Consider the following 144,179-nt stretch of genomic DNA (forward strand, 5'->3'; position numbering starts at 1 on the left):
CCGTAATAGATACCGAAATCTTTTCAAATAATTTACGTGTAATCTTCTTTAAAAGAAAATCACTTCTAGCTGCCTAATAAAGTATATGTAAATGTATGCATAATGTATGTATTCAACCTAAAAGTTCCACAAATGATTTGCTTCCTAAACATTTATTCTTAAAGAAATGTCCATTAAAAAAAGCCTGAAGTAACTAGTCTACTCTTTCTTGTAAAGAAGTGTTTCATGGTTTGAAGGAAAAGAAATTTACTAATTATAGAAGGTTCTGGAATGAATGAAGCAGACTAATTAATTAGACTTAATACTGGAATGCTAATAAAATGTAATTAGGTTATTTTCTATAAAAAAGTAGACCACTTTAACACAAGTTAAACCTCTTAAAATTCAACTTTTAAAAGATTCGACAATTCGTATGTTAATACTTAATGTCCGAGATTTTTACTGAGGAATAATTTTGATTAAAAAATTTCTTACTAATTAACTCAAAAGTGATCAAAACTCCAAGTCAGTGTAGGAATTGTACTAATAAAAATCAAGTAATTATTTTAATATAGAAGGCCAAGAAGGTTAATTAAGAATGGTGATTACAGTAGTGCCGTTGAAGCTTTGGTTAGCTAGGAAGTATATGCATTGTTTCAGATACTCCACAGAAACGCTAATTAACCTTTTCTTTTTTTTCGGATTTTTTTTTTATTAAACTTGTTTACTTTAGTTGCAATGAGTTCTAAAAGTCGAAATTAAAATTTTCCTAAATGATTTCATTTATTTTCTATATCGGTTAAATGCAAGACAAGTTGCCAAGAAATATTTTATATATATGTTGTTACAAATATGTAATGTTGCTTTCCAGCACGATTAGTTTAATTACTAGAAAGGCCGTTTTACGATCAGCTCTGTTGGATGCTGATCGGATGCCGAATCCCAGAGCTTGGCGACTTGAAGACAAAATAAATAATACTGGAATCTTCCAGAATTTTGATGATAGAGTCAATAGGAACCGAGATATTCCTGATTGTACTGCTCGTCTCCGGGAACTATAAAAGACCAGCAATCTCAAGCTGAAGTCAGTTGTGTACAAAATCGTGGAAAGAGTCAACGGCCAATAGATGGATCAGCCAAGTGAATAGCAAGCTTTTGTGTGGTGCTCAAGAGATTGCTGAATTGAGCTGTGTGTCGAGTCCTGGTGTTTATTGTGGAAGCAGCATCGAGTCATGTGAGGAGTAGACCGTCATGTAGTAATGAGTAGGCAGTTGGATACAGCTAAAGTGAAGAATTGCAGGCGTTTAGACAGACCGTAGTAGGTACGAAGATTCCCTCCTCTTGCGGAATCCTGTCTGGCCGCTGTGTGTGCTGTGGTTGTTATTATTACTGATTACTAATTGCGGGTTATTGTTTATTGTAGTGGGCTGCTGTGTGTTGACTGTGTTCGTCTCGGCTGTATATTTGTTGTCTGCGTATTCATGTCTTCGTGTTTAATAACAGTCGTTGTTTGCTATTGAAGCCTGTTGATTGTGTTTCTTCATTGACCAGCAAGTCGGAAAGAATCCCGAGTTCAGTAACAATATATTTCTGAGACATGGAAGTAAAATTCAGTATTCATAGTTGGATTTTCTCCTCAGAAATAGGTCAATGTTTTTTATTACCCCTGATAATTTTAATCACGGTGCAATTGGGAGTAGGTTTTGTATATAACAAGAAGTGACATTAAACCTAAGTACATGAGGGTATTTCTACCCACCTATAGTGTTTATTATTTTATACCAAATTAAAAATTGATATTTTTAAAGACTACTGAAAGATCTAAATATAAATTACTTTTAATTTATATTTAGATTTAAAAAATTTATTGTTAGTAATGATTTGAATCTTTTAATGTCAGGTATAAAAGAAAGCAGGAAAACTGATAGAAAGGAAAAAGAAAATGTGACGCTGACGAGAAAATATGAAAATAATGATTTTGACTTAAAAAAACGGAGATGGTGAGAATGGTGTAACTGGCTTATTTTGAATAATCCATATTGGAATTTTTAACATATATACATATTTATATTGATTAAGTTGAAGATATTAAAATTAATATCTATCGTTTACTCGTACATCTTTCATAGTGACGGCTTTGGCGGTGGTCAATATTGTACGACCGAGCACTATTTCAGCTAATAATAGTTTGCGATAACAATGTTACAGATAAAATCTGTTGTACTCTATCCTATCATTACGTTGATTTATTTTATAACTAGCCGCCTTTGGCGACCAGCCGGTTCGCCAATCTTAATGTTCGTTTAAATTTTAATAATTAAATAGGTTGAACGGGAGTTTAACCCCCTACTTCGCCAAGTTGCGATAACGCGCCAAAGCTGGCAATCTTTATTATGCACTATAATTGAACATCTGCTCCTTTGCTTTTGAACATTTCGCAAGACCGTTGTTGGCGATTTTTAAAAATTTCGCCAAGCAGGGGGTTAAACTCCGGTCGTACAATTAAATATTTTACGCAATTCCAACTTTAATGGATTCTTCAGCAAAATATTTTAAAGCTTCAAATTTTGATAGTCATATAATTCACTCATAATATTATAAAGGCCTTCAGTCATAACGTGATATGTATCTCTCTAATTTTCTGTTACTCCTCGTAGAATTTATGCTTTAAATTAAAGTGTAAATGATTAATCTGCAATTAATATAATCATATTTTCTACTGAAACAAAGCATTTTTTTTAATAATATGATTACTGATAATAGAGTCACTGAGCGTTTAAACTTTATGGGCACTAAGAATATCTTTCTTAATTTATGTAATATCTCAAGAATTTGTCAGCAAAGTTTTCTCAGATTCATCATGAACAGATCGATTCATTAACAATGTTTAATTTTAAATGCATCAAACACTAAGAAAATAAAATGAATCGTTTAAAATAATCGATCGAAAACAGGTTTAAAAAAATTACTTAAAAAACGATGTACCTAAAACTATAAGCATATACAAAACATATATATAACTAACATAAATACAATTTAATTACAAAAGCATGCAACTAACCTAAAAATAATTTAAATCATCCGTTGATAATGGTTGTCATGGCAACAATCAGAACACAATGCGCATGCGTGAATTTTTCTACGCCAGTTGAGGTAACGCTATGCAGATTAGACATTTTTAATTTCCTTTATTCTGTGTTATTTTAATTCAAAAGTATTTCAGAATGTATCTGAAACATGGATTAATTAACAATGTTTAATTTTAAATGCCTAAAACATTAAGAAAATAAACAGAATCTTTTGAAATAATCCGCCGAAAAATGTTAACCCTAGCCTCATTACTGTTGGGAGAAAAAAAACTGAAGCCTTACTCATTTGGCGGTGGGGAAAATGGAAGATTTTTTTGGCGGGAAAGTTAGTTTTTAATTAATAATTAAAATTCCAATTAAAATTTCAAAAAAAGGGACCCCAGGTGCACATTCCCGACCTCTAAGGTATACATGTACCAAATTTGATAGCTGTATGTCAAACGGTCTGGCCTGTAGAGCGCCAACACACACACACACACACATTGAGCTTTATTATAAGTATAGATTAACATATTTTTTTCAAGTCGTGTAACATGAGTTGAATAGGAGATATAATGTTTTGCTTGAAGTGGGAGCTCTGCTCTCTACAGCAGAATTAAACTAATAATTTTTACTCATATTGAATTGAGTTTTTAAATATTATATATTTTATTCATGTGTTTCAAAATATCCTACTATTTCTTTTTAGAAAGTAATATTTTCAGATATTTCCTGACATTGTTGAGAGTGGAATAATTATAAATTATTTTAGGGTGAAGTTATTGAAAAGATATGAAATTTTTATGCAAGATAGATATTTATTTTTAATAATAAGAATGATAATTTATTTTTTATTGAAAAAGGTAGGAAAGCAGTATTTGGTAATTGGGAGAGGAAGTAAAAGGAATTCTGAGGGAATATGAAGTAGATTCTTTTTAACATTTTAAATAATTCCTTTTCTAGTCAGATAATTATTACGACCATATTTCTCAATTACATCGGAGACAAAGAGGTAATTGGGAACATACCGAGGTAATTATAAATGTCTCTGTAATTACATTGGTTCAGTAATAAATCAATTTGGTAAAGAAGACAATATTTATCAAATTTAACAAAACATAATTTGGCTCTCACATAAATTATAGACCCATTTTTCATCTCAAGAGGCCAATTCAAATTTGCGAAAATTACGAAGACTTCAAAAATCTTTCCTAATTATTCTAAATTAACCTACTATGAGATCATGTTTTAAACCTTCCATCATTAATATTTAGAGGTTTGATTGATTTGTAAATAGAAATATTCATTACATGAATGAAACATTGTTGTTCTGCACTAACTATGAGGGTGCAAGTAATGCTTTAAGAAATGCAACACAGAAAAGTATATATCAAAATGAAAAATTCATAGCAAAATACCATTGTTTAATAAACATATGTTGAGCTTTAATTTCCAGCTTAGTATTTTACAACCAAAGCAATTTCTCATACATAAATGTTTTTCCTATTTTCTATTTTCCTTTAGTTCCTAAATGTTCATTTAGTACTGGAACTTATCACGACGCCCTTTTGAAATACAGCAAACTAATACTATCACGTGATAGTTGAAACATATATTGGAGTCAAATCTCACGACATTATACAGATACATTAAAAATGTAAATTTACTCCACACCGAGCTTGTAATGGTATTTTATTTTGTTTTTTATCGTAAAGAGGTGAGAAAATTCAAAAGTGATAAAGAATTTTTATTTTATCTTCATCTGAAAGACGAGCAAAATTTTCCAAAATTAAATAGTCAGTACATAAATTTCATGAGAAATACATAAATAAAATAATATAAAATATTTTATTTACTTCATCGGAACTATCTCGGACCTTGCTAAGCACCCTGGGTCATCTGATTGATCTCCATCATGATAGCAGGAAATGAAAAGATAAGACTGCAATTCTAAGTACAAAGACTAAAATAGTTGCACTGTTGAAATAGGCTATTACATTAAATCAAATATTTTAATATTAATTTAGTTAGAGAAAAATTAAGGAAATTTTAATTTTACGCTAATTAATTTGATTCAGGTTATTGATTTCAAATTAGCAATCAATTAGGAACTCCTAATTTTTAACAGGGATACCTTTTTGTAAAAACACTAAATTCATTGAATGATTGGAAAAATATATGTTTCTATTTTCTTCGTTTTCTATGAAGGATTTATATAAACATAAGGGTAAAATAAAATTTCGAGATATAATTTCATTCAATATGGAAGGTGTCTTGAAAAATTTGCGTTGAAATGTCTCTTATTCCAAAATTCAGAAGAACATGAATGTAGGCTTCAATTACATCAAAAAAGAAATTCTTAGGTAATTTGAATTGTATTCTTTCAATTCAAATTACGTAACAATGTCAAAACAAGCTTTTATTGGAAGATCTCTGTTGGGATACAATCAGTGAGTTGCAAAAATTATAATATATAATAATATAATGCATTAATTTTTACAAGAAATATTTCATAATAATGGAATTTCAGTTTTAACTCTTGTGGGCAATGGCATTATTATAAAAAAGTAGTGAATTCTATTGTGTTTCACTTTGACAGTATATAGAAAACTCTTTGGTAATGGATTATCTTTTTCTGTTTCCAAGAAAAGATTGCTTATACTACTAGGAGAAATTTCAGGAGTACAAAAACTATCAGGAGAATTATAGCATTTTTTTCCTCTTGCTATTGTACAATTTGATTGAGTAATTTTTACAAATCGGAATATTTACGTCAAAGAAGATTGTTTGGAGTATAAAAGGAATATTAACTAAAATAATAAAATAATTTGAGGCTTTTAAAGAAATAAGCACGCGCACTAACTAGATCAAAAACGGAATAAGGGGAAAAACTTTTTTATTGTATTTCTCGTAAATGTAACAAAATGTGATTAACTTTTATATTAGATAGAAAAATAAGGCTTAAAAAATCCGTGTTTTGGGAAATGGAAAGATTTCAGTTTTCTTTCAAAACAGTTCCTGGAATGTTTTTCATGAAATAAAGAAGCCTGTTATGTGCATATATAAAAATTTATGCATGACTGAATTTTATTAGGAAAAGATTTCCTTTTTCTGAAAGCAGATTCGAGCAGAAATGTGTAAAAACCAGTCGAAGGAATATTTACATTTGACTTTGAACGAAATGTTTGCTGTATCACATTATATAAATATTGAAATTTCCGCTTGATCAAAGATATATTTTAAAAATAACTTCCAAATAACACGATAGAGGTGTGTCATGTTCTTAAAATAAGCAATGTTATACAGCTAAAAATTAAAATGCATCTTTTATAAAAATTATTTATATTACTATAAAATATTTAAACATGAGGCGCAATATTTGCTTTGAATTTCATTTTTATATTTGTTTAAATATAATATTATTTTCTTGCGCGCCGATTTACATTTGAAAAAAAAATTCTAGAACCTTTCGCTTTGCACTATCAATCACTGGAAATATCGTATACTCAGCTCGTCAATGCGCAAATGGTCAGTAAAAGCTTATAGCGAATCTAACTCGTTATGCTAGTGGAAGGGGTTAATCTGTGCTATTTCTACGTTATTTTAACATTATAATATTAAGGTTGGTAATCTATCTATAAATTGCAAAATGTAAATATCATCTAAAATGCAGTACAGGGCAGTTCTTAGGATTTGATCAGCGAAATACCTATATTCACTAAAAACCTATGCTTATATTTACTAAAATATCCAAATACTTATATTTATTAACCTACTCCATGTGCTTACCAAGAAAAAAATTTTCGATTATATTATAGATCTTTTTAATTATAGTACTGTACAAATTAATCGAGACGTGCTTCACAATTCATACACTTAATTCTTTCTTTGGGATTTTTTCAAATTTGGTTGAAATTAGTTTCAACCAGATATTTTTAAAGAAACTGGGGATCGTCCTGACAGTTCTAAAATAGATTGGTCACATAATCATGTAGAGCATTTTTGCGTCAGTTTCATTCCAGGCACTGTTAGAAGTTAGTTGTCTGATTCTCTAGTGGGGGAAAAGAAAGGGATATAACACTAGGAATAAGACTAGAATTATGACTCTACATCAGAATACTTCTAAAAGTGTGGGAGATGATGCTGCAATGGTAGGAGTAGGAAGATACAATATTCCCAGGATTATTAATCGTTAAAATGAGTTTCGGACACTTTTTCCCGAAACGGAAGAGTAAGTGTGTACACAAACACTCGGACAGATAAATTTATCGTACGAAATAATAAAATGCTTTTTCAAAGGACAAAAGACAATCATTATCTCTAAAACAGGTATTTAGAGATAATGATTGGTAACTAAAGTGGATTTAGATTCAACGGCAAAATGATAAAAGCTTATTGAAGCAGAGATATGTGTTACGTAAGCATGTTGCCCCGCCTCTCACTTGTAACGCCCTCTAGCGGTATATGTAAAAAACCGTCAGTCTTTGTAACATCATCGATGAAGCAGCACGCCGAAAGGCAAAGCTCAAACCAACTCCCGAAAGCGGAGAACCAATAAATTCTTTAAAAAACTAAAAAAGGTCCGTCATCATTATCGAACCTCTCCAATATGGCCGGTATCAATCTAAAAACAGTTATTATTATCTATAATGAAGAGAAAACATTATGTTTGACCATGAAACATCAATTCTGGATTGTAAAAGACTTGAATTGGCTGTATTTAGGGGCGAAGCATTTTTTTATGCACAGGGGCTGCTATCAACTTTTGTCAGGTGAAGTCCAGGTGAGTGATAATGTCCAAATCGAACAACGAAATACCTTCAAGAGCAGATGTTTAAAGTTATTTTACATCTCAAAGGGTACTTATTTATTTTAACGGCAACCAAAAAGAGCCAAGAAGAATTTCGCCAATTTGGTGATTCCAAACATGCTACTTACAGTATGTGATATCAAAATTTTTCATAATAAATAATAAAGCACTTGAACATATTTTTACAATTTGGCAACTTTTTCTTGATGCCTTTTGATCACTATTGAAACCGAATTCTAACACTAAAAGACGTGGAAGTTCAGTACTGGTGATGAACTCCAAAAAATGTTTCAATAACAGAGAATAAAATTCTTTCGTAATAAGCTGGTAAAACATTTTTGTAGAAGAACCAAAAAAGTTTTTTTTAAATCAATCTACATAAATGTTATTTCAAAAACTTCTTAGATCACTTTTTGATCTTTTTAGCCTGGTGAGAATAACCCATATTTTCCTTCCACACAAAAGAGAGTGCAACTTTAAAAAAATATTGGTAGATACTACTTCTCTATTGAGAATCAAGCTGAAGAATTGTTTCAATTCTTACTCGGAAGAATGTATTTCAACAAGATCAATGGTAAGATTTCATTCTCGGGCGAGAATAGATGATATAAAATAAACAAATCTTCTCCTTCCATCCATAAACGACGACTGCATGTTTTAATAACGTAAACGTTTATTCCAGAATAAATTTTAAAAAAGCTCAACCAATCGCCAGACTATACAGTTTTCTTAAAATCCAGAGAAAGTGGTCAACCAACTTTTATCTTGCAGAATCTCTAATAAATGTGTTACCGCAGATAACGCCTTGCATAGCTTTAGCCTACAATAGTTGCGAAATGTTAACCTTTGACGAGAGTTTAGCACTTTTACAGAATATATCATGTCATGCTTGGCGAGCTTTTTGGCGATTAGTCTCTGGCATGTGGTTAATAGAATCCGAAAATCGAATTTGTGTTTTGGACAAGTTTTTCAAAACATTGGTATAATATACGGCTCAGAACTACACTTGTAGTCACAAAAACCAAAACCAAATTTGATATATTTAAGCCATTGCGTTTTTAAATTATTGTGTTTACAAGTTTATAAAAGTACAAATTGACAGATGGTCAACTATTTACCGAATTTGGCACAAATTTTGATACGTGTCTTCGTTATGTAAATCTGTGTACCGAATATTATCTATCTAGCTCCCTTCGTTTTATATTTATAGTGTTGACTTATATTCGAACAGAACAGCTGGACTGACAGAATTCGTCTGAACGGAGTTTTCTCAAAATTTGATAAAATCAACAAATTTAGTACAAAAACTATATACTAAATTTCATTTATCTAGCACGAAATGTTTTTGAGTTCTTTATCACAGACAGACGAACATTTTCAAACTCAAGAAGGTTTAAAACGTGGAGATCCGTCAAAAATTCGAGTTCGAATTTTTTGCAATACTTTCATATTTTAGAGTTTTTTTTTGTAATATTTTCCTTATATTACGTATACGAGAAATAAAGTAAATAATAATTAAAAAAACTCCCGCTTACGGCCGAAACTTGTAAAAGAAATCTAAATTGTTTCAAAGACTTGCACGAAGTGGCGTGAAGATATTTCTTACTTATAATCCATTTGTGGGATTGAAACAAAGCTGTTATTTTCGAATTAGAGCTGCAGTATGAGCTTTTTCCGCCTTCTACTTCTGGAAGTAGGATTTCATCACATTATTTTTATAATGGTACATGATGGAAAAAATTAGAGATGAATGTTTTTCTTTTCTATTTCTACTACTAATAAAAAAGAATATGTCTATATCTCTGAATTAGTATGTTGACCAACTTCAGAACGACTTTTAAGAGCTAACTACTTTGGGCATATCATAATATACTTTGGAAGTAGGCATTGCTCATTTTGGAGTTGGGTTTTTTTGAAATTATTATTAATTGTAAATTCAAGAGAAGGTTGGGCACTGTTCCATCATAACCGTTAAAAATATTCTAGCAGGAAAAACAAACGAAGATGGGAAATTAAGTACATCAAACGTTCATTTGTAAATATTATATTATTATACATACAATTTTTGAATTTTAAGGGAATTGAGGAGTTGAGGACAAGTGAAGAGAAGGAAAGTAACAAAAAACGAGGGAAACAGATGTGGAAATGAAAAACAGAAGGCAACAAATCTCAGGAAACGGGAGTAATAAAAGAGGAGAAAAGAGTTTCATCCGTGAATCGATGCCAGTATTTTTTGAAATATATTTTCTGTTTTTTTTTTGTTTTTTTTTTTGCTATCGTTTTAATTTTGCTGGAAGAAAGTAGTAGCTAAAGAAAAGAGATTTTAGTATTTACAGTATGTAATACAGTATTAAAGCAATAAATTCACAAAATCTCAAGAATTTTCTAAAACTTTTATAAATAAAGATTAAAGCAAAACACTTGTCATTTGTTTTAAGACATAATTTTTTTTATTTGAAGACATTTGTGATAAATGGAAATAGTTTCAACGAATAAAATAGTACATTTTATAAGTTTCAGTTGCAGGTCACGTAAAGTCCTTTAGAAATTGTACCATTCCGGTAAAATAAAAGAATCTTTTACATAGCTAATTTAACAATTTAGTACCTGCCATTTGTGAAACGCCATCTTTTTCCTAATATTATTTCATTCGCCTTTTAAGACAAATATGAATAAATGTATGCATGAATTAAAAGTTAAATTTTATTGACTTGACTTCATTTGAATCTTTTGACTTCATTTTGAAATAATAATTTATCCATGGAACTTAAATTAGAAATTGTTAAACAAGTTCAAATAAAGTTCTTAATTGTTCATATTCTAGGTCTTCATACTGTAATAATAATAAACATTCAGTGCATTTTTTTAAGCATTTAGTCTCTATTCTTTTAATGTTAAATAAACATTAAAAGAATAGAGACTAAATGCTTTTTATTTTGCACATTTAATAGAAATTGGCTAATTTGGAAGGGTAAGTATGTTACTAGTGAAAATTGAAACGAAGGGAAACAATTATTGTCTATTGTTTTTTACCGAGTTTTAAGTATTCAAAATTTTTTAAGAATTTAATTAATAGAAGAATAAAATGAAATAAATTTCAGATAGGTGCAAACTTCTGTAATTAATTGATTACGTTAACTTTTTATATTTAATTATTTTTTCTATTTCGAAAGCTTCAAGAAATTTTCATAATGGAATTTATTGAATTAGAAAACGAGAAAATAATTTTTTGATAATTATCATTTTCGTAATTAAATGATAATTTGTTTTCTATTCTTTATGCTCTATAAAAAAAGATTTGAATTTGTATTCAACCCCTTTTTTATTTTCCTAACATTTTATGAAACAGAAAGGGAAAATTCTGCATTTAATTAATTTGTCAAAATATATTTATCTGAGCACTCAGATAATAATTTTAAAAATAAATAAATAAATAAATTAAAGAAATTTATAAGGGAAAAAGTACTGAATTACGTTTTTAATGTTATTATTGGATGTGATTTTGTTTTATCTATTTACATTTCTAGAAAAAAAGAAGCAGCGAATTTCGTTTTCAGTATAATTGGACATGATTGTGTTTTACCTAATTACATTCAAATGCAGTCAATGAATAAAATAATTATTTATTTGAAGATATAATTAACTTTTTATTGTGTAGAGCATTACTTGGAGTTTTCTAATCTCTTGTTTAATGCATTTCATTTCCCCATTTGTTTTCGGAAACAAATGAAAGCAATGCTAATTGCTCCAATGGTAAATTTAATTAAATAATTTAAGAAGTAATGAAAATATTCTTTCATTTTGTCATTTGATGAGCATAAAGAAGCCATGTAATTAAATGCTAAATAAGAGAAGAAAGAAATATCAATTTAAGTCCCACTAATCATATTTCTTTTAAAGATCTGATATCACTATTATTATCTAGTTAAATCACTATTATTATATAAACAACTTATTTAAAGACAAAACAATAAGAATAGATTAAAACTTTTAAAATCTTGTTTTAAACATATTTTAAACTTGCTTTGAATTTGCTCAATGTATCTGACTAGGTTTAGAGAAGATTAAGATTTATTGCAATGTTTATATGATATTGTTTTTGTTAATATAAGGATAAAACGATGGACAGAAGTGATTAAAATATATAGCTATAGTATTTGAAAAAAAGAGCTTATTTGATGTAAATTTTAGCCTTTATGTACAAATTTGGATTAATTAAGATTGTTCTAGAGAAAAAAAAATGTCACAGTTTTTCATTTTACTTTCTAATATTACATGTGTAGCATATTTTAGAATTTAACTAACTATTATCGAAGAATTATATTCAAAGATAAAATTTTTGTGTGCAATATATGAAATAACTTATGAAAGTTTGGAATTTTTATCAATAATATTTACATTAAACAGTTATAAATACACTTCTACAGATTTCAATATCAAATCCATAGTTCATTATATTCTGCATAACATAAAGAGCCCTAATTAAAAATTTCATTATTATATCTTGATTTTTTTTTTGAGATGTAACGATACTCGTACAGTAGAATCATGAAAAAAAACATTTAAAGTTTTTTTCATAAGTCAAAAAATGCTTTTAAAGTTTTTAAATGATTATAAATAAGCATCACTTATATGTCAATAGTTTGCTATAACTTGGATTCTAATTGACACGGAGGCAAAATAAAGTAAAAACAAAGTAAAAAAAAAACAAATCTATGTTTTGAAACTGTAAATAAATAAATTTAAAAAAATCACCCAAGTTCATGTTTTCAATTTAGTTGGATACCTTAAATAATATATAAACATTACTTTTTTCATTAATTTTTCAATTAACTTTTCTGAAATTCTTGCTCTCTGAATTTCTTCAAAATATTTTACCCTGAAGAGTATCTGTCAAATTTCTGACTGTAACAAATTCTTTATGACACAAGATTATGATGTATTTCTATGTCTCTTATGTTTTCCAATGCCTGCATACCTAGACCAGTAGTTCTTAACCTTTTTAAGCCGCGACCCAAATTTGAGAAATATATATAAAAAAATCTTCAATCTTACGACGATTATTTTTTTTAACTTTCAAATTTTTTATTTATTTTTTTAATAATAAAGATAAACAAAAGTACTTTTCGATCCAAGGAAAATTTAATTAATAATCAAGTGTTTTTAATAATTTTTATTGACCAAATTAAAATATATTTATAACTTTTTGAAAATAATTGACATTTTAACTTATTCCTAAAAAAAAAGAAATATCAATACATATGTTAAGTCTTTTAAATTTAAAATGCAAGTCATACAGTTTTAATGAGAACCTTGTGCTTGAATACATTCATTTTCGATTGTTGATATTTATTCAAGTCGTCATTTCTAAAATGTCTGAAATTTGGTGTATTACTAACTTTTTTGGTTCGACTCAGCGCGACCCAAGAAATATGCTTCGCGACCCAATTTTGGGTCGCGACCCATATGTTAAGAACCGCTGACCTAGACTGATATATTCTTCATGTCTGCGTTGGAAAATACCTGGCAAAAGTATCCCAACTCCAAAGTATAAAGGGGTCCTATCTATAGCAGATCCATATTCTATTCGAAGCTCCCTTAAGCAATTTTATGGTAACACTAAATATAGCTTTGAAGGTGCTTATGGGTAATTGTAAGTAATTGACGTCTACAACAGAGATCACAGTTCGAGAAGGGATGTCTAACTCTGTGTGATGTCAGTCCAGAACTATTGAAAGCCAAAATTTATCCCTTCGATGCAGTCTATGGACAATCAATTATGAACATCTTCTGAATTTGCTGATAATTCCTGTCATAAAATTATACAGCCAAAATATGTTCATTGTTTAGAGGTCTCAAACCTTCTTTCCAGATTTTGTCAGATGGAAAATTCCTCTCCTTCTAACCCTTAATCCACTCTTTAATAATAGTAATCTAATTAGTTATTGATCATTACAGATCAAATTAAAAGCTTCTAAAGATACAAACATGTTTAACATGTTTAATTTCCATTTAGAATAAAAGTTTTACAGAACGCCTGCAGCAGAGTGCGGCTCAAGCCAATAAAAAGCAACATACCAAGCGTTGCCAAGAACATATTACAAATTGAGCATTAAATTGGTTGCCTGATACAATGCCATGCATTTAAATGATAATAATTAAATAAACACAGAGACAACACAGAGAAAACAGAAAAAACATGAGAACAGAACTAATAAATTAATTATAATTAAAATTACAAATACATCCACACTTATGATCTTTTATTTCCTTTATATTTTTATGGAATACTCGCATTGTGTTGTAGATCATCAGCACTTCATATGATCAATAATATACAAAGCGAAATTATTTTACAAATTGGTTACGCCATATATACTAACGTTGAAATTCAACCTTATGCATTGGGTGTAGGAAAAGACATTGTTTGCTGTATATCTCCCAGGCAATGTCTTTATTTTAGCCTATGTGCTTATTATTTTACACTTATTTTCCATTCTCATTTTATTCCTATTCGTTTCTCTTAATATTTTATCTTTATTATAGAAGTCTACATATTTGCAGGGAAAAATTCTAAAATGACAAATAGGACTATAAAATGTGTAAAAAACAGTCTTTGTTTGTCATTTTATACAGAACATTGTTTTAATTTTTTTACTGCTCATGTGCTCCAAGTTTATTTATTCTTTTTTATTCCTATGTAGAGTAATTTTTCACTTTCTACTTGATATACCGCATAGCTCTTTTGATTAAATGTATGTACATATATGTATATCTTAGCAAATAAGAGTCATATCAATTCTGAAAGAGAAGATAGGTGTCCTGTTAAATTAGTATGCAAAATTTTCGTCTAACAAATTTCTGAAATGCTTCTTCTATTAAAACTTATTTATATGAATTGGGTGTATTCAAGAATTAAAAAATAGTTCATCTAATCAAAATCTATTCTTTACTTATCCTTTTACATGAATGTTCAAACGAGTCTTAATCAAAGGAAATAAGGTTTTACACTGTATATTAAATTAACTTTTTCATCTACAAAAGTAATTAAGTCATATAATCTGACCTTTATAATAATTCTTTTTAAATTGTTGTGTTTTTACCTACTCATATATGTAGTATAGAGAAAGTATAGCAATCGTCAAAAATTTCGAACTCGAGATTTACTTGACAAATCTATACGTTTAGACCCCTCTAAATTCTAAAAACGCATTTTTGGCATTATGTCTGTCTTTCTGTGATAAAGATAACTCAAAAATGCTTTGAACTAGATTATTGAAATTTGGTATAAGTCTTTACATCAAATTTGCAGATTTCTACCAAATTTTGAGTAAATTTTACTCAAAGTAAGTTCGTCTGTCCGGCTGTTCGAATACAAGTCAGCATGATATTTAGAAAACGAAGAAGGCTAGAGAGATAAAACTTTGTACACATTATTAACATCTATGGAGTAAACACCTGTCAAATTTTGTTCCAAATCCAACTTCGGGGTTGATCGTCTGCCGGTCTGTACGTTCAGAAATACATAAATGACCTAACTCAAAAAGGCAATTATTTAAACATATAAAATTTTTCTATGTAATTTTGTGATTGCAAGTACGATTTTGGGCCAAATGTTTGCTTCAATTGGTTGAGAAAAATATGCCTAAAATACAAATTTAATTTTGATTGATACTGTTAATGCATTCAAGATATTAATCTCCAAATATCTCGCCAAAAATCATACAATAGATTCAGTAAAAAATGCTAAATTCACGCCAAAAGTTAATATTTCGTAACTATTGTACGCCAATACAATGCAAGATTTTCTCTGGCATGATAGGTTTATCCGAGAATATGCGAGAAAATTTTTGGGAGATCACTTCAACTGGTTTTAACTTGATATGAAAAAATACAAAAATGATTTTATTAAAAAGTTAAGCACACGGAATATTCAGTACGAAAACAATGTATAAAATTAATAGGTATTAAAAAGTATATTTGTATGAAATCAATCATATTTTTCTTTCTTAAAAGAAAATGAGAAAAATACGATATAAGATACCATTTGTTTCAATTACAACAAAAAAATTTTATAAGTTTCAAGATCTTACTACAGAAGCTTAAAAATAAAGTAATTAACTAAATTAATAGCATTAAAAGCTTTTAACATTAAAATCCATTAATTAACTAAAATACTTTTAAGAACACAAAAATATTTTAAGAATAATTTCTTCAAAATATTAGATATTTATCGCAGAAAGAGTTCTCTATTGATTCGATTAAACTAACAATCTAATCCAAGCGAAAACACTTTCTCGAAACTCTGCTCCATAAATATGATAATAATATTATGCAAAATAATCCTTGCATCAATTCGTGAAAATGATAAGATTATTTAAAATTTTATCGTAGACATCATAATATCAAATATTAACGTTCCACTAATACTTTCCATAATATTCATTTCCAGTAGAATATATTATCTTTCAATTCGCATTGTTAGTTAGAATGTAACTATTTATTTTTAACTAAAATTCTTGGAAGCATTTTAAAAGACTTTAACTTTGAAGTAAAAGTAGTGTTATTAAATGCTGTTCTAAAAATTATTATCAAGAATATATTTGGCAAATTTTATTTCTTATCCTTAAAGACATAATTTTATAACTCAGTTTTTTACTCGGTGAAATTTTATGGTGATGAAATTTTATATTGTGTGTTCTCGATGACAATATACAATTTTTTTTTTATGTTTTTCCGAAACTCACTTGAGGTTGAGACAAAACATATTTGATCATTTCATATACGTAACAATGAACTAAAAATGAAAAATTAAGAAGCAGAAAATATTTAAAAATACTACATTTAATGCATTAAAAAAATCTGTAAAAATAAATAAACAATAAATGCTGCAAAAAGAAATAAATTCATCATAGTAATTAGAGCCTTCGTTTCATATCTTTACAAATCTAACTGCTTTTAAAATAGATTGACACAATTAAATTCTTATAATTTTTAAAGCACCTTATGACTATGTTGCAATGATGATGATGTCGTGTCCGCGTTTCCACGGAAAGGGTGTGCAGTAGCTTCTGAGGGTAAAGACCCCTGAGCACCCTAGGGCAGAAGTCTGACTTCTAGCTCAAATGAAGATGAAACTCACACATTCGCTTGCACAACCCCTTTTTACAGGGGGGGGGCACATTCACACACTTCACAGATAGAACACAGATGAAGAACAACCATGCCCGAACCGGGATTCGAATCCGGGGCGCCCAGATCACGGGGAAGATGCGCTACCCCTATGCAAGGACGCCAATGATTATGCTGCAATAAAATTCATAATTGCTTTAAGAGTTTTGGCAAGACAACATTTAAGCTAGCTGCAGATGACACAATAAAATGGATGTTAAAAAACAGCATTAATATTTAAAATTGAATCTAAAAAATTTAAAGACAAAAAGGAGAAAAAATACATTTTACTTGCAATTTTTTTTTATTATTTGGTAAACAATTTTAATTGAAAAATTAAGATTTTTATTTCAAAAGTTCTAACGCCTTACAGCATTAGCCATTAGCGTCATGTACAATAATATTAATAAACGTTGGTATTAAAAATATCAATTAATTCGTCGTTAATTAAAATAGGGACGCAATATTTTAATATGAATAAAATAAATAAGCAATTTACATTTCTTAATTCTTAATTTCATTGAAAATTGTTTTTAAACAAAAATTACTCTATTAGCCATGTTTGAACACAAAACGAATAAGCGATTTTTTTTTATTCGTAGTTTGAATAAAAGTTATTATTAAATGAAAGTCACTCTATTAGTCATATTTATAAAAAAAACATTATTATATAAGACTTTAATGTTTAATGTATATTAAGTATTTCAGAAATTAGTTGCAGAAAATCATATTTTACCCCTAGAAATATTCTGGTTTTATAATAGGCGCTGTCATGCTTACAAACTGGAACTTCAAACGATTTTGGTCTCTCGCCAGAAAAAAAAAATAAAAAATAGAAACTGTATTTGAAAGTGAAAAGCCATCTACTGTAAAATCATTGCGTCATGGTTGTTTAACCACTAGCTTTGGAATAGATAAATCAAAGTAAGACAAGTTTTCTTTTTTGGGACACTTCTTGATTTATGTTTTTCAATTTCGAATTACTAAATAATGCATGAAGATGTTTTGTCACAGGCAACCTCCGCTCCAGACACAGATGGACTCGAGTCGCAGCTTTAATGCTTTTATTTTATTCTTTTTCAAACAAATCAGAAAAGGAAAGAAATTAAGCTTTTCTTAATTCAATCATTTTCTTTATTTCTAAATACTTTAAATGTCGCTTAATAGAAAACAAACGTTTAAGAAAACCAAACGACTTTCTGAATTTACAAACTTCGAAATTATTTCTTCATTTTATTACTTTTTTTTTTTTTTTTGAGAATGCAAAAATATTTTTGTGCATATGTTGCTATTGTTGTTTTCAGGTTTCGGAGATTTTGTGGGTTCTATATATATTTTACATTCATTTAAACTTTATGAAAGAAACATAATTTTAAGTAGAGTTTGTTCTATATTTTAAAGTCAAATGATCATTCCAATTTTAATCCTACAGTTCAAAAACATTCGCTGACTTTGAAACTTTTAGATATTGCTTTTACAAAAAAAAGAAAGAAAAATATACATCAAAAAATAGTCAATTTTATCTCTGATTAAAAAAAGTTATTTTCATAATGTTCCTACCTAATTTAAACGGTTTCATTGTTTTGTCAAGTTATTTTCATTATGTGCCTATCTAATTTAAATGGTTTCATTGTTTTGTCAAGTTATTTTCATAATGTGCCTATCTAATTTAAACGGTTTCATTGCTTTATCAAGTTATTTTCATAATGTGTCTACTGATACCACAGAATTAGTTACTTAAATTGTTTTAAAACAAATTTGCGTTTCTTAGGTATAAAATGATTTCGTAAAATTTCTTTAAATGTAACTTTGTGAAAAATAGCTGATAAATAAGGAATTTTGTGTTATATACTATGTGATGTCTTTAACATTGACCCAACAGCTAAGTTCAATATTGATATAGATAGGTGGGGGGATGGCTGTTTGTTTGTTTAAAATGAAATTGTACCAAGAATATTTTATTAAATATCATTAGTAGATCGACAGGAGTGTATAAAAATAAAGTTTCACATCGCTTTCAGTAAGCAATTTAGTGCCTAAAAATTAGTAAAATTAAAAGTATAATTTTTTCACTTTTGAAGTGGTAAAAAAAAATTGACAAATAACATTTTCTGAAGTGATTGCGAAAATTTCATAATTAAATTTAATTTTTAATTAGTGAAAATTCTAATTTAAATTTCAGAAGAATTATTCCGAGGTACATATTCAAGTACTCCAAATATGCTCGCACTTTGCAAACCATGCTATCATTTTGAAATTTTTAAAAAAAAAAAAAAATCTGATGATACCAATAAATAACTGAGCAATTTTTTCTTAATTTTAACATTTTTTAAAAATATTTTTGATTAATCCCGAACTATATATTCCATTGTTCACCTGAAATTAAAAGGGTTTCAGTATTTCGTCAGATATTTAATCGTGATTTTCATCTATTGTTGAAACCTATTGAAGAAAGATTCTGTTCTATATACTTGTAATTTCCATGAAGAACGAATGACAGTAGTTTCCTGAAACTTTCTTAGCATATTGTTTATCTTGTCTCTTGTTAATTGTCTATGATTTAATAAAAGGTGGTATCCCGCCCCCCCCCCCACCTACCTGGACCGCAGTGACCTGGTGGTAAAGTCTAGGCTTCGGAATCGGTGGGCTTCAGGTTCGAGATCCGATTCCATCGAATAACCATTGTGAAAACGGGCCTGGTGCACGTTAAATCTGTAGGGGCCAAACATCCTCCCGCTGGTGTGGAAGTTTGGAGACGGGGTGCCAGCTCAAGTGCCTTTCTCGTCATCTGACCGTGGGTCAAAATTACGAATCAAATACCATCCCAAAATAGAGCTAATGTTGCTTGGAACGTTAATGTAACTAAACTAAAGCCCCTCACCTACCCGCATAAAATAGTGAAACATAAGTACAGCCTCTAATGCCTTGCATGGCAGGGGCGAACAATAATCACGAATTACTGATCTTCAACTTCAATCTAGCATTTTTACTGAATTTGCCATGCGAATTATTTTAGACACCGTTTTTTGACATCAAAATTTCACTCGAAACTACAGATGTAGTCACGATATTACATACCGAATTTCGTTGTTTCAAGTTATCAAGTTGATATTATTGTGCTTATTTCCAATAGCCATTTGCATCATGTAATATCATACTGTATGTAATAACATAAAGTTCTAACTTAATGCAATGCGTCTTTATATTCTATTAGCGCATTAAGAGTTAAATACAGCGTAATTATTATACGTAATTCAGATAAAGTGTAGTAATCATCAAAAAGTTTGAACCCCAGGTTTTAGACTTCTCCAAGTTTTAGACTTCCCTGAATTAGTAAAAAAAAAATTTGAAAAAATGCCTACCTGTCTGTCTATGGTAAAGATAACTCAAACACTCTTTGATCTAAACCGATAAAATTTGATATATGGTCTTTATACCAAATTTGTAAAATTCTATGCAATTTTCAGCAAACCCCGCTCCGAGGAAGTCTGTCTGTCCGGCTGTCTGGATATAATTTAATACAATAACTAAACAACAAAGATGGATAAAATTAGATAAAAATAATTAACATCTATAGTTTAAACAGCTATAAAATTTAGAATCAAATTTGTCAATTTATTGACCGATTACATGAAAACGCTGTAACTTAAAAACGCAATGTCTTAAATAAATGAAATTTGGTAAGTGTTCTTTGGATATAATGCCAAATTTTAGTTTGAAGCAGTCAGTAAAATGGTGTATAAGATATATATATTCTACTTTCTGGTATTTGTGTAGTAGCTGCATTTCCGCTATTCATCTGATCACACTCTAACTTCCGTAAAAAAGTTAGATTCATGGCCAAAGACGTAATTCGTAACAATTTCTTGTGAACGAAATGCAGTTACATACAGTTATTCCATGGCTTTTTCGTGGCTTTCAGGCTTTGCTCAAGTTTCACAAATTTTTTCGAGGTATAGGAGGCAACACTTTTATTAGATAGTACACATGAAAATTTCAAAGAGACAACTGCTGCTTTAATACCCAAAATATATTTTTTTTTATAAAAAATACCGATTTGTTATTTGATTAAAATATGAAAAACTCAAATGAGAACAATAATGTGCTCTATTTGAAATCTAATCATCCATCTGGAATAATTTCTTATTCAAAATTAATTTAAAGACATGATAAGAAATGGGCAAATTTTAACATTTATTTAATGTTCATATTTATAGATATTTGTCATAGAAGAAAACTCGAGTAATATTAGAAAGGTGATGACTTCTTACAAATGGCATTTATTTTATTTTCGTTTAGTTATGTTAACGTTTCGTTTTAAAGCAACACTACGGCTAATGTGGGACGGATCTCGCAATTTTGAACCACGGCCAGAGAAAAGGACGACACCTGAGCTGGCACCCCCTCTCTTAACTTCCACACCACACCAGCGGTAGGACGTTTGCCCCTGACGGATTTAACGTGCACCAGGCCCACTTTCACCATGGTTCTTCTGTGGTGTCGAGTCTCGAATCTGAAACCCTACTCTTCCGAAGCCGAGACCTTAATACCAGGCCACCGCTGCCTACAAATGGCATTTATTGAGTTGTTAAATTATACATCTTAGAAATATATATATAACCGTTTATTTTGTAACTTCTGAAAGACTTAATGATTTGTAACCGAAACTAAGATAAAATCCATATGTAAATCATAAAGATCATTACTATATACATACGAAAGACTTCAAAGAAAAAAAAATATTATTTATTATAACAAAAACTACAAGTATGCTGCTTTAATCTTTTTTTTAAAAGTTTAGACATGTGGTGATATTTTGTGCTTTGTTGCTTTGTTAATTCATTGTTACACATTATAAAAACTAAAATATCCTTTTCTGGACTATTATTTTCTTCCAGCAAAAACGTAAAGTACCGGGGAAAAATAACCACAGAAAATGAGTTCTCAAACATTTGGCTTCGATTCGCAGACGGAAAATATTTTGCAGCTCCTGTTTCCTGAGATTTGTTGGATTCCGCCCTCCCATCCGTAAATTCCCTCGCTTTCTGTTATTTCCCTTCTGTTTCCATGACCATAACTTCACGCTCTCACAATTGGACATTTGCCAAATTCATACCGAACAATTGCATGTACATAGTATGCACAATTGGCTTCACGAGCTTTCTGATGACTTATATGTAAACATATTTTTCATGCAAATGACTACGGCTTTACGTTTTCGTTCAACTTTGCTTTTTATAATAATATATAATCAGTTCCTAGACCTTGTGTTTTTTATTGTTCCCGCTGGATGTGGAGTGAATAATAACCACAATACTTAAATTGTGCTGTACGTGCTATATTTTGTCGAAAATAGAATAAATTAATATTATCCAAGGTTTATCCAGGGTTCTTTAATATAAATAAGGAGTTTTCTTTTCTTTTATATAATATAGGTAATGGTATATTTATATAATATAGGTATAATAACGATGGTCTGAGAATAACTGAGAAATAAACTTATATTAATTTAGGAATAAGTTATCCTTTCTTGCTGCAATGAATAATTAATATTGTTATTTTATTTTGGAATAAAGTTTCATTACATATTTTTCATATATTTTTCCCTGAAATGCTAAAACTTCTTTTCAGCTTCAGAACAGCGATAACTATAGTCAGAGTCCAGGTGTAATTTATTGGCTTTGTATTAAGTAATAAAACTAGATGCAAAAATTGTGATTAATTAATTGATCTCTAAAAAGAGACCAGACATGGGAAGAAATAAGTTTAATGCTTGTAAAGCATAATAGGTCTAGTAAGAAAAAGCACCCTGTACATTAACATATAATCTAGAGGGAATAAAACATAAATTTATTATTATTTTTCAATTTCCGAAACTGTGATTTACGAAATTCTGAAAAATAAAAGGACTTATTTTTCTAGATTCTTTTATCTCTTTTGTTGCTACAATGCACATTTGAAAAGATTAGATTACAATTTACGCACACACTTATGCAGGTGCAATACTTTTGTAGATGGTGTGTATTAGCACAAATGCTAGTAACATGTTGTCGAAAGTCATGCAATGTTCTGTGGTAAGGAATCCCATTACCAAATTATATGTATTCTACATGTTGTGCATGTCGTTATGCGAAAACATCGGAAAGGGTTAAAAAAGGGTTCGATGCATATTTATTCACTTTAGACAAGGACTTGTTCATTGCTCCGAATATATATATATATATATATATATATATATATATATAATTGTTTTAATTTATATTGTCCCGAATTATTTTCCACATCTTCTTATTATTTTATAAGTATTTTTAACAATTAAAATTTAAAAATAAACAAATAAAACTTCAAAATTATGCGCCGTCTTGAATGTTGAGTGAGAGTCACCATCCGAGTACAAAGGGTTAATTTACTTAAAAGTTAGACTAGTTTTTTTAAGAGATTTTTTTTTAGTTTTGTATGATTATAACGTTATGCCTTACATTAGATCAGTTTCGGTTGAAATTCGTTGGCATTTTATTTGAATTATCCTTATAATAATGTTCATTTAAATCAGTTCATATTGTAAAAATTAAGTTCCTGATGTTTTATTCCAAACAACAATTCAACAAATGGGAACGAACTCAGGAGAGTGATAGCTGATCTCTAATATAGGTCAATCAAGTGATATCTTAGTAACATCGGACTATTTTATAATAGATTCTTCCATTTATTTAAATATCTTTCTCCTTGTGAAACAATCAAGAATAGACCAAATCCTGATATTTAGTGTGCCAATATCAGAAATAAATTTTTAATGAATATTTTATGCCTCTCGTGTACCAAATACAACTTTGTTGTATCATTTATTGGTGGGCTTTAAACTAGTTTCTTTTGGTACTTCCCAGAATCAAGCAAATCCTGAAGTTTAGCATATTAAAATCTCCAATACATTATTTTTACATCTATACATCATACTTCTTGTTTCTTCTTTACTTCTTTTGTCAAGATTATATGTCCCTAATGTACTAAATACAACCTTGTAGCATCATTCATTTGGTAATGCTCTGCGGACAATATTTGTTGTACTTCCCAGAATCGAACAAATCCTAACATTTAATATATCAAAACCCCTATTTTTTTAAGATCACATGGTCCTAATACAGCAAGAACCACTATGAGGTGTCTTTTGTTTGTCTGTACAGACTAGTTTCTACATTTTTGGTATTTCGCATCGATTTGTATTATTTGTCCTTATATATTTCGATAAAAACTAGGTTAGTTTGGATTTTTATTTATATGTTTTGTTTACTAACTTTTCCTAAATCCATTTTTAAACAAATCCAAACGAAAGATATGCTGCACTTTAAGCCAAGTTCAAATCCTCAAACACCAATTACGCATCTGTAATTTCTATGAACCTTATATCATTCTCTGTCAGTTACCTATGCTTATTCCAACAGGAGTTGTCATATCTTTTGCTTCGAAATACATTAAGAAAGCGATGAAATTGATCTAATGATTTAAAAAATTTATCTGTGTTTTAACGAAGCTTAAATCTTTCTTTATTAAGCCTTATTTTCACAATGGCTGTAAGAAACAAACTAGCATTTCTAGCTAATCATGATAGAAACGGAAGATTAACCACAAACATTACACCCATTCTTTTTTAATTTAATATCTTGAATACACATAAAACCAGCAGGAGTGATCTACTCAAAACTATCTCCCATATACTAATAAAGGTGTTATCCCAGCGAAGGCCTTGCATAGCAAAGGTTGGCATGAATTTAGTATTTTCACTGGATCTACCATGCCATCCTTGGCGAGTTATTTGGCAAATAATCCCTATTATGCGGCCAATGGTATCCGAAAATCGAATTTGTATTTTTAGATGCGTTTTTCTCAACCGATTGAAATAAAAATTGATACAAAACTGCACTTGAGGTTACAAAATCATATACCAAATATGTATAAGTCATTATGCCCATGAGTTACAGCTTTTATGTATTTCTAAATAGTTAGTTAGTTATATTAACGTCCATTTTAAGCAACACTAGGGCTATTTTGGGACAGACCTCGTGATTTTGAACCGCGGTCAGATGACGACTACGACACCTGAGCTGGCACACCCCCTCTCCACATCACGCCACGCCACATCAGCGGGAGGACGCTTGGTCTTGATGGATTTAACGTGCAACAGACCCCCTTGTACGACGGTTCTTCGGTGGAATCAGGTCTCGAACCTGAAACCCTACGGCTCACGAGCCGAGACCTTACCACCAGGCCACCACGGCCCATTTATATATTTCTAAAAGTACAGACCAACAGACAGTCAATCTCTTGTTGGATTTGACTCAAAATTGTACAATTTTTTTAATTTAATTATTATTTGTCTAGACCATTAATTCTGTGTTTCGAATTTTTTTTATCTATCTAGCTCTCTTTGTTTTGTAATTATCGTGTTTATTCATATTCAAACAGCCGGACAGACGGACTACCTCTGATAAGATTTTACTCTATATTTTATTGAATTCTGCAAATTGGATGTAAAGACCGAATTTCAACTGTCTAGCTCAAAGTGTTTCTGAGTTATATTTGTCCCAACTGACGGAGGGACATTTTCTAAAAAGGCGTCTTTCGATCTCAAGAAGGCCTAAAACGTAAAGATTCGTCAAAATCTCGAGTTCAAACTTTTTGACGATTATTATACTTTTCGCTATACTACGAATACGAGAAAGTAAAAAGGTGCATTTTAATTATCATAAAAACTTTTCAATAATTTCTTTCCATTCCCTTTTCATGCATTGAGCGACAAAGCACATGAAACCAGTTCTGTACTATTTAAATGTTACCAAATATAAATTATTGAATCATCTTGTTTATATCATTCAAATATATCCGAAAGAGAACTGATATTCGGAAATATCGGTCTTCTCTTTCGAGAATTGATTTCCGATTCTTTCACTCAAGCAGACAACTCCTTCTTTCCTGAAGTTCGACTTTCCACTTTTGAATAATTGAATCTCTTCCAGATTAATTCCGAAATCCGAGGAGTTCTCCTTCAACAATTCACTTTCCTTCCAATTGGCATAGCCTTCTTCGGTAAGAAACTCAATTGTTTTAAAGTTTGCTGTCACTTACGCTTCAAAGACCGTTGCTTAAAATATTGAGAACGGCTTTCTGTTATTTTGGGGAGACGCTAATGATGACAATTTGTTTGTCACAATAGATTGTCACTCTGTCCTTTCGCCGCGTCCGGTTTGTCAGTCAGTAGAAAGCTCATTAGAAATGTTACAACTAAAATTCAAAACAAAATGAAGAATGGAACAGGGAAATTTCAATTAAGAGATTTCTCGATAGCTACAGTTTTATTGTTTTTAAATTACTGTTCCAATTAGATGGTATTGTAATTAATAACTACCTTAGGATAAATGCAACGTAATTAATATGGATAATGTTATGTAATTAATATTAATATAAATATTATGCAATTAATATTAGGATAAATGTTCTGTGATTAATAAATACTTCAGAACATATTTTTCAGTCATATTCGTAACTATACAGAATATATTTTAGAACATATTTTTCAGTCATATTTGTAACTATACAGAATATATTTTAGAACATATTTTTCAGTCATATTCGTAACTATACAGAATATATTTTAGAACATATTTTTCAGTCATATTTGTAACTATACAGAATATATTTTAGAACATATTTTTCAGTCATATTCGTAACTATACAGAATATATAAAAATAATTCTTCATTGCTTTGTACTGTCAAGATTAAAGAAATATAAAGTTTAAACGTTTTGATTAAATATTTTTCCATCTTTATTTGCTTTAAGGACTGTGATATCGTTTGGTTTATTCTGATCTCCGCAGGTGAACCACTATGAAATCACAATGGGCTTCCTGTAATTCAAGATTTCCACAGAAAGTATTGCTTCAGGGAAAAGAGAGAGTCTTAAGTAAACACATCTTAACAGAACATTTAGAAAAATTCTGCACAGAAAACAAATTATTACTAATGTAACGAACTCTTTTCGACGTACGACCTTTTATGACAACAATCACATGCCACAAACAATAATTTGAGAATAAAGGTCGCCTACCTATTAAAGCATTTTCAAATATATGTTTTGGCAAATTTGATATAAAAGTGCCGATATTCCAAGAGATATGAAACATCTACCAATTATTAACTAAATCTGCTAATATAAATTAAAATGCAGGCTTGAAATTATAGTTATAAACCAAGATATATGATAAATGTAAGTTAAGAATGCAGACTAAAATGTCTAAGTACGCTGAACCCATCATATCAAATTATTTATCTTAAAATTCAAATACGAAGAGCATTGATATTGTTACGCATTCGTGATACTGCATTCTTGTTTTGTAGGTCTCTTGGTAAGATAAATAATTTTACATATAACTAACAAATACTTAATGGATCTAAATTAATAACCCACGGCGTTGGTGACAAACTTGGCGACTAGTTTAGTCATAAAATCGAGTACTATACAGAATTTGGAATCGAAGGAGTTCTCCTTCAACAATTCACTTTCCTTCCAATTGGCATAGCCTTCTTCGGTAAGAAACTCAATTGTTTTAAAGTTTGCTGTCACTTACGCTTCAAAGACCGTTGCTTAAAATATTGAGAACGGCTTTCTGTTATTTTGGGGAGACGCTAATGATGACAATTTGTTTGTCACAATAGATTGTCACTCTGTCCTTTCGCCGCGTCCGGTTTGTCAGTCAGTAGAAAGCTCATTAGAAATGTTACAACTAAAATTCAAAACAAAATGAAGAATGGAACAGGGAAATTTCAATTAAGAGATTTCTCGATAGCTACAGTTTCATTGTTTTTAAATTACTGTTCCAATTAGATGGTATTGTAATTAATAACTACCTTAGGATAAATGCAACGTAATTAATATGGATAATGTTATGTAATTTATTAATATAAATATTATGCAATTAATATTAATATAAATATTATGCAATTAATATTAATATAAATATTATGCAATTAATATTAATATAAATATTATGCAATTAATATTAATATAAATATTATGCAATTAATATTAGGATAAATGTTCTGTGATTAATAAATACTTCAGAACATATTTTTCAGTCATATTCGTAACTATACAGAATATATTTTAGAACATATTTTTCAGTCATATTTGTAACTATACAGAATATATTTTAGAACATATTTTTCAGTCATATTCGTAACTATACAGAATATATAAAAATAATTCTTCATTGCTTTGTACTGTCAAGATTAAAGAAATATAAAGTTTAAACGTTTTGATTAAATATTTTTCCATCTTTATTTGCTTTAAGGACTGTGATATCGTTTGGTTTATTCTGATCTCCGCAGGTGAACCACTATGAAATCACAATGGGCTTCCTGTAATTCAAGATTTCCACAGAAAGTATTGCTTCAGGGAAAAGAGAGAGTCTTAAGTAAACACATCGTAACAGAACATTTAGAAAAATTCTGCACAGAAAACAAATTATTACTAATGTAACGAACTCTTTTCGACGTACGACCTTTTATGACAACAATCACATGCCACAAACAATAATTTGAGAATAAAGGTCGCCTACCTATTAAAGCATTTTCAAATATATGTTTTGGCAAATTTGATATAAAAGTGCCGATATTCCAAGAGATATGAAACATCTACCAATTATTAACTAAATCTGCTAATATAAATTAAAATGCAGGCTTGAAATTATAGTTATAAACCAAGATATATGATAAATGTAAGTTAAGAATGCAGACTAAAATGTCTAAGTACGCTGAACCCATCATATCAAATTATTTATCTTAAAATTCAAATACGAAGAGCATTGATATTGTTACGCATTCGTGATACTGCATTCTTGTTTTGTAGGTCTCTTGGTAAGATAAATAATTTTACATATAACTAACAAATACTTAATGGATCTAAATTAATAACCCACGGCGTTGGTGACAAACTTGGCGACTAGTTTAGTCATAAAATCGAGTACTATACAGAATTTGGAATCGAATAATATACAGAAATTACAAGAATCAAAGTGAAAACTCCATTAGGAATGTAGTTTTAAAGATTATTGTAGAAGCTTTTTGCCCTGTCTCGTAAACTATAAAAAGCCAAATATTGAGTCAGTATTCAGCTCAAATAAATAGTTGAGTGAGTTCTCTCTGAGTTCCTTGGGTTGTTACAGTTGTTTTGTTACCGATTGTGTGATGCTGTTTTGTGTACGCTTCGTCTGTGTTTTGCTACTGTGAATTTGAGCTTTCGTGTGGAATATAGAGTCCTTTTTTCTTTTATTGAGTTTGTAGTAATCTTTTCACCTATCTGTAGCATTTGGAAAATCTCAGTAGCAATTTCTTCATTCAAGCATTTAATATTAAAATCTCTCCTGGCACTGGTGCTGTCAGTAGGGGCTTTATGACAAATCAGTTGATTAGTTGTCTAGAAAAACTTTTTATAAAAACATACGTTATGGATATAATGTCCATAATACTTATTTCATAATATGCACACAAAAACTCAGATTTCTTAAGAGTCGATGTGGTTATGAGTGATAAAAATTATACCAGACCTTTCTTGGAACTGGGTGAAAAATGCCACACTTCTTTCTGCATTTCTGTTCTTTTCGCATTTATTTAATGTCCTGAAAAAATTATTTCAAATAATAACCCGATTCAAGCCCCAAGGACAAGTTTGAGATAGAGAAATCTCAATTAATCATTCTTCTGCCGATGTTAAATATGAATTACTATATATTCAAGAAAATTTATGAGTGATTAAAATATTACAGACACGATCCATTTACATTCATAATTATCCGAGAACTTCCCTTATTAAGAGCTATAGTAGTACATACTTTCAAAAGACGATCATTTCTCTCTTTTTCTTTCTATTCAAACTTTGGACTCAATTCTCCAAGAAGATCGATGGTTTAAACAATCCCCTCCATATCGATCAGAAGTTCCTTGTTTGCAATGTGGTTAGTCGAAGCTGCGTGTTTGTGCAAGAATTATGAATGAGTCCAAAAATTAAACAAATTTTTCTTCGATTGAATATAATTAATATCTTTTATTAATTACCGTTATCCTAAGAAAAATGTCGCGTCAAACGGGTCATTATCCATTCTGGTTAAATGGGTCATGCCATTAATAAAGTCTTTCATTGTCAAGCACTTTCATTAGATCGAGTTTAATTGACCGTCATTGAAATGGACGATCTGAGTTAGAAAAGATCTGTTATAACTAGATTTTTTTATACACCTAATTGAATTCGGATTTGATTTACGAGATTAAAAAAATATATTAATTTGTACAATGAATTTAATTTCTTTGATTTGGTCTTTTTTTGGTCATCTGGGAAAAGTCTTTAAATAAAGTTATTAGAATAATTTTTTAGATATTCACTCTTCTGATTTCTTTATAGTATCGTAATGAAATTATCCCAATTATTACAATTTTTATGAATACTAGATAATTTTCTTTTAAAAACTAATTCATATATAGAATTTTAAATCATTTAATATTATTGCATTTTGTTATATAAACATTCTCTCTTCGGTTTTTCATATACTTACATTATAAAACTAGCCTTGTCTGGCGACCCATTACTTCGCTAGAGTAAATCATTGCTAAATATTTTATGCAATTATGTTTTCCTGACTTTTTTAGCAAAATATTCTTTTAAATAAATTTTCATAGATACGTAAATCAGAACTATTACTCACTCGTTCCTGTTCATTGTGATATGTATTTCTTTAATTTTCTATCTATATGTTTATACGCCCAATTACGTCACAGCCGCAGAATTCAAACAATTCCTCTCCACAAGATGTAAGGCAAAGGTAGATTCCTTCACATCTAAATTACTATCTAGCAACATAAATTGTTGATGTTAAAAACAGTCAATATTAGGGCTTGAAAATCACTTTTTAGCTCTAACTTCTAAGATATAGCAGTTATCGAGAGATTTAAAGTACAAAAGTTGTTCGTCTTAATGAGGCGCTAATTTGGCTGGTTGGATTTATTTTTCTATCTTCAACATTAAGAAAGTTATAGCGAAATAAAAATTTCCTCCCCACCATTTCCACCCTTTTTGAGCTAGATGGGACATTTACGAACTCCTCCGTGATTTTTACAATTTTAACAACATATTCCAAATCAGTTAAAATCCAAAAAAAATCATAATGACATATTCGTGGACAAACAGAGATGGAGAAATTTATGTTTTGAAAAATTCATTCAAAAATTAATTAGAGATTTGCATTTTTGATTTAAATATCATATATTAAAATTCACTTTTTCGAGCTTGTGACTTCTAAAATGTGAAGATTCATCGAAATCAACAAATGAACATTTTAACTATTACTGTTCTTTCTCTTTATACATTTGAAATGGAAGAGAAAAGAAAAGAATGGAAATAAATAAATACTTTGCATTTAAGTATACGATTATAAACAATTAAACTTCTAGAATTTTTTTTTCAGCTATAGGAAAACATTTTTAAACATTTTAATTAGAGCATAAGTAAAATATACATGCAGAGACCGTGAATATTACATAATTTTTATTAAAAATGAAATGTATCACACTGATTTTAGCCAAATATGGTCTCTCTTTGCATATGATTCCTTTAGGTCTGGAAGGATATAGGTAATCATTTCGTAAAAGAAATACTTTTACAGAAACTTATTCCACTGATGTAATTTATTTTAAATACAATGTTTATCAATTGAAAAAATTTTAAATGACTTTGATTAAATTACAGAGTTTGAGTAAAAATTCATTAGTGTTTTATAAATTAAAATTTTTTTATCTATTTCAGATTTATTTTAAAACCTTTCCCTTGTCGTTTCATGATGAAGTTGATACAATCACTTTTAATTCCTTAAGTACGAAAATGAATGACATATTTTAGTTTGAGTCATTGCTTTTTAACCATACCCTGAACAAATCTCATAAAATCTTCGATTAAGTTCAAAAAGCAAATAATATCGAAAATACTAAGTTGTTCACTTTATATTCTATTTTAATTAACAGATAATCAGTTGAAATATTAACAAAATAAAAAAAATCAAGATGCTCTGTTTTATACAGTATTATCTTTTTTCAAATAATATCAAACATTTTGCCGATACATTTATTTTTTTAGTGCATTTTTACTTTCTCGTATATGTAGTATAGTGAAAGTATAGTAATCGTCAAAAATTCGAACAAAAGATTTTGACGAATCTCCACTTTTTATACCCCCTTGAGTTCGAAAAACACATTTTTAGAAAATAGCTGCCTATCTGTCTAAGACAAAGATAACTCAAACAAGTTTTGATCTAGATGGTTGAAATTTGGTATATGGTCTTTAGACCGAATTTGCATACTTTTATAAATTTTTGAGTCAAATTTGTTCAGAAGACTCAATCTGTTCGAATATAAGCTAATATGGTAATTACAAAACGAAGAGAGCTAGATAGATATAATTCGGTTTACAGATTTAACATCTATAGTGTAGGCAAGTAAAAAGTTTTGAGTCAGATCTAATGAAGGGTTGACCATCTGCCGGTATATACTTTCAGAAGCATGTAAACGCTATAACTAAAAAACGCAGTCGTATATATCGAATCTGATACGGAATTTTGTGACTGCAAGTGCAGTTTTTTGTCAAATTTTAGGTCGCGGTGGCCTGGTGGTAAGCTCTCGGCTTGTGAGCCGTAGTGTTTCAGGTTCAAGACCCGATTCCACCGAAGAACCATCGTGTAAGGGGGTCTGTTGCACGTTAAATCCGTCATGCCAAACGTCCTCCCGCTGGTGTGGTGTGGAGAGAGGGGTGCCAGCTCAGGTGTCATCCTCGTCATCTGACCGCGTTTCAAAATTACGAGGTGGGTCCCAAAATAGCCCTAGTGTTGCTTTACAACGGGACGTTAATATAACTAAACTAAACTTGTGTCAAATTTTTGTTTCAATCGATTGAGAAAACCATGTAAAAAGTACAAATTCCCATTTTTCGAATATTTTTAACCACTTTCTAGTAATTAATCGCCAGATAACTCAACAGGGATAACATTATATATTTAATAAAAAAAAGTTAAATATCGTAAAAAGTTAATATATCGTAACTATGGTGCACCAATGTCGTGCAAGGTACTCTCTGGCATGGCAAATTTATTAGAGAGCATGGGAGAAAGTTTTTAGGAGACCACTCAAGCTGATTAAATCTATTTATTGCTCAATCTATATTACTGATATACGTGAAAATTTACTTTCTTTGAGAAAACAAGAAATTTAATTCAAAACTCTTTAAGCATATTGACTTTAATACGTCCATATGCTTGAAGATTTAATGCAAGTGTTTTAAAAAATCAACATCATAAAAAAAAGTCTACGTTTGAAAACTAAAAAGAATGTAAATGTATCCTCCATCGAAATTCCTAAAGTGTATGGGAAGTGATTTTTATATGAGCAGTAATAAAAAACTTTTTAGTCTACAATTTTAAATCAAATATCCATATTCTGATACTCCTTCAAAGTATGCTTAAAATCACCCCATTCAGAAAGAGGCATGAAGTCATCGAGTCGTAAAGAAGTACCATTTTATGTTGCCCCCGCCATATTCAAAAAGCAAAAGAATTTGTTCTTCATTTTATAAAATGAACACTTTTAAAAAAGAAAATGAAAGAAAATGTCAGATATATCGAAATGGAGAGAAAGGCAAAATCTCAAGAAAGAGTTTTTTTTTTTTTTTTTTTTTTTTACTTTTCTGCAGCTTTATATTGAAATAGTGAAGTTGTACGAAAAAAATTCAAATTGCATTTATATTTTACCTTTGTAGATCCATAATACACATGTTTTCAAACTAGATTTTTTTCATTCCTGCGTATGTGATTTACTGAAGGAGTTATTTTTTTCTTCCTGATGTTATTTTTAGTGCTTTGGTACTGCTTCGTATTCAGACAAAAACCAAGTAAGTCTTTTTTTTTATTTTGATTCTATTCAATGTATTTTTTATTTGTAACAGCTCAAGAGGAATTTATTTAAATAAAATTCATATAGAAAAAAATTGAAAATTAGTATGTCAAACTACTGAGTCAGGAGTTTAGAATTAGCTTGATTTCAGGAATTAAATTCTTTTAACTGCTAATTAATAATTGAAATCTTGTTAGTTTTAATTAAGTAATATTATGACTTATAAAGAAGGACTTTTATTTTTACAGTACATTCTAAAAATAATAAAACAATTTTAAATTATGACTTATAAAGAAGGACTTTTATTTTCACAGTACATTCTAAAAATAATAAAACAATTTAAATTTTATAAGTGAAAATTTTCATCTCACGATATTCAAATCATGAAACATGAGTATGTTCTATTTTAACTCACTAGAACATTTTAAAACGACTTTGTTCCTAAAATGGAGGTTTTAGGGCTGAAACTATTTTTATAATGATATTGTGTAATTGACCAAGGTTCAGTCTGTCCACTAAATGAAAGGTCCAACATGTCCAATTTGTTTCTCTAAGAATAGTTTACTGCTAAAACGATAATTCAATTTCCCCTTACGCTTCGGTAGGGTAGAGTAATTTTAAGGTTGCCACTTTCAAAAGGTTACAATGTGTCTTGAGAACTTTTTACAATTTATATGTATGATATTTTTGAAAATATTTTTATATGTTTCAAGTTTCGTTTACTCTGATAATATTTTTTACTAGCTACTCATTCAATTATATTAAGTCTCACCTGTATAATAAAAATCAACCTGAATCAAATTAAAATGGTGCGAGACATGGCTCTTTCCCATTTCTTCAGATAAGCATACATTGATATACTTCTTTAGTAAAAAATCACTTCAAATATGTCAATTTTATCTAAAAACAAAATTAATACCATGAAAATCAGTAGCCAGTATCTTAAGTTTAAACTTTTCGGCAAATGTGACCTTCAAGTATCATTTTCGCATTCTCCAAGCAAAAGTGTTGAAATAATTGAATACAATTAGATGCATCGCAGGAACCACCTGAAATTTTTTCGCTTATTTAATTTAATAAGAATAGTCAATTTAAAAAGTGATGTAAATGAGAGTTCGATTGTCAAATATTTTTAGCTTCAAGCAATACTTAATTCAAAGAAATGAAAATTTTATATCTCTCTGTTCTCAGAATTACCACGGATTCATCGAGATGGACCCAAAACTCATGTGTTTAAAAAGAAACGTTATCTCCTTTCACAGTGCATTTCATTTTTCTGCTATTAAATTTCTACTTTCTCGTATACGTAGTATAAAGAAAGTATAGTAATCCTGACAAATTTATTAAAGACTAGCCGCCTTTGACGACCAGCCAGTTCACCAATCTTAATGTTCGTTAAAATTTTAATAATTAAATATTTTATACAATTTCTACTTTAATAGCTTCTTCATCAAAATATTTTAAAACTTCAAATTTTGATAGTCATATAATTAATTCACTCATAATATTATAAAGGCCTTCAGTCATAACGTAATATGTATCTCTCTAATTTTCTGTTAGCTCCCGTAGAATTTATATTTTAAATTAAAGTGGAAAGGATTAATCTGCAATTAATATAATAATATTTTTTACTGAAACAAAGTATTTTTTTTTTGTAATATGATTACTGAAACAGAGTCACTGAGCGTTTAAACTTTATGGGCACTAAAGAATATCTTTCTTAATTTAGGTAATATTTCAAAAATTTGTCAACAAAATTTTCCCAGATTCATCATGACCAGATAGAATAATTAACAATGTTTAATTTTAAATGCAACAAACACTAAGAAAATAAAACGAATCGTTTAAAATAATCGGTTGAAAACAGGTTAAAAAAAAGTACTTAAAACTATAAGCATATACATAAGCTAACATAAATGCAATTTAATTACAAAAGCAAGCAACTAACCTAAAAATAATTTAAATCCAGTTCGCATCCGTTGTTAATAATTGTCAACAATCAGAACACAATGCGCATGCGTGAATTTTCAACGCCAGTTACGGTAACACAGATGCGTGAATTTTTCTGCGACAGTTGGGGTAATGCAGATTATGCAGATTAGTAATTTTTAATTTCCTTTATTCTGTTTTATTTTAATTCAAAAGTACTTCAAAATGAATCTGAAAGATCGATTAATTAACAATGCTTAAATGCATCAAACATTGTTTGAAATAATGGGCCGAAAAATCTTAAGCCAAGCCTCATGAGAGTGGGGGAAAAAACTGAAGCCTTATTCATTTGGCGGCGGGGAAAATTAAAGGATTATTTTGGTGGGAAAGTTAGTTCTTAATTTATAATTAAAATTCTAATTAAAAAAAAAGGACCTTAGGTGCACATTCCCGACTTCCAAGGTATACATGTATCAAATTTGGTAGCTGTAGGTCAAATGACCTGGCCTGTAGAACGCCAACACACTCACACACACATTGAGCTTTATATAAGTATAGATTATACGAGAAAGTTTGGGGAAGACCACTCCAACTATATCCCCTTTATTAACTATGTCCCTTTACGAATCAATTACTTTCTTGTTCATATAATAATATTTGTTATAAGAGCAACTGAAGAGGACTTACACCTTAAACATATCATTTCTTTAAAGACGCTCTTAAAAACATTTCCAAGCATCATATTATACAAAATGAAAATATTATCCTTTTTTATACAACAATAAAAAAATGACATGAGAATACCACCTATCTTATCTGTATTTCCATTCAAAAATACCGCTTTGAGAGAACCACATCTTTGTTTAAAATTATTTGGAATTCCATTGGGAAAACAAAACACTGATTTCAAAAAATGCTACCAAAAACTATCATATAAATTCCGTAGTAATAGTTAATATTTCATTATTCGAAGAAATGCAAGAAAAATTTCATCAATTTTTGATTAATGTCACTTTTGCCTGCGAAGCCTAGGCAATACTCATAGCCTTATTTCATTACTGCAACACGAAGACTCAATACATAACGCTCTTTCAAATAACCTCTTACTATTAAGTGGATTAAGAATTTTAATCATAACTCTCCACCGATTATTCAACTCTTACAAAGGTATTTATTACAAATTACGACCGGATACTTTCTATAGAATTTTTATAGCCGTAATGGCATCGGAAAAATTTGATTGGCATGCAATCATTAAAGAAAAACTCAAGATATTCTAATTCTTCTCAATCTCATTATTGTTACTACCAAATAAGCCAATTTTAAAGAAATATTTGTATGGGAAAATAAGAATTAAAGGCAAAATTTCCAATATATAAATTTACTTCCAATCAAATTCCGTCTGTATCTGTTAAAGCGAAGTGAGTGCATTCTCCTGTCCCTTTTCGAATCCAAATAATCCCTACCAATGAAAAATTATTTAGATGCGGTTTATCACCATCTTTGCCAAACAACTTCTAGAGGAAATTCGAGCCGAAAAATGTATCTTGTTTACTAGTTCAAAATATAGAACCAACTTTGAGCCAAATTAGGAACTGATTCAGTACGAATTATTAATTGTAGTGTTGCTACTGAATTCCTATGATCGTCTTTGGCAGCATTGTTGAAAGAGGATTTTGTTTCCCCAATAGGATGCCAAGTTTACACTCGGCCAGTTACAAGACGGCCAGTAGGAGACGCATGTGTAGAAAGGCTGAAAAATGCTGTTCGGTCAATGGCAAATAATTGCCCCAACTAGACAACAACATGCTGCTGCATTGTATTTTTTTCTTACTGCGCATGCGTTTGTAGAATTTGGCGTTTTCTTGGCGTGAAAATATTGATCACTTATCATAGATTAATCCAGACATTTTTTGCTCTTTATTCTCTTTGATGCGATATTGTGTGTGAGTGTGTTTTTTTAATTTTATTTCTTATTTTTTTTCTAAAGTTTTCCAAATTTAAATATTTTCACATTTTATTTATTTTACCGTGTTTTTTGTGTTAATATCCATCATTTTAATGCGATACGCAGTGAAAAAGAAAATTTTAGGGATACCAAAATGGCAATTTATAGCTAAGCATGGAATGCTTAATATATCACGCATGGAATGCTTCTTATGAAATTATGGCAAACCTAAATACAGTCCCTTTCTACGCATGCACTGCCTACTGGCCGTCTTATAATTAACCGAGTGTAAACCCGGCAATATTCTAAATGAATTTTAAACAAAGATTTCCTGCTTGGAATGGATCTTCGATCTAACAAAGTTATTATGCAAGAAAATCAACTATATTCCTAGATTTTTAAAAAATAGTTCTTATCGACATACTGAGTAAAGCATTCCAAAGTCCTGATGAAACTACGCTTTTCTCACCTTTTCCGCAATTAGAGACAAAGCGACTGGAAACAATTATATGTTTCAAATACCCCAATCCAACTGCCACCCTATAACCATTTCCTGCTTTATTACGCTTCAACTATTCATTGTCGATTGAAATAAGAGGTCGAAAGCTTATATTGGTTGCAAATACAAATATGTGGAATACGTCTGATTCACAGTAAATGAAGATACCCGATAAGCTTTATTACTAGCTGTGGAGTTACTCCAATATTGTGAAATGACATCCGTTGAGGCGTTGGATTTCTATGGTAAGTACGATTTAGATTTATTAAAGCCATATTACTTTGCATTCATTGTAGAATTTGAAAATTCCTCGAATTCCGTATAGGAATTGTCTTTTGTTGAACTACACTGTTATTTAATTATTGAAATTTCTGATACATTCTGGCTTTTATTGCAATATGTTACAAATAATTCTAAAGTTTAATCATTTAGCTGTATTTTATACTGTGAAGTGTGTTTTACATGTTTTGCAAATCAGTGTAAATATAGCATTAATTAAATACAGACGATAATTTTGAAAATAATTCCAAAGACTATACAGTTGACAAATCGTTTGTACAACGATGCAGATTATACTTGATGTTCATTTTCATCTGTATTCTGAAGGAATGAGAAAATATAAAAGTTTTTCTTCATTGAACGCTATATTAATTATGTGATATTTATATCAAATATTTATTACATTTTTTTTATTTAAATAATTGTATTTTTACTCATTTCTAACTAATTTCACTGCCGTTATTTGTATACATTTTAATATGGCGACTATTGTGTTTTATTAAATGTTAAACTAAACGATTAATTACGATATATAAGTAATTAATTCTGTTAAACTTTTAATATTTTGCTGTATGATTTCAATCACTTTCATGTGAAGTAAATACGAGCTAAACAATGATTTCACTAACAAATTTTGCTTTTAATTGCATAATTATGGAGTTTTATAGCTAAGCATTGAAAAATAAATTTCGCTTTGTTATTTTAGGTTAAAATTTCTTTGCACAAATCGTAATTATTTTTAGTAATTTCGAAAATATAGAGTAATGTTGTATATTTTTAGCGTCGTTACAATTTCGTTTCCTAATTTTACATAGCTAGTTAATATAGTAAATTATTAATATAGTAATTGTAGATTAATATAGTAAATTATTAATATAGTAATTGTAGATTAATATAGTAAATTATTAATACAGTAGTGGTAGATTAATATAGTAAATTATTAATACAGTAGTGGTAGATTAATATAGTAAATTATTAATACAGTAGTGGTAGATTAATATAGTAAATTATTAATACAGTAGTGGTAGATTAATATAGTAAATTATTAATACAGTAGTGGTAGATTAATATAGTAAATTATTAATACAGTAGTGGTAGATTAATATAGTAAATTATTAATACAGTAGTGGTAGATTAATATAGTAAATTATTAATACAGTAGTGGTAGATTAATATAGTAAATTATTAATATAGTAGTGGTAGATTAATGTAGTAAACTATTAATATAGTTGTGGTAGATTAATGTAGTAAATTATTAATATAGTAATGGCTGATTAATGTAGTAAAAATTTTAAATTATGGGTAATACTCAAAGGTTGTATACATTTGAAAACATTTAAAATATTTTCACATAACTTGTATTTCAATTATATTTCTATTTATAATAAGGATACAAAAGCTATAAGATCATTTAAATGTATGAATGATATACTAGCAGATGTTTATATCTATGGTGGGCTTTTATAACTGATCGCATCATGAAGCCACTACATTTTCATTTCCCTATATAACCAATTTATAAAGTTTGTAATCATTTTGCAAATAGCATTATTTAATTATCCATTTGTGTTTGACTTAGGCTCGAAACCGGAACCTAATACTTAAAATTCAAGGTTCGAAATTCAAACTTATCAAAGAAATATCGTGCAAGCATGTCTATTTTATTTTAATGTCAGAGGTATATCCTCCCGTTAATATATCGGCAAGGTTTGAAATAAGAGGTTACCTCATCATCTGATCAAGGTTCAAATAAATTAAGATGTTCCTTCCAAAACAGCCTTCGTGTTGCTTATAAACTGAACGTAAAAATGACTAAGCAAATAAGCATATTTTTTGTAGTACACTTACTTCGAGAAGAGCATGAAATAGATTGAAGATATAATCTGGAAAATATGTAATGATTCATATTAATATATAAATTGAGCAGAAAAAGCTGTTACAATAACTGGCAATATCAAAAATCGAAAAAATGAATTGAATCTAAAATAATTTTAATTTAGAAAAATACGAAGGATTTAAGTTCCCTTTAAGTAAATATTTTATATGTAGTATTGGTGTCTGTTTAGAGAAATAGAGAATGTTTTAAAAATCTTATACAAAACTAGCAGACAATTTCACAGTGATTTGTATAGTAAAATTTTATTTCTTCGAAAAATCTCCTTACATGAAAAAAAAATAATAAGTATAGAATCAGATTTACCAGGGTAAGCTTACATTTGAGACTTTATCTGTCATTTTTCGATCCAAACATCCAATAAATAAGCTATATACGATAAATTTTTGACATCCGAATTTATTTAACTTCTTAATGAAATGACACATCCAGTCTGGAATATTTATTGTTATTTTAATATAGAGAACTTTGAGCTATTGAAGCATTTCTGAGAGATTTTTGCATTTCAAGTGAGTTAATGCTTTCACTTGCAGATTTAAAACTAAAGATTCAGTAATACGATGCGCATGTCGGACACTTCATTGATGGCGAAGGGGTTCATTTAATGTGTATAGTTTCGGTTATATATTATTTTTAATTAAATGGTAAAAATAAAAACTGTACTTGCATTATAGTGTTATTACTGTATCTGTTTGAAGATATACAAACTGAGGTGTAGTTTGAAGCACATGTAAAAGTTATGTGAGGTCAATGGATTCACAAGTAAAAAAAAGGATTGGGAAACGTTAACTTATAGTATATATGTTATCTTTTAAGCTCAAAAGCCGCTAACATTAATATAGTAAATTATATATATACGTAGGTAATCTGAAAATTAACTGATTTACTTCGTTAAAGTGTGTAATCAAGAGCATTTTTCCACATTTTAAGTAGGTAATGTGCGCATTAGCGGCTTCCGTATCATTAAAGTTCAAGTTTGTTTCCCTCATTCCCTTTCATTACTCCTTCCCTCCACTTTTAGTTTGATTTCTCCAACGTATGGCTGTCGTCGGTCGCTTTTATTTCTCATCATTGCATAGCTAATTCTATTTTCAAATTCATTTCTGACTCGAAACGAGTAGTGGGTTCAATAAATATGACTGCAAATCTAAATGTACCACAAATAGGTGTGATTGTCGCAAAAACCAGTTACTGTGTAATTCAAAGTGTCATCAATCTTTATATTGCACTAATAAGCAAGCATAATTTTATCATATGTTTCGCAAATTTTCCTTAATTGTAAAAAGGTATTAAGCCATTTAATTCTCTGTATTATAGTTTTTCAATTGACTGTTGACTGATTCTATCAACTAATTTGTTGTTTGCTTCATTGTTTTAACGTAATTCTTTAAATATAGAAAAATAAATAACATTATTGCAATTAAGAAAATTGGCATAATATTTTAAACCGTTTGATTATTTGTATTGAAGTTTTTCAATTTCATCAACTACTGCATTGATTATTCGATTATATTAACCTGACTTTTAACATATCAAAAAAATAAATGAACAACCTCTAATTTACGCGTACAGAAACGTTGCTGTTGTTCCAGCAAAGATCTTGTTTTCACTTTAACGAGTGTCTAGTAAGTAATGTAGATTATCTTGGTAATTCGTAGGTTACGTAGGTAATTTGAAAAATGAAAGTTTTCCGCACTTTAACGGATTACCCTAGTTAATGGGCAGATTGGCTAGCTAATCTGCAAATTAACTGATTTCTGCACTATAGAGGTAACATATATATATTGTTACGAAATTTCCGGGGTTCGTTTGGATAGTGGGAGTTATATGGCGTGGAGAACACTCAATCAGCAGGCGGCAGTAGAAAATAAAACAACAACGTTTATTTACACGTTGACACACAGGACAGCACAAAGACAACTATATACAGCACAGAAGACGATTATCTTCAGCCGAGACGTGCAGCATACAACAGCATACACAGCAGCATACAACAGTATACACAGCAGCTCTACTCCGTCGCTGCTCCGCTAGTCCCTGGAAGACGAGTTCTTCACCGTCGCTTCCGACTACACTTCGACTCCACTGGTCCACGACTCGACTCACCACTCCCCGGTAGCTGCGGGTGCTTCCTTTTATAGGTCTCGGGAGGCGGGGCTAGAAGCCTCTCAACCAATCAGGAACGTTCGAGGCGTATCTCCGTTCCTACTGGACGGATCGGGAAAATTCTCGATGTTTCGGGTATAATTTATTTTGGCACCAAAGTCGCCAAATGGTCGCCAAGTTTGTCGCGAAGCTCTGGGACCTCCCATGGAACCAACTATGCTGGAAAGCCGCATCGCAGATTCGTATCAATATATATATTGAATATTTTATGGAAAGTCAGACTCTGCATACCTCTGAACACTACAATATAGATTAACTCAGATGTATTTGCCAACCAAATATTCTAACTATATTACATGGAGTAGTTATGATAGGTAAAGAGGTTCACAAGTAAAAAAAGGATTGCGAAACTCTAGCTTAGAGTATATATACTGAAAGCCAGACTCTGCATACTTCTGCACACTACAATAAGGATTAACCCAGATGTGTTTGCCAAACAAATATTCCAAAAATATTACCAATAGTCCATTTCCTTTTTGATAATATCTTTCACGGAACAATGAAAAGAAAGTCCATTGCCTTTAATTGCTCGGAAAGTTTTCCGGCAGTTATTTCCACTGATTGGCGGCTGACTTGGCCACCGTCCATTTACAAACATTCCCTTTTGTTGGCTGAGCTTTCCATCTTGCTTGCTTTTGACAATGCTTAATCTTCTTTTTTCCTCCGAGGTAGGAAAGGAACAAATGTTTGCTCCTCAAGTTTGTTTACATCTATTCATTACTCTGAGAAAAGATATTTGTATTACTTTGGTTCTTCCTTGAGTTTCTAGATTGCTGATTTTTGCTTTTTTTTTCTCTTAAAACAAACTATAATATTCATATGTCACTTGAAAAATCATTTATTTTTTATACTTGATTTGCCTTTAACCCTTTCACCGTCCTCTCCTATCCAAGGAAACTCCCCATCGATCCTTTGTTTTCCGCAGTATTAGAACAAACAAAAATAAAAACACAAAGAAGTAAAAAATTTATAAAGCGCTTTAAAATGTAAAATAGCGCTTGTAGTACGTTACGGCCACCCTGAAGAAGTTTTGAATGAACGCGCTAAATGCGCTACGGACGACGAAGAGGTTAAATAACGTATTTACAATTTTCAATTCTTTCACCATTATTAAAATTTTACTAATTTTGACCAACTAATTTAATCAGTCTTAAATAAATAAGTTTAATTAACTAATTGGCCATTAGTTTTATTCGTAATAATGACTTCATTTTTGTACATTAAAATTTAAAGACCAGAAAGATTATATTTTTAGCAAATTTAATTTTAACTATTTGAATTTGTAAAGATATGAAAAAGTCAGCATTTCCTATAATTGAATACCATTCTGCGAGGGCTGCCTAAAAGTATCCGACCGTGAATTTTCCTGCTTCCGGTAATAAAACTAGAACGACACCACTCTGACTAATGGAAGAATGAGAATAAACGCAATGAATTTTTATGCACAGTTAATTTTTTTTCCCACCATATTCGAGTATTCCTAAGACCAGAGCTTTGGATGACGTAAAATTAGCAGTTGCATCATGACAATGTTCCGGTTCATTTGTCACACCAAATCCAGACTTTCTTGGCGAAACACGGCATTCCAGTCGTCTCCCAACCTCCGTACTCTCCAGATATGGTTCCTTACGACTTCTGGCTGCTTCCGAAATTGAAGATGCCGTTGAAAGAATTCCGTTTTGAGGGTAGAGAAAAGCTAATACAGAAAGCTACGAAGGAGATGAAAGCCATTCCAAAAGAAGCCTTTCAGGAAGTGGAAGGATTGGTGGGCTATTTGTGAGAAGGTGCAAAGAGCCTACTTTGAAGGGGATTGGGATCCCAAATTCGTCATGTTAGTAATATATTTTACCAAAGGTCTGATACTTTTTAGACAGCCTTTGTATATCAGTATAACTAAAATCAGAATGGCAATTCCTACAAGAACAAATTGCTCCATTTTGAAGAAACAAAATTTGTATCTAAAATTCTAAAATCTTATTAAAAGAATATAATTAGTTACTCAAACAACTAATTGAATTTAAATAGCTAATTAATTGTTTTATAAAGATCACAGAAATACATATACTATTTTAAACATACAAGTTGTAGCTCCAACATTCATATGGTACTTTGCATTGTCAAGAATTTTAACATTTAGTATTTTTAATGAAAATCTTCAAGGAATTTAAGGAAAAATTGAAATATGATATTTAGAATTTGTCATATTTAAAATTTCCGGTTTATAAAAAGAATATCTTTTAAGAAATAAATTAATATATTCCCAAAAATTGATTCTATTATTTATGTAAATTATTTTTCGATTTCCAAAATAAAAAAGATAAAAAGATAAATATTTTAAAGGTATATTTTATTTCCAGCTGTATTAAAATTTATTGAGTATAAAATTGGCATTATCGCATCTATTTTGCTGGAAATAAACTTTAGAAATAGTTGACAATAGAAAGCTTTTATTGTTGTTGTTTAAAATTGTTAAAATTTATTTTTCTAATAGATAGAAAAATAAATTTTGTGTAATTTGTTCACCAAAAATGCCATTTATAATTAATTTTCAATTATGTTATCTTAAGTGTAATATTTTATCCTAATTAGCTCAAAAAATATTTTTTTAAACGTCAGATTCTAACACCTCTCAAATTCCTGTTGTTTTGATAGTTTTACAACTGTTCTCTTACCTTTTTAATAAATTCATGTCCCATAAAATCATAACATTAAAAATTTAAGTGCCTGGATTATCTATTTTAGCTTGTACGTTGTCTTTCATAGTAATAAACTCTCTTTTCATGAATCTTTATGTAAACCATGCAAATATTAAACAAAATCCTTCTTCCTTAGCTTTTGGATCCATTTTTTCAGAAAAGAATGAATACAAATGAAAGAAAAACGAGTGAATATTTCAAACCACTTTTATTGTTAAATGAAATAATGAAAATGCCTTGAATTTCAATGCATCAATGAAACTGAATGTGGGAAAAAAATGTGGGAACAAGGTTTAAAAATATGGGAAAATGTATTTTAAAAAAATGTCGAAACTCAGAAAAACTAAATGACAATTAAGTTGCCGTTATTAAAACGTTAATTTTAAATTTGTACAAAACTCAGCTTTATACAATATTATTTTGGGGGTTAATGCGGTCCTCCCCCCCCCCTCCGCCTATAAAATCTTTCAAATTTTTATAAAATTAGAATTATAACTTCAAAAAAAATCTCTTCCGTGTGCATATTTCCAACATTATTCAAAATTAGCCTGTGTTAGGTTTGGTAATTGTAGATTTAAAGTTCTCCCTTGTAGGGCGCCAGGAGCCATGATGGTACGCTTTCAGCTGCGGGGCCGGAAGGTTCCGGGTTTGAGACCCTATCCCACCGAAGAACCATCGTATGAGCAGATCTGATGCGTACTAAATCCGTCAGGGGCAAATGTCTTCTTCCTGGTGTGGTAAAGAAGTTCGAAGAGGGGGTGCCATATCAGGTGTCGTCTTCGTCATCTGACCGTGTTTCTAAATTATGAGGTCACTCCAAAATAGACCTAGTTTTGCTTTAAAACGAAACGTTAATATAACTAAAATTGTAGAGCGCTAACGCAGTCACACAAAATTCTCCTTTATTATAAGATATTGAAACATCGTTATTAAAGAAATGTTTAAAAATATATTTATTAATGCTCTGTGTATTACGTTTCCCTTGAAATAGAAAAACAAGATCATCTGGGAAAAAAGATCAATGCGTTGAATCTATTTCCTTCTTCACATAATCATTTATTTTTAAACATACTTTAGTTACCACCACATCAGTGAACCAAATGTCCTCCTGTTGGTCTGATTTGGAAGTTTGGAGAAGGGATGCCAATTTAGTTGTCGTCCTTGACATCTGACAGCGGTTCAAAATTCTGATGTCCATTTCGAAATAGCCCTAGTGAGGCTTTAAAATGGGACGTTAATAAAAGTAAACTAAAACTGTAGAGTGCCAACACAGTCACATAATATTCTCCTTTATTAGAAAATATTGAAACATCATTATAATTATTTGAAACATCATTATTTCAAAATATATTTATTAAGGCAAAATGCAGGGCGTTTTTTTGAAACAGGAAAAACGAGATCATTTCGGAAAAAGATCGATGCATTGAACCCTTTTCCTTATTAACGTAATCGGTTATTTCAAAACATACAAAACATTCCGTCATTTCACCGAAGCACTGCTTATTTAGAAATTTTAACCACTATATAAGCCTTTTGATGATAAAGCGACCTTTAAAATTCGTCTCAATAAAAACCTTTATTCTAATATTATTTAACAAAATAAAAACTTTTCTAATTAAAATGCATTTTTATCGAAACGTTTTTCTTCTAACAATTCCCTGGGGAAATAACCTGTATTAATAAACTTGTCCTTCGAAATTGGTTTGTGCTAAGAGAATTGAAAATGTATCTGAAAGCAATTCTTTAAGAAACAATGTATTTGTCTAACGTATCATTCTTTATAAATCAATAATGCATCTGTAGTTTTATAGCCGATAACTATCTTCAGATAGTTATCGGCTCTTAAATTGAAATGAAGTAATATTTATCGAAATTCTATCTAGAAGATAAATCCTATATTATCTCTATATAGTATCAGTTTTCAAATAGAAATAACTATTTTTCTTTTTTATTGTTGGGAATATTTAATCGCAATCTTGGTTTGAAAACTTTACTTGATCTATAAATAAGGCTACATTAAAACTGATATCTTTAAATTATTTCTAAAGATTTGCCTACAGTATCTAATTAGAATTTCAATTTTAATAATCGAAGATATCAATAAAATCATTGAAGAAATGCTTCCTATTTACACAAACTTTCTTTACTGCCCCTTTTTCTTTCACCTTTTTTTTTAAATTTATTGAACTTTATGATATCCAATAAATAGAAACTGTCTTGGATCACATCCTGGTTGTTAATAAAAGTAAAAATATAATAAGTAAAAAATACCTGAATTAAGTATTAGTATCAACTATAAGGATGTTTTGAATTTTACTTCAACAATAAAATATGTTGCTTTAAAATATTTTTTAAAAATTAATTAAAATTAGGAAAAAAAATTATTCTGTAAATTTGGTGTCACTTAAATGACAATTTTCTTAAACATTTAAAGATCAAAAAATTCTATTTTGAACAGAATTTTTTTGGAAGTTATGGCGAAATAACTAATAAAAATTTTCGCTTGATCTTTAATCACAATTTTTAGAAATATAGCTTCGGGATGAACATTCTTATTTCTCAAAATAAATATTACTAAGTTTGGTAACTCTGGGTCAAATGGTTGGCCTTGTAGACCACTATCATACACACACACACATTTCTCTTTATTATTATTAGTGATAACCGTATTTTGTAATCAGCAAGAGTAATGAATATATTTAATTTCAAGTAAATCTTTTATTCATGATTTGAAATTCATGACTCGGTCCAAAATATTTTTAAGAACAAATTGTGATGAATATTAAAATCTGGTTGTTTTTAAAAGCCTTTCATATGATCTTAATGTTCAAGTGCGCCTTCCCCATGGAATCAAGTACCATGACAGCGTAGTGCCATTGTAAAATTATGTGTCTGCGTAATGAATTGCAACTTGTTCAGTGGCGAGGAAAAAAGAGACTCTCGATTTTATTCTGGGGTCATTCATCATAGTCATAAAAAAGGTATTATTCGAAAAGAATTAACGTTTACTTAAAGGTTTTTTAATTAAATATTTCATAAGTGGCTGCCTACATAATGAAATAAAAATACCCCCCCCCAATAGTAATTTCTATTTTTCTTATTCAAACATTAAAAGTTTTTTCTAGAAATAAAATTTCAGCAATCAAGAACTATTCGTTTCGAAATTATGAGCTAACAAAATTTTGATCTTCTAATGTTTAAAAAAAATTGAACTTTTATTGAACTTATGTTTAAAAAATAATATAGTTATTGACCTCAACTCTCTTTTTATTATAAAAATATAAGGTCTTCTATATATTTTGCACATATATTTATCCTTAAAAAGTAATTTTTAATATAAAAAATTAGAGATTTAATTATTTTTAAATCCCAATACACTTAAATTTGGGCTTAAATCAAAGAAGAAAGTCATGTAAATAGGAGCATGCAAAAGTGCATCCCATTCTTATTCATCGTATTTCCATAACATTAAGTTTTCTTTTTGCCTCCGAAACTTTCTTTTTGTCTTATTGGTGAACTCACAAATTTCAAAATGACGATAGCATTTCATTTGTCCTTCAAATGCAGTTAATCATGCATCTGTTGAATCAAGTATCATTTTCCTCATTGTCATTGTTGTTTCCTCATCGTCAGGGTATAAAATTAAGAAATCAAAGCAAAAAAAAATTTCCCTTTGTCATAATACTTTTATAATTGTCTCTGCTTTTAAGTGTGGGTGATAATCTGTCCTTGTGGTCAGCTGGAATTTCTACGCGCCAGCTCAGGTAATGTCATTGAAATACTATAAGTAATTACTAAAAAATGGAAATCTTATTTCCTAATAAATATTTTATAAGATTGTAATGATTTAATTTTAGAAACATACTGACCAAATTATTTCTCTGTATATTTAATGCAGAAAAATCAATTTTCAGTAACAAGAAAAGGCGGATTTCTGTTTGTTTATTATATTGAAGTTTATTAATGCGCTAAATTATTCTCAAAAATATTTAAGATTTCATAAATGTAATCTGCTGTAATTCTAAGTATTATTATATTGTATGCAATCATAAATGAAATAGAAAATAATTCAGGCGTGAAAACGTTATTGGATAACACATTTCGTATTAATTTGTTTTACATTCATTCCCTACACATGTGCAAGTGAAGCGTTTCAAATAATTTTAATGATTCATGAAATATTGATTGATATTTTACCACTCCTTTTTTTTTCACCACGACTGTATGTCTTTTTTAGTCGTAGTGCAACTTCGTTTTTGTTTCTTTATGTAACTTGAATAAAACTCTAACGAATAAAAAGAACGTTCCTTTTGTAGTTTTCGACAAAGCATGAAATCACTCATTTGAATATATAAAAATACAATAAAAGTAATTTGATTGCCAAAAAATATTCTTAAAAAATTATCAAAATTTCGAAACAAATTTTAATGAATCTAATTTAGAATTATTAAAAATGTTTTTTTTATTATGCAAAAATATTTTTATATTATAATATTACAATTTTGCTTGATTTTTTAATTAGCATTTCCAAAAGTCGCCCTCCAAAGTATATATATGTCAAATTGGTAACTCTAGGTCAAACAATGTGTTCTATAGAAGGCCATCATATATATTATATTTTATTATTAATAAAGATTATTCTTATGTCTAATTTATTAAAACTTCGTAAAAGTCAACACTGAAAATGAAATTACCTTTCATTTCGATGATAACATGTTCTTTTTCAATAAATGAATTTTCATTGATTTTTGTAGCAATACTAATTTTCGAGGTAATTTAATTTAGCACTAAATTAATTCTATCAGATTGTGGATTGTGAAAATTGCTATTTCAAACAAATGAATTTCTTTTATTTAAAAAGAAATTTTGATTCAGCATGGAATTGTGAATTTGGCTTTATTTGATTACCATCAACTCGGCGAGTCGGTATGTAAACACTTTTAATTAAACATTTATTTTCGTAATTTCCGCTGCGAAAATGGAATATTTTTCTAAAATCCCTTTAAAAAAAATCTTATTAAAATCCCTTGAGAAATGATTACATTAATGGTATTCGAAATGTTAAGCAATAAAAATTTTGCAAATGAATGTCAGGAAAAAACAATGTTTACAGATTTTCTGACATTTAAATCACTATAAACCATTCATTAAATGAAATCATATATTCAGTATATAAAATGTAAATTTCCACATACATATTTATAGCACTTATCTTGTCCACTTACCAAAAGAACAAATGTAAATATTTTTTAGCTATGCTTACTTTCTTTGTATGTGAACCAAAAGATAGAATAAGTATAACAATTGTCGAAAAGTTCAACGTCAAAACTTTGATAACTTTTAATAATTTGTTCCAAATCCGTGTGACCGAATGACATAGTTTTGACAATATTCCGGAATATTTATCCTCTTATATTTATTTATCCATAAGAAACGATAATTCTTATAAGAGGAAAAAAAATCTTCACTCAGTGAAACTAATATACACAAAAATTCATTTCTACAATCTTTAAGAATATGAACTTTTTTTAGAGATGCAGCGAAAAAGTTGATAACAAAAATAAGGCATAAATAACATTAGTTGAAGAAGTTCTAGTTTTAAGAAATACGTTTCAAACAAATGTTATAAAAGTTTCAAATTTGTTATTTTTTTAAAGAATTTTATATTAAAGAATTCTATTTCTTTATTCTTGAAAATTTTAAGTATAATTCATATTCTTCGAGTTCATCTTGAACTTCAGGGCAATTTTCCGTCAAAAAAAAAGACTATAAAACTCTAAAAATAAGTTTCGAAATTATTAAATTTAGAATTCTTTCTGAAGAAAATAGATTTCAGTTTTATTTTACAGTTACTGTTGAATTGTGTCAATGAATATGTTTTTATTTTATTTCTTAAAATTTATTTCAACTAATTTTATAAATATCTATGTATTAATAAGATTATTTCAAACATAAGGCTAGATTTTTAGAGAATTTGTTGCAAATCTTTTTTTATATACTTTTATGCTTTTCATTTGAAAAAAGCAAAATATTATGATTATTTGCGCTAAAGTTCTAAAAGTAGAAAATAATAGAAATAATAAAATTTTAAAAATAAATCTTTACTAGTAATCAAAAAGGTAGAAGATATTTTTTTAATCAAAAAAGTATGACATTAGTTTTAATTTACAAAATCTGAGACTTAAGTTAATATTTAAATAAGTTTTAATTTTTCAAATTAAAATCGGTGGAATAGTTTTCACAACAGTTAGTGAAATAAATTTTTTCCCTATATATAATCGTAATTATATTTTTAATATATGTATACTATATATTTAATATATAATATAAATATATTAAAAATTCTTCGATTAAGATAAAAAAAATGAATAAAATGTATATATTTCGTTCATCGTCTATTTTAATCGTAGAATTTTTTATTTTAGTTATCTTGGTGAAAAAAAGTGTAAGAAATTTAAAATGTTAATTTAGAATTCTTGGCTTAAAGTTAAATTTTAAATGCAGTACCTTTAATTCAATAGATTAATTTTTTTAATTAATTGAAATTTAATTTTTTGACTATCAATTAAAAGCACGAGGAACATATTTTAATGGAATTCTTAATATGGTGTAATGTTTTTTATTGTATTCAAAACTTTTAAAATAAGTTGATGCATTTCTAATTAAATCAAATTTCATAATCTTTGTTTCGTCATTTTGAATTGTAACATGCTTATCGCATGTATTTATTCATATTAATATTCATTCTCAGAAATTTTATACCAAGTTAAACAGAGATCCTACGTTGACAAAGATTCACACAGTCCATTGCCAAATTGAGGAAGGCTAACTTTTCTACCAATCAATAAAAACGTTTTCTGGCAATTCACTTTCAACTCAATGACAATGAAAATTCCCATTTCGATCGATGAAATCCGGGATTGGATCTTCATCGATTCCAATATTTCATTCATTAATATTCCGAAAGAGAACATTTCAAAGGAAGAGAGTTGAATGTTTACTAACCGCTAATTACTCGTATAATGAGTCGCCAAAAGAAGTTTTTAAATTAAATTGAGAGAGGTAAAATGCAAGACTAAACTACTATTTGCAATTTATATTTGAAGAGCATTTTTTTTAAGTTTATGGTAGGTCCAGAATTAAGTAATCTTTGTTCTTTCCAGAATTAAATTACAGTCCTCTAAATATATAACAAACTTTTTCTACTCAAATGAAATTGTTGATTAATTTTTTTACTTACATTCGTGCAAAACTATTTCTCCTCTCTCTCTCTCTCTCTCTCTCTCTCTCTATCTCTCTCTCTCTAATAATGTGTTTAATAAGCCGACGGTGGGACATCAGGGGGAGTAATTGGAAATATTTACTTATTTAAAATATTTTTTAATGATTTTTTTTAATTTACTGTCAATAATTCATCAGAAACATAAAATGAAATTTTTTGCTCTTCGAAGGTTGAATATTCAGAAATAGTTGCATGACTTGCTGAATCAAATTATGACTATAGTTTCATCAAAAATTTCTGTTTTTAGATTATACAAAATGTGACAATCGGCGTCAATCTTTGAAAAGTGAAACTTTCAAAACTAATTAAGTCTGATTCCGACGAACTAATTAAGAGCTTGTTAAAGGGGATACCATTTGTCCTTGGGATGAGCCGAGTTAGAACAAATATTGTAGACAGAGAAAAGATTGTATCAAGTTAAATAAATTTAAATAAACATGAGAAGATCACATCAAATAAAGCTGCAATTTTTATTCCCCAAACCATCCATAAAGCAATTACAGTAGCTAAATTGGAAAATACAATAGCAATCAAACTCCATACGGACAACAAACCTATAACACTCATTTCAGCTTATTCTTCTCCAATAGCGGATATCAATGAAACTTTACAAGAGATCCAGGATATTATAAGAATGCTACCAAATGAAAACTTCCTTGTAGGAGCCGATCTGAATGGTCACAATCCTCTTTGGGGATATCATCGCACCAACACCAGAGGTGTTGCAATAATGGATTTCCTACTGGCTAATAACCTTTTTATCAACAATTCGTCAGATGCCCCACCTACCTTCACGAGAAATACAGATGTGGGTTGGCCCGATTTGACATTCTGTTCGCAGGAAATGATCACAAAGGTAGCCTCTTGGGAAGTTCTCGAAGAACCATCGTTTAGTGATCACCAATTTATTCAGACAACAATAAGAACAATAATTACTAGCCACATTTTCAATAGGTTTAAAACCCTCCATGGAAACCATAATAAATTCCAGAAGCAGTTTCAGTTTCATGTCGAAAAACTAATTAACATAATCCAGAACTGCAATACCCAACAAGAACTAAATGAATTTACCTCCCTTCTTCAAGCAACAATAATTCAAGCCTGCAATAAAACATTTAAAATAAAGAAATAGCCATTGACCGAAAACCCAACTTGGTGGACAGACAAATTAGAAATAGAAAAGAATTAAGGCATTGAGGCGAAGGGCCCAAAGATCAAGTTCGGAGGAAAGATCAGAAAAATATTTGCAGTGGAAGACAGAAGCCAAAAAATATATGAAGAAAGTCAAGAGAGCCAAAAATGATGGTTGGAAAGATCTTTGCACTGAAGTTTCCATATGGGAAACATTTCAAAGCTGCCTTTAGGAAAACAATTCATCCATCTCAACTAACAGTCTTGAACAATATCAGTCCAGAAGGAGGACACCAAAAAATAGCCCAGGATATATTAGAACAAATTTTTCCATTCCCAAATTCAACCCCATCTTTAACACATGAAATCACCACCACCCCTAATGATTGCCCTTTCACTGAAAAAGAAATAGCACAGGTCATTGATAATCTCCCTCATGGAAAAGCACCAGGATATGACGGTATCGATAATCTAATTCTGAAAACAATAAACAAAAATTTTCCAACCCTCTTCAAAGAATATTTTAATGTCTTTCACTAGAAAAATTCCCGGATCCATTTAAAATAAGCAATATCATCCTATTTCAAAAAACTGGAAGAGACCCTAAACTAGCCACGTCATACAGACCAATAGCTCTCTTACCTACTATAGGAAAAGTTCTAGAAAAATTACTCACACAACGTCTTATTTATTTTCTAGAATCAAATAAACTCATCAGCAATAACCAGTTTGGATTCCGTGAAGGAAAATCTATAGATGCTGCTCTTAAAAAGCTTGTAGAAAAAATTTATGATGGAAAAAGGGAAAAAGACAATATTCTGGTACTTTCAGTGGACATCAAAGGGGCATTTGATAATATCCAACACCATTCAATAGTTAAATATCTAGATAAACTCCAATGTCCCCAAAATTTAAGAAACATCTTTGAAAACTTGCTACATGCCAGAAAAATAATCCTCAACACTCAAGAAGGCTGGGCCATAAGAGAACAGAAGCAAGGCTGCCCCCAAGGATCGTGCAGTGGTCCAGCTCTGTGGAACTTGGTGGCGAACGATCTGCTTAGTAAAATCTGGCCTGCCCATACAACTATCCAAGCATTCGCCGATGATTTTGTTCTGGTCATTAAAGCCAAAACAAAAGAAAATCTAAGACAAAATACTCAAGAATCAATAGCACAATTCGTATCCTGGGCTGACATAAACAATCTAGAAGTGTCCACGGAGAAATCCAACTTTATTCTGTTTAGTAAATGGGTAGCAGGACCCAGAATCTATTGGCAGGGAGAAAGAATAAAGCAGACTCACGCCATTAAATACCTAGGTGTCCATATTGATGATAAATTGAATTTGAATACCCACCTCAAGCATTTAGCATTGAAAGCGCAACAACAACAATTCAATTTTCTCAAAATAGCTGGCAAATCCTGGGGAATAACACTTCGACACAGAAAAATTTTGTACAAGACAGTCATTGAAAGGATGCTTGCACACGGAGCAGGAGTTTGGTGCCTCCACCCAACGGTTAGATTAGCAAGAAAGCTCTCTTCCATCCAAAGAGGCTTTCTGCTAGCAATTGCGGGAGCATACAAGACCACGCCTACCGCAGCACTTCAGGTTATCCTTGGCTTGCCACCACTTCATCTGCAGCTTCAGATGATGGCAAGAATGACTGAACTGTATAGACTTCGTGGAATCGTACATGATATGCCACACATCAGCTCATACGAATATGAACACAGAGCTACGGGATGGACGTCACATCCTTCCAAACATCTCCAAGCACATCAAATTTCGTTGGAGGATGGTGGATCTCAGAATTTAATACTCGGGATCTATACCGATGGATCAAAAACCTCAGCAGGAGTTGGGGCTGCATTTTGTGTTGTGCAGGATGCAGTGGTTATACACCAGTGGTCAACCAGCCTATTGAAAGAAAATACGGTCTTCCAAGCTGAATTACTAGCACTCAATAGAGCAGTCAAATACGCAACCTCTCTTCCTACATCAGATCCCATCACAATTTACGTCGACAATAAAGCAAGTATACAAGCCTCAAGTTCACCAAAATCTAATAGCCAATTAGCAAGAGATACATTCACCCTTCTTCTTGCAAATCCTCACATTAAAATTTCATGGATCAAGGCACATGTAGGCTATGAAGGGAATGAAGCGGCGGACAAACTAGCCAAAACAGCGGCTAATGCTAATCAAGATCGGAATGTAATGAAGCTTCCAAGATGTCATCTGAAGAACATCCTCCAAACCGATATGATGACAAGATGGCAAAAGGAATGGGAAGAAGGCGAAACAGGCCGCTCCACATTCAACATAATACCGAAAGTTTCTCTCTACGCGACCAACTGGAACAGAGCGGATGTCCTTTTCTTCACTGGACACGGCCCATTCCCGACATACCTACACAGATTCCACCTGGCCAACTCTCCTTATTGTAGCTGTGGGGAGATAGGATCCCCAATTCACTATGCCACCGAATGCCTACTGACTCTCTCATGGCACATGAGGAAGCCAGAAACAAGTCTCGAGGAAGAATGGTACAGGAGAGTTGCATCGAATACCCTTTCACGCGGCAAGATCCACTCCATAGTAAACCATATTCATAAATACCAAGACCTCTTCAAGACAACACAATAGCTGAGACCAAAATGCCACTTATCAAAATCAGCCGAAATTATAACTTCAAAAGTCCCTCAAAAGTGCAGTTCTGACGAAGGAAATCAAAACCACAGGACTCAGAAGGACGTTACAGATTTCTGACCTTTCAGTGATAATTTATATGCTTATACATGTCATATAGATGTTGTCAATGTAATTTATCAGTTTTTTCAGTTAGTAATCTCGTTTCCCTGTAAGTTGAACCCATAGTGACCATTTTTTTAAGTATCCTTGTCCCCTCTATTCGGTTATTACGTCACCAAAAAATTAAATACAGTCGTGTAGGATTTGACACCGTTGGTATTCTCTCTGGAGAACCCTGGATGGTCTGTCGTCTCTTTCTTTCTACCAACATTTTCTTTCTTTTTTTTTTTTTCCTTCCATCTTGTGCTCATCCAACTGGTTAGATAACTTAGTGTTATAGGTACCGGGGGCACAGGATGGCGTTATGTTATGTTGTCAATCTATATGCTTCTACTTCTCATTAATAGCAAATCTTAAATGTGTTGCTGTTATACCTTTATTACACGTTTTAAAGCTTTTACCTAAGGGCTTCCATTTTAACTAGACCGATATTTTCGAATTTAAAACGTTAATTTTAAATGTTTCAAAATTTGAATTGATTTTTTTTTTGGGGGGGAGGGCACCTTTTGATTTGCACAATCTTGCCATTTCAGTCTCTTTCACAGTTAAACATTAAACAAAAAATAGTTGTATTATTGTATAATTGTTTTTCTAAGTAAATATTTTTTAAACATATAAATTTTTAAATACATCTTATAACAATTTGTCAAGCACTCTGCCATATTTAACATATCTCATCTTTTCACCATACACATTATTAAATTAATTGCAAAGCATTTTATGAATATTTAATTACTTCTTGGAATCACTACAATAATATTCCTCTAAGAATGAATGAAATGTTTTAATATGAAAAATGTTTTAAATTTGCTTTCAAAAGTACATGCTACTAACGTTCCCAAACGTTCTTTTAGATACCTATTTTTTTCTATTAAGAAACAGTTTGATGAAAATTTTGATCATTATTTGATACCTTCTATTATGAAAAGTCAAAAAAGGAAAGAAAATCGAAATAAATCTTAAGAAATGATCATTATTTAAAAAGTTATCACTTGGAATTCTCGTAAAAGATAATAAAAGTTGATTAAATGCTAAAATATTTTAGTTACCTGCCCAAACTTCAAAAAGAGTTCGTGTGATATATGAAGGAACCTTACATTTTTCTGACGTCCACATATACTTTTTGTAAGAGATTTTTCTACATAAATAAATTTAAAGACGTAACTATATATAAAAATTGCGGTCAATGTTTCTTCCCAATCTCTATTAGAAGTATTAAATTATGTCAAGAATATTTGAGTTTAAAAAGAGTGGAGCCTCATTTGTTCTTTAACTATTGATTGCAGAAAAATCTGTTATTTCTAGTCATTCAATTAGGAAAATTAATAAGCAAAATTGCATTAATTTATTTATATAACGAATGTCTCTTATTTTTCTGATTATTTATTGCATAAAATAAATATTCTGTTAATAAAGAAAAGAGCTACTCTTAGGCAATTTAAGGCAAAAAACCCCTCTGAAGAAAATGGCAAACAACTTAGTGACATTTTCTGTTAAAGTAATTTGACTGATTTAGAGATTTCAATAAAAATCATATTAAGTTACTGCTATCTCTAAATTGTTATTTACTTTATTTACAAAATTTTTAAATACGTTTTGTGATCTATTTCTTGAAATGATTTCCACTTTCAGTTTGAATCAAACATGAAAAATCTGTGGAAGTAAAAACACGAACTGATTATTTCTTGATATATCATTATCTTGTCTTTACTTCTAGCATTAACCCATAAACTGTTTTTTTTTTCTTTTTGAAATTTTTAACCAGATAAGTTATATACGCAAAAAATTGTATGACAGTGTAATTATATTCAAATTTTGTTTTTTGTTTTGAAAATACTTCATATTTTTGAAAAAGAGCTTCGTTATAAAGAAATCAATAAAATCATTTCAATAAAAAAAATTGAAGATTAAGTAATAGAACGTTACTATAGCCTTTAAATTACCTATTTATGTACGGTATTTCATTATAATATGAAAATTAAACCAAAAATGCATGGCTCCAATATGACAATTCAGTTCAATTTACAGACGATTTGTAAAGAAACGACGCACAGAATATACACAATACTGACTGACATATATAGAATGAAACTGAACTATCTGGCATACCAAACATTTTTGACACCGAATTTTGTAAGTAAAATTCCAAAATTCCCAAATGGGGATAGTAGCAGCTAATTTATTAAACAACTTTACAATACTCAATAATTATGTACCTGGTACTTTATAATTTTATTAACGTATCTGTGCACATATTACGGCCGACGTGATTATGCGGTTATTATTAACATATTATTAATCGCTCACCAGTTAACTCATGCTTTCGTAATTGCAGTATCATGTTACTGGTTAATAATGTGGTGATAGTAATTGTGGTTAGTAATAACCGATTAATCATACTGGTCGTAACGTATACAAAATATGTGCCTATAAAACCGTTACTTGAAAGTATTTATGTTGCTTTTAATTGCATAGTTAACAACAATTTGCACTTAAATGTTATTTTCAAACATATTTTTTTAATTCTCTCAATTTTGGAATTAAAAAGTCGTTATATTTGTGTATATCCAAATAATCTCCATTTCTTTCGGTTAGTATAATGTTTCTAACTTGGAAATTGAACTAAGTTCGGAAAATGCTTTAATATTTCCAGAAAATTTTCTCATTTATGCGAAATAGAATAATAATAATAGTCATAATACTCTTTTAATTTATTTTTTAATAAAAATGTAATAGATTTTAAGTATAAATTCATGCTCAGTTTTGAATAATTGAAATTCGACATGAAAGTCAAAAGAAATAGTTTATTTTTCGAGAAAATAATCCGAAATTGTTGCTTTTTTTATTCCAAAAGTCTTCTCTTTGAAATTTTCAACATTATTCCTTCTTTTCAATTTGACGCGATATACTTCAATCTCATGATCTTCCAGTGAATCGAGAATCTTTCTTTTTTTAAAAAAAATTCCGATAACAAGAGAATTTTTATCTTTCTAAAACCAGTCATTAACTTTATCCTTTTTCATCTCAAAGAAGAAAAAGAATTCTTGCTAATTTTTTTACTTCACTTCGTCTCTTAATTCCAATTCTCCAAGATATCTTCTGTTGAACTATTCATTTTCAGGGCAAAAGTTTTGTAAGTGGATTTGTTTTCATGAAATGATACATTTTTTGAATACTATTTCAGTTTCTTCTTTTTACATTCAAGAAACGTTACAAGAAAGTTTTTTTTTCTCTGATATATTTTCCCATTCATTTTGGATAGAGTTAAAATGTCCTTATTTATCTGGAATTATTTCAAAACTATAATATAAAATTCCAGAAAGAAATTTGATGGTTATATATTTGCATTTATTTGTTTTATTTTACTTGTTACCAGCACAAAGTAGAAATTTAGCCTAGAATAAATGCTGTAAAATACTATTTAATATTATTTTAAGCCATTCAAAAATTTAATAGTGATTCAAACCTCTATTTCGAAATATTGTATCATAATAATGTTTGAAATTTGAATTGTCTAATTTATTATTATCTATAAAATTTACTATTAATTATATAGCATCAATAATATATATACACACAAAATGTATCAAATTTGTATCATGCATCCCTTATGAGCACAAAGCCAATAACAATTACAAGGGAGAAAAATGGCATATTGAAATAAATTTAAAAATTTATTAAAATTAGAGAAAAATAAGCTGAAACAAAATTGCAGCAACTAGGACACTTGTGTTTTTTTACTTTAAATTCAATATTAAATTTTAATCATTTTTATCAGAAAATATAATGAATTTATAAAAAAAAACTTTATTTCAACCTATTATCCAAACGGCGATTATTACCTGAGTAGCAGTAGTCCAATAATTTGCTTCTAAAAGCATATTAAATGATTTTCTCACTATGCGAGTTTCAATTTACAGATAATATCCGAGTTTATATTATTATTTTAGTGTTTTTAAACTGCAGTTGGAAACTAAATCTGCATTCATGTTTTATCCCAATAGTATTCTTTTTATTTCAAAATTACGCACTAGGATGTGGAAGTTTCGAGATGGAGGTGCCAGCTCAGGTATCGTCCTCGTCATCTGACAACGGTTCAAAATTACGAGGTCTGTCCCAAAATAGTCCTAGTGTTGCTTTAAAATGGGACGTTAATGTAACTAAACTAAACAAAGTTACGTCCAGGAAACAAAAAAAAAATCATTTTCAATGTTTCTGTTAATTATTTTAATATAAATCTTTCATATATCTTTTGTCGGTAAAAATAGAAGCTACATGTAATGGAAAAATTATATAGTATGTCATTAAACTGAATTAAATGCTCTTTGCAAAATAGTAATCTGAAAGGTAAAAATAAAATTTAACAATTTACTTATAAATGTCATTTCTTTATACTATAATGCTTGGTAAATTTTAAGCTTATGAGTATGTATTAAAAAATTTACATATAATGGGATCATTCGTTGGTTTCAACTTTCAGTGAAATTGTGTTATTACTGATTATAACCAAATTGTGAAAATATAAACTTATTAAAACGTACATAAATAAAATTCATTGAAAATATTAAAGGATATTTCTTTCGAGGGTTTTTAAAATTATTTTTATAGAATATCAGTTCCTTTAAATTCTACTAATATAGAGTTTTAATAGCGAAACTTTTGTTAACTTCCGTTCCAAAAGAAAATGATTACTAAAAAGCCTTAAAAGCAAGGAATTCTATTGATTAATATGTTTGCTTGAAATGTGAGCGTTATAAAATTATATTCAATGCAACATTCGTCTATCATTATAATGCTTGATTGAATAATTAATGAAACTATTTTACCAAATATTTGCATAAAATATTCAGAAGTCAGTAAATTTGCAAAAAATATATTTTACACACTAAATTATTAATAAATTTAACATGTGGTTTTCATTCGAAGCATAAGAGCCGTCTTTTAAGCTTCAATGCATCATAAAACAACATAAGACAATGCAAACAACAATGCAACATAAGACAACAATTGAAAATAAAATAAATTTAGTGCCAAAATTTATATACAAATACAATTACATTCCGATACAATCCTCATAAAGATGAGGCATTCATCATAACAACAAATTATGCTTTCAATCCCCTCTCCGAAGAACATTGTGGGCTTTAACGTCCGTTTGAGGATCTTCATCTAGAAATAAGTTCTTTGAATTTTCTTTTAAGTAAAGTATATAGAGCAGAAATGCTTAAACATTCACCCTCAAAAGTTGCAATTTTTGCATGATGGACGACCAGCTCGTTGTCTGGGTTACCAGTGTTCACTATTTCTTTTTTTTTTTTTTTAACTAAATGATCTTGTTGATATTCTGCTACGACAGCCTTTCATCCTTGTCTCCCTTCATCTAAATTGTAACTTAGAATAGAGCGATTTTCGTCTTTTTCCTGAATTTAAAAGCTGACAAAGAGACAAAAGCTTCCAGATTGATGAGAACATTTAAAGGAATGTTAAGGATCTCTCGCATCACTATAGCAACATTTTCGAAGACGAGAACCGAAATTTTGGTTCACCGATATGACAAATGCCGGAATCTTCAACGCGAATATATAGAAAAATAATTGTTTGTACCTAAATTTTGATAATAAATTCATTTTGTTCTTTTCTCTTGTCCTTTTTTTTATCGGCCATCATATAGCCTGAAAAAAATGGACATCGTATATTAACTCTTTAGTTAAGACCTCTTGTCCAACTCTTTTTCAATGTCCATTCTAAGGCTCTGAAGCCAAATTTTGCATTTAAATAATAACGCTTAGTCAAAAATGCGATATCTAGCAGTTGAAAAGTATCATCGGCATTTTTATGACTTCTCCACAAATGACTTCTTAAAGTCAGTGGGCTTGTCTTGACAAGACCCGTTAGAAACAACAACAAAAAAAATCTATCATGATTTTTTTTTCTCAAATGCAACTTTGACAACATGCATTCACTAATATTACCAAAAGTTTGGCGTGGTGTGGCCAAATATAGCTTTTGGGCCAAGAAGAAATAACAAAACCAGCGGGAGTGGTCTCCACAAAACTTTCTCGCCTACTCTAACAAACTTATGACAGACTTCCTTGCATGACATTGGCATACAATACTTTTGGCGAGAATTTAGCATTTTCTCTTAATCTGTCGGCTTCCTCTTGGCGAGTTTTTCCCCTGGCATACCGTATCTGAAAATCGAATATCAGCTTTAGGCACTTTTTTCAATCACTTGAAACAAAATTTTGACACAAAACTGCACTTGGAGTCACCAAACTTCATTTATTTAAATCATTACGTTTTTGAGTTATTATGTTTACATGTTTCTGAAAGTACAGACCAACTGATAATCAACCTTTTTTGGATTTTGCTCAAGGGGCAAGTGATAGGTGTCTTCATTATAAATGTTAAATATGTGCACCGAATCTTATCTATCTAGCTGTCTTCGTTTTGTTGTTATCGTGTTTACTCATATTCGAACAGCGGACTTCCTCTAAACATTCTTTACACCAAATTTGATAAAAGGCTGCAAATTCTGTGTTAAGACTGTGTACCAAATTTCAACCACCTAGCTCAACGCTTTTCAGTTATCTTTGTCACAGATGGACGGACGGATATTTTCTAAAAATGTGATTTTCGAACTCAAGAAGGTCTGAAACGTGGAGATTTATCAAAATCTCGAGTCTGAATTTTTTGACAATTACTGTATTTTCTCTTTAGTACGTGTGCAAGAAAGTAAAAAAGAGTCATTTCGGTAGATTTTCAATCAACTGGGAAACATATGACGAATTACGTTCATTAATTTGCTGCATACCATAAAACAATCATAAGCAAACACAAGTGCTCAGAAGTTCAAAGCTAACACTATAGACAATATATCAAATTGCTCACATTCGCATTTCTGTTCCTCTCCCCTAACTTAACAAGCACTGTTACACTGGACAAGCATTAAAAAATCTCCAATTACTTCAAAAGTCATAATGAACGAATGAATGTTTAGTTAAATTAATTAAAAACACACTTTTCTGAATCATATATATTAAAAATTGTCTATATAACTACTCACTTTTGACAGTAATTTATAAAGGATTTCAATTTGACCTTGCAGTGCATAATTTCTAATCTGTATCATAGTTATATCATCATATTTTTAAAATTACTACAGTATTTATTCCATCTTATAGACGCTTTTTTCCCTTTCCAGCTGTGGTTGCCATGGAAACAGGCGCATGCGCAGGTTTTCTGAAACTGTGATTTTTTTTTTTTTTTTTTTTTTTTATTCTTAGCTTTTCAGATTTGTAATGTCTGATGAGAGATGTAATATTGAATATCTGTGTTCGGGTAGGTTTTCGTGCTCGTCTATAAATGTCATTTTGTGTTTAGTGATATTCTTGATTCTTGAAGGTTGGAAAATAGATTTTAGATGTTAGATCATAGATAATTAAAACCACTGAACCACATAACAGATTTAGAACGGCGCGATTGTATTTAGAATTATTTGATGAAAGCTCTGGCGCCATAAACAATATTTAATATTATAAAAATATTATAATATCCATAATATTTACAAACAAATCATCATAAATGAAAATCTGAAGCTTCATTCAGGTAATTTTCCCGTTTAAAATATTTGTTTCATCTCCACAAAAATCAACTTTATTGTAAAAGCAAAATGAAATTATAAACATCAAACAACGATTATTTTTATTATTTTCTTCCACCTATGCCTTCAAGTAAAGGAAAAAAATAATTGTTTTGCATTTAGAATAATAATTGTTTTGCATTGTAAAAATGATATGTTTATCAAACCTATTAATAAACTAAATACAAAACAATGAGTGAAGATACTGATTACAATTCAAAAATGCTTGATGAAATATATTTTTTTGCTCAAATTCATACATATTTATTGAAATATAAATATTTAATCAACTTCTATTCTAAAAACTGTAACGCCTAACCTTTTTTATAAATATTTTGTATTCAAACCATTTTCCTTTATTTAATTGCTCACGTCTCTTGATTAATTCATGACAAATTTCGATTTAAATGAACAAAAATGCAATTATCATTTCTTTGTTTCGTTTAATTAAATTCCCTTTTGATGAAAATTAGAATGTATTTGATTGTATTAGATTTTAGAGAACGATCTGTTTGCAATAATACTCACGAATTGAAAATATCTGTAGTGTAAACAGATTTAAATTAATGCTTTTGTATTTTATATGTTGTTTACTAGGAGTATAAATATTAGATTCCCCTTGTGAGTAATTAACTTGCTTTGTTATGATTCTAAGTTTTTTTTTTATTCAAAATTAAAATCTGCATCTTTTAATTAGCAAAAATTCAGGCATTCAGATACAAATAGAAAATTGAATTTCATATATCAAGTCCTCAATTTACTTATTAAGTTTTATTTGAAATTTTAAAAAAAACTATTTTACAGCTCTTTATTGTATTTACTAAATAAAATTAGTCAAAGTTTCCACCATAATTCAAATGTGATATGTTTCCCGGTAAAATATTTTTTTTATATTTCTATTTGGAGACATTTTTGAAAGTGCAGAAGTTAACTTCCCATTATTCGAAAATATTCGACTTTTAAATCGATTATTTCAATAAAATATTTTAATGTTTTCTAATATCTCAAAATAAATTAAATGATAATTAAGTGATCCGTGAAAATTTTATTTGAGAATGCGTAGAACAACTTATAGGTTGAAAATTATGACATACCACTCTGCATTGAAAGACTATTTTTAGCGATATACGTTGATGATTTAATGATTTTACATTAATTTACTTGATTTTACCTTACATTAATGCTGCCTTCTATTAATTTACTTGATATTTTAATCTCACTTTCCAGAAAAAAAAATTATATATTACTTGTGGGTATTGTTGACTTAAATCCACATACAGGTACTTATCAACGAATCGGAAATCTTGTCTCAATATATTTTAAACCCTTTACAGAATGAAAGAAAGCATATTTTCAAGCAATTATTTCACAAGATACTGGAATGTATGACGTACAAAAGATTCAAAAAGATGGACAAAGTTTGTAAGTTTTACATTGATAAATCCTGATGATTGCCGAATATGTATTCCAATATTTCCCCTAACGTTTTTAATGACACTCATTCTGGATTTATAAATGACTCGCTTTTACCCGCGACTTCGTACGCGTGGAAATAGATTGGAATTTATAGCATCAAAGGCTTTATCTTTTGTTACTCCTGCGCATGCGTGAATTTTCAACGCCAATTGGGACAACACAAATGTATGAATTTTCTACGCCATTTGGGGTAACGCAATATAGATTATAAATTTTTAATTTCCTTTATTCTGTTTTATTTTAATTTAAAAGTACTTCAGAATGAATCTGAAAGATTGATAAATTAACAATGTTTAGTTTTAAATGTATCCAACACTAAGAAAATAAACAGAATCGTGTGAAATAATAGTGAAAATCATGTTAAGCCTAATCTCATTGACGTGGGGAAAAAAAACCCTGAAGCTTTACTCATTTGGCGATTTTTGGCGGGAAAGTTAGTTGTTAATTAATAAACAATTAACCACTCAATTAAATGGAATAAATAGTTGCCTTTGTCCTATTCCAGACTATAATCTATCTCTCAGCTAAATTTCATCCAATTCTGTTCAGCCGTACTGGCGGGATTGACTAACAAACATCCATCCATCAAATTTTCACATTTATAATAGCAGTATAGATAAGGGATATTGTTGGAACTCGAGCATCATGCCACTACTGACCGTTCATTCTCGGTGGATAGGGAAATTGCCACCCAAATAAGGCTCTTCATATGCAGGATAAAAATGCAATATTCTAAGATGTACTTAATAGGCAGGCGTATTCACACAATCGTTGGATGAGACTCTACCTTCCAAAAAATAGTAGAGAACCCGTCTTAAATTAACGCAGCATTATCCATGCCATGATATGCCCACTAGACTTTAGAGAAACTTACGTGGTCCAAATGATTTTGTGTAAATTCCTCTAATAACTATATTTCAATAAGCGTTCGTTGGCTACTAATGCATTGGCCAGTGAATAAACCCATGAACATAAATTATAGTTTTTTAAGACTGAATCTCTAACGAATTTTCAATTTCTGACGTTCCATACATTCACAATCATAAGATTTTGTGTAGCCATAACGAATCAAACCTTATTATTTAGGAATATTTGGGTAGTAGAGTATCAACTAAGGGTCATATGAATATTTTTGCAAATCAAATCTATCCTGCAATGTGGTATTCGTCTCTTATATGTGATTGTTCTGTAATGGATGGTGAAACCATTATCTATGTTTCTTAGAACTATCTAAGAAACATAGAATTCTATGAATCTATATTCTGAAATGTTCAAAGTTTTACTTTACTTTCGCTGATATTAAGACTTGTTTTTGTCAGTAACGAATAAAACTTCATCGTTACTACTTCCAAATAAAAAGTATAATTGTTGTCATTTGTTTTTACTATCTCATTTCAATAGAAAAAGCTATACATCAGTAAAATATTGTAATATAAAAGGATACGGCTTAATGGCTGTCGATGTTAAGACCCTCCCATTTTTGGAAGAAAAAAAACATTTTCAGAATTAAGTTTATGTCTGTGTGACCGTGACCGAGCCAAATGAATGGTACAGGGTAATTAAAGTTAAACTGACAGAATTTTTAGTATATTAATTTAACATTTTAAGGGAATGTCTATAAAATTTGATAACAAATCCGTCAAGGGGTTCATCGTCTATTGGTCACTTTCACAAGCATGCAAATGCAATTACTCAATAAGGCAATGATGTTTACATGATATGCTTACAATATGTAATATATTGTAATACATGTATGTATGTAATATATTGTATGTACATGTAATACATACTATATGACAATACATGATATTCGATAAGTAGTTTTGTGGCTACAATTTTAATTCCCAGTTAAATTTTGATTTTAAACACTCAAAAGGAAGATGTCCAAAATACACTTTTGATTTTCTGGTATTGATATACACTCATGTCCAAAATTAAGGTCACAAAAATGTTTTTCAAAGTAGTTCTCAATGGCTACCAGTAAAATTTAAACAAATTATATTTTATATATTGTGAAGGGCCGCTAACACGATATTAACCTTTGTTGTGGGAAAAAATGTTGTTTAGCATTAGTTTTTGGGGAACTACAGAAATTAGACCGTTTAGGCATCTGGGATTTTTGTCTGCAATTTTGTGAATATTGAATTAAAACAAAACAATTAACATGTTTCCATGAGAATGAGTTCTCATAATCGTTTAGACGATTTCTTGAGATGGAGAACCGTTGGCAGGCTTGAAGCTGGGCAGTCTCAAGTGGAGGTGGCTCGATGGTTACAAGTGGCACCGAAAGTGGTATCCAGGTTGTGGAATCAACTCCAAACAAGTGGTACTGTAACCAGGAAGACCGGCCAAGGCCGAGACAGAGCAACGACGCCTGCACAGAATCGCTATTTAGCATTAAGCGCACGACGCCATAGGCTGACAACCGCTCTTCAACTTGCTCGTGACCTTGCTGCTGCGTCTGGAATAAGAATTTCCAGACAAAAAGTATACAGACGTCTAACAGAGAGGGCTCTTTATTTCCGGTGATCAGTTGAGTGCTTCCTTTTGACTGCATCCAACAGAAAAGCCCGGCTGTTGTGGTGCCTAACATATCAGTCTTGGGTACAGCAAGAATGGGGCGTGTTCTTTTCAGTGATGAGTCGAGATTTACCACGCAGAGTGACACTCGTCGAATCTTCATCTGGAGAGAGCGAGGAGCTCGCTATCATCCCTCCTACGTAAAAGAAACCGACAGATTTGGTGGAAGAGGAATCCTTATCTGGAGTGGCATAATGTTGGGCAGTCGTACACCACTGCACGTCTTCAATGCGGGTACTGTCAATGCACATCGCTATAGGGATGAGATCCTTGAAGCCTATGTGAGGTTGTTAGGGGTGCTTTTGCCCCAGACTTCATATTTATGGATGAAAACGAGCTCCCACACAGAACCCAGATCGTTGACGATTTTCTTGAGGAAGAGAATATTCGACGTATGGACTGGCCATCGAGGTCTCTGGATCGCAATCCTATTGAACATGTTTGGGATGGTCTTGGAAGAGCCATTGCACAGCGTAACTCCCCTCCTAATACCCTCCAAGAGTAAAAAGCCGCGCTTTTGGAAGAATGGGTTTTGTTGTTCCAAGCATTTATTGACACCCTCATAAAAAGTATGAAATCTCGTTGTGAAGTCTATATAGCAGTTCACGGTGGTCACATTCCATATTAGACAAGCTTGTCCCGAGATAAATGCTTTATCTCTGATTCATAACGTAACACGTTTTGATATATCCTGTTTCTTAATTCCCAATTAAAATCTTTTCCATGTCGTTATGTGTCCGTGTTCTTTCTTACATTGTAATGTACCTCTGTGCCAAATTTCGTGGCAATACAATGAATAGTTTTTCATTTTTCGCAAATTTTATGTTTGTGACCTTAATTTTGGACATGAGTGTATTAACTATATCCCATCACTTAATTTTGAAATGTCGCAGTGTAATAATAATTTATATGGTAGTTATTGTTCACTAGTGAAATATGGTCAATAATACACAAGTAACTTTCCCTATTTGAAAGTACCTGCAGCGAAAACTAATGAATGGATATGTTGCTATATGATGCTGTGAACATATGGAACTGTCGCAAATGAGCATTTCCTTTAATCCTCGTGCTTTCCAATTGCTACATTGCTCATACATCACGGTATGGTTTAGATTTATGGCGATTTCCATTGTTTGCCCGTGCTTCTTTGAAGAAATCATAGCGTACGGCTTTGTAAGGTGTACCATCTCCAGTGACCAATACAGTAGACTCATAGAGGATCATGTTCTTCCGGTGTTAAAACAAAGAAGGCAACTTTATATTTAATCAACAAGAAGTTAATATAAAATGGCGCAAGTGCTCATACAGCAATAGGTGTAGATAATAATATTCAAGCTCACTTTCCTGATTAAAGAATCCTCTCGTATGCTTTCCAACTTACCTATTTAACACGTTCACTAGATCTAGGTGAACACTTCTAGCTGTTAGGTTTGCTCAAAGATCGAGTTCATCAAGAACGTGTATCTAATGAAACGGAATTGAAGACCAATATCATTTTGAAATGTCTCGGTCATTGCTACAAAAATGCTGCATACACCCGTTGGTAACGCAGTTATACGCTTTCAGCATAATGTTTACCGACATGGTATGCACACAGAACACACAGTTGTTTGAGTAAATGAAATATTCTGTCATTCTTTTATTTTTGAATTCTTTTCTCTTTTTTTTTTTTTATTTATTTCGTTACAGCACCACCTGTACGCAAGATCACAAACGGTATTTTTTTTCCGATGAAAACGTCGTCTCTATGGTAAATAGCAAATATATATTCTGATCCATTCTGTAGAAACGGAACAATGAATTTTTGAGTACCACCAGTTAAATTTTATTCACCCTTCATCTGGTATGCAATGATTCTAGATAAATGGAAAATCTGTATCCCAAATTGGTCGTTCTTTTAACAGGAAAAGATACTTGGCTTAAACCACGGTACTTTTTTTCTTCACAATAAAAAAATTGATCACTATCATTTACTTTGAATAAAATTATCGTGATTTTTAAATCTTAAGTTCATTTGTTCAACAATTTATTATTCAATTATTACCATTGTTCAACAATTTATTATTCCACTATTACCATTGATTAACAATTTATCATTTCACTGTTACTATTATTCATCAATTTACTATTTCACTATTATTATTGTTCAACAATTTACTATTTCACTATTACTATTGTTCAACAATTTATTATTTCGCTATTACTATTATTCATTAATTTACTATTTTACTATTACTATTGTTCGACAATTTGCCATTTCATCATTACAATTGTTCGACAATTTGTTACTTTGTCATTTCACCCACTCAAAATATTATGTATTCTTTTCAACACCGTATAGATTGAGCTTAAAAGATTCAATTCATTTTATATTATTTGGAATACTTTCTGGAGGAGGGGGTTACCAATCAAAATTTGTGTTTGCATAAAATTTGGTACCATTATTGTTCCGTATGTGTCTTCTATGTATGAAATTTTATGAAAAACGAGAAGGAACTCATTTCTAAATTTAAATCTGAATATCCTATTAATATTGTTTAATAAGCTGGACTTTTTTAAAATCTGAAAGAAAAATACGTATTTCATATCAATTTCATGGCCTTTTTTTTCTTCTTAAATCCTCATCTGATACATAAACGAACGTTGCAGATTTAAAAAGCTTAACTACTATGTTTATCGTTAAATGATGACCCATTGTTCAACCAACTTCAAATATTCTTTTCAAAAAAACTCGCTAGCCAGATTGGCGACGGTAGTCTTGGCGCCAAATGATCATCGCTTTGCTTTAGTATAAAATAATGCCTTCTTTACAAAAGATCAAAGTCGAGACCCTCATTCATAAATAAAATCGGAAACTGATGACACAGTTCTATGGAGAAAGATGATCGAATACCAGCTATTTTTCTGGCATTTTCAAATATGACTGATAATCTATTGTGTTTGCTTCTATAGATTTTTCTCTCTTTTGAAAGATGCTTAGCTATAATAATTTAGTTGCATTTTTTTTTAAATTCTAGTGAAACAATTTTCTTTGTCGCAGATTTCAGCTTTCACTAAAATTGTATGTGTTTGAACGACAAATGGTTTTGTTTATTTTCTTTACTTTTTCGATTGAGTTTAATTATATTAAAATTATGTTTTTAAGAAAAAGAGGATTTTAGGATTATTATTTTGCCACCGACTTTGCAATTCCAAACCAATGGCAGATGGCGGAAATGACGGTATCGTGTCATTCTGAAGCAATTATCTCTGGTCAAAATTCTTCAAACGTCTAATTAACACCACCGATTAACTGGGAGGCTCCTTTCACAAGAATAAAATGTTAAGTTAACAACCATAGTTTATAAAAAAGGTTGTTAACATTTAGTATTATTTCCGAATGAAAAAATATCAGAATATAAATATACGAATCAGAATATAAATATATTAATATTTACATTTAACATGAAAAATTCTTGTACAAAAGTTTTTTAATGATTAAGTTTACTTCATTTTCAATTTGAATATTACAATACTGCAATATGTTATTTTTCATGTTTAAATAAGTTTTTTTTTATTTAATTCAGCATTAATTAATTCTTTATTTAGCTTTTATTACTAATTTATTTATTTAATATTAATTTAAAGATAATTGGTTATTAACTTTTTATTAATTTATATTTATTAATTTATTTATTAATTTATTTATTAATTCATTATTTTATTTATCAAATTTATTCAGCTTCTTAATAAATTATTAATTATTAGTTTAACGTTAAATAGCATTAATAAAATGTATTAATAAATACTTCCTAACTATGCTCTCTCTCTCGCTCTCAAAGGGATACATATCTGTTAGTTACTTAGTAAAAAAATTTTTAAAATTTAAAAATCTGTTCCAAATAATTGATTCTACTCCAAAAACTGATGAACACAAAACGATGCATATCTTTTTACGACGTTAAAGATAAATGCAAGACCAAAAGATATTAATTTTATTTTTTCAACTTACTTTTTTTTTACTTCGATATTACTGTTCTTTTTCATTGCCCTTCTCGGCAAATCACAACTTTCTGACCGTATAGAAACTTCAGGAAAAATTGCCTTTTTTTTTTAATTAAATTCATTTTTTTTCTTTTATTCATATTTGATATAAAAGCCAAGAAATCGCTGAAAAAAATTTAAAGCAATATTAAATATAACTGCTTAAGTAAAAAATATAAAGATAAGATATATGACTCTCTATCCGATGCATTGTAACCAGATAATAGCTAGGATTCCTTTAATAGTCTTGTCTTTGTTTGGCGTTACTATATCAGCCCTTGCATTTTTTGAACTTTTTTTTTTGCATTACGTAACTTATAAAATGTATGCAAAACTACAAGCAATGCCATATTAAACTCTCTTAATTATTGAAATTCCTTCTTAGTTTATATTATCGTTTGAAAGAAACAAAAGAAAAATCTCTGGAGCTGTGTCCGTTAATATACTACTTTTTATTCCTTATTTCTTTGTCTGAAAAGTTTGAAAAAAAATCACGAAAAATATGTTATGGTAGTAAACTGTGAAAAAAAAATTTTTTTTTCTTCATCATAAAAACTATAGAATTGCTCATCACTTATCTCTTACCATAATGAATTGGGTCAACTAATTCATCATTAACATGCTTCTCATCGTAAATTGTTCGTAAAATGCGTCACTCTAAGTAACCAGCTTCAATTTATCCTATTTTACGAGTAACGTTTTGCTCATGCCACATATTATTTTTAAACTTTCTGCTATCTTTTCTTTCTTCTTGTTATTCCATGATTTCTTCACTTGCTGTTAGATATCTTTTGATAGTAAAAGGTAAAAAAAAAGTTTTATTCGTCATAGAAACTATTTAATTGATCCTCATTCTTATCCCACGTCAGAATCAACTGAATCAACTAATTCATCATCATCATCATCCTTTTCATCTTAAATTGTCGTAAAATGCGTCGCTCTAAGTGACAAGCTTTAATTTACTCTGTTTTACACCTAAGACTTTGTTCATCCCGCAATTATTTTAAAAACCTTTGCAATTACTTTATTCATGCCATTCCGTGATTTTTTCACCAGCTATAAATTTAATTAAATGTTCACTTCCTGACTTATATAGGCCCAAGTTAAGAAGTTTCGCGTAATTGAGTAAAATGTTGATATTGTGAGAAAAACTATGTAGGAAGTTAATATTGTGCTGATGTTTTGTGGAATGGATGGATGATGGTGCAAGAAGTCCAACAAGCTTGATAACGAATAACGACATTTAAATCCACAAGAAAACCCAAAATACAATCAATGTGTATATCAAGAACAGTACCTAGCAGAGAGCAACAATACTCACAAACGAACAGCAAGCCGTTAGTTAAATAACAATAGCGCACCAAACATCGCTCGGCGTCACTAGCTTGCAATGCGATTTGCGCTCTAAAACGAGAGTTGACCGAATCGCTTCAACACTTCTCGTTTGATGAATTTCATAATAGTGTATGGAGTTCTCCGGAAGAATATCTAGATCTCGGTTTCCAAGAGATAGAATCATCATTCCCAAACTTCCCAAAATTTTTATGCATGTAGGCAAATTGCTAAATTATGTAAATTACCGTGTCCAAAAGGATTTGACTTGGTATCGCGAAGGAACGTGATGGCTTGGTGGTAAGGTCTCGGCTTCGGAACCAGAGGGTTTCAGGTTCGAGACCCGATTCCACCTAAGAACCCTCGTGTAAGCGGGTCTCGTGCACGTTAAATGTCCTGGTCAAACGTCCTCCCACTGATGTGGAGAGGGGGAGTGCCAGCTCAGGTGTCGTCCTCGTCATCTGACCGCGGTTCAAAATTACGAGGTCCATCCTAAAATAGCCCTAGTGTTTCTTTAAAACAGGACATTAATATAGCTAAACTAAACCGTTCATAGTTCGTTAAGAATATCTAAAAATCTTTTTTTTTTTTTTTACTATAATACTGATAACGATGCGAAAGATTATTACAGATTCCTAACAGTATCAAAATACTATCCATAACTAAGGCACCCCCAACCTATTTTAAGTCCCAGTTTTTGCAAAATTAGGGGGGTTTTATACGCGTGGTGTGGTAAAAAATGGTAAATAAAAGAGAAATGGAGAATTTTAGAGTCAAAAGGATTTAAATGAGATAATTATATTTTTAACTGATGAAATGGTTTTCCTCTATCTGTTTTAACTTTTATTATAATCGAAGAAAAATATCAGATTTTCTATGGAAAAAATTCTTTCATTCGTATGCTAGCATTCATTTTTGAATCAGTCTTGAAAAATATAATCTAACAATAAATCGTTTGGAGAAAAAAAAGTTAGCGAGAAAGAGAATTTATTAAGATAAATTTTATATTGGAACTTTTCGGTCCACTGAGGCAGACAACTGTCGATTGTTTTTAGATTTTGCTTTACCATTTTTATCAAAACTTTGAATTATGATTTTAGTGTCGTTTCAAAGTTGTCAGGCATGCTTCTTTTTTAACTATCAGACAATCTTTTAAAAAAGATTTCTCTTAAAAAGACTAACATTTCTATTTTTTCCCCCTCAGCGTTATTTTTCTGAAAAGTAAAATGTTTTTTACTTATTTATTTTATTTTATTGGTCATTTCACTATGTATTTTTTTCAAATTTTAGAAAAGTTTTTTTCATAATTTCAAAAAGATTAAAAAAAATATTCTGAAAGTTTTCGAACTTCTTTTCTTTAATATTTCAAATCCTTCTTCCTTCCTTAATTTAGTCACATCGCATTTTATAGAAGAAAATAATTTTTATTAACTTTTATACTGAAAAAAAAAGAATTTTAATTCTTTTTTTATAAAATAAATGTAACTATGCTAATTGTTTAATTCATAAGTATGAAAAATTAAAAACCTGTTTTTCAATAACATAGAGGAATCTTATAATCGATAGACAACTATTTGCAAAATTTTCATTATATTCACCCAATATTGCATTTTCTTGAACTTCATATTGCTTCTTTTACTTTCCTGTATATGTAGTACGAAAAAATATTGTAATTTTCAAAAATTTTGAATTCGACATTCCACATTTTAGACCTACCTGAGATCGAAAAATTCATTTAAAGAATTTTTTTATCTCTCAGAACAATAATTCAAAAACGTCTTGAGCTAAACAGGTGAAATTTACCATGTAGTCTTTGAATTTATATTTTAGATTTCTATTACATTTTAAATGAAATCCATTCACAAGAAATTTGATTGGCTGGCTGTTCCAATTCTATGGAAGTGTAAGGATCAGATAAAAAACTGGTGTACAAATTTAGCATATGAATTGGTATCACATTTTTAACCGAATCCGTCAAGAAATTGACATTTTGGAGATACAACTTTTACTTAAAAATTTTACCAACGAAAAATTTTTGTTACCAAAATTATAGTTCCGCGTCAAATGCTGGATTCAATTGAATAAAGAAAACTCAAAATATATATTCGGGGTTGTTGTTTTTTTCGGTTATTTATACTATTTTACAGAGTGTAAACTTTTCGTGTATGGAAATCTGAAAATAAAAATCCTAACATCCATGGAGTTAATGGTCTTTACTAGGTCCACAAATTTATAAGGAGTGGGTAACATTTTCTTTAGAGAATATGCGAAAAAAATGAAGGGGAGACCAAGAACAATTTTTTTCTAATATATAGAACCCAGAGTTGGAATTTCCCAATTACAGCTTATTCAGTCATTTCATTTTCAGTGAGTTCATCCTTTATAGAAATGCTCATGTCTCATATCTTTTTTATCCATTCCAAAGTTGTTTTTATCATTTTTGTCGAATTTTATGGGTATAAATCTTCCCTATAACCAACAACGCTTAAAAAGTTTTTTTATACTCAAATCGAGATTTTAAAAAGTTTAAATGCTGTGCTTGCAGAAATTTTAAAGGGTTTCTTTTCCCATACCTTCATTTTTCATTTCACATTTTACATCCCTTATTAAACTGAATTTACCTTTCACATTTAAAGATTTCTATTTAAAGCCCTTATTTATCATAAGAAATTTAAAGTTGTAACCATCGAACAGGAAATCAAATTTCTAACGGGGAAAGATCGAGTCAAAGCTTATAAATAATTAATCCTTTTCTTTATTGCTATATTAGTCGCCTCAGCCCACCGCTGCTGATTCGCTGGGAATATTGGTTACATTAGATTTCAGATAAATCAGATATAACTTCATGGCTATGATTCCTCCAAATTGTTTGGCATTCAAATCGTATGATTTTAACTGTCTTACTTAGGTTCTGTTTATGGTGTATATGAACCTGTCTAATGCAGGCAGTCCCAAAACATTCTAGCGCTATTAAAAGCATAAATATCTGATTCACTATCTTCTAAATTTCACGTTTTTATACTACACTTTTTCAATTCCTACTATTATTTCACACTCTCCCTATATATATTTATTTATTTATCTTGTTCAAATTTTCAATCGTTAATAAAATACTTTTTATTCATCTACTCAAGTTCAAATACATTTTTTAAAACTTGTAGTGGATGACACTTGATGTTAATTCTGTGTTGTTGTTGTTTTTCAAATATTAATTTATTAATTAAATTTAATTCCGTCGACCATTTGCGCCAAACCCGATATTATCGCCAAGAGGTAGCTTTGCGCCAATAACCACAAATTACTTTTCATTATGATGGCGCCAAAGGAATGGCACATTCTCGTCATTTTCGCGTGCGTTGACACATTGACGGGATAATCCCAAAGTACTTTTCGAAGTAAATTGTAAGTTTCTCAAAGTATTTTTTTCCTTTTTGAAGTTCTAGAAATTGTATGGTCACAATAAAAAATCAATCGATAGGATCTATTAAATAATGCAATCAATTTAATCTGAAATTTTTTGATAATTATTTAATAAAAAGTAAACTAAAATAAAATTTTTCTTTGTTGACCTAAGTAGGAATTGAATTTAAAAAAATTATATTACTTACTTATTCTTTTTACTTTATATTTTATTTTATATTTTTATTTTTTATTTTATATTTTATATTACTTGCCTTTTCTTTGGATGTCAACAACAGAAGAAAATCATGTGATTAAATATTTGATGAAACAATGAAAATGGTTTAGCGCTTGAAGGCAATAATCTAATCTGGTTTAGGAAATTGAGCAAAAATATATTTTTAAAAAATTGCTAAAATTCACATGATTATTAAATAGCATTTACTTAAAAGACAATTTTTTAAATTTTAGAGCGGTGTAAAATTTATTTCTGTGCTATAGTGTTTCCAGAAATTATGGTGGAAAATATCCAAAATTCAGGTTAATTTTTAATTTAACTTCTAATTAAAATTTTAAAATCGCTCCGAGGTGCGAATGCTTGTTCTCCATGGGCCTAATTTGGTAAGTTGTAGATCAAACAGTCTGGTTTGCAGAGCACCAACACACACATACCTTCATCTTTATTAGTAGTAAAGATTTGAAATGTACACGATGACAATTTGTGAAAATGTATGCTGAAATGCGATAAAAATAAAAAATTGAAACTGATTGTGAAATGGTTTGCGATAACATAGTTGTAAATATATTTAAGTAATAAAGTCATTCTTTTAAAACGGTTGTAAAATGAGGCCCGGCGAACATAATTTAAACCTAAGATATGATTTGGCCTGACATAACCTTTTAAAAGAATAGCACACCTCATTAAACAGAAAAGTAAGTCAATCCTCACTAAAAGTGCTTTCTTTGGAATACTGTTTGTGGAATAATTTAGAGAATTTTTAAAACAGTGTAACTTGCTAAAGGAAAAAAAAAGATTTACGAAAATTAGCTTGGGCATTACTATGTTTGATCATTTCAAAAACCCGTTTTTGCATCTTTTAATGCTGAAAAAGATGCAAAGCAATTATAATCTATCTTATGCAGCAAATCATTTGCATAGTGAAGGCATTAAATAAGCTGGGATTTAAATGTTTAATGTTAGATTTAAAAACCAGAAAAAGAATGTCAATGACAGATAATATTTAACTATCAAAAAAATGCGGAAGAATCATTTAATACACATTTTTTATACTAAATAGATAGTAGCTTCAAAAAAAAATTTAGTTTAGCAGTTTAAAGACTTATTAAATAACATAAACAACATTAAATAGGAAGATTGAATGTATTTTTTACAATATGGTACAATTCAATATATTTAATACGTTATAGTTCAATAAAAAGAATTTATTAAAATATTTTACTATCTCTTATTAATTTATTGCTAAAAATATTCCTGGTATTTGTGAAATCAAATGCTTTGTTCGTATTTCTTTACTTCGCGTCCGATGCAACTAAACTAAACTAAAATTCTAATTGTTTAAAAATCTTTTCTAAAAAAACTATTATTACTGTTTTACGGACTAAAATTCAATATTATATAATAATTCGTTATTCATTCATTATTTAAAAAAAGTAAAATTTTAAACTGCTCGGAAATCATTTTAAATATTTAGCAGATCATAAAAGCCTAAATTTTGGGGGGAAATTAATTTTTCAAGAAAAAAGGGCATTGGTAGTTTTTTATTTCAAATCTTTTTTTTTTATTCTTTTCTATCTCGTTTCAGGTTTTCGATTGTTTTTATATTCCACAGTGGCCTCGTATATCTTACAAAAACTTTTTAATAATCCTCTGGTCTTCTTCCCATGGCAATAGCAAGAGAATTCTTATCATACGAAAGCCAATCATTAATCTAATTTTTTTATCTCAATAATCTTTCTCTTTGCTATGTCTCTGACTTCATCCATTCATTTCATTTATTTTTTATAATAACTTTTACGAAATTATTCATATTCTATGAGACTGCGTTTAGTCTGGTTTTCATGAATTAATGACACTACAATTGTTATATATATATATATTAATTTTATGTTATATAATAGTCTTGTATACAAGATTACTAGAATAATTTTGATTGAATTTGAATCGGTGAAGGATGCGCCATAATAAGGAAAAATGCGGCTAAAAAGAAAGGAAAGAATTGCATTTTTCATTCGGCATAATTCTCTTGCGATTGAAAATAGATGTCAAATTAGCTGAGTTATTCCTTCGTTGTAACTAACGTCTAAACAAAAAAAATTACTGCTTGTAGACCAAAGACTGAAAAGGACTTTTCAACCTTTTAAATTTGACTAATTATTAATCTATTAATTTGACATCCTTTTGATAATCTTTCATTAAAATTGAGTTTATCAACGAGGAAACTACGACAATTCATTTGTGTCTCTTTAACTCTGTTTCCTCATCATATCTCAAACTGTTATGAAATTTGAGTAGAATAGCTGAGGATATGAAATTTACTTTTTCTTATAACTCTGGTGATCACAAATGTAATGATTTGAAGCGATATGTGATGCGCGAGGATAGAACCTGGGACCTTGTGGTTAGCAGTCCAGTAACTAAACCATTATACCAAAACGATCGTTCGGGTAGAAGAGTTGTTAACTGGCTTATATGCTATTCACCACAGATTAATTGATTGTCCTGCTCAAAATAATATGGAATGGATTTCTTGTATCTAAATGCATTCCAAACCGCCGATTCTAGTAATCAGCAGTTCGTTTGTAATGATAATTTTTTCAGTTTTAATGATCAGATAGGAAAGTTTAAACCTTGTGGTAGAGTCAAAAGTACAAAAAAAAATCTAGATCATTCTCTGCACTCAGTCAACCCTCTCCTCTCTGCAGTGTTCAACTTCCTTCCATTTAGTGAGCTAACAGTAGTGGCCAAAGAATATTGTCAGTTTCACATGAGCAAGCACAACGTGTTAAGAATAAAAGAAAAATGTTATCGACTGAAAATACGATTTTCCAGATTAGGTCAACAAGAGAATGAGGGTAAGTTTCCTAAATGTTGCTCGAATCATTGCTGAAATGTGGAATTGATACTGAATCTGCTGTCCGAAAAAATAATACTTTGGCGCGTAAACGAAAGGGATTTGGGGAGGATGAGAACGTGGGACAAGCGTTGATGAAGTTATTTCTTAAATTGAGGAAAAGGGCAAATATGTGAGTGCACCATTACTCTATCGGAAAACAAAAACTGAAAGATCATTCTAATATCTTTCTGATTTTCTTGATGACCTTTATTTTTATGAAGAATTCATCTAATGAAGGCTTGATAATTCAAATATGTTTATCTTGATAATTTTCTAAAGAACTCTTAGAAAGTTAAAAATATTTTTTTTTCAATTTTATACAATGTGTCTATTTAAAACAAATGTATCGAAATAAAATGAGTGAATTAAACGAATGATATCGTATGATTTGTTCTTTTCTTGCGCCCTTATATTAGTACATATTTTTATTATTTTTAGGATATTTTGGTTGTACTGAACATTCAGATGTAGTAATGATTTTGGTTTGGATTCAAAAGGACTCTACAACTGGTGTCCATTGTATTATTATATAACTCTTGATTAGCATTCTGATATCTGCCTAACTTTTGGATTTAATTCTTCAAAGATTAAACTGTCTACTTGATTGTATATTCATGTAATTATACATATTATAACTCAAAAATGCAGAAAGCAAAATGAATGAAATTTAGTATACGATCTTGGTATAAAAATGTTAAGTCTAAATCAAATTTCAAATTCAGTCGTTGAGTAAAAGTATAAAATACTTGAACGTTTCTCTTCTCAAGAAATAAAAAATGTCTTATTGTGTGGGTATACCAGATGGCAAATGATAAAATATCAGCCTATTCATTTCAATTTGCGAAAATGAACATATTTCAAATTGTTTTAATTTGTAGATGGTTCTTAACTATATAATGGCCTCCGGTTAGAATTTAATAAATATTCGTTATTATCCATTATTTTTTCAATTAATACAAATATTTAATTAAAACATGTTTCAAAAAGCTGTATTTTTATACTCAATTATTGTTTCAAAAATTTATTGAATTCAAATCAATTTCTTTTATTTAAATTTTTGGTAACAATTCATTGCCTTTTTGAATAAACATGGGGAATAATACTTTTTTCCCTGTTTATTCAAAAATCTTATATTTTTATGGAAACTGAAATTATATTGTTGGAATAAAACTCTGAAAGTGATTCATAATTTCAAAACGTCTCGAATTCTATAAGAGGACTCATTAGCTCATTGAATTGCTTATTTAACACATTTTGTTTCGATTTAAATGTAAGGATTTCATTTATCTAATCTAGTTACCCTGCATAAAATCATTTTTTCAATATTTCATTCAAAATTTAAAACAACATATTAATACAATTAATGAATAAGAATTAATAACGGATTGCTTTAATATAAAGTTCTATTTAATAATTATATTTATAAATTCGTTAAATTCTATTAATAATTCTATTTAATAAAATATTCGTTTTAAGTTCGTAGCAGAAATTTAATAAAAAATCAAAATTAATTTTTAAAATTTTTTTATCAAAATATAAATTTTTTGACATTGGAAATTTAAAATTGAACTTTGAGTTTAATTGAAATGAATACTTAAAAGATGCAGAGAAGTAAGCATATTTTTGATTTTTTTCTGAAAACGTGTATGTGTGAGCGTGCGTGCGTGTATTCAGATTTAAATATATTTAAAATTCTTCTTACTTATTTATCTTTGTGTAAATTATGTAAAATTTACAGGAAGGATTCGTGTTATACATTAATAAGAATCTAAGCATGCATTTTAAAATAGATTCTTTTTGATTGTTAAGAGTTGGTTTTAAGCGAAAAAACACAAACTTCCAATAAAATTTCATTACATATACATAAAAATACTTCTTCAAGCTTTATTTTATATTAAGTAACAAAATAATGCCCATTTTGATTCAATTGATCCAAGCCCTTTTTTGATGTGTTTTTTTATTGATAATGATGAAAAATTTAACTAAAAATTAAAACACGAGAAACATAACTAACATAACTAATTTCAAAAACTAAATTTCCTTTCATATTTTGCGATGATCTACTTATAATAAAACAATTTAATTGCTTTAATTAAATTAATTCATTAACTTTTTAATAAAATAATTAATTGAATTTGTGATGGAATGAAGATCATTATGATCCATGCAATGGAAACAAGAGGACGTATGTTTTCAGGAACATTTCTTTAATAATCACATTTTACACTAAACATAAAAGACAAGACACGTTATTAACACTCGCACGCTTTTTTTCAGAACAGCATCTCATCTCATAATAATTACAATCGCAATGCACTATGGGTTGCTTACCTAATCAGGCATCGCCATCTATTATCCAAAAGAGAAGATAGAGTAATGCAACTGCTACAAATTGAATAAATAAGCTTTTTTAATTTTTTTTAATTTTAAATTTTTAAAAATTGTATAGAAGAGTGTTCAAACGACTAAAAAAAATTTACATTTCTCTTTAATGACTATTATTTCTGACTGTTTTAAACAGTATTCCATTACAAGCAAACTTCGATTTCTGAGAAATAAAAAGAAATTCGTATTTTCATATAATCAGAATGTATTTTATTCATTCTTACTTCTTAATGAATCTTGAAAACTTATGGCTAAATTCTTAGAATATTAAAATATATTTTAAATTCCATATACTCTATTCAGTGAAGTTAAGAAATTTTGTTTAAATTCAGTTCCGTTTTTTTTTATTTATAGCTCGAACAGTGATAGAAAATATTTTAAATTTCCACAAATATTTTTTTAACCCACGGGCGAAATTTCATAAAAATCTCTTTATGATACTTCTTATTTTTGTGTGAAATGCTGTCTCGTTACTATTCTAAAAATGTGTAATACTTTTTAGTTTTATTTTTATTTGAGGAGAAATTACATGTTACATTTTTATTCAAAAAAGTTGCTGCTTTGATATCTTAGAAATTCGGAGAAATGATTCTATATAATGTTTAAAGTTTTTAAAAAAATATATTGAGATTCTCTTTTCCTCTTAATTCTTTTTCCTTGCTTTTGATTATCAGATTTTATTCCTGAAGAAAAGAAAAGTTCGGTTTTTATTTCCTAAGACATAGTATATGAACGTGTTAATCATTTTATTTAAAGGTTTCAAACATTAAAAATCCTTTTATCGATAGTTTGTGTCTAAAAGCTGATGAGTAAATTATTTGGGTCTATGAAACACATTTATTAAAAGTGGATAAGTTGCATTTTTAAAATTTTTTATTCTTTTTTTTTAAATTTCTTTGATTTGATCATTCCAATGACTTATCCTTTTTTTTTCAAATTTAACTTTTCCTGTCTTTTAAATGAAATGAAAGGAAATGAGTATATTCTATAAGGAAGGAAGTATAAAAGAATAACATTTCAGCTCAAATAAAAGCTCAGCCTTCTTACAGAGAAAATGTTTTAATTCTTAAGAATTGAGAGAAATATGGATTCTACAAATAAATTAGCATTCAGATCAATTGGAATTATTTTCATTTCATTAGATAATAAAAGCCTTCAATCAAAATCATGATTTCTACAGTCTAATTGCATTTATCTCTTTCCTATTTATGATGATGCTTTAAATCAGAATACATTAAATGAATGTTGCTTGGTTCTGTTTCAACTTTTTAAAAACATTCTGATTGAATTAAAAACCAAAAAAGAAAAATTGAACATAAAATTGATTAATTTATAATTATTTATTTTAACATACTAGAATAAAAATGACTATCTATAGATGGTAAAAGAGATCCAGTAAATGAGCTCAAATGAAATTCTAATGAATGAAATTGTAAAATTCTAATTCAAAAAATAAACAGTTGTAACTATACATTAAAAATCGTTTTTTTTTCATTAAAGGTACTTATCGAGGATGATATCACCATGGCTTCTATATACAACTCCTAAGCAGCTTTAAAAATAGTTATAACAGTCCATCAAGCTGGATTAATCCATTTTCTTGAAGAATAGGAGATCTGAATTGCCTTCCAGAGGTGACTTTGAAATTTTAATCTGGTAAGTTTTTTTACGAATAGTTGTTAGTTTGAAAAAAGTAAAGCATTCTTAAAACCATTAAATGATTAAATTCTTAAATTAAATTCTTAAATTAAATGATTGAAGTTGCAAATATTATAAAAATAATATATAAATATAGGTTTATTACAAAACTTATATTATTGAAAAGCTTTGAAGTTTTTATGCAAATCCAAAGGTCTGTATCAGTTGACAATCTCCGTATTTTAAACACATTTGAAGAAATTAACTGTCGCTTGTCATTCTTTTTTTAATTAAATCCAGAGAATACCATTTTATGATAGAAAATACAAATTTATCGTTTGATCTTTCAATTATATTATTGGGAAAAATAGTCTGCTTTTTTAAATTAATGTTGGAAGTAAGATCTTATCTGTTCCGGTTTTGAATATTTCATTTATAACTATTAATTAGAATAAAAGAACTTCAGTTTTTTTTAAAAGAATGTACTTCGGTATTTATGTACTAACAGCATGTTATTAACGAATTTTAGGACTAACCGCAAGAATTTGGAGAACATAGCCGACCGATATTGATAAAGAGTTCAGTGAGACATTATTCATATCTCTAATGTTGTGCGTGGAATCAAAATCTTTGTCAGTAAATCAATTGTCAAAATCAATTGTCAGTAAATGCGTTTAGTAAAGTTTCTAATCAATACTTTTTTTATTATTACAATCAGTTTGTTTTAATAATTAAATAATTTTATTTATTTTCAAATTGTATCATTTTTAAAAAGAACATTTTTATATATTTTGCACTAATTTTCTGATGCGCTATTGTTTCTAAATTTTGTACACTTGTCTTCTCTGAAGTGGAATATATCTGTGACCTACCTTTATGAGAATTCACTATTTTATTGAATTATACTAATTATTATTTAACCAATTAATTAAATTAAATTTTGATTCTTCACTAATGGCAACATATGGCACTAAATCTAAGAAAAATTTCTCAAGATTAAAAAGTGGGAACTAATCAAAATAAAAAAATAAGTATCTGCTATTCGATAAACAATAAAAGTTTTTCTTTAAAAATTACTTTTAATGAAATTTAATGTGATTTCTTTCGAATTGGTTTGTAAAGATGGATTTTTTTACTGAAATTTTCACTGATATTCTAATATACAAGAACTTTAAAAATTTTATATAGCTGTGTGTTTCTGATGAATACGCAGTATTTTTCCACCTTAAGGACTTAATTATAAATTTATTTATTAATTTTCATTGAATTTAGATTGAATATTAGTTATAGAAGCAGATAATGAATTTGAGAAAAACTGATCTTGAAATATTATAATACTAAATTGCGAAATGCATATATAAAAGATTAAAAGGTTGAAATGACGTTGAAATTTAATGTAACTGAAGCTTTTAAAAATACGCATGCTTTCAAAGCAATACATTAAACCCTAATGAATATCATAATAAAGTAAATTCTTAAATATTTGTTATTAAACGATAATTCGTTTAGAATATTTTAATCGGCATAATATTCTTTTTAATTTTTTTTACTTCAATAATTTGAATTAAAAACATTTCCGATTTTAAGAACAGTAATAAAATAGTGTTTTTAACTTTAAAAAAATATAATTAAAATGATTCTGTACTTGAAGGAAAAATAAAAATATGAAATAGATTTAACCTTTCAAAAAATAAACATTCCAAATTAAGTATAATGAGTACCGTATAACTTTCAAATACTTTTAAAAATAAATCGGCATCCTGTAAGCCTTAGCAATAATTATGAAATTAGTGGAAGTAAAGTAATAATTCCTAATGCTACAACTTTTCCAGGATAAAAAAGAAATTCGATGAATTTTAAATAATTAGTAATTTAACAATTCTAAAATATGACGTTAAAATTAATTGAGAGAACATCTGGATGCACTCACTTGTTTCAATATAAAAAGAAAAAAAAATGAACCTGAAAAATAAAACAGAAAAAATAAGAACGTAAATCCTAATTGCTTCGAATGGCAGATGGGAATACGTTTTGGTTAAAATACTGTCAGTATGATTCATAGAGAAGATATGTTTATCGTAATTTATAATTCGAAGGTCACAAGCATATTGGATGTATGTAAGGGATCTATCCGGTATATCCACTGTTTTTCTCGGAACTAATGCGTTGTAGAATACTCTTTTCCATGTTACGTCTGGGCATTGTAGACGTGGAATTTGGGTTCGAGAGTATTCGAATTTTCGCAACCGAAACCGATTGTTGGAGAAGAAATCAGTTTGAGCGACTTATGTTAGGTAAGTAAAATATACGGCTTTTAAATAAATGTAATATATTTTTTATGCATGATTAAACTTAAAAAACTTAAAACTGCTGCTTTTACTGTGATACTTAAATTTAGTAATTGTCATTTATAAAATCAAAGATAGGAATAAAACGGAAAGCGGTATTAGCAATACCATTTTCTATATAATCTGTATGAAATATTTTCGAAGGAAAGTATTATATTGATTCATTATTTTCATAGAAAATTGGAAGTGCTTTTGGATTCCACCAAATTATTTTTATAGCTGGATAATGTCTATGAATGACACAATATTATCATTCAATATTTAAAATATGATGCCTTGAAAGGAATGCATAACGGAATTACTCCGGTTTCATATGTAATTTTTTCCAACTTCTTTTTGTCATATTTTTATTGAAGATTTTGTTTATTGGTTTATATTTCCTTTAAACCTTTTTGGACTATTAGTACAAAAGAAATAGGAATTTGATTTTGGTTTATTATGCTTTTTTCTGTGTTCTCTAATCTAATAAAAACGATGTTTTACTTCTTTTTTCTGTTTTCTCAATGATCTATTTCATTTTTGAATGTCCATCGATTGTTTTTGTTTTATACATGGATTAGATACATGGCACATGAATGATATTTTATTCGGTTTGGAGCGATATGTTTTATATGCGTGCTTTTAATGTTCCTATTAATTTATCATCATTCTCTTAATATAACTCTTTGGATCGTTGATAAATCAAAAAATTAGCATTTACATGTTCCTTTTTCTTCATGTAATTTCAGATTTGAAACAATGCAGTAAACAAATTTCTCTCTGGGAATGAGCATTTTTCAAAATATATATTTCCAATTGTGTCTGTTTTTCTCATTTAAAATAAATTCAATATTTCACATGGCTTATCTGTTTGCGTATAAGTCTGTGTGACTGTCATAATATACTTGTTTGGTTTTTTATCTTTCTTTGTTTATATTAATGCTTGAGATAACCGATGTTTGAACAATATTTGGGTGGATCCTAGCACAGCCCACCTCTTGGCGTCTTTTGAATTCTCGCCAAACGAGTGGCGATAACGTCGCCAATGTAGCAACTTAGACGGATTTTTATTTTATTATGTTTATTTTATTTTTTATTATGTTTATTTATTTATTTAATTTTTATTATTATTTATTTTATTTTATTATTATTTCTGGCCTTCAAGTATCGTTTTTTAATTGAAAAATAACAATAACATATTCAATTAGTAGTCAACTTGGCGAGATTTCAAATAAGTCGCCAAGAGGTGGACTGTGCTAGGATCCACCCCTTTTACCCTAATTGAACACTTGTTTTTAAAGAATATTTTATCTGGCATATTATTTCGCATATTGTTATCTTTGTCTTGCTTCTCATATCGCCCCCCCCCTTTCGTTTTTTTTTGAAAGAATAAGCAAAATTTTAGTTTCAGAAGTTGGAAATTGTCATTAATGCATTGTCTTTCGCAATTTTAATCAGAGAACGTTGAAAAATTTATTTTTATTAGAGAAAGAGCATCACGATTTACATTAGAAGTAATGTACAATACGTTACTTCAAATATTTTTGAATCTTAAAATTTCCTCTTGTTAAGTATTTGCCATTTGCTATATAATTTGAAACAGTATATATTCCTTTCATGTACGGTAGAATGCGTTTTCGCCGTAATGAAGAAAGCCGAGTGCGCATTTTGAACAAGAACAGCGTTAGCATGTTATGCTGGAGATTTGCGAGACGCTAAAAATACCGAGCCTTTTAAGGAATTTTGCTAACTAATTAAAAATAAGTATTATTTAAAGAGTTTGAAATACATAAGATTCTACCTGCGGAGACTTGTGCAGTTCAAGGGAAACCCGCTTCATCAAGAACTATCTCCTGTAGTAAGGCGTAGAATTTGGGAGTTGGGCCATAGCTTTTGGTAAATGGCATGGACTCTCGTCTTCCTTGAAGCTTGGTCATGAGATTCTACCTTGGTGCGCTATATTATTTACAGTCCAGTTAAACTGCCACAAAAAATAGCAAAAAGTGGAAAAAATACGTAAAAGCAATTTTGTTGATTTATGTTGTTGATCCAGTTATCTAAAACAGGCTTCTAAATTTGCACCTGGACAGAATAGGGCGGAGATAGAAACATTGATTTTACACATTTAATTAAAAACTGTTAATATCAGAGTAAAAATTAAAATAGTTTGAGCATATTGTTAAAATTTATTCAATGAACTGTAAAATATAGTTATAACTTAAAATTAAGGTGCAAGTTTTAAACGAGTTCTAATTTTAAAAATATTTTTATTCCATTTAAATCTAAGTGAAATTTTTAGAATTCTATTAAAATAAATGTTATATATAAGAGGAAATAAATAAAAAATCGGATAAATAAAATTTCGGATCAAGATGCTGCATTATTTATGAAACAAAAAGTTAACAGTTGAAGTTAAAAAAAAATGGTCATAAAAAAATGCTTGTAAATTTAAAAAATTTTTACTTTGGCGTTTGCTTCTCTAAAAAAATTTAAAATAAGATTTATAAGCATAACTATCTTCGGAAAACGAATTCAGGCTAAACAATTGAGGTAAAATATTAATTAATTTATTTTTTGTCAAATTGATTATTATTGATACAATTTGAAGTCATAGAACAACATATTTAGAATTGCATTCTTTTTCGGTCCTTGAATTCTGTCTAGCAAAATTTGTACGGCTAAAATAGGTCTCTAGACCCACAATATTTCTTTTAACAACTTAAATCTATAAATTATTTTTTTTTCTCGAGAAAATGTACAATTCAACTGAACTGCTGATAGTGTGTAATATTCAAACATTAACAGTTCTCTTATTTTTCATCTAAAAATTTAAAAGAAAAATTATTTTAACGTGAACATCTACTGATAATTTATACCAACGTTATATTTGAAAAAAACTTTTTAGATCTATTTAAAGCAAATCTTGCTCTTTCATAAGTAACTAATTAATGCAACAAAAGCATTAAAGAAAAGCAAAGGAGATTGTTTAATTGGAAGCCAATGGGTTCCAAATTCGGATTATTCAAAATTTGAATTAAAACAACTGCCTAAAAATGATCCACAAAAGAAAACAACTTTTGAACAAAAAATTGAAAAAGCAAAGGTTTATTTTTATTATTTAACAGTTTTAATAAATACACAAACAATAATATATAATTTTTGTAAATAAAGTACTATTTATTGTTAATTTTAGCAGTTGTAATATCATTTTTTGCAGCAGTTTTTACTGAATATTTAAAGTTTAAATTTATAAAAGTTTCGCAAAGTGAAGTATTTAATTGTTGTTTGAAATGCTTCATATTGAAATACATTTAAGTTCTCGAGCAAATTAATGGTATTAAAAATTTATTTATTCAAAAGCATCGAGTAACTAAGTCCAGAAACAATAGAAAATTCAAGGGAGTAAAAAAATTTTGAATCACCGATAAATTTGTATAAAAGATTCAAGATTAATTATTCAAGATTCATTAAAATAATAATAATTTAACTTAATTCTATTTAAGTAGATTTACTGTTCTATTTGTCATTATAGCATTCATTTCCAACCTGACGGTAGTTTTTGAATAGAAGTAAATGTTGACTTTTTATATTCCTTTATTGAGAAGTTAAGATTATTTATTTGTTCCATCAAAATTAGACTTTTGTGATATTAAATGCAACTCAGTCCCTCGTTCATAAATTCTTATTAAAGTTAGTCTATTGCCAGTTTCTTTTCAAGATGTTGTGAGCATTGTGGATGACACGATTTTCAAGATATCCATTTTTTAAATGTTTCCAAATTAGAATAGAAAAAGAAATGGCTTTATGTAGGTGCTCCAGTGATTCGATTTCAGTGTATATGAATAAATATAATTTATTTATAGCATTACCCCGAATGTCCGCGCTAGCTGCGCTAACGAAAAGTGCGTGAATCATAACCCATTTCTGCATATAAATATATGAGAATTTTGATATTAATTCAAAATTATTGTTAAGAAAACTGCTATTCGAAAGGAAAATAGGAAAATATTTTATAAGAAATGCACTTTTCAAACATATTGATACAAAATATTTCATATTGAAATTAAAATATTGCGCAATGTGAAATTATTTCGATATCAATTGAATTTTTTTTAAATTTGACTAATTCGAATAATGATTCAACAATTTTCTTTTCCTCATAAAATTTCTTCATTTATATTTGTTATGCCTGTCTACAGCTTAAATACATGTTTCATTTAGAATCTCTTTTTTGCAACATTTTTTTTTTTTTACTCAATGTGATACCATAAAGCTTGCAATTATCAGTTATTTTTTTATTAATGGATCTGGGTCTAAAGTGTTGGCATTTATTGTAGTGATACATATGTTTCTATTATTTCGAAGTGTCACTTTTTGTTGCCGAGTCTAATAGTTCCCAACATTCATTGTATGAACTTCCAAATGTAATTTGCCTAGCGAAATCGACAACAACCTCTGTAATATGCAAGATTTGCTCAATTTCTGGGTTGTACTCGTCCATCTTTAAAAAAGAGCAAGCAAATTTCAGCAAATTATTTTTCTAAAAGGGGAAATTTTCGAAATGGGATGGTAAAAGATTTATAATATCGAAATCTCGTATGATCGAGTTCTTATATGGTAAAGATGTTTATTATGAAGTTAAGAATTATTTGATTAAGCAAATTAATTTGTTAAGAAAAGCATACTCATTTGTTTGAAATACTTGTTTCAAAATTTAAAATCTGATCATCAGTTTTCAAACCAAACAATTTTTCTTTGCAATCTCTTACTGCTTAAAAATTAAAAATGTCATCTTTTTCTTTTAGGCTGCATCTCCATGCAAAAATAAAGAGAAGAATTCAAATATGGCTTATGAATAATTGCTTTGTTATTATTTTTCACTTTAAACAGAAGAGAGATCGTTCGGAGATATTGAAGATTATTTCTCCTACGTTCAATTTAACTGTTGCAACAGATTTGCACTTGATACGAATAGGCAGCTTATAATTAAATTCTAGGGATAGTTGAAAATGTATTTAAAATTATTTCTCTTGCCCTCCTTGGTACACTTAGCAATAGTAAAGATATCCGTAGCTCTTAATTATAATTCTCGAATCAGTGCTTTGATAGATGAATTGGAAATAGTGGACGAGGTCCCCAGAGTGAGCGCGAACCGCAGAATACGACAAAAGTGGGCACAAATAGAGAAAAAAGTTGAGAAGGAAATGCACCAATATCTGCCCACTTCACTGGCAAGGAAAGTAGCCAGATCTCTACGAGCCATACATTCAGAAGTAAAGGATTGGATAGAAGACCACGAAGTATTTTTAAGGTCAGTTAATGAAGATTACAAGAGCATTCTTATTTGGAAATCGGAAGGAACAATTGACAGGCCAAGAACAGCTGAGGAATGGGTTCGAGGTGGAACTATGGATATTCATAAATGCTTCTTATTGGCATGTACCTATTTTTTGGAATCTGATATTTTGAACTTATGGGCGAAAATGAAAGTTCATGATAAAAGAAAATTGTTCACAGAAAACGCCAACCTCGCAGTACGTTTTTGGACTGATTGGATCAGAGAAGGCGCTATTCCTTCTACTTGGTTTCAAATTGCCAATGAAAGTCTCGACACTGAAAATATTTGGCCAAATGACTATCGTATTCGAGTGAGTGCCTTTTTCGATAGGATAGACTGGTTAGTCAGGTCAGATTATTTTCATAATTGTCACGTGGTAGATAAAATCCATCGTGATGATCTGCGGTCCTGCATTAATCGTATGGAATGGCGAGAACAAATAGATGTGATTCGTTTTGCGACGAAAGTTTATCCCACCTATCTTGACTGGCCATTGCAAACCGTCTTCCCAAAACTTACTGATGAAATAAGATACATTCCATATGGTCTACATGAGCATACTGTTAGATGGATAATAACTTATATTCTTAAGAAAATTCAAGCAGGTTGGAAAGATGCTGATTATTTCAAAATCCTTAGAGAATTCTGGGATTGTGTACATTTTTCTGTGAAAGAAGTGATAAAAGAAGCAAAAATATACAAGCCATTAAGGATTGCACTGAATTACACAAAGCCTCAGCGATATCCCATTGAGAAAATATTGGATAAATATTTAGTTCCATAACTCTTGGAGAATTAACTGGACCTTTTATTTTGTATCCAAACTTTTCTATTTTATTTTTACTATTAATTTCTCCTAATTTTGTTTGTAATTTTTTTAATTGAAATTAATTATAAATATTTGTCTACATAAACATTATTATGTATGTGTTCTTATATACTGATAGGTTTCATGAGATTTCTCCAGCCATGCAATTCTTTCTAATGTTCTTAGTTTAATAGTTCTAAAAGGTCCTTTTAATATTAATAAACTCTAATTATTATTTTTGTTGCTAGGAAATTCGAATTGGCAATAAATATTTTCTACATTGATACTGTGTAAGTTTTTTTAAATATAGATTTGAATGATTTATAGTGAAGTTACGTTAGAAAAAGCCTGAAACCAATTGTGAGAAACAGAATTATGACATTCACCGGACGTAAACTTAAGTAAATTAAAAACGTATACCCACACAATCGAATATATAGTACCGTTATGAAATATCGCTGATTACAAATTAATAAAAATTTAATTACTTTCATTGTAAAACTGCAAGCTATCCTTTCGTCGGTAGATTGAAATGACCTGTTTATTAAAATGGCGAACATAATACACAAATGTGAAATAAAGGAATGCGTTTAATTACGGGATCTCGGAACTCTTTAACAATTGATTACCTGTGGCAGCAAAAACTCTTGTTTCTAACCTATCTAATTAACAAATATTAATACACAATTACATTATTCCTCAAGTATTTATATAATTTCAAGAAAAGGAAAAAAAAGTTATAAAAAAATATAAATTGGATATTTTTTTAAAATGTTAATCAATATTTTACTGTGCGCAAGATTCTGAATTTAAAAATAGGTCAAATTTAATATTAATTTGCAGAAAAACATTCAGTTTTTAAGTTAAGACTATCATTTTTTTAAAATTTTTAGACTTCATGTAAAATTTAGTCTCTTAAATTTAGAATTAAGAGTATCAATCTACAGACTTTCATATTTCTCTCGTGACCGAATATATGTTATCATGTTCTAAAAAAGAAGCGCCAAAGAACCTTTACATAGTATATGTGTCAAATTATTATAAATGAGTTTTATTTATACGAAATCTTCAATAGTAATTATTTATTATTCTAGTTAGGATTCAGAACTGTAAAGCAATAAAGGATTGAAAATAGAATTCCAAGACTATAGTGTAAAGTTGTATGCATTTTATTTTTTCTTACATGCATGCACGAAGAATAAACGCAGAGGCAGCTGTGGATGCAGTGACTATTACCTTAGAAAGCTTTGTTAGTATATTTAATAAAAATGATGCAATAAAATGTATAATATTATTGAGGATTGTGTAAAAATGAATATTTTTTTATTTCTAAAGTTTTTAGTAATGAGTAAAAAGACATAAGATTAAATATTTGTAGGAACAGTTAAATAGGTTCAACTCTTCTTAAAGCAATAAAAAGTGTTAAAAAAATTGTGCAACAGCTTATTTGATAACATGAAAAAAAAATTTTAAGAAGGATTTTAAAAAGCAACTTTTGTGGAAATTATCAACGAATTAATACTAGTATAAACAGAATATTAATATAAATTATTAAAAAATTTTCAAACTATATTGCACCGAGGTTGTACATTTCCACCTTTCAAGTATATATCTAAAACATTTGGCAACTCTTTCCTGTAAGACACAAATATTAGCTTTTATTATTAGTAGAGATAAGGTGAAGTATCTTTTTTTTTTTTAATCTCTAAAAATCTCAATTTATAAACGCTTTCAATGTGCAGCAAATATTTTGCCAAGCCTCTTAGTGGTACTTTTTTCTATTACTAGAGTTGGAGTAAAACCCAGATTATGATATGTAAATTGATAAGTTTCAGCTCATTAACTCCTTGGGTACATTTGAGAGCTGAAACTCGTCATGAACTTGTTAAGTTTTACAGATAACAGTTTAATTCGTAATTCATCTAACATCTAGTTTTATATACTATTCCATGCAATCGCAAATTAACTGTTCAAAATGCAAATGTGATATGTTCCATATTGTAATAGAAATAAATTAAATATCTTATTGCTGAAATGTGCAACTGAGAATCAGATCTAAAATAATTGTTTTGTGAAATAGCTGCTTTCACACAGAATTACATAAAAATTATTTTCCCTTTGGTTTTAAAGTAAATCATTACATAGTAAATCAACTGAGTTCAATAGATTTATTTATTGTAAATCTTTGATATTTCAGTATAATATGCAAAAAAAAACTTAAAATCCGTGAAATGACAATTTTTTTTTCTTCTACAGTTAGTGACAATCTGATATCATTGAAGTCTGAAATTCACTGCACTCATTTTCAAATTTACAAAAGATTTGTAAAATTGTCTTGAATATCGTCTGTTCTTCGTTTTAAACTGGCTTGAAAGCAAATCTGCTTAAAGATTTTTTAAAATAGAAAACCTGTGAAGCAAACTGAATTATGTTTGTTTTTTGTCCGTTTGACTCGCATACAGCTCAAGTTCAGAAGTTAGCAAAAAAAATTAAAATTCTTATTAATTTTGCTAAATATTAGAATACCATAATCGGGTCATTAATGAGCTACGCGTCACCAGTATGGAGGGCGGCAGCCAAATTTCATATAAACAAGCTAGAAACAGCGCAAAATAGATTAACCAGAGAAATGGCCAGAGCACCATGGTATACAAGAAACAAATACTCATAGAACTCAAAATACAAACAAAAACGGATTATTTCAAAAAATTAGCATCAAACTTTTTCCATACAAATGAGTAACAAGAAAAGGTAAATGATCAATGACCGTACAAGTCCTGCATGCAGCGCCCTGACAGAATCGACGAAGGCGTGCAAACAACAGGTAAAGCAGACAACTAAGCAATCACCCTATTCATCCAAATTATTTTATTCTAATTATATTTTGCTTTTATTTAATTATTAATTACTATTTATAATTATTAATATTATCTATTTATTATTTATGTATTTTATTTATCAATATTATTTCTCTCTCTCTCTTTTTAATTCCCTTACAGATCAACAGCTAATCAAGCAGTAAAATATTTAGGTTTAGATCATTTTTTCTTTAAACAAGGTTAAATTAAATCAGCTATAGGGTTTCGGAGATTAAGGACCATCGAATCCAGGTGCTCCGTCAAAATAATCATCACGTCGTCGCAAATATTAGAATATATTTGATAAAATTCTATTTAATATTTGTAAATCTTCTAATCGTAGAACTACTTAATTGCGAAGAAGACTATTAAAAAATAATACCTAGTTATTGTGCTTAAAATTTTTTGTGTGTGTGTTACTTTTGTTACAGAAGTCCGTTTCTCGTGAGAGTAACAATTTCGCAATATGCGTGTTGATAAGTGACTCTCAAACATCAATGTTCATTTAAATATCGAGGTCGGATTTCTTCACGACTCCAGTTTTTTATCTTTGTATACGAAACAGGAAAAATAATTCATCTTGTCTTTGGCAGCTAAGTGAGGATAATGATAAATAATTGCTCTTAAACAGTTATAAATTAAAATTTTCCTTTAGCAGTTAGAAATAAAATAACTGATAACACTGAACAGCTGTTTGTTTACGTTTCTTGTCATATGAAATTTTTCGAATCCGGTATCTATATCTCCACAACTATATTTTTTATGCAATTTGATATGTGGGTATTACGAGGCTGTGTAGACTAAGAAAATACAATAATAACCAAGTGCAATTATCTTGAAAAGCACCAAATTGTAGGGGGGGGAATCGTAACAGTTTAATTAGTTTAAGTTGAATTGGCTATCCAAATTAGACCTCTAAATTTGCTTTCAGATATGTTATCGGAGAAGGGACAAATGAAATTGAAACACCAAACATTTTTAATCCTGAATTTTAAAAAAATCTATCAATGTGAGAAAAAAATTCATATTTTAAAAGCGTTCTGTAATTTTAAATAGTCTGTAAATTTAAATAGTAATACAATGCTTGATTTCTCTCCCCCCCCCCAAAAAAAAAGCATCGAAAGTTAAATTTGAAAGAAAAAGAAAAATTGGAAAATGTATATGGACTTAATAATTAAGACACGTTAACTTCAATTTTCACTTCTATTTTGAGAAAATCGACCGCCTGATGCTGTTTGAAATCGTAGAGCAACATTTTTAGAATAGGATTTTTTTAAAAATTATTATTTATGTAGTTCGCAACGTTTGACTAATAGAAAAGTATTTACAGGATTTTTTCAATAAACCTCTTTGTTTTGAATAAAATGGAATTTTTCAAAATTGCTACATATATCGACCTGAAATACATTTTTACCGATTATTTCTTTCTTTTATACTTAAATAAAATTCCAAACATTTTACTCCAATTTTTCAAAAAAAATTTTTAAAAAGTGAAAATATATTTTGAAATTGCCATTTTTTAAAAATTTACTTCTATTTTAATAAAGCTATATCAGTTTTCGACAGCTCATTTCAGAGGGGTTTTTTTTAAAAAAAAATACCTTTAACTTTTTTTATTTAAACGCTTCATCTCTGATTACTATGAATATTTTTTTTTATTTAAACTCGGGAAAACGGTATTTTAATCTATACCTCTTATTCAGGTTCTAAATTTTAGATTTATTTTGGATAATCAACTCAAACCAATAAATAAAAAAAGTGTGTTTTTTTTGGGGGGGGCGGGGATTAAAATATCATTCTACCTAGACGATCAGCTTAGTCACGTTCTCTAGTGACTACAAGATATCACATTTGTCTAATATGTAGTCCGTAGCTTCAGGAAGATAGAATGCTATAAGGAATTGACATATTTAGTGTTAAATTCCGTATCAGGCTCCAACTGAGTAGTAGACAAGGGGTTTTTTTTTAGTTCGTTTCTAATGTGATCGATATCTTCTAATAGTGTAGATGTTAAAATAATCCTGATTGCTACACACGGAAACGTTTATTAACATATCTTCTAGATGAAACTGCTCTTGATCACATTTTTTAATGGCACTTTTATAAAGAAATAGAGTAGAAAATTGAGAGTAAAATTCTCAAGATGATTTTTTGTTTGTTTGTTTTAAAGTATGTGATCGTTCCAAATTAATTTTTCTTAAAATATTATAAGATAATCACATTTTTGTTTAAAATAAATATTTGTATAAAAATCTATCCAATTAAAAGTTAATTGGAAAACGTTATAATAGGAACAATATTTAAATGGTGATTGATGTATAGCGTATTAACTAATGATTAGCGTGAAGAAAAATTTATCTCAAACTTTCTCTTATTGCATTTAACCCTTTAAAGGGCCATTTTTTTCTAGTCATATTATGTTAAAATATTTTAGGCTTGAAATTAGAATAAGAAAAGGGATGTATTTAGCTTATTAGAAAAATTTAATTTGATTAATTAATTAATTTGGTTAATTAATAATTAAGTAACAGATCAAGACACATCGTTTTGTCTGAGATTAAAGAACTGAAGCATCTAAGTTTCTGACTTACTAAAAGAGTTAGAACTTATGCCAACCTACATAATTTCTTACAAAGATTGATAAATTTGGTGGGAAACATACTTCCCACGGCCCTAGAAAAGGGTTAAGGTAATTTGAGTTAAACATAACACTGAGAACAATTAGCTTTTGAAAATAAATATTTTTTATTCGAAATTGTATTATATTATTCTCCGGAATGACTAATATCAAAAATTGTTTCAACTGTTTTACAGATAAAAAAAGGAAATTATTTTTCCTCCCGTTATAAAATTTATTTTACGTCCACCTTTTTATATTGTTACGGAACTTCGTCCACTTAGTAGTAAAGTTAACGGGTTCGCTTGTAGTAGGTGTTTGGAGACGCACGGTCTACAGGCCTCGGTAGCAAATGACAACTTTATTAACATGATGTCACGGTCACGGCAAATTCACTGCCGAGACGCACACGGCAGCACTTATCACAAACAGCCCAACAATGATAAACTGCTCGAAGCATTCAGGGATTAAACTCTTTCAACTATTAACCAATGTTAAACTCCAAATACTGCCTCCAGGTTGGTCGCGTGACCTTTTATAGTTCCCGAGACATGGCAAAGAAGGTTCTCGAACAGTCAAGCATATCTCGGTTCCTAGTGGCTCTATCGCCAAAATTCTGGAATATTCCAGTATTATCTATTTTGTCGCCAAATGCTCTCCAAGCTCTGGAATCACTGATTCGGCATCCTATCAGCATCCAACCACGACCTTCGTGTTTCCGAAAGTCGTAATCCAACAGAGCTGATCGTAAAACGGTCTTTCCAGTAATGGAACTAACCGTGCTGGGAAACAACATCACAGGTTTGTTACAGTATAGAGAACAGAATAGTTAAAGTATTTTAAATTCTCTTCTTATTTATTAGAAGTTAACTGCAAAATTCAGTTAAAATTCATGTTATGCTCAAACCACTTTTCCTATTTTATTTATTCACTTGTTATTTTTAATTTTCTCTTATACGAAATATAGAGAAAGTATTGTAATAAAAAAAATTCGAACTCCAGGTCCATATTTGAAAACTTATTTTTGGCATTATGTTTGTCCTATTGTTTGCGAACTCGATAACTCAGAAACACTTTGCATTAGGCTATGAAATTTGTCATATGATCTTAACACCAAATTCGTAGGTTTCTATCAAATTTTGAATAAAAACCATTCAGAGAAAGTTTAATTGCCAGCTTATCTAAATATAAGTGAAGACGATAATTACAATCAAGGAGAAATAGAAGATTAAAATTTGGTACAGAGATCTAGCATCCGAAATATAGAAATCTATCAAATTTGGAACGAAATTCATTGCGAGTTTGGCCGCCTGTCGGTTTTACTGTCACAAGCATGTAAATGCAATGGCAACTCGAAAGCGCTGTAGCTTAGATATATGAAATTTGATTTGTGATTTTGTAACTACAACTGCAACTCTGCATTCAATTTTGGTTTCAATCAACTGAAAGGTGTCTAAAATACACATTTCGGTGTTTTAGTTATAATGCATTAACCATCTCTTAATGATTAATCACCAAAAATTGCGCGCTGGCTTTTTTATAACTATTGTTCGCCAATGCCATGCAGTTAATATTGCAAAAGTGCTTTTATTAGGGTATAAGAGAAAATTAGGTTAAGACCACTTCTGTTAAGTTATCCTGTTCGCATGATCACGGACGGAAAAAAAAAAGATTTGTCTTGCCTTAATGAACTTCTTTCAAAATTTTGGTGATCTAGATTTATAATACACCGAATATACGGTAAATACGTATACCGAATTTTATATGTCATGCTCGTTTCCTTTGGGATATCGTGTTCAAAGACAAATATAATTGGGTTTTTTTCTTTCGGATTTCAACTGAGAAATGAACACATTCTTCAAAATATCAAAAGACGAATTCTTATTTTCGGCTACTGTAGAAAGCAATTTAATTCTTTTATAGACATTGAAAAATTTATTACAAAAATGCTTCAATTTAAAATTTGTAATAATGCATTAAGTTTGTTATGGTTTTAATTTTTTTTTGACTAATTATAATGCAGATTAAATAAGTTCTCATGACACAACGGTAATAAAAGAAAACTTTTTCACCATCTATAAAAAAAAATTTATCTTCTGTTTTAAACCAATATTGAAAAAAAATCATTAATAAGAGCTTTCTGGATTGTTTGACCATGTTAAGTTTTGAGATTTTCTTCCGTTTTTTTTTTCCTTATAAATAGTAAAATATAATGGAATGAATAAATTTTTTGAGCAAACGCTATAGTAATATCAGTATCCCAAATTTCCTAGCAAATTGATGTTTTCTTGTCTTTTTTTTTTAACGAACATAATTCATTCCTGTTCTCACTCTAGGTATAATTAACTGAAGTAACCCTGATCCACTCATAAATTAATGCTTTTGATTTTTTTCTGTCAACATAAATCAATCCAGTTCTTCGAATTGGAGTTGTTAAAGGTATCCCCCCTCCCCAATGGCAGAGTCTGTATTACTGATCCAATTATAATTTAGTACTTCTGCCATCATAAATAAGAAAATCCCATTTTACACTTATGTTGATGCTATTCTGCCGATTCCCCTGAAAGGATTGCAGACATTTTACAATCTCAATTGCAGATTTTTTGTTTTTTAATATAAATCGTAACTGGAGACTTGAATTTCCTCACGCGGCTGAAGACATTTAGTCAAAATGACTCCATTGTTATTTTACTTTTTTGTTTTTGTAAACAGCATTAGAATTTATTTTGGAAACATAATACATACTGGAAATCATGGAGTTAGCGAAAATATTAATATTAAAAACGTTAATTGTTCTATTAAATATTGGAAAGATGTTAGAAGAAAAACCTAAACAATCTCTTAATGAGTATTTACTTTGTTTATATATTAAGGAAGTACACTAATATTAATAACTGTTAGAATTTAACAAACGAGAATAAATATTTTAGAATTCTTTATTGTTTTTGCATAATTCAAATTAAAAGCAGTTTCAAAGACATGGGATTCAATGACCCCATAGAAATAACAACAAAAACTTTGAAAAAGAATTATTGGAATATACGCACGTGTTCATACTTAGATTTTTGCCAGCATACTGTTGAAAGAACAACTTGAAGGTACTAAGAAGAGAATGGTATTCAAGGAGACAAAATACCAAGTGATAATTTGAGCTAATGAACAACGCAAAGCCATTTTGACTCTCGTCTCCAATTACGGGTTAATCTTTCTGCTTTAATCGATTTTTTTTTTAATGCAGTTGATTAACAGATGCATTTTCTTGGAACATGTTATTCGGTGATGAGCTATTCTTTCCTGTTAAAACTTGAAATCTTTACCCTTTCAATGTTCGATTTAATGTAATATGTTTCTATTGAACATTTTATCATAGTATTTTTCTCCTGAGCATATTGTTGACTCGTTTTCTATACTTAGAAAAATGTGCCATTGTATAATTCAGTGATGTGTATATTATTCTATATAATCTGACAGATGTCCGGTTTCATATGTGTCGGATCCGAAAGAGTGTACAATATTAGGTATCATTTAAAGCAACAATTATCAATTTAAAGTCCTTGCTGTCTTGAGGAACAGCAAAAAAAATAAATAAAAAAAAAAACAAAGAAAGAAATTTTAAAAATTTCCCAAAGCCAATTATTGCAACCTTAGTAAGGAAATATATCAGTTAATATAATATGTCACCATTAAAAAATGTATACATTTTTATAAATAACAATTTTTTTATATATATAAATGGTTTTAAAACCTTCTGGTTTATTTCTAAGGGCAGCGGGAAATAATGATAAATATTCGAGAGTGGCGAGTCCTTCCTGCCAAAAGATAATGTTTTAAAATACTTTGGTATGGAGTAATAAACATTCAAAATGCAGCAGTGAACTATGGCGGATTTAGAAATTTTGCGATCCTATACAGGACATTACGAAAATTTTCTATTAAAAATCGGACAATTTAATTTCACATTTCAAGACATTTTTAACTCTTTTTGTTAAGGATTTCTTAAAATCTGTATTAATATTTTAACAACTTCATGAATATATATATATATATAATATATACACACCGGGTGTTCCATAAATTTGTAAATACTTTAAAAATTCATAAAAATTGAAGGAATGAATATATTTTAATGCGGTTTGCGAAACTGTTATTCTCATGAAAGGGGATTTTTTTCATACAAAAAAAAAGAAATAGTTCAAAAATTTCTCGATAGAGGGCGCTAAACACAAGCAAAACATACAATTTTACGGGAAAAATACTTTTATTTGCATGCAAGCAATTGTTTACATGCGTATCACACCAGTACTACAGTACTTGTTCTATATGTCCACCATCACCACAAATAACAGTTTGGAAGCGGGAGACAACACTGGTAACTGCATCATCAGCATATCCGGATGAATGTATGAGATTTCGTGGCGAATGGCTTCCTTTAGCGGCACTAACGAAGTTGGCCTATGGCGGTACACCCGAGACTTAAGGTAACCCCATAAGCAAAAATCAAGGGGTGTTAAATCTGTTGAGCGTGGGGGCCATTCATGTGTAAAGTGACGGCTGATTATACGTTCTTCGGTAAAAGTTCTTCTCAAAAATGCCTTCACTTAGGTGTCGATGTGAGGAGGTGCCTCGTCTTGCATGGATTTGTGTCAAGGACATCGTGTTCCAATAAGGACGGTATCACTTCTTTCTGTAACATTTCCAAGTAACTTGTTCCATTAACTGAACATGTCTTCCATCCTGCTTTTTTACAGGGCTTTTCAAAGAAAAAAGGGCCTACAATAATGGATGCAGTGAAACCACACCAAACAGTAAAACGTGGTGAATACAAGGGGTTCTCAGTGTAAGCATGCGGATTCTCATGTGCCCATATTCTACAGTAATGTTTATTAACTGCTCCATGCAAAGCAAAATGAGCCTCATCTGTCCACAATATTTTCAGCAGCCATCGCGGATCATCTTCAATTTTCGCCAAAGGCCAATTTGAGAATTCCAATCTCTTAGCTGTATCATTTGGTAAGAGCTGATGTAGCGATTGCAATTTGTATGGGTACAATTGCAATACACCATGAAGGATACGTTACACAGTCTTTGATATACCAGTTATTCGTGCCACTTCTCGTGCGCTACTGACTGCACTTGTCGACTGTTCCCTTAGCGTGTCCATTTGTGAAGAGACATCGGGGGTACGGACTGTTGTTAAACGAGGTGCACCACTGCGTAGCCGATGACACAAACATCCAGTTTCTTCGAAACGGCGTACTAGGGAAACAAGTCCAGCAGGAATGATCGGACCTGAACCTTTCTTCAAGCTTTTCTGGGTCCTAAACTTTCGTAAGGCTTCAGTCACCGATTCGTTGCTGACATAAAACAACTTTACCAATAGTGCTTTATCCCCCAGTGTCAACATCTTAATACAAACCTTATGCAAACCTTTAGAAATGACGTGTCAATCGCTCACTCTGCCTTTCGTAAGACTTTAATTTGCATATTTCCACTGATTTGCTTGTCTGAAGCGCCCTCTATCGACAAATTTTTGAATTATTTTTTTTTTCTGTATCAACAAAAATCCCCCCTCATGAGAATAATAGTTTCGCAAACCGCATTCAAATATACCCGGTCCTTCAATTTTTATGAATTTTTAAAGTATTTACAAATTTATGGGACACCCGGTATATACTTATTTATATATCTTGTTCAAATTTTCCATCGTTAATTAAAATACTTTTTATCCATCCACTCAAGTTCAAATACATTCTTTTAAACATGTGTCGGATGACACTTTATGATAATACAGTTATTTTTCAAATATTAATTCATTAATTTAATTTAATTAGTTCAGTCGATCATTTCCGCCAAACCCAATATTATCGCCAAAAGGTAGCTTTGCGCCAATAACCACAAATTACTTTTCATTATGATGGCGCCAAAATATTGGCGCATTCTCGCCATTTTCGCGAGCGTTGACACTTCGACGGGATAATCCCAAAGTACTTTTCGAAGTAAATTGTAAGTTTCTCAAAGTATTGTTTTTTTTTTTTTTTTTTTTTTTTTTTTCCCTTTTCGAAGTTCTAGAAATGTTATGGTTACAATAAAAAATCAATCGATAGGATCTATTAAATAATGCCTTCAATTTAATCTGAAATTTTTTATACTTAATAATTTTTTTGATAATTATTTAATAAAAAGTAACTAAAATAAAAGTTTTCTTTGTTGACCTAAATAGGAATTGAATTTTTTTTTTAAATTATATTACTGGCTTATTTATCTTGTTAACTATATATATATTAAACAGAGTCCTTTTCTTTGGATTTCAATAACAGAAGAAAATCATGTGATTAAATATTTGATGAAACAATGAAAATGGTTTAATTTTCAAATCAATAATCTAATCTGGTTTAGGAATTTGAGCAAAAATATATTTTTAAAAAATTGCTAAAATTCACATGATTATTAAATAGCATTTACTTAAAAGACAATTTTTTAAATTTTAGAATGGTATAAAATTTATTTCTGTGCTATAGTATTTTCAGAAGTTATGGTGGAAAATATCCAAAATTCAGGTTAATTTTTAATTTAACTTCTAATTAAAATTTTAAAATCGATCCGAGGTGCATATGCTTGTTCTCCATGGGCCTAATTTGGTAAGTTGTAGATCAAACGGTCTGGTTTGCAGAGCATCAACACACACATACCTTCATCTTTATTAGTAGTGAAGATTTGAAATGTACACGATGACAATTTGTGAAAATATATGCTGAAATTCCATAAAAATACAGAATTGAAACTGATTATGAAATGGCTTACGATAACATATTTGTAAATGTAACATATATCATTCTTTTAAAAACGGTTGTAAATTGGTCCCCGGTGAACATAATTTAAACCTAAGATTTGATTTGGCCTGACATAACCTTTTAAAAGAATAGCACACCTTATTAAACAGAAAATTAAGTCAATCCTCGCTAAAAGTACTTTCTTTGGAATACTGTTTGTGGAATATTTTAGAGAATTTTTATAACAGTGTATCTTGCTAATGAAAAAAAGTTTTACGAAAATTAGCTTGGGCATTACTATGTTTGATAATTTCAAAAACCTGTTTTTGCATCTTTTAATGCTGAAAATGATGCAAAGCCGTTATTATCAATCTTATTCAGCAAATCATTTGCATAGTGAAGGCATTAAATAAGCTGGGATTTAAATGTTTAATGTCAGATTTAAAAATAAAAAATAAAATGCCAATGACAGTCGGACGATAGTTAACTATCAGAAAAATTCAGAAGAATCATTTAATATACTTTGTATACTAAATATCGGATAGTAGCTTTAAAAAACATTTAGTTTATCAGTTTAATAACGTATTAAAGAATTTAAACAAAATTAAAGATGAAGATTGAATGGATTTTGTACAGTATAGTACAATTCAATGCATTTAATACACTATAATTCAATTGAAAGGATTTATTAAAATATTTTAATATCTCTTATTAATTGATTGTTAAAAATATTCCTGGTATTTATGCGAATTCAAATGCTTTGTTCGTATTTCTTTACTTCGCATTCAATGCAACTAAACTAAACAAAGATTCTAATTGTTCAAAATTCTTTTCTAAAAAACTCTATTATTGCAAACTAGGATTCAAAATTACATAATCCATTTATTTTTTAATGAAAATAAAATTTTAAACTGTTCGGGATCATTTTAAATATTTCAACAGATCATAAAAACCTATATTCAGGGAAAACAATAATTTTTCAAGAAAAATATGGCATTAGTTGTTCTTTTATTTCAAATCTTTATTTCTCCGATTATTTTCTATCTCGTTCCAGGTTTTCGATTGTTTTCATATTCCACAGAGACCTCGTATGTTTCTTTTTAATAATCCTCTGGCCTTCTTCCCTTGGCAACAGCAAGAGAAATCTTATCATACGAAAGCCAATCATTAATCTAATTTTTTATCTCAATGAAGAATATTATTTTTGCTATGTCTCCGACTTCATCCATTCATTTCATTTATTTTTTATAATAACTTCTACGAAATTGTTCATATTTTATAAGTCTCCGTTTAGTCTGGTTTTCATGAATTAATGACACTACAATTGTTATATATATAATAATTTTATGTTATTTAATATTCTTGTATACAAGATTACTAGAATAATTTTGTTCTAATTTGAATCGGTGAATTATGTGCCATAATAAGGAAGAATGCAGCTTATTTCTTAAATTCAAGAATAGGGTGAATGTTTGAGTGTATCATTACTCCGTCAGAAGACAAAAAATGAATAATCATTCCAGTAGCCTGCTGATTTTCTTGATGACCTTTATTTATATGAAGAATTCATCTAATGAAGGCTTGATAATTCAAATACGTTTATCGCGATAGTTTTTTAAAAAAAATCTTAGATAAAAAGTTAACAATATTTTTTTTTTCAATTTTATACAATGTGTCTATTTTAAACAAATGTATCAAAATAAAATGAATGAATAATACGAATGATATCGTGTGGTTTGTTTTTTCTTGTGCCCTTGTATTAATACATAATTTTATTATTATTATTTTTATTTTTTATTTGTTTTTATTTTTGGTTGTACTGAACATTCAGATGTAGTAATGATTTTGGTTTGGATTCAAAAGGACTCTACAACTGGTGTCCATTGTATTATTATATAACTCTTGATTAGCATTCTGATATCTGCCTAACTTTTGGATTTAATTCTTCAAAGATTAAACTGTCTACTTGATTGTATATTCATGTAATTATACATATTATAACTCAAAAATGCAGAAAGCAAAATGAATGAAATTTAGTATACGATCTTGGTATAAAAATGCTAAGTCTAAATCAAATTTCAAATTCAGTCGTTCAGTAAAAGTATAAAATACTTGAACGTTTCTCTTCTCTAGAAATAAAAAATGTCTTATTTGTGTGGGTATACCAGATGGCAAACGATAATATATCAGCCTATTCATTTCAATTTGCGAAAATGAACATATTTCAAATTGTTTTAATTTGTAGATAGTTCTTAACTATATAATGGCCTCCGGTTAGAATTTAATAAATATTCGTTATTATCCATTATTTTTTCAATTAATGCAAATATTTAATTAAAACGTGTTTCAAAAAGCTGTATTTTTATACTCAATTATTATTTCAAAAAATTACTGAATTCAAATCAATTTCTTTTATTTAAATTTTTGGTAACAATTCATTGCCTTTTTGAATAAACACAAGGAATAATACTTTTTTTCTTGTTTATTCAAAAATCTTATATTTTTATGGAAATTGAAATTATATGTGTTGGAATAAATCTGAAAGTGATTCATAATTTCAAAACGTCTCGAATTCTATAAGAGGACTTATAAGCTCATTGAATTGCTTATTTAACACATTTTGTTTCGATTTAAATGTAAGGATTTCATTTATCTAATCTAGTTACCCAGCATAAAATCATTTTTTCAATATTTCATTCAAAATTTAAAACATATTAATACAATTAATGAATAAGAATTAATAACGGATTGCTTTAATATAAAGTCCAATTCTATTTAATAAAATATTCGTTTTAAGTTCATAGCAGAAATTTAATTAAAAAATCAAAATTATTTTTTAAAATTTTTTATCAAAATAAAAAATTTTGTGACATTGGAAATTTAAAATGGAACTTTGATTTTAATTAAAATGAATATTTAAAAGATGCAGAGAAGTAAGCATATTTTTGATTTTTTCTCAAAACGTGTGTGTGCGTGCGTGCGTGTATTCAGATTTAAATATATTTAAAATTCTTCTTACTTATTTATCTTTGTGGAAATTATGTAAAATTTATAGTAAGGATTCATGTTATACATTAATAAGAATCTAAGTATGCATTTTAAAATACAGATTCTTTTTGATTGTTAAGAGCCGGTTTTAAACGAAAAAACACAAATTCTCAGTAAAATTTAATTACATTTACATAAAAATACTTCTTCAAAATTTATTTTATATTAAGTAACAAAATAATGCCCATTTTGATTCAATTGATCCAAGTCCTTTTTCGATGTGTTTTTTTATTGATAATGATGAAAAATTTAACTAAAAATTAAAACACGAGAAACATATAACAAATATCAAAAACTAAATTTCCCTTGATATTATGCGATGATCTACTTATAATAAAACAATTTAATTGTTTTAATTAAATTAATTCATTTACTTTTTAATAAAATAATTCATTGAATTTGTTATGGAATGAAGATCATTATGATCCGCGCAATGGAAACAAGAGGACGTGTGTTTTCAGGAACATTTCTTTAATGATCACATTTCACACAAAACATGAAATACAAGACATTAACACGAGCACACCTTTTTTCAGGACAGCATCTCATCTCATTATAATTACAATCGTAATGCACTATGGGATGCGTACCAAATCAGGCATCGCCATCTATTATCTAAAAGAGAAGATAGAGTAATACACCTGCTACAAATTGGATTAATAAGCTTTTTAATTTTTTTTATTTTAAATTTTTAAAAATTGTGTAGAAGATTGTTCAAACGACAAAAAAAAATTTACATTTTTTTTATGACTATTATTTCCGACTCTTAAACAGTATTCAATTGCATGCGAAAACTTCTATTTTTGAGAAATAAAAAAAATCGTATTTTTATATAATCAAAATGTATTTTATTCATTCTTATTGTATTTACTTTTTAATGAATCCTGAAAACTTATGGCTAAATTCTTAGGATATTAAAATATATTTTAAATTCCATATATTCTATTTAGTGAAGTTAAGAAATTTTGTTTAAATTCAGTTCCATTTTTTTATCCATACTTCGAACAGTGATGGAAAATATTTTAAACTTCACCAAATATTTTTTTTTAACCCACAGGCGAAATTTCATAGAAATCTCTTTATGGTACTTCTTATTTTTGTGTGATATGCCGTCTCGTTACTATTCTAAAAATGTGTAATATTTTTTTTTATTTGTATTTGAGAAGAAATTTCATGATGTTACATTTTTATTCAAAAAAGTTACTGCTTTTATATCTTGAAATTCGAAGAAATGATTCTGTATAATGCTTAAAGTTTAAAAAAATTTATATTGCTATTCCATTTTTTTCTAAATTCTCTTTTCTTGCTTTTTATTATCAGATTTTTCATAAAGAAAAGAAAAGTTCGATTTTTATTTCCTAAGACATATTGTAAGAAAGTGCTAATCTTTTTATTGAAAAGTTTCAAAAACTAAAAATCCTTTTTTCGATAATGTGTGTCTAAAAGGTGATGAGTAAATTATTTGGGTTTATAAAACACATTTATTAAAAGTGGTTTTTCTTTTTTTTTTTTAATTTCTTTAATTTGATCATTCCAATGACTTATCCTTTTTTTTTTTTTTTTTCAAATTTAACTTTTCCTGTCTTTTAAATGAAATGAAAGGAAATGAGGATATTCTATAAGGAAGGAAGTAAAAAGAATAACATTTCAGTTTAAATAAAAGCTCAGCCTTCTTTCAGAGAAAATATTTTAATTCTTAAGAATTGAGAGAAATATGGATTCTTCAAACAAATTAGCATTCAGATCAATTGGGATTATTTTCATTTCATTAGATAATTAAAGTCTTCAATCAAAATCATGATTTTTACAGTCTAATTGCCTTTATATCTTTCCTATTTATGATGATGCTTTAAATCAGAATACATTAAATGAATGTTGCTCCATTCTGTTTTAACTTTTTAAAAACATTCTGATTGAATTAAAAACCAAAAAAGAAAAATTGAACATAAAATTGATTGAATTAAAAACCAAAAAAGAAAAATTGAACATAAAATTGATCAATTTATAATTATTTTTTATTTTAACATATTAGAATAAAAAGGACTATCTGTTAATGGTAAAAGAGATCCAATAAATAAACTGAAATGAAATTGTAAAATTCTAATTCAAAAAAATAAACAGTTGTAACGATACATTAAAAATCGTTTATTTTTTTTTTCATTAAAGGTACTTATCGAGGATATCACCATGGTTTCTATATACAACTCCTAAGAAGCTTCCGAAATAGTTTAACTATTCGTCAAAGAGGGTTGAATTAGATTGAAGACTTTACAACAGTCCATCAAGCTGGATTATTTTTTTTTCTTAAAGAAGAGGAGATCTGACTTGCCTTCCAGAGGTGACATTGAAGTTTTAGTCTGGTAAGTTTTTTTACGAATAGTTGTTAGTATGAAAAAAGTAAAGCATTCTTAAAGCCATATTATATAAAACTGCATATTTCGATAAATTAATACATTATCATATACTATTTAGAGTCAAAAGACACAACACAATGTTTGCATAAATAAATTTCAATATAGTTCTAATATGACGGATATTCAAGATAAAAAAATATGCAAACTTACTCGAATATTTAATAAATGGTTCTTACCTTTTAATAACATACGATTTTAAAAAAATACAGCGACTGCTGAGAAAGTTGCATATAGTACAATAATTACGATTGACTCCTATGTTTTTCAGCAAAGTTAACCAAAGTTGGAATGCAATAATCATCTCTGTACATTTAAAATTGATATAAATGAAGAGAATTTAGTTTTACAGACTAATATATATTCTGTTGTGCTGTACAATATTAAATAGGGTTAAAATAAGATATATTATAAGTATTTAGGATATTATTTAATACTAAAATGCATGACATTTTTATGGAAAATATATGTGCATTTTGAATAACATATATTTCGGAAAATTACTTACAATGTTTTTTTTATTTTTTGTAAAATTAAAAAAATAGGTGAAATGGGTGTATAATGAATTTAAAAAATATTCCAGTAACACAAATCACATTATAACAATTTTACAATAAAAATAAAAATTCATTTTTGCCAATAAATTTTTTACTATACAAGAAAAAATTGACAGTATTTTTAATAGAGGAACTATTTATACAACAGCCATACTGATATTCTAAGTTTCCAGTATAAAGCTAATTGTAGTGCTGTTATTTCCATATATCGTGTTTTCTACAAATGCTTATCAAAAATCATTTTTTTTTTAAATTTCGAAACACTCATTGTTGCCTTTTCGTACAGTCATTTGAAGCTTATAAATATGAAATAAAATGTGTAGTGAAATGGCTAAACGATACACTATGGATCTGAAATTAATTTAAATACTTGGAGTTGTTTTTAAAACCATATCACATCTTGAAATAAATACTCGACGGCCAGTCCATTAATAGTATTTCTTGGTGTAATTTGGAGTTATTTTTGACTATAAATATAGAAATCTTGTAATTTTTATTAAACAAATCTATAAATAAGAAGTGGTCTAATATAAAGTGGTATCATTGTTGAGCTCCTGCGGGAAGAGGGTGGATACTTGATCGCCTTCCAAGGAAGATCCATCGAATATCAAGTGCGTGCTGAAGTCATCAAATATCAAACCCGTTGTTATGGTACAATAGTTCGGAGAGTTACGTACTAGCTAATGTGCCGTCCTTGGCATCTGATCTCAGCTTAGGGTTAAGAGATAAATCCCAAATAGCCATCGAGAATCTTCAAAACGAGATATATTACATTTAATCTAAACACACAATAATCGATGCAAAGCAGAATTTAAATTTATTTACTTTATAACTTGCTTCTATTTTGGTTGCGAATTATAATTTGAGAAAAGAGAAAAATATATCGCATCACAATTGAACGATGAAACCAATCACCACTTTGATATCAAGTATTTAATCATAATGTAAATTTAAAAGGAAAAATACTTCATGTACATTTTAAAAGAGTTTAGATGTCTAATTTTAGTTCTTTCAGTCACTAAACCTTCACTGCTCCTAAACAGCATTCCAATGTATACAATATTCAACCATTTTTCCGTTTTAAGACTAAATTTATTTTTCTAACTCGCGAATAAAAACACTTGGGTTCAGGTGCATCCAGTAGAGAAAAATAATAATTTCTTCACGAACTATTTCGAACATATATATATTGTCACATGTATATGTTAGTTTGAATGCCTAACTGGTAATGTTTGCATTTCATTTAAACTCTGCAGTACGAAAGTTAGGATAAATGTAGGTATGAAATAGCAACCCTGAGGTATCCCATTATACGTAACCTTTCAAACAGCTTTATTTACTACTATAACTAGTAGAAATGTTCTATCTTCGGTTTTCTCATATACATCCTAAGGCCGTTTTGTAATAAGCTTCATTATATGATAAGAATTGAGTACACATTTTCAAATGATAACTCTTCCTTTTGAAATATTTGGTTCAAAATACAGCATTTTATTCAGTAAGTTTGGCGCAAATATCGCTGACTAAAATTCTTTCCTATAACTACTGCATTTTTTATTATATACGAAGTAAGAACTAAAAAAAAAGCAATAGAATCGCTAAAAAAATTCAACCTCGAGATTTTGAAGATTAAAAATGTTTCAAACCACTCCAATTAAGAAAAAGATATATTTGTATGCACACACACGCACACACACACATGCAATTATATAATATCTACATTGATATATGGGCGCAGTGATAATAATATACCTTGAATGATCATGGGTACTTAAATATTCTTTTTAATTTATTTATTTGCCTAATTTATTTTCTTGGAGGAATGTTGCCTAGAAGATTATTTATATATTAAAGGAAAAATTTTGAAATCCATTATTTTGTAGAGTTGTTGTTGTTTCTAATGGCTCTTGCCCTAGGCAAGCCCTCTGACTTTAAGAAGTCATATTTTGTAGAGTAACTAAGCATTTTCATATAAATTAATATTTCACACATTTCCTAGAGAGATAAAATGATAAATAACAAATTGTTGAACAAATATGTGCGTCATCGATTCGTTTGGAATATGAGGCACTAAAAGACGTGACTTTAAATGCTAGTATCAGGCTCATAATTTGTCATTTTCATTCCAAACTTTCAGAAATGTGTGATCGTCATACGTAAAATTTTCAATAAGAAAAGCAAGTCGGAATTTTCATAAAATTAAATCACTTTATTATTATTTTTTTCTACGGAGCGTTCTATGGCTATAGAATGCACGGATTTTAGATAAAAAAAACCTTATCATGACCTTTTTACCATACTTTGCCTAAATAGCATTTGTCACTTTCTAAAATGTATAAATATTACATATAATGCCTAAGAAAAATATACAACACATTTAAATAATTTTCGTATTTCATTCTTCATTTAAATATATCTGGATATACTAAAGAAACCCGGCACTTCAAACATTTTCATTAACATACGTATAAAAGAAAAAAATCTTACAGCAAATGACATTATTTGCTTGTTTCATTTTACGACGCTTCACTTTTGGTTAGAGGTTAATAAGTAAAGTATACGACTTCAAATGAATATTTGTTGACAAATCATTAAAAATATTCTTCACTAAAAAAGCATAAAATCTCTTACTTTTTTTTGCTCGGAATTGTATTTTTTCATTCCATATTTTTCATATAATCACACACAATCTACGTTTTAAAAAATTCTAAATAATATTATTCGCTATTAATGAAATTATTCATTATATATTTGCTCGCTTTTAAACAATTTTTTACAATCTGAAATATATTTCTTACTTCAAAATACCACTGTTTTAATGCATAGTAAGTATGCACGTGAGACACAAAAGACTTCACGTATAAAAAGGATACATTTGACATTTATTATACCCATTCCCTGTTAAAATGATCAAAATAAAATTTAAAGGAGCATTTCCTTTTAAAGTCAAACAAGAATCTTCTTCTTCAAAGATCATAGTAAAAAAAATGTGAAATTTAAAAAAAAATAAATTATTATTTAAAATAAAAACATTTTATGACTGCTCACGTATTTGCTACAAAAAAACATTTTATTAGGTCAGGGAGAAGAAAAAGTTCCTCACCTAAATATTTTTTCTTATCTGCTTTCAGTGCGTTTTTACCAAATATTCTGTAGTGAAGACTTTTTTTTCAATTACTGCTTTTATATGTAATGAAAACTGGGACATGTTTTTAAACTTTACTGTAAAGAATTTATTTTATGAATATATAACAGATGCGTATGTTGCAAAATAAAATATAAAAGCATATTCTCTTCGTATTTCCTTCTGAAACAAGTTTCTGATGGGGATTTTTTTTTTTTTTACCGTTAAAGATTTGGGATTTTTTATTTTACTTTTTACTTTTTTGTGAAGAAAGTATATAAAGTGTTATAATCGTTAAAAAATCACCCATCCAAATTTTGGCGAACATTCAAGTTTTAAATCTCCCTCATTCTTAAAAATATTGATTTTGGAATTTATCAGTTATCATTACATACGGAATTTCGAACCAGGTTTCTGAATTTAACAATGGAACGACACAAAGGGTTATTTGAACTTATATCAGTCCGTCTGTCAGTTAACACCACAACTTTAAAACACTTTTAGCTAAACTGATGAAATTTGTTATATGGGCTCTTCTCCAAATGTATAGATTTCTTTCAAACTTTGAATGAAATCCATTCAGAGAAAATCTGTCTGTCCGCTTGTTCTTATATAAAATAAAGCGATACAAATGGAAGAGAGCAATATAGATAAAATTTAATTCACAATTTTTCATCCAATTGTGAATATACCTGATTTATACCTGATATACCTGTTTTTATACCTGATTTAGTTTCAAATTTGAAACTAAATCATCCAATGAATTGGCCATCTGCCGTTCTGTATTTTCGCAAGTACATAAATGTAATAATTTAAAAACGCAATGATATAAACATAAGTACTTTGATATGTAGTTTTGTGACTACAATTGCACTTCTGTTTCAAATTTCGTTTTAAATCGGTCGGAAAAAAAAAGGAGTACAAAATACAGATTCGGTGTTCTGCTGATCATATAATAACGGCATACCAACAATTAATCTCCAAAAAATTACCAAACATTTCTAGCTATTAGATTCTTTTAACTACTGTAATGGTAACTATTATTCTTCATTGGCATGCAATTAATGATAAACACGATAATATATTAGAAAATATGCGAGGAACTTTTAGGCTGACCATTACCTGGTTCATTGGCGGACCACTGGTTTAGTTATTCAAAGACAAACAGAATTTTAAAAATTTGCGCTGTTTGTATTCGAGCAGATTTAATACATGAAGAATCATCAAAATGTTCCTATCGAATTTTTTTATATAATTTTAATGTATTTTTTAATAAAAAATATAAAAGAATCTGTTGCTTATACCACATTTTCTAAAGTAACAGAGGTCAAGGGAAAAGTGGCCTTAACATTATGTTTCAGGATTGTTATTATATAGAATTTGACCCCTGTTAATCAAATGGCACCGGTTTATATACTCGATTTCAAAATACGAATAGAAAATACATATGCTAAAAACTAAAATCAGTGGCACGACAGCCCTATGTGGGCCAAGATCTACAGTGCCCATATCTGCTTTCTTTACCTAGGGCCCGGAGGTGCAAGGCATATGTCCCGGTTAGGTGGTCAACCTAACGCAGAACACCCAGTGTTTAGTTCCCAAGCATGCTTGGTCCTCAGTTTATAGACCCACTGAAGAGATGAACGGCTGAGTCGACATTGAATATGAAAATGTAAAAGGAATTACAGCTTTATATATATATATATATATATATTCTGAATGCAATGATAATATACCCTGATCGCATAAGTCATACTATAAAATGTCAGGTATTACATATAATAACTCAGAAATATATACAACACGTTTAAATAATTCTCATATATAATATTTAGCTTAAATACATCAAAGTATTGTAAAGAATACTGGCTTTTCATATATTGCCATTAACATATGCCTTAAAGAAAAAAAAATCTAACAGATCAAATCTAACAGAAAAAGAATCTAAAAAATGACATTCTTTCTTCTTTCACTTTACGCTACTTCACTTTTGGTTAGGTTTTCATAAGTAAAGGGAACGACTGACTGCAAACGAATATTTGTTGACAATCCATTAAAAATATTCTTTACCAGAAAAAAAGCCTTAAATCTTTGAATTGTTTGCACGAATTATAATTTTTTCATTCCATATTTTCCACATAAATTACACGGAGCTACATTAAAAAAAACTCTTCTAAATAATATTACTCTCTATCAACGAAAAATATTCATTATATGTTTGTACACTTTTAAACATTTTTTACCATCTATATACTTATAATAAAGCTCAATGTGTGTGTGTGTGTGTGTGTGTTGGCGCTCTACAGGCCAGACCGTTTGACATACAGCTACCAAATTTGGTACATGTATACCTTGGAGGTTGGGAATGTGCACCTGGGGTTTCTTTTTTCGAATTTTTAATTAGAATTTTAATTATTAATTAAAAACTAACTTTCCCGCCAAAAAAATCTTCCATTATCCCCAGCGCCAAACGAGAAAGGCTTCAGTTTTTTTTTTCTCCCAACAGTAATGAGGCTAGGGTTAAAATTTTTCGGCGGATTATTTCAATCGGTTCTGTTTATTTTCTTAATGTTTGATGCATTTAAAATTAAACATTGTTAATGAATCAATCTTTCAGATTCATTCTGAACTACTTTTGAATTAAAATAAAACAGAATAAAGGAAATTAAAAATTTCTAATCCGCATAGCGTTACCCCTCTTGGCGTAGAAAAAATCACGTATTTGCGTTACGTAACCGGCGAAGAAAATTCACGCATGCGCATTCTGTTCTGATTGTTGCCATGACAACGTTATCAATGGATGATTTAAATTATTTTTGGGTTAGTTGCATGCGTTTGTAAGTAAATTGTATTTATGTTAGTTATATATTTTTTGTATATGCTTATAGTTTTAAGTACATCGTTTTTTAAGTAGTTTTTTTTAAACCTGTTTTCAACCGTTTATTTTAAACGATTTGTTTTATTTTCTTAGTGTTTGATGCATTTAAATTTAAACATTGTTAATTAATCGATCTGCTCATAATGAATCTAAGAAAATTTTGTTGACCAACTCTTGAGATATTACATAAATTAAAAAAGATATTCTTTAATGCCCATAAAGTTTAAACGCTGAGTGACTCTATTTTCAGTAATCAGATTATAAAAAAATGCTTTGTTTCAGTAAAAAATATTATTATATTAATTGAAGACAAATTCTTTCCACTTTAATTTAAAGCATAAATTCTACCGTTTTCAACCGTTTATTTTAAACGATTCGTTTTATTTTCTTAGTGTTTGATGCATTTAAATTTAAACATTGTTAATGAATCGATCTGCTCATAATGAATCTAAGAAAATTTTGTTGACCAACTCTTGAGATATTACATAAATTTAAAAAGATATTCTTTAGTGCCCATAAAGTTTAAACGCTGAGTGACTCTATTTTCAGTAATCAGATTAAAAAAATGCTTTGTTTCAGTAAAAAATATTATTCTATTAATTGAAGATAAATTCTTTCCACTTTAATTTAAAGCATAAATTCTACGGGTGCTAACAGAAAATGAGAGAGATACATATTACGTTATGACTGAAGGCCTTTATAATATTATGAATGAATTATATGATTATCAAAATTTGAAGTTTTAAAATATTTTGATGAAGAAGCTATTAAAGTAGAAATTGCATAAAATATTTAATTATTAAAATTTTAACGAACATTAAGATTGGCGAACCGGCTGGTCGCCAAAGGCGGCTAGTCTGAAATATATTTAATTCAAAATGCCACTGTTCTTAATGCACAATTACTGTATATGCAAGATATAAGAGATTTCACATAAAAATATTGCACGTATGAAAAAAAGTAATTGTATTTTTGCCATTTATTATAACCATTCCGTATTAAAATACTCGACAAAATTTTTTAAGCCACCAACAACACAGTACAAAATTTAAAGGCACGTTTCCTTTTAAAGTCAAACAAGAACTTTCCTCTTCAAAGACCATAATAAAAAAATTGTCAAATTTAGAAAAAAGAAGTTATTTTTTGAAATAAGAAAATTCTATGACCGGTTACATATTTTGCTACGAAAAACATTTTATTAGGTCAGGCAAAAGAAAACGTTCTACATCCTCACCTAAATATTTTTTTTAAAAAGAATCTTTTATTTTTCCTATCAACTTTCAGTGTGTCCTTACGAAACATTCTGTAGTGAAGACATCTTTCTTCATTTACTGCTTTTGTATGTAAATGAAAACTGGGACACATTTTTTAAAACTTGACTGTAAAGAATTTATTTTACGAATATACAATAGACGCATACGTTGCAAAATAAAATATCAAAGAACATTCTCTTCGTATTTCCTCTGGAAACATGTTTCTGATTTCTTTTCACCATTAAAGATTTGGATTTCTTATTTCCACTTTTTACTTTTTTGTGAAGAAAGTATCTAAAGTATTTTAATCTTCTAAAAATTAGTCATTTTGGCGAACATTCAAGTTTTAAATCACCCTCTTTCTTAAATAAATCTTTTTTGCGATTTATCTGTTTAGAATCTATTAGATTTATAAATACATACGGAATAACGAAAAAGGTGTCTGAATTTAACAATGGAATGACACAATTGGTTAACAATTCAGTTCGAGGTGAAGCATTGTACATTAGTATTATACCTTTAGTATGACTACTCATTAAAATATTAAAAATATTAAAATGTAAAGCTGACTAATTCCAAGAAAATCCTAAAACCCAAGCACTAATTCCTCAATTGTATTTTCTTGCAAATCTATCGTCTTTATCTTCAAATATATTAAAATCATATTCAGCTCTATTTAATTCTTCATAATTTAAACCGAAAAATCTTTTTCTTGATATCAAATTGATTAGATACTAATTATGGTTTTGCTAGACTTATTTGTTAAGAAGATAAAAGAATAAAAATTTACATGAACTGAAACAAACTTGCAGATGATTTAAAACTCCGGGAAATAATAATATTATTGTAATAGTATTTGAAATTAACATACCGATATAAGGTATTGTGAAGTTACCAATATAATGTAAAATGCCCTTTTAACTAATTTCAACTTTGGATTTATAAACTTTTCGATTAATTTAATATAAAATATTTTATACTTTTAGTATAAAATATTTTTATACTAAAAGGTAACATTATTAATATAACTGTACTTCATACAGTTTTCGAATTTTTATATTCAACCACTTAAAATATTATAAATGTCTTAAAGTCATAAATGTCTCGAACCTAATTTAAATAATATTATTGTATAATAGCTTTAAAAGATCGATAAATAAAAGAAATAATCGCATAGAAATTTTAAAAAGATAATTTTTTAAAATGGTGTAAAAATAATTCTTGTGCAATAATATGTTCTAAAGTATGAAAGATGAACGGATCATACTATTCTTATTTCATCCCACTAGAGGTGGTAGCTATTTTTTTTTTATGCAGCAGTTAAGTTTTCTGGGTTGCAAGGAACATGAGTGCCTTTTTCATTCGATTCTATCAAAAAGTACGGAACTGATCAAGTTTTAACTAAAAAAACCAATTGGATATTCAATTTTTTTTCTTTGTTATTTAAAGCGATTTTATGCAAACATTGCCTTTTATTCGCTTTGTGATTGGTAAATAGCGAGTCACCTGATCCATGAACATTTGAGATTTGTTTTGCCAATATCGTTTGAAATATTCAATGAAAATTATTATTATGTCGTATTACTTATTATGTTGTATTACTTATTACTTTAACACACGCATTAAAGAAAAATTCTAACAGCAAATGTCATTATCTGCTTGTTTACCTTCACGACGCTTCACTTTTGGTTAGAGGTTAATAAGTAAAGTATACAACTACAAGTGAATATCTGTTGACAATCCATTAAAAATATTCTTTACCCGAAAAGAAAGCATTAAATCTTTGCCTTTTTTCTCCGAATTATATTTTTTCATTCCATATTTTTCATATAAATCACATAATGCCTACACTAAAAAAAAGTCTTTTCTAAATAATACTACTCTCCATCAGCGAAAAGTATTCATTATATGTTTTTCCGCTTTTAAACATTCTTTACAACCTGAAATATATTTCTTACTTCAAAATAACGCTGTTTTTAATGCACAATAAGCATACATGTAATATACAAATGATTTCCCATAAAAATACTGAGCGTCTAAAAAAAATACTTTTTTTTTTTTGCTATTTATCATGCTGTTTTGGTGTTAAAATACTCGAAAAAAATTTATATCTCAACAACCAACAGCAAAATACAAATTTTAAGGTGCGTTTTCTTTAAAGTCAAACAAGAACTTTCTTCTTCAAAGACCACAATAAAAAATTTGTGAAATTAAGAAAAAAAAAAGTTATTTTTTGAAATAAAAAAAACATTTTATGACTGCTCACGCATTTTGCTACGAAAAACATTTTATTAGGCACAAGAAAAAGTTTCGCATCCTCACCTAAATATTTTAAAAAAAAGAATCTTTTTTTCCTATCAACTTTCAGCGTGTTTTTAGAAAATATTCTGTAGTGAAGACATCTTTCTTCATTTACGGCTTTTGTATCTAATGAAAACTGGGGCACATTTTTTTAAACTTGACTGTAAAGAATTTATTTTACGAATATAACACAGGCGCATATGTTGCAAAATAAAATATCAAAGCTCATTCTCTTCGTTATTTTCTTCTGAAGCATGTTTCTGATGTTTTTTATATCGTTAAATATTTGGATTTGCTATTTTACTTTTTTACTTTTTGTGAAGAAAGTATATAAAGTATTTTAATCTTCTAAAAATTAGCCATCCAGATTTTGACGAAAATTCAAGTTTTAAATCACCCTCTTTCTTAAAGAAATCATTTTTGCAATTTATCTGTTTAGAATCCATTAGATTAATAAATACATACGGAATAACGAAACAGGTGTCTGAATTTAACAATGATACAATGCGTTAGCAATTCAGTTCGAGGTGAAACATTGTATATTATTAGTATATATATTTAGAATGACCACTTTTTAAAATATTAAAAAGTAATAGCTCACCAATTCCGAAAAAATCCTTTAAAGGAAAAAAGGAATCGTTCTGAATTGAATTTCGCTGCAAATCTATCATCTTTTTCTTCAAATACATTAAAATGATTTTCAGCTCTATTTAATTTGTCATATTTATAAACCACAAAACCATCCTCTTGATATCGGGCCGCGGTGGCCTGGTGGTAGGGTCTCGGCTTTGGAACCGGAGGGTTGCAGGTTCGAGACCCGATTCCACCGAAGAACCGTCGTGTAAGGGGGTCTGTTGCACGTTAAATCCGTCATGACCAATCGTCCTCCCGCTGGTGTGGTGTGTAGAGGGGGGTGCCAGCTCAGGTGTCGTCCTCGTCATCTGACCGCGGTTCAAACTTACGAGGTCCGTCCCAAAATAGCCCTAGTGTTGCTTCAAACGGGACGTTAATATAACCAAACCAAACCATCCTCTTGATATCAACTTGGATTAGGTACTGACTATGGTTTTGCTGACTTCTTTAGAGATACGAATTAAAAATAGAATACTTGGAGAAATTTATTTGAATTAAAGCTGACTTGCAAATGATTAAAAACTCTGGGAAGTTTATAATTACCAATAAATATATTTGTAAGAATACTTGAAGTTAACTTACTGATATAAGGTATAGTGAAGTTCCCAATATAAGGTAAAATTGCCTGTTGGTCTAATTTCAACTTTCGATTCTTTAAACTTATAAACTTTTCGAATATTTAAATACGAGGGCAATTCAGAAATTAACCTCCGATTGGTCACAGTGCGGGTAGTGGGGGGAGTAGCGCGCCATCTGTGCATTCACACGCTCAGCAGGTCAGTCGGCATCAAGCCGTAGTCGAGTGAACATCGTACCTGCGCTAGTTTAGTTTTTGTGGCAGTTTGAAATGTGTGCTGCAATAGAAAATCCCGCCAAATGTGAAGTGCGTGCTGTTATAAGGTTTTTTACAGCCAAAGGATACTCTGCAGCAGCTATTCATCGTGAGCTTTGTGCCGTGTACGGACCAAAAGTTATGAGTGAAGGAGTTGTCCGTGAATGGGTACGTTTATTTAAAAGTGGACGAGAAAACGTTCATGATGAAGAGAGGAGTGGTAGACCATCCTTGGTGACTGACGAACTCGTTCAGACAGTTGATGCAAAAGTTCGTGAAAATCGACGTTTCACAATGGCGGAGTTGTCTACTGATTTTCCACAGATTTCTAAGACTCTTTTGTACGAGATAGTGACAGCAAGATTGGGTTACCGTAAGTTCTGTGCACGATGGGTGCCCAAAATTCTTACCGACCACCACAAAAGTCAAAGAATGGCCTCTGCATTAGACTTTCTGTCACGTTATGAGGACGAAGGAGAACCATTGTTAAACAGAATCGTGACCGGTGACGAAACCTGGATTAAGTACGTGAACCCTGAGACAAAAGAACAATCAAAGATGTGGGCACATTCAGATTCGCCTACCAAACCAAAAAAAGCCCGGCAAGATTTTTCTGCCAGAAAACTGATGGCAACGGTGTTTTGGGATGCCAAAGGGGTGTTGTTGGTTGAATTCATGGAACGTGGGACGACCATTAATCAAGACGTGTACTGTGAAACACTAAAAACATTACGACGGGCTATACAGAACAAACGCCGTGGTATGCTGACTTCCGGTATCGTTTTTTTGCACGATAACGCCCGTCCTCACTCTGCTCGCAGAACAACAGCCCTTCTTGAGTCCTTCAAGTGGGACGTTTTCAACCATCCACCTTACAGCCCAGATCTGGCGCCAAGCGATTATCACCTCTTCATGAGTATGAAGAAATGGCTCGGGTCCCAGCGGTTTGATGACGACGAAGAGCTCAAAGATGCGGTCACAGGCTGGCTCAAGGCACAAGCGGGTGATTTTTATGCAGAAGGAATTTCAAAGCTTGTGAAGAGATACGATAAGTGCCTCAATCGTTATGGAGACTATGTCGAAAAATAGTGCAAAGATGTAGTTGTAAGATGTATATATTAAAATATTTTTACTTAACTTGGTGTATTTTTTTCAATCAACCGGAGGTTAGTTTCTGAATTGCCCTCGTATAAACTATGGTTCTGGTATGTTTTGGTGGTGTTCATTGGCACAAAAGCCGTTTATGAGCATGCTGTGCCATAGATATGGTTAAAACAGAGAACATAGATGAAGTCTCAAACTTCTAGTCTTTGGAAAGTAAAAGACTTAACATACAGGGAAAATGATAGTAATACGAAAAACTAAATGAAAAAAATATAAAAAGAGTTGGATGGGGGTTTTCCCCCACTAAGTCTCGCATATTTAAAATTGATAAATTTAAAAAAACTAATGCGATGGTAATTAAATATTGGACATTCAGTTAAAACATGCGAAATGCTTAAATTAACATGTCATGTTCAACAGGTACGACACGTTCTTCAAATAAAAGGTATTTATGTTTCAAATATTACTAATATACAATGTTTCACCTCGAACTGAATTGCTAACCCATTATGTCGTCTCACTATTAAATTCAGACACTGTTTCGTAATTCCGTGTGCATTTATTAATCAAATGGATTCTAAACGGATAAATTCCAAAAAAAGTTCTTTTTTTAAGAATTAGGCAGATTTAAAACTTGAATGTGCACCAAAATCTGATTGGTTAATTTTTTGAAGATTAAAATACTTTTTATGACCACCTATGGGTATTTAATATTTATGTTAAAAGAAACCTTAGTTTATAAACTTTTTTACTTCGTATAGTTTTTACATTCTTATATTCAACCCTTAAAAGGTTTCCCTAATATCAACCCTAATTTGAATAGTATCATTGCACAAAAGTCTATGAATTAGAGAAACAATCGCATAGAAATTTTTAAAAACTAAAATGTATGTCATTAAAAAGATAAATTTTTAATAAAATATTTAATAAAAATTATTAAATCGTAGAATGAATTTATATTGTACTTCACGATGAAATGGTTTAAAAAAAGGGAAGAATAAATCTTTAATTAACAGCAAATGAATTTAAAACAACGTTATTTGTTGATTCTGCTATTAGACATACTGTTTGTGGCAACACTAATGAATAACTTTCCAATTTGTTTTTTTGAGAAACGGAAATTTTTTGTCTTTCGGTTAGCGTTTGTCGGAATACCTAGCAATACACATATTAACTTTGCATTGTTTTTTAATAGTAATGAAGCATTCAGCGATATCAGATGAAGAAAAGACTCCAAGAGAGATTTAACGATTTTTTTAAAAGTTTTGATTTAGTTTAATTTTCTTTAATTCATGTTTTAATTCATCATTCCTTTCGAGAAAATTAAAACTATGATGATATTTCTTCTGAATTTTAACTAACACTAAAATGTTTTTTATATATATATTTGGACTTGAGCTTTTTTGTTCTTGACATTTCTATAACAGTTTGTTTCCACTTATTTTTTTTTGTCAGGAAGAAAGGAATGAATCCCTTAGGAAACCTGGGCCACGGTGGCCTGGTGGTATGGTTTCGGCCTCGGAATCGGAGGGCTTAAAGTTTGAGACACGATTCCACTGAATAACCGTCTTGTAATCGGGGCTGGTACACTTAAATTCATCGGGACAAACGTCCTCCAGCTGTTGTGATATGAAAGTTTGGAGGGGAGAGCCAACTCAGGTGTCATCCTCGTCATTTGAGCGCAGTTCACAATTATGAGGTCCGTAATGAAGTCTTTGTGTTGCTTTAAAACGGAATGTTAATATAATTAAAGTGAATTAACTAAACTAAAACTAACCCTTAGGAAACCTAACTAACATGAGGGCATGCATGATTAGAGGATAACATCGGGGTTGGCCAATAAAAGCGAGAAGAGGACGACCCCCCCCAATATAAAAATATAGATAAAGAGAGAGATTAACTTTAATTCGTAATGGAATCTTTACACGATTCACTCAAAAATAATTTTAAAATGTAATCTGTAAAAGAATATATATGTAGGCAAACTCATGCAAGATGAATACTTATATTGAAAATACGGTAACAGTTAAAATCGCTTAACGTTGAAAATCAAATATTTTAAATCCTTCTCTTGAAAATTTAAAGTGATTGATTGATTTAATTTTATAAAAAGAGCAAACTCAGATTACATTGAACGTAGTACAAGCTTTTAAATCTTTGGTTTCAAAGGAAAAGCTTTCCGTTGACATTATTAAATTTCGGGGAAGGAAACATAACAGAGCCGATAAAATATTACTCGAAGCTGAGACATCCATAACCTTAAATGATTATGAGTCATAAAACCCGAAAATTAGTGTCAAATATTTCCTTTGAAACAGAATTTTAAGCTGCTCATTGAATACGTTATAGAATTTATTGCTGTTAGATGAGGTAAATGTTAAAAGATTATGAAAGTAATGAGGTGCATTAGGCAATTAATTTAATTAAAACGTGACCCGTTTTCATTTAAATAACTTCTTTCGCCTTCCACTTCACCCAACACCCAGTTTTCGACTAAAAATTGATTAAATTTGTTGTGGGAAACAGCACAGCGCGTTGAGATTAAAACTTCATTAATAATAATTAATGTAGAAATTTCAAAACGACTGTGACAATATTTAATTTAATAGGCTTGAGAAATTAAAAATATGCTTGTGTTTATTATCAACATCATTTTAAAGGAAAAAGGAAAGAAGATGTATAATTTTTAATAAAATAGTTATCGTAATTGAAAGCAAGCATTGAATCAAACATTTTCGTTTATTCATAATTGAATAAATTCAATAACGATTACAAATAGATAAAATACTTTTAAAAAGAAGCGAATTGTTATATCTTGTTAAACTACCCTCCTTTTACGACCAGCTGGTTCATTGAATATAATGGTAATATTTAATTTTAATTAAATATTTTCGGTATAGCTTCATGCAATGATTCCACTAATAATCTATTTGTAGGCATCAAATAGTCTTTAGAAACATAAATCTTTCTAATGGAAACCAGCCCCGTGACATCATTCTGCAATTATTTTCTACGTATTTTCTATTTTATCTACAACTTTTGTGGTACGGTAACTTCACTTTTTTATTCCCCTCTTAAACTACTTAGATATTTAATAGAATATATTTTCAATAGCCTTCAACAATGGCAGAAAAAAAATCTTGTACGAATATTAAATTAGTATCATTGAAACGATAATTCTTTTTAATATTAAGACAATGTAAAAATCATTTTGGTGTAATATTTATGGCAACTTTGGTAAAAAAAAAAAAAAAAAAAAAAAAAACTTTAAAATTTCGCTTACTTTTTTAATTAAAATTTTTAAAAAATACACCGATGTGCATACTCCTGTTCACAAAGTCATTTATATGTCAAAATTGTATATGGTAGATCTATGACAAATGATCTGATTAGTTGAGCGCCAACAAGCACACGCTTTCATCTTTATTACCAGCAGAAATAATTTTAAGTAATTCTGTAATATAATAACAAGAGATTAATACATTATATTGTGCAAATTGGAAAACCGAGCAGAATTTGTTCCATTACTTTTTATTTTAGCTTTAAATGTTTTTAATTTTTCTTTCTAAACAGAGGGATTTTAAGCACGTTAGTCTATCGATTTTTAATTAATCTTTTTGCATCAAAAGCACTTGACACTTCAATCGTCACCTGTTTGGGACATTAAAACATTTTTCCATTCTTAAACACTGTTTATCTGAAAAAGTGACATTGTCTTTTGTTAACTGAAATTTTGTAAATTCAATTAAAAAGTTTATCACATGCCACTATTAATGCTAAAATTATTCCACGAAGTTTTCTCTGTCCAGTTTTTCTGTTAAATAGGGCGTTAAAAATGATGCTTTTTGTAACATTTTAAAGAAACTGATAGATATAATAAGAGCTAGCAGGATAGAATGTGTATTCTATGTAATTTCTACGCAAAATACTTATATCGATCATATTAATTTATAAAAATGCATAAGACTGCAAGAATCACATTTTTTCGCCCACGAAGTAAAAAATTCAAAGTATTGTAATCGTCAAAAAAATATATCTAGATTTTGATACAAATCTAAGTTTTAAATTACTGAAAAATAAAGATTTCAGAAATTATACCTGTCTGGGAATAGGATGATTCGAAATCGGAGCAGCATAATCAAAAAACTGATCTAATTTTTACACAGAAACTGCTGATTTATACCAAATTTCAGATAAATTAAGACAATGAGAAATCTATTGTTCCGTCAAATTTATACCAACAAAGCTCAAATATAAAAAATGTAGATTTTTTGAATATGGTATGTAATCTAAATATATGGTAATATGGTATGTAATCTAAATATATGGTTTTTTGAATGTGGTAAAACCAAATTCCTAACATTCGAAATGTTCAAAATTCCAAATAATCAAATCCAATTTCAAATTTTTATTTATCCTTTTAAGCGAATGAGAATTCAAAATATAACTTCATGTCCATGTTCTGCCTAATCGCCCCAAATGAAAGCCGTATTATTTTAATTGTCTTATTTAAGTTCTGTTTATCATGCGCATGAACATTTTTAATGGACATAGTTCTAAAGCGTCAAAGTGCTGTTAAAAAGCTGAATTTCTGTGTAATCTGTCTTTATATTTTTCAACACTGTAATTTCTTTTTTGTTTGTCTTATAAATTGTGCAAATATTAAACAAAATCGTCCTTCAACAGTAGAAGAAAATCCCCTGATTCAGTATTTGATTTAAAACGAAAATAGTTTGAATTTCAGAGTAATAATATAATCCACAGCTGGAAATTACAAAAAAAAATATATTTTTAAATTGCCCAAATTCATCAAAACTTTACTCGAATGTTAAATTGGTATTAATAAAAAGAAATCTTTAAGTTTTTAAACGTTGTAAAATTTATTTTTGTTTAGTAATATTTTTGGATGTCATCGCGGGAAAACGACAAAATTGAGATTAATTTTTAATTAATAAAAATTCTAATTTAATAAATTGTAAATTTCAGACATCCAAGGCATCTGTGAGCCAAATTCAGTAATTGTAAGTCAAACGGTCTGACCTGTAGAGTGCTAAAACCCACATTCATCTTTATTAATATTATAGATATAGATGGTTCTCCAGTTTTGAATATTTGATACGAGGTTTTTTTATTTAAAAATGAAATTTTTCTTCTAATTTTAATGTTTAGTTTACTTTGTGTTTGTGTTCGTTTGTTCGTAAAAACATAATTTGGAGAAAAATAAGTCTTAAGGCTTTTCTTTCCTTATTAAAAAGCGGTTGCTAAAGAAAAAATTTTAAAACTCTCTTATTTAATTATTTGAATAATAATTTGAAACAAAAATTCTGCTGGGTTTTTTTTCTTATTTTGACTTTTCAATTTGAAAAGGTAGCGAGAAACCAATAGTCTACCAACCCTTTTTTTTTTTCAACTGATACAACTGCGATAAAAAAAAGTATCAGTGGTTGGAAATTTTTATCAACTGCTAACCTAGAGTGTTCAGTTTACATTACAGCCGATTGCGTGTTTAAAATTTAAATGAAAAGAAATTTATCTTCGCTTCGGCCAAGTTAATCTAAGTAGAGTGAAGCATGCTGGAAAAGCAAGAGAACAAGCTATTATTTATTGAGCAGATTTCATCAAGAGGCAAAATGACATAGACCTATGTATTTATGATGACAACATGCTCAGTATCAAAAACCACTCAAAGTAAAACAATTCTTGAAATAGTATGATGTATCGCTCCGAATAAAGCTTTATCAAGGATTACCGAATTCTGACATTGTTTTCGTATCAGTTACCGAATACTACAAATAAAATAATTCCAGATAATTTTATATTTATATCAATTATCGTATACAAAGAGATACTACAAATTGTATTTATTTTCATATCAATAAACTAGATTTGCTATTTTGTGAATGTACTTCGTTTAGTATACAATTTCAGCAACTGAAAAAATATTAAATAATCTGCAGGTCAAAATGCAAAAGTTTCATTTTCGTTTACTCCTTCTTCAAATATTATTCCAAATGAAATGCTAACAAAAGCTACTAATAATACTAGTTTCGCGTGAAAAAAACATTTATTTTTTTTCTTGCCAAAAATATACATTTTATTCTACCTAGATAATAAACATTTTTCTTAGAAAATTTTCTTTAATACTAGTATAATCTATTGAAAACGTATTAATTTGACCATTTTAAAAAAATTAATTAAGGCGCTATATATTTTTCCATATGATTGTGAGAATTATTATTTACTTTTACCTTATTATTTTTTTTAATGATACAGAATTTATTTAGAGAAAAAAAAATTGAAAAAAATATTTTCTGCTTTTTAGTACATTAATAAAAGGATATTTTCAAAAACATTTTTTTGTATAAAGAGTGTAAGCGATTATAAAATGGAAATAACTGGACACATAGAGCGCTTTTCTTATCCTGTGGGGTTATCAATAAAATAAAGCTGAAATTTCCTTTTAAAAATCGATGATTACATTAATCTTTAAATTTCTTTTAGCCATCGCTTATCATTTAATGGATCCAAAAATGGGGATTGATAACACTTGGAGTTTTAAAAACAAAAGAGCAAAAGAAATGGGGTTTCGTGAAAAATTATCCTTAATTTCCAGAGATGGAGAGTATTTTCAAAAGAAATATTTTATCTTTAAAATAGAAGAAATCAATATTTATCTGAGCATTCTATACTTAAAATTGTTACAAAAAAAAAATCAAATATATTTTTTTTATTATTTTCAAAAATCGATTTTTTTTTGTTGTTTATTAGTAGTATATGTGTGTTAGTTTATGTGGGCGTCTGCCAGGTGTTGGCATTCGCCATGTGCTAGCTGAATAGCTGATAGTTTCTGCATCACTCGTAATGTTTGTTAGTATTTGTATCATTTCGTGATGTTCTTAAGCAGTCAGTTGAAATAAAAACGCGGTGTGGGAGAGAGAGAGACTCGATTGAAATGTTGCTAGTATGTTAGTCTAGATAAGTTCTTACCTCGCTAAGAGAGATGCTCTGTAGTTGTTTGGGCTGATTCGATAATTTTCATCTCTTTCATTATTTTTCATTTCTGTAAAATGTTTCTAAAACTTAAAATTCATGATCGGATGTTTTAAAATTGTAAACTAAAACATTGAGAGATGAGTCAAGAAATCGATAATAATCGATAAATTTTAAAGCATCTAAAGAAAAAATAGTTAATTTCTCCCTATTAAATGGAATTAATATAGAGAACTTTGACTAAACAACTTTTTTTTACAACTTTGGCAAAATTTGGCGGTAAATTTCTTTAAAATGAGATGTGTGTCATAGTTCGGAGGGTTGTGAATAACTGCAGGAATGAAATAAGTTGCTTTATAATTTAGATTACACCTTTGATATACCCCTTATCCCAATGATCTCTTTACGCCAATTTAAATTTTTGTTTACAAATGTGGCATGTGTTTAAATAGTAAGTCGCGTTAGGATTTTCAACCATTTGCCTTACAGAATTCATCTTTTTCAGAATTTTTTCGGTCAAATACTTTAAAGCATTTAAAAAATTTTCAATAACATTTTCCCTTACATAATATTCATGAAATATTAAATGATCATCAACATCGGTGACAATAATAGTATAACTAACGGTTTCATGTCTTTCAATCAGGAATTACAGTTTGTATGAGAAGAAAATAAGGTGGTATGTATTTTTCTTGTTAAAGCCTCAAAATCGGCAAACACGCAGAATGAGTATAAAGCAATTTTTTCAAGTTTGTGAATTTTAAAGTTGTATTTTGGTTTGGCATGGTGATCTTTTGAGGTTTTAGATCATTACACACTTTATGAGCAGATAATTTATCCAACCGAGAGAAAAACCGTTTAGACATTTTCGACAGCAGAAATAAAATCCATTCTTTTCGTGAATAAATCTGTTGAAATTTTTAATGAGAAAAAAATGTTTTTGAAAATAGAGCAAATCAATGGTTCTAGTTTTTTTTTTCACCCGTTCTCTAATGTATAAAGGAAAAACTACATTTTCTTCCAAACCAAAAACATTAATATTTAAATTATTTATTTTTTCAAATTTGGATATGTTAGAGATAACTATAGGAAATTTGATATCTTTTGTTTTAAGGGTTTTCAAATATTTTGCCAGAATGTAATAAATGAAACATAAATTATCGGAACATTTTATATTAAGAATTGCTTTTTTATTTTTCAATTTAGATCGTAAAGAAATATTTTTTACAACCGCCTCTTAAACTGCGATAATTCCCCCACACGGATGTCGATATGAGAATTTCATTTTCTAATCTTAATTCTGATTTCTGTTGTCTATGTCCAATTAAAAATTCGGGAGGAGCGAGAGCCATTCTCTTTGACATGATTTCAAAAATCCTAATGAATTAATTAGACTTTGTATTCTATTATATATAATTTTTTTCAAGCGTTATAGTCTTTTACCGATGACTTTACCGACCAATCGTGCTATACCTGATATCACAGCAGGGAGAACTAAAGGGATGAAGCCACCACTTTGTTTTCAGCGAAGTTTTTCGACACGCTGTTTTTCTAATACAATGTTTGTATTGGCGTAATTTTTTAATGTTCACTGGAATATTTCCAGCTAAAAACATTTAAACATATTTCACATAGTGATAATATCTGTGATTTAGTAGCATTTCTCAACAGCAGTATTTTTCTTTGCTTAGATAATGATTTTGAGAGTAAATTTTAAAAAATTGCAATTCCATTTTAACCTTTTCATTTTGGTCTATAAATCCAATAAACACCACTTATATCAGGAAACAAACTCTCCCTGAGTCTGTGCTCCACGTCCGTCCTAGGATGTAAATCCACAACTAAATAACCATATGGCTGTGAAGTTGCTCTTATATATGCGTCGCACATAAACTGAGAATTACGCGGATATAGTTGACGAACAAAACAATTGATTTTAAAATTAATTATTTGCAGTTTTATAAGGCTTTAAGTGCACACTTCCGTTTTATTATTCATGGTATAAACTTTCTTCTAAAGTCATAAAAACGAAAATAAAGCATTTTTGGATACTTAAATGTATAACCTATAAAAATAACAAATAAAACAAATTACAAAAAAATGTTCCGGGAAAACAAGGAATTTTGGTTAGACAAACTAATGTACGCCAATGCCATATAAGGCGTTCTCTGGAATAACATTTTTATTAGAAAGTATGCGAGAAAATTTCGGAGAGACAATTCCCGCTGGTTTTATAGACGGTATTATTTTGTCTTTACTGTATTGTCTTGTAAAAGGCTTCTTAAACTATATATACCGAGCTCAAGTGTAATAATTTGAAGTCTCGAAAACTTTCATAAAGTATATTGACAACATATTCTCCAGCAATAATAACATTAAACCCTGAAAAGGTGGAACGGTTTCTTGTTAAGATTAATATTTTGATGTAAAGAATGGAGTATGAAATTTCGGTCTCTTCGATTTAGCCAGCATAATCCAAAATTTGATACGCTGGATATCAAAATTGGATATCAAATGGAACTGGATATGAAATTATCCTATCCCTGGATTGAAATCTGGATATGAAAATATCCTATACCAGATTTTATTCATCTTGAGAGAAATGTTTCTGAGGTATTTTGTTCTCATATATACAAATAGTGTTTATGAGAACGGATTTAGAATAATATAAGGAAAAAAATCTAAAACTTTCAAAAAATGAATGTTGAAATTTGAATTACTTATCAAAAACTGATGAAGTCGCTTATTTCGCAGAAATCAAATCATTAATGATAGTTTATGAATTTTAAGTATATCATGTATATCCTAATGCACATGCTCTTTTTTCAGGACTTAACAATCAGTGGATATATCTTATAACATTTCATGTAAAGAGCTAGAAATGATGCAATTGCTATCTAGTGCTTTTAGTTTGAAGATAATTTTTGTTTACATAAAACATTAATGGCAATCTATAGGAGCTATTTGTTCAGATAAATACGTCTAGACATCCTAAATCCATACCCAGTAGATTCAGCTACCCCAATAAAAGACAAAGTAACAAAAAAACAAGGCCCTGACCTCTGAGAAATCATTATAATTGCAGAGAAATTGTGAGGTTTGTTCATGGTGAATGGCTACGAATCCAGCTACCGACTGATCATAAAATAAACTTTAAAAAGGGGCAAATAAATGTCTTTTTTTTCTTTGTTGGTTATCCTTTACCTATACTTGCCATCATTAATTTCTTTTGAGCTTGCCATGTGTGAATAGCGATAAAGGCGAGAACATCATTTCTTGAAAGAGAGTCATTAGAAGTATAAGCGCCTTGTTTTCTAATAATGGGTCTAAGAGAAAAGGTTTAGCATTTTGTTATCATATTAATCAGAGTACTTTAATCTAAAGAAGGTAATTAGGAATTTCTAAGGCGTTTATATGTTGTTAATATTGGATGTAGTTAAAATGAATGTATTTAATGGACTAAACAAATCATATTTATTTTTAAATTACAATTATAGACAGGTTTTATTTTTCTTATATATTTCAAAATACATTCTTTTTTTTCTTTTTTCTTTTCTTTTTCTTTTTTTTTGCCGTAATATCAACTTCTTGTTTTTAGTGTACTAACAATTTTTATAAGCAAATCTGGTTTTACATTTTTATAACTGATTTTTTTTTCTTGAATGATAATGAATAAAATTTATAAAATACAGATTTCAATATTTTTATTTTTTTCCTTTAATCCTTAAAAGAAAATATCAAAATTCATATGGGAAATTTTTCGGCTGGATACTAAATTATTTCCAGAAATTACTTATTTAATATTTGCTGAATTAAAATTTCAGGAAATATTAAATATTTTTTTCCGAATATTAGATCGGTTTTTAAAATTCTAAATATCCTTTAAAAACATTCCATTCCCATGACGAATGTAACTTTAAAACGCATTCAATATACGAAATGTCATTGTTCAACATCAAATGTAGTTATGCAGTCGTTGGAACATGGAACTTGTAATTATATTTTTATGCATTGTATTATCTTTTTTCATTCCTTAAGATGCACAGTTGACACAAAAATTGATGTACCCAACTAGTATTGTCCTAATAAGCATAAATTTAACTTCCTTCAAAAATTTTATCTTCTTACCAATTTTGAAAATCTCTGCAAAGAAAGTGAGAAAGAGTTCAAATGACTAATATTCATAATTTAAAAAAAAAAAAACATTGATAAAATCAGCAAGAGTAGCCTTCCGAAGAATTTCTTGCATACTCTCCAATAAAAGGTTATCCTTCCTTCATCCTATATACAAATTGGGGATCTAGAACAAGGCTGTTAACGTCACGATAGCTGCAGATTTTTACTTTTTCAGACTCGCACATGCGCGTTTTATACTTCGTATTATAGCGGACAAAATTGAGCGTGCTTTATAGCCATTTTCTTTTTTTATTATTATTATTATTGGACTGAAACATTTCTTAACTACAATTTTTGCATTAAGAAAATCAAATTCTATATTTCCTTTATCCAAGATGTATAATTTTTGAGCTATCGCTTTTACATGTATACGAATAGACAGACAGGCGATTAACTCGTTGGAGGACCTGATTTTAAACTATAATTACAGGTCTGCTCTTTAGAGGCTGAAATTGCGTGGTCGCTTCTATTCATCTAACTTTTAAAAGTTTTATCGGGTTTCTTTGCACACGGATAGGCAAGCAGACAAATAAGACTCTTGTGTCTGTATTTTTATCTACGATTTGATAGGAATATTTTATACTTAATAATAATTTATGATAAAGACTACATACCAAATATCATTTACTTTTCTCAAAACGTATTTATTTATCGTGTGTGTGTGTGTGTGTCCGTCCGTCCGTCCGTCCGTCCGTCCTGAAGCATGAAAAATCTTCAGTTTTGGTAATTACGATGATTCCAATGTAAGAAAGTAAATATAAATACTTTGAAGAAATAGGATTTCAAAGAGAATTCGGTTTGTTTTAAAATGTAAATGAATCTCAGTATCGTATCTCAGTATATCTTACTTAGTCTGACATATTTTTAGAGAAATTTGAAGCGAATACTTCCAAAATGATGTACATATCTACACAAATTCGATAAAAAAAACGGACAAAAGGAGAAAAAATTAAAAGACATTCGAAAAAATGTAAAAACCTGAAGAATCAAACATTTTAAATCGGATCTTACCACCGTTTGGATTGAATACATCAGCCATAGCATATATCATGAGATTTACAGAAGGAATTGTAACACCTAACAATATTATATTAAGGGAAAAAAGAAAGCGAAAATTTTGTTTTGATGCTGATATCCAAAAACAGCAATTTTTTATCATAGCTTTAGCATTGGCAAACATATGTAAAAGATTTCACGTAACAACAAAAGATTTTACTATGAAATTTGTTCAAACTTAATTTTGAAATGTATTAAAATTAAAGAAACTATTTCACGGAAAATTCATCATTGAAACTTTAATTCATTGCATTGATTTTAAAGAGATATGAAAACGATTGTGTTACTATACTCAAAAGGTTTTGAGGGAAAAAAATAAAATTGAAGATTAATTTTTAATTTTTTAAATATCGAATTAAAAAATTTTTAACTTTTTCTTTGTGATCCTTTGATATTCAAGAAGTAACAACATGCCAAATTTGGTAGCTGTGAAGTCAACTATAGAGCATTTTGAACGGTTATCGGTTAAAACTAAGTATACTAGTCTAAAAATATAATTATGTAAAAATTATTATAAATTTTTTACCTGTTTAGAGCTATAAAAATATTTAAAAATGAAGACATTCTTTCTCTTTACACAAGAAAAGATTATTGAAATTTGCATAAATTTCCTTTATGCAATTCTTATTAATATTAAATAAAATGTTTGTTTGTTGTTTGTTTGTTTCTTATGGCACTTGCCACTGACAAGCCCGCTGTTACGAAGACAGCGATTTAAGCCTGAGGGGGAACGTCTCTTATTTTTTATAGCAGCGCCAACTAGGGCCAAGAGTACGACTTTGCCACTCACGCATCACTCATTCGGTTGCACAACCCCTTTTTACAGGAGGGCACATTCACACATCTCACAGATAGAACAACAGAAGAACAACCATGCCCAAACCGGGACTCGAACCCGGGACGCCCAGATCACGGGGGAGACGCGCTACCCCTATGCCAGGACGCCGGCAATAAAATGTTTAACAAATGACATATGTCTTCCAAAAATTAAAAGAAGAAACATTATTTTAAAAACTTCAAAACATTTTACATCATTTGTTTTACTATTCCTACATTCATTCAAAAATTTTAATTAATGTACATTGATTTATTCATATTATTAATATCCCTGAGATAATATGATTATAAATTAACATTCATATTAATATTTCACATATTATATTTTGCAATTTTCCATAGATCTGATACAAATAGTTCCAAAATAATTTGTTGTGTATAAACAAATCATTTTAATTGCTTTTTGGAATAAAGACATAAAGAAGCGATAAATTATAAATGCATACACAAAATCTTTCTTCAGAACACTGTGGTTAATATTAACCTTAAATAAAAATCAATGTGATATTAAAATCTAAACAAAGGCAAAGATCTCATTTGAATTTAAAAAGCAATTTCTTCAAATGCATTTTTAGCTGTGCATCATATAAAATATTCTTTTTGAATCTCCGATATCTAGAAATTAGAAAATGAGAAACAAAATTTGTCGAAATAACATTGAAATTAAAGTTGATAATTTTTCCAAGGAATTGATATTAGAAGTGTACAATTATCTTCCGTTCTCGCTTTTCAAGCATAACGAAATTAATTTTAGCAAAAGACATCGAAAATTATAATTGTAAAAATATGAGGCCAAATATTTAAATATAAAAAGATGGTTTTTTTTTTGTATTTTAATTAATCCTTTATATTGCTTTATAAGCTTCACTAATAAATCAATTCAAATGGAAAATTTTCAATTCTTTGATTTATTTTAACTTTTCTTTAAAATACGAAAATCTTAACTTCCATTTTTTCTATTTTGAGTTGAAAATATAGAAGAAAAGAATTTTATTGCATTATTTAAATTAAAACGTTAATTTCTAAAGCGAAAAATGTCTACTATTTATTTTCCCTTTGCTTCTTTAAGTTATCGGAGTTGTCTAGATACAACGAATGAATTTTCCATACTTCTTTTTTTCTTTTTGCGACCTAAAATTAAACTTTCGTTCACCAACTTTTGAAGCATTATACTGAATTTCGTATTAATATACATAATTATTACAAAATAGCTTGAAAATGTAAAATATCAGATTTAAAAAAAGACCACATATAATTGTCGAATTCTTAAATCTACTTTCTTTTAAATTATGTATTTATTTTTATAACAAAGTTGTGATGTTTTTCATTAAAATTTTTTACATAAAGTATAAAAAAATAGTGACAACATTAATGTTCTATTTTCTCTGAAAAACTATGACGATATATTTAAACAGTTTAGAAAACTAAGCTTTCTGAATGGGTTATGCATTTTTCTTCCAGAATGCCACTTACAGAATTTGTCTTGAATACGAATGTTGAATACTACTTATTTAAAAAAAAATGTCTTTGTTTGTAAACAACCGAAAGACATAAGTTCCGTATCTTTTTATTTTCTCATATACGAAATATAGAAAGCAAAAGTATGTATCATCAAAAAAAAAAAAACCCGAAAAACCCATTTTTGAAATTATATCTGTTAGTGAACAAGATAAATTAAAAACGTTTTGAGCTAGATGGGTGAAATATAGTATACAGCCACTATTCCAAATGTGTAGATTTCTATCAATTTTTTTAAAAATTCATTATAAGAAAGTCTATCTGTTTGTTTGTCCGAATGTAGGTTAACACAATAATTACAAAAACGAAGAGAACTAGATAGATCAAATTTGGTACACTAATTTAACATCTCAAGAACAGATTCCTATCGAATTCGGAAACAAATCCTTCAAAGGATAGACTGTTGCTTGTAATTTCATAATCAAGTAAACGAAATGGTATTATATGAAATGAAATATGGTATGAAATAGGTATGAAATTCGGCGAGATGATCTTGTGACTGCAGTTGCAGCTCTGAATCAAATTTTAATATAATTTGGTCAGGAAAAAGACCTCCTATATGCACGTCCAATTTTCTGTTGTTCGTATACTAACCGCATCTAGCCAACAATCTCCAAAAAAAATTGACAAAGTTTATACATTAAAAATCTTCTTTGTAAATATTATACACCAGTAGCATGCGATTAATCTAACTGAAATTATTAACCCAAGTGAAATTATTAATGAGTTTAATAGAAAACTTTGAGACGTTCTGTTCGACTGATTTTATGAAGTATCACAATCCAGAGTTTTTTTTCTATCGACCTAAAGTATCGGAAGTATTTTTCATCAGTCAGTGACTATCATCCACCATATGGTTATAATGGCTGTTATTGATCCGGAAGTTATGGGAGAAATAGATCAAGACATGCTGATAAAACAAATCTTTTTATCTAAACAGTGCCTGATAGGATAAGCTTTCTTTTGAAAATCAGAAATAGTTGTCATAACGAAATTATTTCATTGTTTTTACATCAGAAATAATTAAATAAAGCAATTCTCTTTGCTTTTATATCTCAGCGGAGTACAACAGAAATGATTTGTACATGTCGGTATTTGTATGTCGGTATACATGTATTTCTGTAAGACACTCGTGTTGGTTTGCTTCTTCTATTCTAAAATTGCTGCATTTGTTAAATGATTTTCGTAAAATCTGCTAATGGTTGCAGTTGTTACTTCTAAATTCTGTTTGATTTGCTGTGTGTAATTTTTTTTCTTATGGTATTTACGTATAAAACGAAGATTTTGATGTTTGTCAACTCAGTCGAAACTTCAGAACTTAGTTGTGACAACTGTATAAGAATATGAGGAAAATACTGTTACGAATTTGTAATATTGCTTTCCAACTTCTGTTTCATTGCAAAGAAGATAGATATCGGATACTCTGATAGATGCTGGATTAATGACCTCCAGAGTTGGCGAAGAATTTTGCAACTTTAGTGACAAAATAAAAGATTCTGGAATTCCCAGGACTTTTAACGATAGATCTATTACGGCATAATTTATGATGATCTTTCTAGAACTTCTCTGCCCTGCTATAAAAAATATAAAAAGTTAGTTGACAGAGTTGAAGTCATTCGAGTTTTCAAGCTACAAGACGAATATTAAGCAGTAGTGAATTGTGCGCAGAGATCTTGGAGTCCAGTATTGAGGCATCATTGAATTGTGAGCTGAGTAGGAAGTCTATGTTTTACTACATAATTAATGACTTTGTTATCAGGAGAGAAAGTTGGATTCTTTCTGAGCGCTTTCTGCTATTATAGGTTATTTACTACCGATTTGTTGTTTTTGTGCTGCTATTTGCTGTAAGTGTTGTTCTACTGCACACTGCTGTGCTTTGTTTTCTGCGTGCTGAATAAAGCTTCGTTATTTGTTATTGATTGCCCTCCGAATATTTCACTGCACATTCACTACACCGAGTCCGTCGATTTTCTGATTATGGATGTTGAATTTTCCGTCGCAATACATAATGACCGAAACCTGAAAAGCATTTTAATTCATGTTATTGCAATTGATTAGCATTTATTATTTTATAATGCTAATGCGGAACACAAACAGAAAAGCATCATAAAATAATCGTAACAGCACGGAGTTACTCAATGAGAGTTTTTGAAACCATTCGGATTGGAATCTCACTCCAAAAAGAGAATTCAATCATTTATGCTCTCGATTCTGATTCTCGTCCGTGCGCCTCCACTTTTTATATTTCCCGTATCAAATGTCTTAGAATAACAGTCGGAGTTCGAATGCTAATAAATTATCACCCAAAATTTCACCCAAATTCTTTCCTGTCGCCGAAGTTGGCACATTCATCGCCTAAGTCAGGGCCATTAATCTGGTATCTGTCAGAATTATCTGTAAAACTTTATTCCTTACCATGAGACTAACTGCGCAGAAAAATATAATTTAAAATTTATAGCAATATAAACATTCCGTCGTATTTCTGTTTATTTATTTCGAAATTATTTTCCATTATGTTCTGAAAATTAGATTCTGTTTAATTTAAATTTGTTTTTATGTAATTGTGTATTTCAGTAGGTGAGAGTGACCTCAGCTCGAATTTCTCACATACTAATACACTTTAAGCATTGTACATTTTGTTACAATAAGGAAAAAAATTTATAATGAATTTTAGATTATTTCATTCCAGCGATTGGCTGCAAAATTTGATCAGATCTATAATGTTGCTTAAAAGGTGAGATTGGAAGAAAGGAAGGATTAAATTTAATCTAGACAAATTAGATTCAAGGAAGGATTGAATTTAATTTGTCTAAATAATTGCGTTTTTAAGTTATTCTGGTTGACTTATTTGGAAATATATAGATTGACAGAGGACCAATCCTTTTACTGATTGAATCTAAAATTTGATTTTAAAAAATCTACATTCTAATGATAAATCTATGTTCTTACTTTCATTCATCTAAATTTTTTAATCATCGTATTCACGTAGACTACAAAGAAAAATTTTTTTTGATGTATTTGCTCTATAATTTTGATATTAAGGATACCTACCAAACTTCATGCCTATAACTTGCATTCTCGTTTTTTCATAATCGTAAATAAATAGAATTACAAAAAAAAAATTCTGTCACAAAAAGATCAGAAATGTGAAGTTTCATTTAAACCTCGTGACGAAAATAGACTGAAATAAGTTAAAACAAGCAGCATTAGATTTCTTTTGTCATTTTCTTTTTTGGCGAAAGAAACCAAAAAAAGATGGAATTGATTTTATACTTTCATCTCGACTCAAGCAAGTGATTCTATCTTTAGACATACTTTTGTTCTTTTATACATCAACTTTTTTACTTAAGTTCATCCTTTTCCCCTGTTAAATCTTTGGTAAAAGAACTCACTCAATTATTTTTGTTGTTGTTGTTGTTTTCGAACACACAGAACTGCCACCCATCATTCTTGGCGCGTGTCCAGAAAGTGAAAAAAGTGCGTAAGCATCTCCAGTTTGAAGTCAGTTTACTCTTTAAAAAAGTGTTGTGGGTGAAGATCTTTGTAAGCTTCGCTTCGAACTGTTAAGCATTTTGAACTGTTAGCCTCAGCAGATAGTTCAAGCGGATAGAAAGAGAAATTCTTTCAGTCGTTTATTTTTCTTGCCGTGTCTGCAAGACATGCTGTGACTTCCCGTATGAAGCATTTGGCTTTTATTTTATTTATTCAAACTTTCTTCTGTACGAAGAATAGAAACAGAAAGTATTGAAATAGTCAAAAAATTAAATAATAAGAAATCGCGTATTTACATGTTTCATTTCATGAATCTGAAGAATCATTTTTGGAAGAGAGGGAAAGTATGTTTACGTTTCACCTTCAGTCGTTCTAAGAATAAAAATATGATAGAAATAAGAATTACAAATCACCATTTGTAATTCTTATTTCTATCATATTTATTCATAATAAAACTCAGTTGCTCACAAACACGACTATTTTCTTCGACATTTATTTCAAATGTATGCAGGAGCATTAAAATGTATTCCGAACAAGAAGACAAATGAAAACTCAGTTGCCATCGTGCATTAACAATTTCTGGAATAACTCTAAAAGAAGTGTTTAAAAGCAGACGATTAAAAAAAAGCAATTGAATGAAAAGCAAATCAATTCACTTGATATAAAAATCACATCTACGACTGTATATTCTTCTGACTGCAATTAAGAATCGGTTTGTCATCATCATATATGCCACTGGCTATTTGTTTGTATTCTGGCCGGTTTGTCTTGGTTATATAATTTGATAATTTCTATACCGGACATTTAAATTTTGATGCATTTGTAGATTATATGTTAATTTTATAAATATATATGTATAATAACTTTTTCTATTTTTTCTGTTTTAAAAAGAGTTTTCTTCATTTTTTTTCAATAATATGATTGTGATTTTAATCCTCATGAATGATTTCTTCATTCTCTCCAAACCAATTCATACATAAAAGTCATTTTATTCATCGAAAAGAATTGATTGATTGAATTTTGATTTATTCTGGAATAAATTTATATATAACATCACTTAAACTAATATTTCACATTTGAATTGGATATTTAAAAAAAAACTGTTCTTTTAAAATTGATTAATTTTCTTTTTTGTCTTTTGGAATAATATAGAACTTTCTCATCCAGGATTTATTAATGTGTTTTTCTTTTATAAGTACGAATATTCTAAATATCAACTACTTATAAGTGTTAAAAAGAATTCAAAATAAATTTTTTTAATGTCATTGCTTAAGAATATTTTGAAATATCAAATTTGATTTTTATGCAGCGTTTAATATTTATTTTAAGTAAATATTGAATTTATTCAATTAAAGATAAGCTGTCCAAAATCATTTTATTTGCAGCCATCTTCTGCTATTCAAAGTAATAACGCTTTGTTTTTGAGAAAAAAATTTAATTTATTGCAGGCATACATAAAATTGGAATATGTAATAGTAAATTTATATAACATAAAATTACCCCACATATCAAATTGTTTAACTGTACAATAAAGTGTACGATTCTTGTAATCTTTTATGTAGGCACTTAATTCCGATACTGCATTTAATCACTATATATCGTAGGGGTAATATAGACAAGGATGCTCTAAAAATCACTTCAGTTTTGAAACATCAGAATAACCCATGACTATATTCTCTGAAAATAATCTCCTGAAAAATTATTAAAAAACTGTTATTGTTCTAAACAATGTAACATAATATAGTCAGTAATTTTAAAGTATATCGCTAATTGCTTATCTAGAACCCAATTTAAATAAATTTTCATTTTGCCAAAATTTTTCAGGTATAAAGTAGATGTGAAGTTAAAGTTTCATACTTTAGTATAAAAAAGTACTTTTCAAAAGAGAAAAAAACGTTTGGTACCACGTGAGAGTAAATCGACTCTATTTCCGTCACCAAAACTATTGATTATTTAAATATACGTACTTAAGATAATATTCAAGATTATTTAGCATAGTGTAACAATTTAGTAGTTTTTTCAATACAATGAATTTAAATTAGTATATTTAAATCTGCAGTCAGAAGGTCTGTTTAAATACCAAATTTTACATGGCACGATTCTAAAACTCTGGAAGGATGAACAGAATCCCAAAGACAATTTTAGAGCTCTAAAACTCTGAAGACATTAACTTTATTTTAAACTATTCTGTTATTTCAACTTTATAATGTGACTATTAATAGGTATATAAACAAATTACTATAAGAATTTTCTGCGATTACATAATTTCAGTTTACGTTTTTATTATTATTATTATTATTATTTATTTCAAAATTTGCCAATTATTAGAGAATTCGTTATGCGAATTCTCTGGTGACTGTCATTCGAAGCAGTGAAGAATATTACAAATCAAAAACTTAAGGAATGTATTCAGTTCCAAAGAATTCCCCTTATAATAGTAAAGAATTTACAGCAACATATGTGCTAAATAACACATTAGTATATAAAAATGACTACATTAATGCTCATAAGGAATTCCATTCAACTTTTCGATACTTCTTGCTTTGATGAAGTATTTTCCTCTGTAACTATTACTGAAAACACAGACTTAATGATTTACTCAAGAATTAGCTTTATTTTCTGAGTTGCATGCATTTTAATATTAACACTGAGATTTGCTGAGCAAATAGGTAATGACAAGAACAGGAAATTAAGAAAGAAAATGGCTCGCTACAAAAAAACAACGAAAGAAAATATCTGAAAAAAGAATGGAAAGAAATCAAATATTAATCTATGGAAGAAAACCATGGCAAAGATGTGAATTCTGGCCAATGAAGAATTCGATATGACAAGATAATAAATCAATTAAATGATATCCAGTGGTATGTGAAAAGAGAAATGTAAATATAGTACCAAGACAGATACATTTTTTTATAATGTTCCCTTCTATAACATCTTAGATTCTATAGATCTTTAAGAGGCAAATCATTGTTCTTTTTTTTACTTGATTAAAAGAA

The 144,179-nt window shown here is 29.2% G+C and overlaps 1 protein-coding gene across 2 annotated transcripts; it reads left to right on the forward strand.

Annotated features, from left to right (window-relative positions):
• Nucleotides 1–38,190: 38,190 nt before the first annotated feature.
• LOC129968176 (uncharacterized) lies at nucleotides 38,191–92,831 on the forward strand. Of its 2 annotated transcripts, XM_056082013.1 has the most exons (3): nucleotides 38,191–38,627; nucleotides 84,118–84,273; nucleotides 91,388–92,831. In XM_056082013.1, the coding sequence occupies exon 3, from the start codon at nucleotides 91,592–91,594 to the stop codon at nucleotides 92,702–92,704; it is 1,113 nt and encodes a 370-aa protein (XP_055937988.1). In that variant the 5' UTR covers nucleotides 38,191–38,627; nucleotides 84,118–84,273; nucleotides 91,388–91,591; the 3' UTR covers nucleotides 92,705–92,831. The 2 variants fall into 2 exon arrangements, with proteins under 2 accessions (XP_055937988.1, XP_055937989.1); XM_056082014.1 differs by lacking the exons at nucleotides 38,191–38,627; nucleotides 84,118–84,273 and adding an exon at nucleotides 86,531–86,549.
• Nucleotides 92,832–144,179: the final 51,348 nt, after the last annotated feature.

Source organism: Argiope bruennichi, chromosome 5 (genome assembly GCF_947563725.1).
Source record: "Argiope bruennichi chromosome 5, qqArgBrue1.1, whole genome shotgun sequence".
NCBI lineage: Eukaryota > Metazoa > Arthropoda > Arachnida > Araneae > Araneidae > Argiope > Argiope bruennichi.

Excerpts from the sequence above, each read along its gene's own strand:
- LOC129968176 (XM_056082013.1), top strand. The coding sequence starts at position 91,592 with ATGTATTTAAAATTATTTCTCTTGCCCTCCTTGGTACACTTAGCAATA.